Source organism: Magallana gigas, chromosome 8 (assembly GCF_963853765.1).
Source record: "Magallana gigas chromosome 8, xbMagGiga1.1, whole genome shotgun sequence".
NCBI classification, from domain to species: domain Eukaryota; kingdom Metazoa; phylum Mollusca; class Bivalvia; order Ostreida; family Ostreidae; genus Magallana; species Magallana gigas.
The window spans coordinates 23337471-23481649 of record NC_088860.1 but is presented as its reverse complement, the minus strand read 5'-3'; the positions used below and the strand labels follow the sequence as shown (position 1 = coordinate 23481649).

The 144179-nt window shown below is 33.5% G+C and overlaps 12 protein-coding genes and 1 long non-coding RNA gene across 20 annotated transcripts in view; 7 read left to right on the top strand and 6 right to left on the bottom strand.

Moving 5' to 3' along the window:
- LOC105328993 (baculoviral IAP repeat-containing protein 7-B) overlaps nucleotides 1-6646 on the top strand; it is a 7034-nt gene extending 388 nt beyond the window's left edge. Inside the window, exons 1-5 of the mRNA XM_011430085.4 lie at nucleotides 1-2239; nucleotides 2371-2489; nucleotides 4780-4825; nucleotides 4976-5110; nucleotides 5410-6646. The exon at nucleotides 1-2239 is cut by the window's left edge and continues 388 nt beyond it. Of these exons, the coding sequence (XP_011428387.3) occupies nucleotides 1723-2239; nucleotides 2371-2489; nucleotides 4780-4825; nucleotides 4976-5110; nucleotides 5410-5606 (1014 nt within the window). The 5' untranslated portion in view covers nucleotides 1-1722 and the 3' untranslated portion in view covers nucleotides 5607-6646. The remainder of the gene's footprint in view (nucleotides 2240-2370; nucleotides 2490-4779; nucleotides 4826-4975; nucleotides 5111-5409) is intronic.
- A 3335-nt stretch (nucleotides 6647-9981) lies between these two features.
- On the bottom strand, nucleotides 9982-12413 carry LOC109618055 (post-GPI attachment to proteins factor 4). The gene is made up of 2 exons (XM_034475017.2): nucleotides 12284-12413; nucleotides 9982-11312 (listed from the first exon to the last, which is right to left on the bottom strand). Exon 2 carries the CDS (start codon nucleotides 11284-11286, stop codon nucleotides 10075-10077), a length of 1212 nt encoding a protein of 403 aa, XP_034330908.2. The 5' UTR covers nucleotides 11287-11312; nucleotides 12284-12413; the 3' UTR covers nucleotides 9982-10074.
- A 125-nt stretch (nucleotides 12414-12538) lies between these two features.
- Nucleotides 12539-15579, top strand: LOC105328995 (golgin subfamily A member 7). Its single transcript, XM_011430087.4, has 5 exons — nucleotides 12539-12656; nucleotides 13564-13692; nucleotides 14000-14152; nucleotides 14331-14432; nucleotides 15204-15579. Exons 1-5 carry the CDS (start codon nucleotides 12639-12641, stop codon nucleotides 15240-15242), a joined length of 441 nt encoding a protein of 146 aa, XP_011428389.3. The 5' UTR covers nucleotides 12539-12638; the 3' UTR covers nucleotides 15243-15579.
- Nucleotides 15580-30912: 15333 nt separating this feature from the next.
- On the top strand, nucleotides 30913-32672 carry LOC105328996 (5-hydroxytryptamine receptor 4-like). Its single transcript, XM_011430088.4, has one exon. It carries the CDS (start codon nucleotides 31133-31135, stop codon nucleotides 32099-32101), a length of 969 nt encoding a protein of 322 aa, XP_011428390.3. The 5' UTR covers nucleotides 30913-31132; the 3' UTR covers nucleotides 32102-32672.
- A 7282-nt stretch (nucleotides 32673-39954) lies between these two features.
- On the top strand, nucleotides 39955-42070 carry LOC117690084 (5-hydroxytryptamine receptor 4-like). The gene has a single exon (XM_066069200.1). The coding sequence runs from the start codon at nucleotides 40479-40481 to the stop codon at nucleotides 41487-41489; it is 1011 nt and encodes a 336-aa protein (XP_065925272.1). The 5' UTR covers nucleotides 39955-40478; the 3' UTR covers nucleotides 41490-42070.
- A 9271-nt stretch (nucleotides 42071-51341) lies between these two features.
- LOC105328997 (5-hydroxytryptamine receptor 4) lies at nucleotides 51342-68805 on the bottom strand. 3 transcript variants are annotated; one of them, XM_066068661.1, is made up of 2 exons: nucleotides 68749-68805; nucleotides 51342-53122 (listed from the first exon to the last, which is right to left on the bottom strand). In XM_066068661.1, exon 2 carries the CDS (start codon nucleotides 53006-53008, stop codon nucleotides 51896-51898), a length of 1113 nt encoding a protein of 370 aa, XP_065924733.1. In that variant the 5' UTR covers nucleotides 53009-53122; nucleotides 68749-68805; the 3' UTR covers nucleotides 51342-51895. The 3 variants fall into 3 exon arrangements, with proteins under 3 accessions (XP_065924733.1, XP_034327502.2, XP_011428393.3); XM_034471611.2 differs by lacking the exon at nucleotides 68749-68805 and adding an exon at nucleotides 53307-54159; XM_011430091.4 differs by lacking the exon at nucleotides 68749-68805 and adding an exon at nucleotides 53792-54159.
- On the top strand, nucleotides 68759-69434 carry LOC105328998 (uncharacterized). Its single transcript, XR_002199679.3, has 2 exons — nucleotides 68759-68909; nucleotides 69032-69434. It is a non-coding gene; the product is annotated as an uncharacterized lncRNA (long non-coding RNA).
- Nucleotides 69430-82684, bottom strand: LOC105328999 (V-type proton ATPase subunit B). Its single transcript, XM_034474057.2, has 14 exons — nucleotides 82526-82684; nucleotides 79912-79967; nucleotides 79551-79649; nucleotides 76942-77035; nucleotides 76661-76738; nucleotides 75589-75728; nucleotides 75102-75206; nucleotides 74817-74914; nucleotides 74045-74168; nucleotides 73604-73754; nucleotides 73166-73248; nucleotides 72387-72491; nucleotides 70838-70967; nucleotides 69430-70532 (listed from the first exon to the last, which is right to left on the bottom strand). The coding sequence occupies exons 1-14, from the start codon at nucleotides 82659-82661 to the stop codon at nucleotides 70345-70347; spliced, it is 1587 nt and encodes a 528-aa protein (XP_034329948.2). The 5' UTR covers nucleotides 82662-82684; the 3' UTR covers nucleotides 69430-70344.
- Nucleotides 82685-84783: 2099 nt separating this feature from the next.
- Nucleotides 84784-87102, bottom strand: LOC105329000 (uncharacterized). Of its 2 annotated transcripts, none has more exons than XM_011430095.4 (4): nucleotides 86851-87102; nucleotides 86255-86375; nucleotides 85642-85787; nucleotides 84784-85189 (listed from the first exon to the last, which is right to left on the bottom strand). In XM_011430095.4, exons 1-4 carry the CDS (start codon nucleotides 86900-86902, stop codon nucleotides 85035-85037), a joined length of 474 nt encoding a protein of 157 aa, XP_011428397.2. In that variant the 5' UTR covers nucleotides 86903-87102; the 3' UTR covers nucleotides 84784-85034. The 2 variants fall into 2 exon arrangements, with proteins under 2 accessions (XP_011428397.2, XP_011428396.2); XM_011430094.4 differs by having other exon boundaries at nucleotides 84784-85225; nucleotides 86851-87093.
- A 2210-nt stretch (nucleotides 87103-89312) lies between these two features.
- Nucleotides 89313-102597, bottom strand: LOC105329001 (rhotekin). Of its 5 annotated transcripts, XM_011430096.4 has the most exons (13): nucleotides 102380-102597; nucleotides 101965-102234; nucleotides 94080-94273; nucleotides 93614-93663; nucleotides 93117-93170; nucleotides 92886-93006; nucleotides 92416-92575; nucleotides 91955-91986; nucleotides 91634-91838; nucleotides 91254-91370; nucleotides 90906-91074; nucleotides 90640-90750; nucleotides 89313-90504 (listed from the first exon to the last, which is right to left on the bottom strand). In XM_011430096.4, the coding sequence occupies exons 1-13, from the start codon at nucleotides 102569-102571 to the stop codon at nucleotides 90368-90370; spliced, it is 1812 nt and encodes a 603-aa protein (XP_011428398.3). In that variant the 5' UTR covers nucleotides 102572-102597; the 3' UTR covers nucleotides 89313-90367. The 5 variants fall into 5 exon arrangements, with proteins under 5 accessions (XP_011428398.3, XP_011428403.3, XP_011428401.3 ...); XM_011430101.4 differs by lacking the exons at nucleotides 101965-102234; nucleotides 102380-102597 and adding an exon at nucleotides 99227-99426; XM_011430099.4 differs by lacking the exons at nucleotides 101965-102234; nucleotides 102380-102597 and adding an exon at nucleotides 98597-98695.
- A 1466-nt stretch (nucleotides 102598-104063) lies between these two features.
- Nucleotides 104064-108429, top strand: LOC136270686 (trichohyalin-like). Its single transcript, XM_066069065.1, has 3 exons — nucleotides 104064-106533; nucleotides 106852-106993; nucleotides 107719-108429. The coding sequence occupies exons 1-3, from the start codon at nucleotides 105545-105547 to the stop codon at nucleotides 108427-108429; spliced, it is 1842 nt and encodes a 613-aa protein (XP_065925137.1). The 5' UTR covers nucleotides 104064-105544.
- Nucleotides 108430-108775: 346 nt separating this feature from the next.
- LOC105329002 (serine-rich adhesin for platelets) lies at nucleotides 108776-119079 on the top strand. The gene is made up of 15 exons (XM_066068660.1): nucleotides 108776-108972; nucleotides 109380-109423; nucleotides 109525-110344; nucleotides 110737-111043; nucleotides 111135-111218; nucleotides 111351-113906; nucleotides 115910-116103; nucleotides 116231-116285; nucleotides 116391-116451; nucleotides 116681-116779; nucleotides 117081-117230; nucleotides 117353-117471; nucleotides 118023-118181; nucleotides 118610-118731; nucleotides 119013-119079. Exons 1-15 carry the CDS (start codon nucleotides 108838-108840, stop codon nucleotides 119070-119072), a joined length of 4965 nt encoding a protein of 1654 aa, XP_065924732.1. The 5' UTR covers nucleotides 108776-108837; the 3' UTR covers nucleotides 119073-119079.
- Nucleotides 119080-119801: 722 nt separating this feature from the next.
- Nucleotides 119802-133220, bottom strand: LOC105329003 (insulin-degrading enzyme). Its single transcript, XM_011430103.4, has 27 exons — nucleotides 133041-133220; nucleotides 131886-132064; nucleotides 131570-131646; nucleotides 131426-131452; nucleotides 131213-131316; nucleotides 130860-131029; nucleotides 130364-130486; nucleotides 129914-130026; nucleotides 129720-129809; nucleotides 129359-129431; nucleotides 129086-129178; nucleotides 128514-128686; nucleotides 128056-128159; nucleotides 127642-127744; nucleotides 127445-127540; nucleotides 127177-127286; nucleotides 126628-126772; nucleotides 126063-126173; nucleotides 125511-125631; nucleotides 125098-125189; nucleotides 124684-124795; nucleotides 123131-123298; nucleotides 122408-122532; nucleotides 121985-122132; nucleotides 121687-121748; nucleotides 121304-121444; nucleotides 119802-121145 (listed from the first exon to the last, which is right to left on the bottom strand). Exons 1-27 carry the CDS (start codon nucleotides 133142-133144, stop codon nucleotides 121044-121046), a joined length of 3066 nt encoding a protein of 1021 aa, XP_011428405.3. The 5' UTR covers nucleotides 133145-133220; the 3' UTR covers nucleotides 119802-121043.
- Between the last annotated feature and the right edge of the window lie 10959 nt (nucleotides 133221-144179).

Sequence of the window (144179 nt, the reverse complement as noted above, 5' to 3'; positions counted from 1 at the left end):
ATAATGTCAAAATAAATTTTGGGATCATTCAATAGGAATATATTATATATACAAAATATATGACAACTACATCTGTTCATGATACTTTAAAATCATTCAATATATTCATAAAGTTTTAAATTGTAAAAATTGAACTCGGACGTTTAAAATATTTACTTTTGTAAAATACAAATTTCATATTTGAAAAGATTCTATAGATGTTGTAAACGAATGTGCCTCGTAGTGAACATCCTGAAATAGTTAAACATATCTAGCTAAAATGTGTATTTATAAATCTCCTATTCTAACCTTAATACTACGGGCACACATATGTTTTTACTGAAAGGCCTTTCATATACCCCGCGAGTTTAGTGTATATAAGAATCATCCTGTCCGTATGTATGTACGTCTGTCGGTTTGTCTGTGCAATCCATATCTATCTTATATAGAAACATTTGAAGTCCCTACTTCACACAAAGATTGCTTATAACTGAGGTTGTGTCGGGATTTTGACCGAAGGTCATTTGGGCAAGTTAAGGGTTATTTGAAGGAAAATGCATAATTTGTGTCCGGTCCATATGTTTATTTTGGAGAAACTTTTTAAGTTCCTACTTTTTACAAAGACCTAAGAATGAGTCACAGTCACATGATCATTCGGGCAAGTTCAATTTTACTGGGGGGAAAGTGCATAATTGGCGTCTATTCCAAATACCTTTTTTTGATTGAGAATCATTGGAAGTGCCTTTTTCTTATAGAGATTATTTATGATCTTATATTGCCTGTGCCTTGGAAATATGTCCTGACTTTAAGCTTTTGTCATTTGTGCAAATTCAAGGTCATTGGAAGGAAAATGGTGCATAAATTACTTTCCATTAAAGAAATATTTGTTCATTATATTTTTTTAGCGGAGTTTCATTTGTGAGCTCGCTTGCTGTACCTTAGTTGAATGCAAACTTGTTTTAAAAACAAGGGATCAAACATAATGATTGTTAAAGAAAAATTATAAATATATATGCAAGGTATTGAAATCAAATTATTTGAAATAATCCTGATTAGGATTCTGATTTTGAATTTTGCAATAAAGGGAAAAGAGAAATCAAAATACTTATCATAAACTTTTTTAATCTTTAAATTCGTGAAATGTTTTTCCCTTCCACTTTCCAGAAAATAACTCGGCAATAGTGCTTTGTCTTTTTTTTCCCACGATGTGTAGTGTTTCTATTTCTAATTTTATTAAAATATAGGTCATGGAAGTTTGATATCTTGCAGTTTTGTCTTTAAAACCGAATGAAATTGATATTATAAAGCATTCAGTAATTGTAAGTTATTATTTATTTATTTAGATGAAAAGAATTATATTCATTCCTAGTTTCTTAAATATGTTAACGTTGGTGCTACATTAACAATTGTTAAATTATTTACTCTTCAAATACCGTCCATGTGTATTTTACGAAGTTATATTCGTAATTTATATTTATATGTTGAACACCTATAATCAAACTTGTTTAAGTCATCTATACTTGTACACGTCTTGAGCGAAAGCAATGTACATGACGTCTGAATTTATTAAAAGGTCTCAAATTTTTAAAATGTTTTTTTAATAATGCGGTTAATTTGAATGTCCTTGTTTAAATATAGAAATCATGATTTTATCATGTTAATTCTGTATACTTTATTAGAAAAGAGTGATTTTTTAGGACGTTGGATTAATTTGAGAGTTATTACTAGTTTTGAAATCTGAACATGAGCATGGACATTATACCTCGGACTCCTTTTGAGCGATTGGCACCACTAAGACGCAATTACAACAAGCGAATCATGACATTTGATCAGCGATGGCCACCAGGGGTACCAGTCTCACCTCGAGATCTGGCAAAAGATGGGTTTTATTACACAGGAATAGATGACAAAGTGCAATGTACACACTGTGGGGGGATACTTAGTGGCTGGTGTGAGGGTGATATTGTGGCTTTGGAACATCGCCAACATTTCCCAAACTGCCCCTGGATCAAGCATGGTAGTTTAATGTTGGAAGCCTTTGCCCCTACTATTCCCACGTATAATGTTGAAGACCTGGCAATCGGTCAACCAGCTTTGCCTATAGGGGAAAGCTACGAACAATATCAAAAACCTAGTGTTCCTGGACCTAAATTCCAAAACTATGCCATGGAGTCGGCTAGAAAGGCTTCATTTAGAGGATGGCCTACCCAGAGAACCCTAAGACCTGATGATCTCTGTAAAGCAGGTTTCTTTTATCTTGGTAGGTTAACACATTTCCCTTTTTGGAATCGTTGCCTTTATTTTATTTTCTCTTAATCGTAGACACCCAACGTTCAACTATTTCAGATAGGTGTTGTGTTCAATCAATAGACATCTAACATTTTTTAACAGGAGAGGGAGACAAATGTAGATGTTTTTACTGCGGGAATACTTTATTGAAATGGGATCCTGAAGATGACCCTTTGTTGGAGCACGCTAAGTGGTTCCCTGACTGTGCCTGGTTGAAGTTGGTAAGGAAGGTTTTCTTATTTATCTTACCTTATTTATCTTACCTTGTTTCAAATCAGAGAAAATGATAACATAAAAACATTATTTATGTTTGTTTTCACCTTTACTGGATCTTTTAGTTGAAAGTTTTATATGAGTTTGAGTTTCTTAACTTTATACACATATATAAAATGCTAATATCACTGTGCCGGATAATTATGCCAAGGTTCCTTTTTTACACTCGTCAAAGCAGCATGTATCGAAAAGATCAACTACTTTTGTTGGGAGTTGATTTTAATCAACTCTCTTATGCAGTTACTCAGACAAACCGAAAGTGAAACAGTGTTTGGACCTCAGCACAAATCATTGCTGCTGACAAGACTTAGTTCTTGAAAATATTTGATAAATTCGATGTAATGTATGCTTAAGCATTGTTTTTCAAGGAAATTTATTTATAAATACCTTGAAAATAGTCAGATTTTAAATGGTACGAACAATTTAAATATTTTTTGTAGTCGTATGTATTCCTACGCCAGAGTTCAATATAGTCTCGTTCAACTCGACGCTCGGCTGTATCCGTAAATCCTTGTCGGAGATTTACAGTGTCAGCCGAGCGTTTGGTTGAACGAGACCAGAGTTCAATATTGCTTGGATCCATACAATTTTCGAGAACTATTTCTATTACTGATACATAGTTTGATTGAATTAATTTTATCTTTAAATATTATTTAACATGATTCATATGGGGGTTTCTCGACATTCTTGTCGAAAAAGTCCAAAAATTCATATTATAAAAGTGTTCGTAATTCAAATTAGAAACTACATGTACTTGTCATGCAAAATAACATATCATTGATTTTAAAATAAATAAACATCGACAATATCAACTCCTGTCAGTTCTTCAGTACTTTGATTATTAATGTATGTCACCTGTCAGGTGAAAATTTTACTATTAAAAATATTTTCCCCCTATTTTTCCTGTAAATTCCGATAGGATTTGAACAAAAGTTCCAATAGATTTTAAAATCCGATAGGAAATCTTAATTTCCTATAGTAAAACTACCTGTTAAAGGTAAATATCTAACCTGCCAGGTGAGACACACTAGAAACCAAAAGTGGCTACATACTTACTAGACAATGGTAAATCATTTCGTGTACATAGTTTTATACGAAACTGCATTTTAAGTGGATGCAAAAATGCCACTTTGGCACTGGCTAAATTATTCGGCCCAATGTTTAATGTGATTTCTTAATACTATCTGACATCTGGTGTATCAAATACGTTTGTTACAATGAAAAAATGACAATAACAAACCGTCAACCATCTCAAAAATCCATACAAAGAATATGCTAAACAAGGAAGTCGCGGCGTGGGGTCAAATGTACTTCGTTAAGTTCTCAGACAAGAATAGATATCTCACTCATTACAGTACCAATATTTGACGCTCATTCATTGTCTAGACTGGAAAACCCCGGTTATTGTGTATTATGTTATGGTGAAAATGGCGGACGGATGGGCGGCTGCGGAAGGATATCCCTATCGTACGGATAACTCCTCCTACAGTTTTGAAGATAGAAAAAGAAGAGCACATTACTTGGGCGTTGATTTTTTTTATAATAATTTATGCCAAAAATACCAGATTTTAAACTTAGTTTTTTGTGCAAAAAATTTAGAATACCATATTTCTTTGAATAGGTAGTGTTTATCAAATTAGGGTTGACAAATGGATTATGGTTAAGTGATATTTTGATTGTTCACGTATAGTTAAATAATTCTTCTGCATATTATGTTTTATTGATTAAACGATTACGTCTAGAATGTTAATAACTCTTATTAAAGTCATTGCAAATCTATACAGCATGGTACAAATATAACATGCATCTTTTAATACCGGCATTCTTCTATTACTATAAGCAAACAAAGACATGATTCAAAAAGATTGAATAACCATTGTTACGCAACAGCTTTCCTCAAATTTTTTTGGTCATTTCGTCGTGATGATTTGAGTTTGCTTCCTCGTGAAATCGTGTGAATGTGTAATATATATATATATATATATATATATATATATATATATATATATATATATATATATATATATATATATGAGGAAGAAAGCCATTTTAACATTATTTTTTTAAATTAGATTAAGCTTAAGGTTTAACGCCTACAATTGATCGAATAAAGGTGATTTTACAAATGTCGTGATCGATTTAATAGTCCATTGTTTATTTTAATCTCACAAATTCGGATGTATGCAATATTTATATTAAGTAAAATAAATGAGGAATTTTTTCATTTTTTTTCACCAGAAAATAAACACCGTTCAGCATGCAGAAAATAGCTTTGGTCCAGTAGGTATGTGAATCAAATCTGTAGAAATGAAATACTTCCGACACATACATGTATATCTTGTACCTTTTCTCTAATATTATGGTGTTGCAACAAGTGTAAGACAAAATTATAAATTATAAGTTTTTTTGTGTTCTACTTTTGACAACCAATCAGAACAAGATGAGAGAATGCTTCATGCTAGCAGAGCAACCAATCAACCCCATGAACAGACAAGAACCAATTTATTCAATGAACCGAAAGTAACCAGTCAACCCTTAACGACTGAGGATGAGTCAGCTGAAAGGAAAAGTGAGTACTATTGGCTCTTATAAAAAATATTAATGTGTGTCGTATAATTGACATGATACATTGTATATCAGCGAGTCTTTAAAAACACATTGTATATCAGCTAATCTTTAAAAAAGAAATAAAGATTAGCTAATTTTGCTTAGCATATACAATGTATTAGATTTTTACTTATTAAAAACTGTATTTAAATCAACTGGGCATGTAAAAAGTTTTTGTAAAAAAATAATTAACACTAGTAAATGAACGTTGTTGTACATCTACATATTAAGAAAGATTATTTTGTTTATTCTCAATTGTAGAATTAAACGAAATATTGAGAGAGAATGAAAACCTCAAGGAACAGAGACTGTGCAAGATATGTCTCGATGAGGATGCTGGGGTGTTGTTTGAACCTTGTGGCCACATTTGCTGCTGTAGCAGCTGTGGCGTTCCCTTGCAACAATGTCCTATTTGTCGAACATCAATCACAAATATAATCAAGGCTTATATCTCATGAACACGTATATACTTTGTTGATACATGTAATACCAAAGTTTGTTTTTTATTTTTATTTTTTTTTATTTTATTTTTTTTCTTTTTTTTTTTTTGGCTTTTTTTTTTTTTTTTTTTTTTTAGAAATGAACAGTAAAAATTTAATTGAAACCACAAAACAGATCTTCCGAACTTTAGAAATGAATTTCTGTATAAAGTGGTCCTGTTTCCAGATCAATTTTATATAAATCAAATTTTTGACATCCTACTGTTTTGATGATGCTTTGTATACAAATCCATGTCAAGATTTGTCAATCATACAATTTTGTCCAACTCCAATTGTATTAGCTAGCGTTGTGATATATTTACTTAGATATTTCAATTAGATTTGCTTGTTTCTGTATTCTATTTTAATATACAATAAATTACCATTATAAGTTCTTTAAACTTTTATGATAAAATTTAGAACACTATTTTTGCATTCTAATATACATTTTTGGGGTCATAATATGAGTAAGCATGAAAAATATTCATCCAATTTTGATACTGGTTTATGATTTTCCCGTGGGAATGGTATATACTAGTCCTTTTTTGGTTTACTAAGTTTACTTGTGATTCAAAAGAATGAGATGAAAATGTAAAAAAAATAATAACGGAAAATGAATTTTTTTCAATACTAACATTTGACAAACATTTTTAAACCTATTTTTAGCAGTGTATGCATAGAGGAAAGCAAAGTTACAATGCTTCTTTTAATTGATTTCGTTCCTAATAACGGTTTCAAAAAAGATGCCAATGTGCCATATATATAGTTACCTTATTGATAAAGTATATATTTTCATAAATAGCTCCCAATGACGCTTTCCTTTGTTACAGTACAGATCACTTGGAAAATACATGTATACAAATGCAAACAAACATACCATGCTTTACTTGCTATTGTTGCTTAAAGCATCATACTTTTTAAAAGATCTAAGTAATTGTTTTTAAAATTGAATGCATTATTTATTAGATATTAGTATTGTTAAAGGAGTCAGTGTTTGAAGAGAAGAAGTAACTATTATATAAATAGTGCCTGTTTGGGAGGGTAACAGTTGAAATTGATACCCCGAGAAAACCATTGTCAACCGACGCGTACGGTTCGCTGTAGAATTCACGTTATTCCTATATGAAAGCAGTAAAATTTTCTTAAAAATTAAGACATTCAGTATAACAAAATAAATAGTGCCTGTTTGGGAGGATAACAGTTGAAATTGACACCCCTCGAAAACCATTGTCAACCTCCGCTTCGCGTCGGTTGACAATGGTTTTCTCGGGGTGTCAATTTCAACTGTTACCCTCCCAAACAGGCACTATTTATATAATGTTACCCGTTGCTTAGTGCGTTGCTAACGCTGAGGGTTATAGAACGGATTATGAACTGCGTCTTAACCAATCAGATGTAAGTATTTAACATGAAAGTATAACAATCAATAGTGTATGATGATCAACAAAAGTAATTGATTAAAATCCAATCGGAACATGATAATTTTGTTTTACATCAAACCATGAACAGTCATTTCAAACACTTCCTTTAGTTGCTTAATTTAAAGTATCGTCCTTAAAAATCATCATGCTGTTTTTAAATTGCATTCCTATGTTGTTTTTAGATTCAATTACAGAATACCCAAAGTTTACATTGGTATTATAGGTGCTAGAAGAGAAAAAAAATGGTCATCATTAAAACCAAAATAAAACCTCTCTCTTAAAGCCATTTTTTAATTATTCTTTTAATGAAACAGAGAAATTTCAAACTCCCTAGAAGCGCAGCAATTTGATCTTTTTACTTTAACAAGGTGTTTTCATTTTTTTTAGAGAAAGAAATAGATTATAGTGTACTTAATTAAATATTTTGAACAATCTAAGACTGATTTTTAACTACGTTTTCCAACGAAAAAATCCGGTTATTGAAATGGTGAGAAGCGCGGTCGGATGGGTGGGCGGCTGCCAAAAGGGTACTCTTATTGTCCAGATAACTCCTCTTACAGTATTCAAGATAGAACGTTGTTCTTTTGCAGATCAATTGTTCATATATCAGAGGTGTGCATATTGCTAGGATTTTGATTTCTAATAATCTATAGGGAAAATACCAGCTTTACAACATTGCCATTTTTTTTTACAAAATAATGCATACAGGGTACCTCTATTTTACGGATAACGCATCCAACAGATTTCAAGATAAGTCGTTCTTTTGCAGATCAATTGTACATACATGTATATTAGAGGTATGCATATTGCTAGGATTTTTATTTCTGATAATTTATGAAAAAAATACTACCTTTTGAACTTAGTCATTTTTTGGGCAAAATATTGCATATGGGTGCTCCATTTCCCTGGATGCGGTAGGTAACATTTATCAATTCAGATTTGACATGGATTAGGGATACAGTTCACTTTAAACAAAACCCGGTTTGCTGTCACATTGACAGCTTTTCACTTGTGTTAAAATTGTAAAGAAGAAGACGGAAATCTTTTATCACAGTTTAATGTGAACACAGTGTATAAATAGTACTGTTACTGTTTACAATGCGTTCTCACGAAATGTGTAATATAGGCCTATTTCTTAGAAGATCAATTATTCATTAATATTTATGATTTTTTAGCCTTAATCTATCGAAAAATAAAAAAAGACCTTTATCACTACGCAACGATAACACCTTTTCTATTTCTAGCAATGATATTTTAAACTCACTAAAAAAAACTTTATAATCAAAGAAAAGCAAATGCAAGCCAATCCTAATTTAATAGATTTCAAGCCATATGTATAGGGAAAAAACAAAAGAAGAAAAATATCTGTTATGAAATAGACGGAATTAGGGTTCAACCTGAAAAGAAAGTAAAATTAGTTGGTGTTACCATAGATTTCGAACTTAAGTTTAGCTCTCACATATTACTTACTATTTATCATAGTTTCATAACGTCAAATTTTAACTTGTGTTCATTAGTTTGACATTTCTGTGGTAAGAGAGAAACGTAAAAAAAAATGGAGAAAAAATAAAGGAAAGGACATAGCGATTTGTCTACGACGATTACATTAATTCATATACTAGTAGTTAACTTCCTCAAAAATCAAAACTACCATGTCTTAAACTCCGGCGTTTCAGAACAATGGCAATAGAGTATTTTAAGATTTTTAAATAAACAAAGTCCTTCTTACCCACAAAATTTTATCCAAATTAAAGAAATGTCATATTCTTTTAGATATACAAATACAGCTGTTTTACCGATTGTAGGATCAACGACATATAGTCTAAAATCTTTTAGATTTGAAACTGCAAAATTCTGGATTTCTCTACCAGAGTCATTTCAAAATATTATTACTTTTAATAAATTCAAATCAAACATAAGTAGTTAGTATGGAAACTACTGTTAGAGCACTTGTCGCTTTTCTTTATAAAAGGTTTGAATTTAGTAGGTCTGAATTATTGAGGTGTTCATTGTCTTAGAGTATCCTTGCGGTATGTTTTTAGTTGTGTAATATTGATATTGAATATTTTATGTTGCAATTATATGTAATGGTATCATGTGGTCGGAAAATAGCTCCTCGGAGCTAATGTTTATTGTTGTAAAACAAACCCGACTTTAAAAAAATATTATATCTTAAGAAGTCAAAATATTTCAGCTTTGGGATAGGATATACATATATTTACATCCTTCAAATAGTTAACAATCTTTATTTTCCATATCGCCATTGATGTAGTCTGTAAATACCCTGCTAAAATCAAGAAACTGCACAACATAACCAAATGTGGAGCCGCTGTCAAATAAGTAACGTATAAGGCCTTTCCATCCTTTCCATCGTGTAACAAACTGTTCAAAAAATCGATGATTTGTCCACTTTATATCATCAATTTTAGGAAATATAATTATGTTTTGTTCCTTGTTGTTACTAATGTAGAAATGATTTTATCACCCGCATCATAGAAAACCCGTGACAATCTTGCATAAGCTTTCACGCCATATACCGGGTACATGTGCCAAATATATAACTGAAGTTTTCTCGTTCCCATAAATATTTATTATATACTGCACGAGTTATTATATACCTCATGAGTATATTATCAATCCACAAGGTAAAAAATATATTTTTTTGGTTTTGGAGATATTAATACCAATGTCAATATATGAAAACATTCCGTTGTAATGCATACGTAAACATTAATGCGATTGGTGAGATTTCCAGCGAAAAACAGTTAAGGAGCCAATCGAAAGAGAACAAAAAATAAGGCATGAAAACAATAAAAATTCAGTGAGTTTGTCTACGCCAGTAATTAAGACTTGGCCGAAAATTTCCAATGATGCATGACTGCCTATATGTCTAAATTAAATGTATTTTGTATGCAATATCAACAACAAAAATCATTGTTCAAATTAATACTTTTTTCATGAGAAAATATAATAATAATCAATTATGTTGGCAAGAAATAAATATATCTGAATTGAAGAACAAAGCTTTAAACAATGAATGGATCCAGAACTTGGTCTCTCAGAGAAGAATACATTCCAATATGTCTAAAGAGATTAGGCTGGATTAACAAAGCCTTTAAACCCGGATTCATCTCACGTAACTTGTCAATAGCCGTGTCTTTTCCAAACCCTCTTTTACATGTTACTGACTTTAAGTATGATGAGATGGTGTGAAAACCTGACTTTGTGTAAACAATGGCTGGCGTACAGCAAGAGGGAGCTGGTGTGATCTGGTAGAAGTATTTTGACAGCCTTCTGATTGCTGTAAAATTCTGTCTGCCAACAGCCAACACCAGAATGCAAGAGTACACAAAGAAGCCCAGCCATATGATTTTCCTGTGTTTTGCTTCGACTGGATGGATGATCAGATAAACTTTCACAAAACATGTAGTCAGAATCAATCCTAAACAAAATAATTCTGGTAACCGTTCCCTCTCTAAGCTGATGAAGCCCAAGAGGCGATCTGGATGATAAAGCTTGATAAATGTGATGTTTTGTTTAGGTGGATGTCCTCCACCTAGTCCTAATCTGTACAGATGATGATCAATAACTGTTATCATATCATCATTGGGTAATGCATCATCTTCCATTAGGAGAAGATTTGAAACATTCTGTTTGAACGTTTCCTCTCCACAGAAGGCATAGTCTTCCTTTTCCTTTTCGAGGGTCTGGTCAATGGATCTTTGAAATGGTAGTCTTGAGGATGAGTTCTGGAATCTGTTGAATGTTGGCACTTTGCGAGTCAAAGGTTCTAATTCATAGTAAGAGGATGGTTCATCATCAACATTACAAATAAATAAACTGTATGACAATTTCAAATGCTTTGCTTTGTGAAGGAGCTGAAGAGATTTCCCAACAACTTGTGTTAAGTACTTAGGTTCATATTGATCCAACATATGACGATTTCTTGATACGGTGATAATGGTAATTCCAACACTGATTTGACTTTCTTGCGTAAGTTTGCCCCTTCCATCATATTTGGCAAGAAAGGACTGAGCCTCAGCTATTCTCTGGTCATTCACATTCCTCATTAATTTCTGGGCTTGAGACTTTTCTTTGCGCCATAGTGTGTCAAACGCTGTGTATCTGTATCTCAGAGAAAGCAATGGCAGTCCAATAAAAAATGTCACTACAGTTATGAATACCAAATGTTTCACAAATTTGTATTTGAAAATTGTTCTGCACCATCTCAGCATCATACACAATCATGTAGGTTCTTTTAAACCTGAAAGAATTAAATCATGGTATTAAATATGTACATTTTCTATTTCTGATATTAACTTGTGTGACAAATTCATTTGCTTCTACAGTAATTTGACAAATAACATTAAATGCACGTTCTTCTGTATAACAGTTTTTTTCTTTATTTACTTCAATCTACAGTATACAAACAAGTTTGCATGGAGAAATTAATATAATGATGGATATGACAGCCCTGGATTAATGATCAAACCTAACCCCCTTGAATCTCAAAAGTTAAGAGCTAGCTCTACCACTTGACTTCTTTGGCACTGGTGTTCAAATAGGTCTGATCTTAAAATTTCTCCCCCTAAAATAATCCTTGCCCTTAAGATCAACATCCCTGGCCTGGGGGCCATAAAAGTTAGACGAGCTCACTTTCGATCTCAGTCTCACTTTTCCACTATATCTTCCTTTGATAAAAGTGAGACTTAGATCAAAAGTGAGCTCATCTAACTTTTATGGCCCCCAGGCCAGGTCCTGGGGCCATAAAGCTTAGATATGCCAGCCTTTGATCTTAGTCTCATTTTCAACTATTAGCATATATAGATTGTTTATGTAAAAATGACACTTAGATCAAAAGGTAGCTCATCGCCCCAGAACCAGGCTGGGAAGCAGAAGTAAACATATCATATCTGATGTTTGTTCCCTGCACCAAACTTTCATGTAACAGAATGGGAGACATAATTAATGACAGGTGCTCGACATAATAAGCTTGCCAGCTAGTATCAGCGCCAGCTACTATATTGCTCTGACTAGTGATCGTACTAGACTGACTGTCACATTTCTTGCTGTCAAAGGTTTCCCTTGACAGATGCCAATGTTGTCGGTGAATTGCAGATAATTCTTTATAAGATTTCGAATTTCCTCGAAACCAAGGGAAAAATCACAGTTATCATTCCTTCAAGGGAAATATTTAAAAATATTTGGAAACAAAGTGAGTTGTAACGCATTAACCTGTTATTTTTGGTCAGCAAACTTAATCTGTGTCAATCAAACAATGATTGCTTCATCTGCATCCTGTTTTACCCGATCCGGGAGTTAGCGTTTTCATTTTCACTTTTACCAACATGATTACACTTTTCACTTTCGGTTTCAGGGGTTTATTTCTCATAATTTTATATAAAAATTAAATGATTATATAAAATTGAAATTATTGTCTTTGTATAATAACTCTATAGTGGTAAATTATAAAAAATATTAATTCATAACGCCGATAATACATTCCGGAAATTTCTTCATTACTTTGTTTTCATTTTATTGTATCCGAAATTATTTACAAATGCCCGGATAATGCAAATAAATTTTCGACATGGCTGTACATCAACAGGTATTTCGATAATATAAATTTCTTTTATGAGACATAGACTGTTAAAATTGCATTTTAATGATGGCATGCTAACAGAAAAGGCCATGTTTCATTTTCTGTTCATTTCATCAACGGGGTTGGTCAGATCGAATCTTTAAAACTGATCATACGGAGGTTTTACAAAAAGAACGAAGATAGTGTTCATTGCAAAACTTATTTAGACGAGTACACATTAATTTAGATCAGGAGGTTCATGTAATAGGGTACAAGCAGGGATGTATATACTAACATGTTTAAAATTTAGATACTCATGTGGCATTGTACTGTAATTTATACATATGAATTCCATGACAGTTTTAGACTATTGTGAAAAATATTTGTATAAAATGATAGCTAAGAAAACGGGGGCGCGGCGTCAGAAGGTATTTCATATTGGGGCAGCAAATTTGAGCAAATAGGGGGAGGGGCGATCTGGATTTTACTTGAAATGAAGATATTCTGTGATGTGTCTAATATTCTGAATTTGATAAATTATCTTGGCATAATAATCCAACTAAACAAAACTAATCTTTCATTGCCACCATCATTTTATGTATTGGGCTTACGTAACACCAGAGCACATATGTAACAATATCAAAAAGTGGCAATTTTAAAACTTGGGACCTGCGGGCTAGTAGATCACAGTTATACTCACTGCGATACAGAGATAGGCATCCAATTTTGTTGACATTTTTAATTATTTTTTTCAAAATTTATTTGATTGCTAAACACAACTCTTTTCTACACGTGGTAACAAACAAGATAAATGACTTTCACAAGTGTTAAGGACTTTAAGAAAAGTACACTCTTTGAACTTTTGTGTAAAAAGTGTTCATTGACAATTATTCCTTTTAACTAGATTATATTTTGGATGTTTTATCTTTTGAAGGGTCAAAAAATGGATGACATGACAAGAATCCTCCCATCTAACTGTTCTAAGGTTTTCATACAAAGAGATTTCTCAGATGGAACTGCAGTGAAGTTTCAGACAAAATTTCCGGCAGAACTTGATGGAAAGGTAAAACTTAAGTACTGAATTTCAGTTTTAAAAGTCCCCCTGTGATGTCATATCGCTTATCATGTGTCCCCATATATAATACTACCAACTTGCTCCTTGTATCATACCTAAAAAAGGAAAAAAATAATCAACCAAACAAATTTTTTTTTAAAAGTAGGACTAAAGCTGTTTCAGTGAAATGCAGTCTGAAAAATGTTATTATGATTTTGTGTTAAGTGAGTAATATGTAATGAAATTCATTGACAAGTTAACCAGAAATTAATTGTTACTTAGTGAAAGAGCTATCTCATGTTTTTTTTTTTAACAGATTGAAACAAAAATATTTGAAAGTACGATCAATACCCTGAATACGATGTTTTGTGAGGCAGAGTCACTGAACAGCCGGAATTATTGTGAGAGCTGCTTTGCCTGTCTGACAGCATACCTCAGTTACCTGTGTTTTGACACACATTATGAAAAAGTAAGTGGACACATGTATTATACCTGTTTGAGCTCTCAAGCAATGTATACATGAAAAAATAATTTCATTTCTCAAAAAAAGTTATGGGACTGCACCAAGCTATATATAAAGATTAATTTCTACTTCAGATTTCATGTATTAAACTTAAAGATATGCGTATGATTGTGATTTTTCCTAGATATTGAAAAAGATCGGAAAGTACGTAGCCGAGCAGAACCAGACTGTGTATGTCCCTAGAGGTCTCATGTTGGTGGATCCAGTAGAGCGGGGACTGAGAACAGTAAGTGGGGAAAATTTAGGGCTCTACATATATAATCATCAAGATAAAAATTTGTCATTTTATATTGTATACAGGGAAATATTCACCCTAATTTTATTTTCACCCTTTTCGCCCTAGTTGTCAGCAGGCAAATTTAAGACTAGCAGGGTTGTCTCTAAGACCCGGGAGGCGGGGAATTCCCCCGCCTAAAGTGACGTAATTACCTGGCTATTATTGCATTTCAAACACAATCTAGCTATAAGCTAGACCTTCAGATCCCCTTCTACTTTTTTATTTCTCCCTTCTAGTTCAAGTTTTAGAGACAACCCTGAGACTAGGCATATTTCAGTGTCATAAAAAATTATTTCTCTTTGAACACACCTATGTCTGGGCGAATACAAGACAGGGTCAAACTGTTTGCAAGTGACGAAGGGCGAAAAATAATTAACCCATTCAATATCTAGCCATGCTTTTATCAAAATGAAAATATGTCATTCCTTTTCAATATCTAGCCATACTTTTATTTAAACTTACTTGAATACTATATAGAACAGGCTAATAGGAAAAGGGAATTTGATTTTCAAATGAAAGAGTAAGAGTGTTAATTCAAAACATGATATGTTCAAAGTGAGCTTTGTTATCTTTGATAATGCAATGTCAATTTTACTTACTTCCACAATATTTTCATATTTTTGGTTTTGATTTTGATTTTTTTATCACAGCCTCTAGAATTAATACTTTAAGTAATAGAAGCTGCACATTTCAATATGAAATTTTCTTATTTTTTTTCAGCTGGAAATTTGCATATTAAATGAATCAAATGGAAGATGATGATGATAATGTTGACGATGATGAACTTTTCAAGGAAGATGTGTAAACAAGTGAATCAGTTGCCCTGAAGTTCTTTCTTACTCTGGTACTAAATGTTGTGAACAGTGCGCTGTGTCAGCTATATTCTAGCCCTTGTTCATCACTCATCATATACAAAGACTACTCGTTGCAAGGTCATTTTATCACGATATGCTTCTGTTTTAGCTGTCATATATATACGCTTGTTTCCTTTTAAGAATGCCATAAAAGTTATAAAAGTGACCTCAAAAGCAGTGGACCATGATTTAGAAATGGCTTTGAACAGTATTTTTATTGTCTGCAACATTCCATCTTTTTAACTTGTAGGTTATTGGTTGTAAATTTCTTTGTAGTTTGACTCCATCATCTATGTAGTACTCTATCATTTGTTTGTTGATACACTTCCGTGAGACAGCTGGCTGCTCATCTAATTAAGAATATGTAATAACGTGAATTCAAGGAGGCTGGATGGTCAACTAATTCACCGTCAGATCAACCTTAAAATTTTTTATATGATTTTTTTAAGCTATAAATGTCTAGTATTGTTTAGTGAAGAAAAATTCCTAATATTTGAGTTTAATTTTTTTTTAATATTTTCTTTATTTTATCTTCATCCTAAAAAAGTCTGAACATGGCCACAGTCATCCAGCCTTTTTTCACATTTCTTATTTATTATCTTGCACAGAAACACCCTTAGTCAATTTTCCATGACTGAAATAGAAGGTTTTCTTTAAAGACATGAACACTGCAGTTCTGTTTTGTTTCTTCGCAGTGTAGAATATTTTGTAAATAAGAATATATTGTTGATTGAAAACATTTCTAATGTTAACGGCTCCTCTCATGTGCAATTTTGATGACATGACTTCATTATTGTTTTGTGCTATTGTATTGTAATATGCTTATCTAATGCATACAGTATTGAAAATTTCAAATACCCCAGCCTTGATTTTTTAAAAAAACCCACCCTGCTGCTCTATTTTCTTACACACTCTGTACTTTTTAATTATTGTGTGTCATTTTTGAAATTCAGAGGTTCATAATCATGTCACTAATTTGTCGAGCAATAGTTACTTTCCTGAAACTGACTCTGATTTTTCATGTCATAGAAACAAAAGAAAGTGTTAGTATGTCAATAGCAAGAAAAGGAGTTTGTTCTTAACACTCTTTTTGTCTCAGATTTAAAAAATCTATTGATCCAGTACGAATATAATCAATGTATGGGATTCTTCAAATAGATGTTGGCTTACATCATCATGTGTCTTCTGAGAAAGTGAAATAATTTAGCCTTCTAGATGCATGTTTGTAACACATCCATTTTTCGCTGTAAGAATTCTGCATATTCAATTCCTTGGCATAATGAACCATTTTGTAATGTAAATATTTATACTGTACATATATATCTGTTGATCAATCATTAAGTGCAATCTAAAAACAGGTCAGCTTATACTTAAAAAAAAATGTATTATGAACTGTGTGTATATTTAAATCAAGCAATTTTATTGATATCGCTTCAGAAAGTGTGATACTTTATGTCTCTCAAAACAACATTAATATTTGCGTAAGATTGAACACTGATATATAAAAAACTAGTCCCATTGCTCTCCGAAGAAAGATCGCTGCCTTGTATCTGTGTTTCAAAGGTCATACAATCATGTATAGTAGACTTTTCTTTGACATTTTTACTGTTGAAGTCATACTGTATCTGATGATATTTTTATTTTCACTTTTATCTAAAATTTACTTGTATCTAATGTCTTCAAGTAGATAAAAGTATAATTAAGGAAGTTTTGTTCACATGCAAAGAAGTTACCTTTTGTGACAATTTTGATGAAATGCACACTATTTCAACATGTTTTGTGGGGCAAAATATGACAGATATTGACAATGTAATATTTTCCCTTTTGAGAAAAATTATTAAAGGTCATTCATCCCCTTTTTTTTTTTTAGATAAAACTGACAAAAATTTTATGTTTGTAATACAACAAGTTACATGTAAGACTGTGGAAATCAAAGAGTGGCATTCATGATACTACAAGAGTTTTGTCCTCTTGCCATGAAGATTCTGCCGATTATCTGAAATTTAACGACTAAGATTTCAACAACATGCACTGCTTATATGATGGTAATCAAACAAGATCCGATAGGTTGACAAATGGGAGGGGGAAAAAAACCAACTGACTTCTAGCTGTCACTTTACATCATGATAGAGGACGATGATACGGTGTCATAATAATTAAAATCAAGAATAATAATCAGTATGATTGTATGTTACCATAAATTTATTTTCTGCCTTGATAGTGGTGGTTTTTATTTCCAAAACAAGAAAGCCAGTATAATGTAATTTATTGAAGTACATGTACATGTATTCGGTCTTTAAAAGTATATTGTAGAGAAAAAAATTGTTTTATCACAGTGCTTGTGTTGCTATTTATCCTACATGTACCATTCATGTGAATAAACTGTACATTGCTTATCGGCTTCACTATCTTCTTATCTTTAAAGTCAATTTAATGTTTACAATTTGTTGAAAATCTTGACTTCATATTATAACAGTGCCAGTGAAATCCCACAATTTGTATAAATGAGCACTGATAGGACCATGGAATCACTAAATGCTAGAAGGCTCCAATTTATTGTTTTAAGGGAAAGGAAACTAAAAATATAGGCCTAAAATAAAATTAAAACAATCTAATAAGTTACCTGTAAGTGTCCATTCTTAATAATTAATGGATAGATTTTTTCGGTCCATTGTTAAAGATAATGGACAAAAAAAAACACGGTAAAACTATTCCCTTACTGTATGGCTACAGGTATTAAATTTGTCATCAACAAAACGTATTTACTGACTGACACATTTGGAAATGACATTTGTGAATAGCGTGATCCGGAATGGAAACGCTGAAATGCAAGTAAAATTCCAATAAAATCGTATTTAACTACTCTGTTTTGTTGAATCAAAATTAATCATATTGATTGTAATTGTAATCAAAATCACGTCAGAACGTAGATATAAACAATCTTCACTGCACATCCTGACCAGGTCCTTCCAGGAAAAGGTCTTAAAATTGAGTTTTAACCTTGAACGCCCCTAGAAAAATTTCTGCATCCAAACCTGTTCATGGCTTTTTTTAACTTTGGTTGGCTTATTTATTCATTTTTATCAGAGGATGCCATTATTTATCACAGTATTCCCGCCCTTCATATCCCGATTATCACTAAGAGCAGTGTCGGCATTTGCAATTCTTTATTATTAAAATCCTTATAGTTTTTGTACCAAAAAAACCCCCGCATTCTCCAACAGAGAATCAGATGTTGGTATTGCTCAGTTAAAGATTGAAGGAATAAAAAATTTTTCAGCAAATAACCTTTTTTCAAAACTGTCCATCATTTCGCACATTTTCTATCGTACAAGTGTGTACAAGTATTTGGTATAATTGTAACACAAATCACAAGTGTGAAATATTTCCCCTCTTGAATCTAAGATCTATATGAAGATGGCAATAATTATATATTGATAAAAGCCATGCTGTGGTGAAGGTAGAAATTACCGTTTCAATGGCGTTTTACACAAAAACTCTAGGAATTCGTCATCGTTTTTGTATTGAAAAAACAAACAGACAGATTACTCTGATAGAGTTGTTCACGTTCTTTCATTTAATCAAATACAGATTATTAAAATTCATGTCAATATTGTGAAATGTGTCAACAAATATTAGACTTGTGTTACTAATAACGTTTTATTGATGTGCATGTAAATACATATTAAGATAAAATTGAATTTCTCAAATTTGTTGCTGTATAAAATAGCTGTAATAAAATTTGATATCATTTTCACATGTATGATTCCTATCACATGTCTGAAAATGTTATTCGGAGTTCATCAAAGGACATTAAACTTAAAACCTGAAGCATTCACCTACAGACAAGAACCTATATATATCCACGCATTTTTTTCAATGAATTTTTATCAACCTAATCCTGATAAAGATCGATTGATTATCTTTTAAAATATATGACAGATTTCAAAACTGTTCATTCTGAACACTGTATACATGGTTAATTTCGCCCCGTTTTATTTTCGTTCACCTACACTTGCAAACGGCTTCGCCCAGTCTTGAATTCGCCCAAATACAGTAGTTTTATAAGGTATATATAAGAAATATTTTTATTTGAGACATTGAAATTCGCCCAATGACAAGGGGGGCGAATATTTCCCTGCATATAGTACGCATTACTCTGAGCACGTCTACGTTTTTTTTTAAACTATTGTGTGTGACCAAAGCCCGAAGAGGGCTTTGTGAAAGATTTGATCACACCCAACCGTATTTGGTCACCTCATAATATTCAAAAAATGATTCCTTATTACTTATATTCATATAGTTTTCAGCAATTCTGCAATTTGATATTAAAAAATCATAAAACTCATGATTACTTATTTTCTTAAATAATGCTACGTTAATTGAAGTTATGGCAGGTAATGGGTAAAATAATTCATATGAAACTCATAAAGTAAATGAGTGGGTTTTTTTTAATTTTACATCAATTTTTAAAACAATTATTGAAAATGTGGAAAGTTTTTGGTTCAATTTGATTTTTTTTCACCGAACTTAATTGAATGCCATGAAAGCAGCTGATGTTTTAGTAATACATTTTTTTGTAAACCGTATTGGAATGTTCAACATACAAATGCAAAAAAAAGTTGTATCAATAAAAAGTTGGGGTTTAACAATTTTCAAGAAAGCCGAGTAAACAAAAGAAGCTTGCCCTGAAGTTCCTTTTATTCTGATGATTTATGCCTGCTATTACTCATGTAAGTTCGTATGTTACAATTAATATACATGTATGCCCTGTATATAACTCAAAAGATTTATACATGACTACACATTTCATCGTATATTTTTTTTTTTTTGCATCAACGTATCGGGACGCTAAGAAATATGGCCTCATGGGATTCCTTTGATATCAATAGATATAACAAGATGCACTTTGGTTCACCTTACAGTATTATACATTATTCAACCCATTGCCATAGCAACAACCATGAGTACTGAATTGAGTAATATAAATGTAACTGGTTGTTCGTGACCAGAGAAGACCCCAACTCTTTCACGTTGTTCCTTAAAGAGGTCTAGATGGTCACCTCCATAATTAGACTTTATATGTCTCCTTCAGAAGAAGAGCTCTTTATAAAGAATTATAGGAATTTGAAACATTCAAACTTTAAGGTGGATTGTACCTCTGATAAGAGAGATAACTTCTGTAGAAAATAATTCCCTTTGTTTCTGTTAACTCACAATTATTGAGGCACGTAACAACAAGGAAGGTGGTGCTGGGTCCCAATTTATGTTGGAAGGCGATACACTTATTTAAATTCAAATATAGAAAAAGAAAATTTCTTAATATAATAGTTTATCGTTGTAGCTTAACAAATCATTTTTTAAAAAGACAGATCTTATGGTTAATTTTGTTGACCATCCAGTCTCCTTAAAATGCATGTTACTTCAATATTTGTATTTTGTTGAAAATAAATTTAAAACAAAATAAAACAAATCTTTTTGTAAGTCCGCATAATTTTATTCTTAACAAAAATTAAAATGTCTTTATTTAGAAGAAAGAATCCATAAGTTTGGGAGCACAAATTTACATTTGTAACACAAGTTCAATTAATTGTTTTAAAAGCTTTGTTGTGTATAATACATCATGAAATTCAAAAATTTAAACATAAAACAGGAATGAATAATTGAGTCCCAACATGATGAATTGTTTTCTGAATATCACAACATTCTACGTTCTATAAACATACATAAAAACTGTAAAATATATTACAAAGGTACATAAGTTTATATGTAAACATTTTAGTGATAGAATATACATGTACTAGTATAATACTATAGTAGGACTATAGAAAAATGCAACCATATATATATATATATATATATATATATATATATATATATATATATATATATATATATATATATATATATATATATATATAGTTTTATGAGTGACTCATCATAGACTATAGATTTCAAACTTAAAAGACATGCAAAGATATTACAGACTGTAAAATACAATATACTCAGTTAAAACAAAGTTAGGGGACGTGGGTCATAACCTTTACAAAATTGAAAAAAATACATTATTCTTGACATTATGCTTGTATACAAATGATCAACAGATTACGGCTTATAACATATAAATAGTGCCTGTTTGGGAGGGTAACAGTTGAAATTGACACCCCGAGAAAACCATTGTCAACCGACGCGAATGGTTTCCGAGGGGTGTAAATTTCAACTGTTATCCTCCCAAACAGGCACTATTTATTTTGTTATACTGAATGTCTTAATTTTAAAGAAAACATCACTGCTTTAAGATAGGAATAACGTGAATTCTAAGGCGAACCGTACGCGCATGATTACCGCGCATGTAACAATTCGTAATGTTACCCGTTGCTAAGTGCGTTGCTAACGCTGAGGGTAATAGAACAGATTATGAACTGCGTCTAAACCAATCAGATTTCAGTATTTAACATGAAAGTATAACAACTTTATGTCTCTCAAAACAACATTAATATTTGCGTAAGATTGAACACTGATAGATAAATAACTAGTCCCATTGCTCTCTGAAGAAAAATTGCTGCCTTGTATCTGTGTTTCAAAGGTCATACAATCATGTACAGTAGACTGTTCTTTGACATTTTTACTGTTGAAGTCATACTGTATCTGATGATATTTTTATTTTCACTTCTAAAATTTACTTGTATCTAATGTTACCAAGTAGATAAAAGTATAATTAAGGAAGTTATGTTCACTTGCAAAGAAGTTACCCTCTGTGACAATTTTGAATAAAATGCACACTATTTGAACATGTTTTGGGGGGCAAAATATGACAGATATTGACAATGTAATGTTTTCCTTTTGAGAAAAGTTATCATTAGGTCATTGATCCCATTTTTTTTTAGATAAAACCGACATAAATTTTATGTTTGTAATACAACAAGTAAGACTGTGGAAATCAAAGAGTGGCATTCATGATACTACAAGAGTTTTGTCCTCTTGCCATGAAGATTCTTCCCATTAACTGAAATTTAAAGACTAAGTGATTCCAACAACATTCACTGCTTACGTGGTGGTAATAATCAAACAAGATCCGATAAGTTGACAAATGGGAGGGAAAAAACAACAACTGACTTCTAGCTGCAACTTAACATCATGTCAGAGAACGATGATACAGTGTCATATTAAAACCAAGAATAAGAATCAATATGATTGTATGTTACCATAAATTTATTATCTGCCTTGATAGTGGTGTTTATTTATTTCCAAAACAAAAAAGGCAGTATAGTGTAATTTATTGAAGTACATATACATGTATTCGGTTTTTAAAAGTATATTGTAGAGAAAAAAAAATTATGTTTTATCACAGTGCTTGTGTTGCTATTTATCCTACATGTACCATTCATGTAAATAAACTGTACATTGCTTATCGGCTTCACTATCTTCTTATCTTTAAAGTCAATTTGATGTTTACAATTTGTTGAAATTATAACAGTACCAGTGAAACCCCACAGTTTGTATAAATGAGCACCGAGAGGACTCGGGGCTTTCTGACCATGGAATCACTGGATACTAGAAGGCTCCAATTTATTGTTTTAAGGGAAAGGAAACTAAAAATATCGGCCTAAAATAAAATTAAAACAATCTAATAAGTTACCTGTAAGTGTCCATTCTTAATAATAATGGATAGATTTTTTCGGTCCATTATTAAAGATAATGGAAAAAAAAAACACGGTAAAACTATTCCCTTACTGTATGGCTACAGGTATTAAATTTGTCATCAACAAAACGTATTTACTGACTGACTCATTTGGAAATGACATTTGTGAATAGCGTGATCCAGAATGGAAACGCTGAAATGCAAGTAAAATTCCAATAAAATCGTATTTAACTACTCTGTTTTGTAGAATCAAAATTAATCATATTGATTGTAATTGTAATCAAAATCACGTCAGAACGTAGATATAAACAAACTTCACTGCACATCTTGACCAGGTCCTTCCAGGAAAAGGTCCTAAAATTGAGTTTTAACCTTGAACGCCCCTAGAAAAATTTCTGCATCCAAACCTATTCATGCCTTTTTTTTAAATTTTGGTTGGCTTATTTATTCATTTTTATCAGAGGATGCCATTATTTATCACAGTATTCCCGCCCTTCATATCCAGATTATCACTAAGAGCAGTGTCAGCATTTGCAATTCTTTATTATTAAAATCCTTATAGTTTTTGTAAAAAAAAAACGCATTCTCCAACAGAGAATCAGATGTTGGTATTGCTCTGTTAAAGATTGAAGGAATATAAATTTTTCAAATAACTTTTTTTAAAATTTCGCACATTTTCTATGGTACAGGTGTGTACAAGTATTTGGTATAAATGTAACACAAATCACAAGTGTGAAATATTTCCCCTCTTGAATCTAAGATCTATATTAAGATGGCAATAATTATATATTGATAAAAGCCATGCTGTGGTGTAGGTAGAAATTACCGTTTCAATGGCGTTTTACACAAAAACTCTAGAAATTCGTCATCTTTTTTGTATTGAAAAAACAAACAGACAGATTACTCTGATAGAGTTGTTCACGTTCTTTCATTTAATCAAATACAGATTATTAAAATTCATTTTAATATTGTGAAATGTGTCAACAAATATTAGACTTGTGTTACTAATAACGTTTTACTGATGTGCATGTAAATACATATTAAGACAAAATTGAATTCCTCAAATTTGTTGCTGTATGAAATAGCTGTAATAAAATTTGATATCATTTTCACGTGTATGATTCCTATCGCATGTCTGAAAATGTTATTCAGAGTTCATCAAAGGACATTAAACTTAAAACCTGAAGCATTCACCTACAGACAAGAACCTATATATATCCATGCATTTTTTTCAATGAATTTTTTGCAACCTAATCCTAATAAAGATCGATTGATTATCTTTTAAAATATATGACAGATTTCAAAACTGTTCATTCTGAACACTGTATACATGGTTAATTTCGCCCCGTTTTATTTTCGTTCACCTACACTTGCAAACGGCTTCGCCCAGTCTTGAATTCGCCCAAATACAGTAGTTTTATAAGGTATATATAAGAAATATTTATATTTGAGACATTAGAATTCGCCCAATGACAACAGGGGGGGGGGGGGGGGCAAATATTTCCCTGCATGCATACAGTACGCATTACTCTGAGCACGTCTACGTTTTTTAAAGACTATTGTGTGTGATCAAAGCCCGAAAAGGGCTTTGTGAAAGATTTGATCAAACCCAAACGTATTTGGTCACCTCATAATATTCAAAAAATGATTCCTTATTACTTATATTCATATAGTTTTCAGCAATTCTGCAATTTGATATTAAAAAATCATAAAACTCATGATTCCTTATTTTTCTTAAGTAATGCTACATTAATTGAAGTTATGGCAGGTAATGAGTAAAATAATTCATATCAAACTCATAAAGTAAATTAGTGGAGTTTTTTTTTATTTTACATGAATTTTTAAAACAATTATTGAAAATATGGAAAGTTTTTGGTTCAATTTGATTTTTTTTTCACCGAACTGAATTGAATGCCATGAAAGCAACTGATGTTTTAGTAACACATAATTTTGTAAACCGTATTGGAATGTACAACTTACATATGCCAAAAAAAGTTGTATCAATAAAAAGTTGGGGTTTAACAAGAAAGTCGAATAAACAAAAGAAGCTTGCCCTGAAGTTCTTTTTACTCTGATGATATGTTGCCTGCTATTACTCATGTAAGTTCGTATGTTACAATTAATATACATGTATGCCCTGTATATAACTCGAAAGATTTATACATGACTACACATTTCATCGTATAATTTTTTTCTTTGCATCAACGTATCGGGACGCTAAGAAATATGGCCTCATGGGATTCCTTTGATATCAATAGATATAATAAGATGCACTTTGGTTCACCTTACAGTATTATACATTATTCAACCCATTGCCATAGCAACAACCACGAGAACTGAATTGAGTAATATAAATGTAACTGGTTGTTCGTGACCAGAGAAGACCCCTAGCACTTTCACACTGTTCCTTTAAGAGGTCTAGATGGTCACTGCCATAATTAGACTTTATATGTCTCCTTCAGAAGAAGAGCTCTTTATAAAGAATTATAGGAATTTGAAACATTCAAACTTTAAGGTGGATTGTACCTCTGATAAGAGAGATAACTTCTGTAGAAAATAATATCCCTTTGTTTCTGTTAACTCACAATTATTAAGGCACGTAACAACAAGGAAGGTGGTACTGGGTCCCAATTTATGTTGGAAGGCGATACACTTATTTAAATTCAAATATAGAAAAAGAAAATTTCTTAATATAATAGTTTATCGTTGTAGCTTAACAAATCATTTTTAAAAAGACAGATCTTATGGTTAATTTTGTTGACCATCCAGTCTCCTTAATATGCATGTTACTTCAATATTTGTATTTTGTTGAAAATAAATTTAAAACAAAATAAAACCACTCTTTTTGTACGTCCGCATAATTTTATTCTTAACAAAAATTAAAATGTCTTTATTTAGAAGAAAGAATCCATAAGTTTGGGAGCACACATTTACATTTGTAACACAAGTTCAATTAATTGTTTTAAAAGCTTTGTTGTGTATCAAACATCATGAAACCTAAAAATTTAAACTTGTAACAGGAATAAAAAAAAATTGCGTCCCAACATCAATTATTTTCTGAATATCATAACATTCTACATTGTGTAAACATACATAAAAATTGTACAATATATAACAAAGGTACGTAAGTTTATATAACATTTAAGTGATAAAATATACATGTACTAGTATAATGTAGAAAAATGAAACCCTATATTGTCATATGAGTGACTCATCATAGACTATAAATTTCAAACTTAAAAGACATGCAAAGATATTACAGACTGTAAAATACAATAAACTCAGTTAAAAGGAAGTGAGGGGGCGGGGGTCATAAACTTTACAAAATTGAAAAAGATACATTATTCTTGACATTATGCTTGTATACAAATGATCAACAAATTACGGCTTATAAAAAACATTATCACAGTTTACACAATTTTTTACACATGTATATTTTTTTATATATTCACTTTTTTTCCAAATTTCACCATATCTTTTTTTTCAAAAATGTTCATAGAAAAGGATAATTTTACGTTTCTATACATAACAAATTTCGAAATTTACAACTGGATGTCATACTCATTTTTCACATCCAGTAGAAGCAAAAAAAAACTAAACAAATCCATCGAAATATCTTTGGATGAAGATGAAATTGATCATTTCACATTTTATTTATAAGGCTACTCATGTTTTGACTTCGCCTTTAAAGCGGTTTTCCTCCGGATCAAAAGCTGACTTTAAAGCAGTTCTTAAGATTTACCCACTATAACCAGAATTATTGGATCTTTTGGCCGTTTTGGACCGACTCTTGGTCAAAATATGATTTGATTTGGTCGAAACAGCCGAAACAGAAGCCGTTTCTTTTCTACAGAAAATAATATCTAACGATTTACGTCTGAATTTTTCACTTAAGGAAAGGTAAATTAAGAATTCAATTGGTTTGGCAATGTTACTTGAAAGAGCGCTGAATATGTACCACATGGAGTTTGCTTCTCGCGCCTTTTCAATGTCACTTTGTAGGAAAGTTGTAAAGAACGGTACCTGTTGGACATTATAGCTTATCGAAAGAACAATTGAGACTTTGGTAACAAGAATATAAGGAACACTTCGTTTACGTGCCGTTACATTTACGGAAGCAAGCCTTTTCATGTGATTACGAATTTGAACCATTAAGACTAAAGTTAAAATCCCCGTCAACATGTTGGGCAATAAATTCACATAAACAGTTGCATACATAATGCTAACCCACCCAAATGAAGCATGATCGAATCCACTTATGGACGGCTCTAAGACACAGCATTGAATAACTTGAAACAGTTGACTTCCGGGCTTAATTTGAATGGCATTTAAAGGGGTGAATGTATATTGCATCTGATTTGGAATAAACGACAGAAAGCCTATTACAGAATGACAGACGAAAAAACTGCCAACAATTTTAGGAAAGTTAATTTCCTTCATCTTCAGTGGGAAACCAAGCACCAAGACCCTATGGAACGCCATGGATGTTTTAAGCCACATCGATGTGCCATGAATTAAATATAAGGTGTTGAACATCGCCATATTAATTCGACATTCAGAATATTTAACATATCCAAACAACTCATTCAGAAGTGTTAAACGAAACAGAAAAGCGTGCATTCCCATCATGAAAATGTTGTCAATTGTCATGCAAGCTAAAATCCATTTCTGAGTAGTTCCAAATATTCTTGCTTTTACGAAAACGATAACAATGAAGATATTGACGAGGATCGCGATAGCCACCAGAAGTGGAGCAACATACACGTAGTATTGCACCCAGGAGGACATATTAAGCGTCAGACATGAGTTTTCCATTATGTAGAACATTCGGAATTTTTGAATTATACCCTTTAATTTGTCCAGATAATCAGACGTATTCATGGCCATTTTATTTCTCAGAATGAAAAAAATCACAAAACGTCCACCGTGGAAAATCTTAAACTATAATCATGTATTTCACAGCAACCGTATTTAAAGACATGGAGATTCCATAACATTAGGAGCGTGTTTTATTAAATTTCGCGCATTAGTTTATCTATCAATTTATTTTGTATTAGTATTTGTGCACACCATCTGATGACGCATTTGCAGGTAAAATAATTAATCAAGTAAACAATAATCGCATTTTTGTTATTGTAATAGGGAATTTAATATTTTAAAAATAGAGATATTGAAGGATATTGAAAGACATCTGAACATAATAAAGGGATCATCATATGCGTAGTAATGTACGAAAGAAAACCAGTTTATTTCCAGACATTAGTGTTTTATAAATTTGAACATTTTTTTTTTACCTTTTTCTTTTTCTTCTAAACGTTCTAAAGTATATGCCGAAACAAAACGGATCTTATTAGATATTTGATTTTTAAAAAATTAAAATCTAAATAAATCAAATGTCTAAATCCATAGAAACATTCAAGAAAGGATTACTAGTATATTGGATTGCATTTTTAAAATAATAAATGGATTAGAGGAAATTCTATTTGATATTATTTTTACCCATAAATTTCATTGAATAATGAAAACCATATATCCAATATAAAGAAGAATAGTCATCGTATGGAATATGCATCAAATTTTTGTTCATTTAACATCCTCAAGTTTTGGTTATACAATGATATTTAAGGTAAATACGCAATAAAGATGACTTTTCAACATGCACCAAATCAGCTGAGGCATTAAACTTGTCGTCTCTGTCATCTCGTAATGAAAAAAAAAGATGTTTGATTTGAACATATTTTTATTGTACAAAATACAATTGGGATTGGGCACAAGTTCCATAACTTAGACCGCCCTCTCCCAGTGTTCATTGCAACACCCGTAAACCATGGAAAAATCAATTTCTTTTACTACTTACGGACGTTGAGATGATGCATTGCAATAAATCTTTGATAGAATCAGAAAGCTCTCATTACTAGATTAAAAGTTTGGTTCCAAGCAATTGATGTTTCATCTACCTAGTAATTCTTACTTGGCAATTTTTTCACGAGGGAATACTCTGCCAAGTGTTTTGCTTCCCTTGCAAAGACATGGTGACTCACAAATTCACGTCTACTAAATATAGATTTTTTACGCGATTTCCATATATCATATAGATAAATTTCATATATCATATGAAAAAGATGAACTTTAGAAAAACTACGATGTTTAAAAGTAAATAAATCCAATTAAAAAGAGAAAAATAGAATTAAGCGTTGGGCCAACACATAAAAATTGAGTTTTCCTCCCGCTTCATAGCCCCGCAAGCGCATGTAAACATGCACTAGCTGCAAAAAATGTATACAATGCAGCGTGGCAATTAACATGAGCGAACGGCCTCTCGGTGAAACCTGATGTCTTCAAGAACTATGTATTTATTAAAATGCCATCTCTGTAAATGCATGTTTCTCTCTATGCACATCGAATAAATTCAAATTTAGATTCTTTTCTCTGTGTGTCAACTTCACTGTAACTATTTTTAGACAGCAATCGCAATCACGTGACACTCAAAACAGTGTTCAAAACTACTCAGTGTGTTCACACATGTAATTCCGAATGAGTTTTAACGACTTGTAAACTAATAGTTGGTTGCTTATAATGCTTGAAACCTTAATTCCGTTTGATGAAATTTCGTACATTTCTTCTTATTTCCATTGGTATAATAAAAAAGTGAAACAACTTTTTTGAGTCACCGTGTCACTTTAAACAAATTTCGCAATTTAAAAAGTACTTATCTAATTACTGAATGTGTTAGATACAAGTTCATTTTTAAAAAATCAGTATTACGAAATAAATATTTTACCCTTGTGCACAATAACTCTAACTTTCGAACTTTGGAATTAATAACCAATTTTAACCCAACAAGGAAACGGTATACAAACAAAGAGTTTATCTTTACACTTTAAACTCTGTATTGTTTTTATACGAAAATTGACAAGATATATATATTTTTAACGAATATTTTTTTTTTTACAGCAGAATCAGTTAAAATACAGATAAAATTTAGAATGATTAACAGGAAATTGTTTTAAGACTAGACGTTTGATCTCAAATGTGTTTAGATAACTTCTCGATGAAATTAATGGTAATGAATGATAATACCCCGAAGATGTTGATACTTTAACTATTTAGGAGGCATGTGTGATTTGAAATAGTTCAGTCATTGTCGTGGAAATATCGTTTAAAGGCATCATATATAATCCAAGCGTTTTCATTACGACAATTGTATGAAAATCATTTACATTAGTGCTGTTCGGAAAAGCATACGACGATCGAACCATTCCCACAAGGTTTGTGAAGCAAGCTCGGAATTTTGAAAGGAAAACCAGCAAATGTCACTGATAAGCCATGATAATGTAACATTTCTCTTGAAGAAGGATTCTTTTTTACGGACCTTTACTGTAAACCCACTGACAAACATATTTATTTTATTAGAAAAACCCAGCCACTCTGATTCTACAAAAAATGTATTCCCTTTGAACTTTGTATCCGAGCGCGCCGAATCTGCTCAACAGGTGGGAGACATCACTCGTAGCAAATAAATTTATTCATTATGATTTAACTTTTTACGACTAGAATCAGAAAACAAGGCACATTATTAAGTAAAATAATATTAATTTGTACAAAATTTAACCCTAATGCCAAACGGATTAATACGTGTTGAATGCATGTCGTATTGTGACGTAAACAATTTATGTTATACGATATACTAATATATGATGTTGTTTATCTATTCAAATTAGATGTTACAGCCATATATATATATATATATATATATATATATATATATATATATATATATATATATATATATATATATATATATATATATATATATATATCAGCACCTGCATAAGATATTGAGAAATTATGTGCTTTAAAAGTTCGTTTTTTCTGGTTGGATGACACCCATAAGAATCCAAGCCATAAAACACGCATTTTAGATAATGTTTGAAAGGCGAGATGATATACTGGGTTTTATTTATTGCAGTTATTATTACAAATACACGAGTATTTTATTTAGTACATGCATCAGGAAATCGTCTGTTGTATTTGCTAGTCACAACGTCAAATGATTATTGAATGACGGCGGAAGCTGCTCTCCATGGTCAAAGAGAACGAACTAGTTGATGCATAAGTATTGACGGGAGCTGTACTACTTTTCCTCGGCAAGTATGGAGAACGCTACCTTAAATCATTCACAGACACATGTAAAATGTGAAGAGCATGAAATCATAGGAAGCAGAACTTGGAGAATATTGTGTACGATCATTCTATTCATCATCGTGATATTAACTGTGTACGGCAACATTATGCTGATTGTCAAAGTGGTGAAAAGGAAGCAGTTTCATAGAAAAATCTATGTGTTCGTTGTGTCCCTGGCTGTGGCGGACGGTTGTGTGGGCCTGCTCGTGATGACTCCTTCCATTGTCCACGGACTACTGGGTGTAGCATTGGTCAGAGAGACGATGGCCGACCGTGCACTGTTCATGTTAGACTGCTTGTTCACAACGTCATCTGTGTTACACTTCACGTGTATGAACATCGACAGATTCGTGGCCGTGAGCAAGCCGTTCAAGTATTTCCGAATCATGAGCAGGAAAGTCGTAGTTGTACTCATTTGTCTATGCTGGCTCGTGTCTTTTTCTCTTTCTTTGACCATTATTTTTGTCACCGAAGAAAACAAGTGCGAAAACTTATTCATTGTTAAGGGACTTGCTGCAAATCTTGGATCTCTCATTGCGTTTTACCTTCCACTGAGTTTGAATATATTTGCAAGTGTGAATATTTATCGAAAAGTGAGCAACAGAAAAAAGGAAATGTTTAACCACATTGGCGAAAATTATTCCGGTGATAGCCAAAGGGGTAGGAAACTCGAGACGAGAGTGACAAAAACTTTGATAGTTCTGCAGAGCGCATTTATCGCATTTACAACTCCATTCTTTGTCCTTATGGTTCTTGAAAACACATTTGGATTTCAAAACTCGAAAAGGACTTGGTTTTTCATATCGTGGTTGGGATATTGTAACTCTACCATAAATCCATATCTATTTTATTTCATGAATAAGCAATTGAAAAATACGGACGAAAGCAGACATTCAAATTTGACAGTTGATACCAACAAACTTCGATGTTCAAATTGATTTTTTCACCGAGATTATTGAAAACAGGGTTTGACGTTACTATTTTATGAAACTTTTCGATTAAATTCAGAGTTTTCAGAAGTATTTTGTGTCTTTATTAAAAAAAACTTGGAAGAGTAATCCTGGCTTCAATTAGTCAGAAATTTATTAAGTTTGCTCTTTACTTTTAGTTATGTTTCTAAAATAAATTGTCCTTAGTTACCTATTTCGCATACAGAGTTTATTGCTTAATGGACATAATGAGGATGTAAAAATGACGGATATTCTATTGTCCCAGAAGCACTACAGAGATTGTACAATCTATCCTTTTACATGTATCTTCGAAATTTTGTGAAAAATTACTCAAATTATATCATATATTAGCCTAAATGTTCAAATGATTAGTCTTATCAATGCACCAACACATGTACATTATCATATATGAGTGCATAATAAAGAAATTGATCAAAAAATGGGATCGTACAAATGAAAAATAAACAATGAAGAAAAAGATACCCGGTAATGTAATTCTTTTGACAAAAGTTTGTGGTTCATTAATGAATTAGAAAAGAGTTTCTTGCTGTAAAATTATTAGAATTGCCACAATTATTCCCCAACAAACTTTATGTTTCAGTGTACTAAAATTCTCACTATCAGAATGCATATTATATGGGGGTTTTTTGAGGCGCACCCCTCTCTCTCTCTCATATATATATATATATATATATATATATATATATATATATATATATATATATATATATATATATATATATATATATATATATATATATATATATATATAAACTCCTGAAGATTATAATGAAACCGGTAGAGTTTTGAATCGGCTTTCTGTTATTTTTTATAATATATATATATATATATATACAGTGTATATATTTTCCCTTATTTTTCCATTCGAAATCTCCGACGTTCAATTTTCTATGAATACACTTCGCTAAATCATGCGCCATGAGCACAAACATAAACGTCTTCACGTGTTTGAGTATATTTATTTTGTAAGATTAAATGAAACTTTCAATCTTACATAAAAAAAATTGATATGTATTTTTGAAAAAAAACAATCATTATTATATATCTGCTCCTTAATAAAAAAAAAAGATTTTTCTCCACAAAGTTTTTGTCACTTTATTTTTTTGTCGCGGAGGTTAATTAGATAACATGTTAATATGGCTGTTCCATGTAACTTTCATATCCATGACAACGAGCGTAAATAATGGCTTTGTTGCGGCGATTAAAAATATTTCAAACAAATAGAAATCAGTATGAAAATATAAATATAAGTGATGCAGACAAATGATCATATCGCGCTAACGCACAGTATTCATTTTGTCTGCACCGCTTGGTGTGTTTTCCAGAGTTCACCAAGGTCAGAGATAGATAGGGTTTCTTATTATATTAGGAACACTGTTTCCTGTGCCATATAATCATGCCAGTGCCAAAGTGACATTTGTGCAGTTTCGTAAAGCCCCATGTATACCAAATGATAGATCTAGAGAATATACAACCACTTTTGTTTTTAAGGTTTCCAATCTCATAGGTGAGATATTTACCTTTAAAATTATCATCCCACAGGAAAATAATAATCCGTATATCAGAAATACTTTTCCTACGGGAAATATTGAAAATCCAAAAGGAATTTCAAAAAATCCTACAGAAATTACATGTATATTTTCTAAAGTAAGAAAATACATCCTACAAGTATTTAATTCAGACAAACAGCTTTCCTACATAAAATTTAGATTTCCTATTGGACTTATCCTTTCGGAATTTTTATTCCTATAGGAAAAAACTTTTATTCCGGTAGGAAATTCAAACTATTTTTTACAGGAAATTGCTTTTCCTATGGGAAAATATTTTTCCTGTTGGAATTTATTTTTCAACGGTATACGTAAATATTCACGCCGACATGTGAGATACATCAATGACAAAGGCATTATAAACTTTAGTAATGGTCTATCATAATAAATATTTTAATTTATCGACACGGGTGAAAAATTGCAACTTGACACTGACATTATTATCTGGCACAGTGTTGTATATTACTAAGTTTCACTGCTTCTTAGCTGAGTCATTTTGAATGTTTGTATTTTTCGTCCAAGTCCTTCTAATTTTGTGTAATGCAGCCCTAGTTTTTGACATTTTCACAAATTAAAGTTATTATGGAGTCAACAAATAATCCCGTTCAATAGGCAGTTTAATGGCACGGCGTGTGATAAGGTCAGGAATAATATACGTACTAGTGTTGGTCTGAACTCACCAGTTTCAGAATGCTGCAGATATGATACAAAGGCTGTTACAACGATCTCGTACATGGCAGTTTGTCATCATGTGTAAATTCACTCTAAGCCAGGAACAGTGAACGGACAGCTTGAGTTATGTCTACATTGCTGTATTTTTTTTTATCATATTTTTGTGCGTCTTTTGTTAAATGTATGTTCCAATTCTATCGCATTTCACGAAATAATTTTAAGCAGCAAAAAATGAATAAATTTAAAGCTTGTTTAAATGGGTACATTAGAATTTAATTTTGATGTTTTCTTGCGTTCTTTTATAAAAGTGATTTAGCTTTCTCCATCAAATACTCATAAAAAGGTGACTAAAAGTTGCGTCCCACTTTAATGGTATAAAAATAAACTTTATAATAAGATAAAAAAAAGTACAGGTGGTTTAAAAGGAAACTCAGCATTGTCTTTTTGTAGCAACTAAAACTCTAGAAGCATTTCAGTTTTTAAAAGCACACTCTGGATACCATTCGTAATGTCTCGATGGCTTCTCATTTATTCAGAAAAATTGTTGTCGCCCCAAGAACTTAATTCATAAAAACCTACACTGACTGACTGCTTTACTGAAAGACAAAAGACACTGATCAAAGCGCCATTATGTGTACTGGTATTGTCGTAACCTGGCTAATTCGTATATTGGTCGAACCATACATTATCTTTTACAGCCGTTTTCTCTACTTCAAGAAGTGCAAAAATAAAATGTTGGCAGGCCTAGTGTATGTATATTCTGTTACGCAATACAGGTACCAAACAAACACATGGATATTCTGTAGATCGTCTTTACGAAGTAATGACCTAATGTATATAGCAATGATAAACATTAAAAAAATTATCAATTACAAAAATTCCAGAATTCTACCAAAATAATTTATTAACCTTTTATTTGGGCATCATCGCTAGCCCCAAAACTCGTATCCAAAGTTGTATAATTAGTACCACACATGTACATCAATGTACCTTAAAAAGATGCGGATATTGAACATAAATTTCTCCATTTCATTGAAGCAAAATATGTGTGTATTTGTATTATTAGTAATTAACATTAATGTAGCTAAAAATTATATCGATTTTGAACATAAGGTATTCTAAATTATTGAATCAAAATGTGTAGATTATAAAGCTAATCTAAGCAGATATGTAGCCCAAGTTTAAAAATCTAATCAAAATGTTTTAGGATCCTGTAGTCGTCGTTGTGTGTGTCACACTTGGAAAAGGTTTCATTGTTGAAAGGGTCCAAAAAGAAAGGTTGTTATTTCCCTTTGTCGACATACAGTATTTTAGTAAAATTATAGAAAAATTATGCTGAAAAATAATGTTATAAAATGTCATTACAAGAAATCCTTTTCTTGTTTTAGTTGTCTGTGAAAATTAAAGGAAATGCTGCAGTTACATAATATTTGAAACAGATGCTGAAAATTTCACAATAATACGTATATAAGCCATTAGACACTGACACAGAGAGCTTAAGGTAAACGATGAATACCTAAGAACATGAATAATATAAACACGCACAAGGTGACAAAGAGTCTGCAATTTGCTAAATGAACTGGAAGCATAGATTTTGCTGGATTTTACGCATTGTTGTATGCCTACGCTTAATTAGTTGTAATACTGTATGACACGGTAAGTGGTTTTGTTTGATGAAATCTTTGCATAGTGTTCATGCTTATTAAAACATCAGAGAATTAGTTGATAACACGATGAAAGATGTGTTACATTCTTGTTAAAAAACAACAGCAACATAATATTCCTGAAAAGTGTTATTGGAGTCTTAAACATATAGTCTTTTAAATTACCGTAAAAAATCTAGTGTATCTTCTACAGTTTACAAAATGAGAATAATCCACCGAAAGTTCAAATAGACTCCAGACAAAACTACATGTTCTGTTACCGTTTTTTGCTTTTCTACCCATATCCTCTCATGAATAAAGCTTTATGTTAAATAAACCTAACACTTGTATAGACAAAATGAATACGGCAATCTTTTGACGGCAAATGACTTGAATATGATTAATAAAGTATTAATTTTATAATAAAATGTTAACACACAAATTTATACAAAAATGCATACTACAAATTGCATGCTTCATGGTATATCATATTTTGTTTGACTCTATCAAAAATATTTACATTTTCCAGTGTCTTTGTCTAAGATAAAACTACAAATCAATTTTTTCCAAGAACAGTTGATCAATCATTGACAATGACTATTTTAATATTTAATCGTGCAATTGCTGAATATTATAAGGTGATCAAATCATAAATCATAAAGACCTTCGGGCTTTTTATTTGAGTTGATCAACTCCAGACCGTATTTGATCACCACATAATACACAATTTATGATTTGATTTTGTTCCTTAATAAATGAAACAAAAGTAAATACTTTTAGTAAAACTTAACCTCCAGCAGGAGCATCATGATGCAGCAATGAATTGTTGTTTTAAATGTACCTGTCAGGACAGACAATTTCACGGCGACCTTCGTAGGTATGATAAAGCAACAAGTTCTGACCTCGTTGTTAATGTATATATGACAAACAGCTGTTAAGCCCATTAATAAAGCCTGTGGCTTACATTACTGGAAACAGTTCTCAGAAATTTATTTTAAAAATATCTTAAAGCATAATATACATATACAAGTAAATACAGACATACTTGTATACACTATTGACCATAATAACGCATGTGTATACTATACAATCCATAACCCAGTTAATCATTCAAAGACCTTTTATCTAGCGTTAGATTTGCATTTTTTTTTATAAACTTTTGTTGTCTTATGATGGATGGTGTCAGCAGGTTGGCTGCAAGTTAGAAAAAGAACACAAAAATCATTGCAGTGTATCGAATTTTTATCAGTGTGTCATAATTTAGAATACATTTACATCGGCAAAACGACGTCATACCAATTTTTAGAAGTCTTACTTTGACGTGATAAATAAGATTAAAATTATTTCAATCACTTACACTGCTTAACAGTTTAATACAGAGTTACTTCACTTAAGGAAGAACGAATGATATTTAAGGTAAATACGCAATACAGATGACTTTTCAACATGCACCAAATCAGCTGAGGCTTTAAACTAGTCGTCTTTGTCATCTCATAATGAAAAAAAAATATGTTTGATTTGAACCTATTTTTATTGTACAAAAATACAATTGGGATTGGGCACAAGTTCCATAACTTAGACCGCCCTCTCCCAATGTTCATTGCAACACCCGTAAACCATGCAAAATCAATTTCTTTTACTACTGACGGACGTTGAGATGATGCATTGCAATAAATCTTTGATAGAATCAGAAAGCTCTCATTACTAAATTAAAAGTTTGGTTCCAAGCAATTGATGTTTCATCTACCTAGTAATTCTTACTTAGCAATTTTTTCACGAGGGAATACTCTGCCAAGTGTTTTGCTTCCCTTGCAAAGACATGGTGACTCACAAATTCACGTCTATTAAATATAGATTTTTTACGCGATTTCCATATATCATATAGATAAATTTCATATATCATATGAAAAGATGAACTTTAGAAAAACTACGATGTTTAAAAGTAAATAAATCCAATTAAAAAGAGAAAAATAGAATTAAGCGTTGGGCCAACACATAAAAATTGAGTTTTCCTCCCGCTTCATAGCCCCGCAAGCGCATCTAAACATGCACTAGCTGCAAAAAATGTATACAATGCAGCGTGGCAATTAACATGAGCGAACAGCCTCTCGGTGAAACCTGATGTCTTCAAGAACTATGTATTTATTAAAATGCACTCTCTGTAAATGCATGTTTCTCTCTATGCACATCGAATAAATTCAAATTTAGATTCTTTTCTCTGTGTGTCAACTTCACTGTAACTATTTTTAGACAGCAATCACAATCACGTGACACTCAAAACAGTGTTCAAAAACTACTCAGTGTGTTCACACATGTAATTCCGAATGAGTTTTAACGACTTGTAAACTAAAAGTTGGTTGCTTATAATGCTTGAAACTTTAATTCCGTTTGATGAAATTTCGTACATTTCTTCTTATTTCTATTGGTATAATAAAAAAGTGAAACAACTTTTTTGAGTCACCGTGTCACTTTAAACAAATTTCGCAATTTAAAAAGTACTTATCTAATTACTGAATGTGTTAGATACAAGTTCATTTTTAAAAAATCAGTATTACGAAATAAATATTTTACCCTTGTGCACAATAACTCTAACTTTCGAACTTTGGAATTAATAACCAATTTTAACCCAACAGGAAAACGGTAGACAAACAAAGAGTTTTATCTTTACACTTTAAACTCTGTATCGTTTTTATACGAAAATTAACAAGATATATATATTTTTAACGAATATTTTTTTTACAGCAGAATCAGTTAAAATACAGATAAAATTTTAGAATGATTAACAGGAAATTGTTTTAAGACTAGACGTTTGATCTCAAATGTGTTTAGATACACTTCTCGATGAAATTAATGGTAATGAATGATAATACCCCGAAGATGTTGATACTTTAACTATTTAGGAGGCATGTGTGATTTGAAATAGTTCAGCCATTGTCGAGGAAATATCGTTTAAATGCACCATATATAATCCAAGCGTTTTCATTACGACATTCGTATGAAAATGATTTACATTAGTGCTGTTCGGAAAAGCATACGACGATCGATCCATTCCCACAATGTTAGTGAAGCAAGCTCGGAATTTTGAAAGGAAAACCAGCAAATGTCACTGATAAGCCATGATAATGTAGCATTTCTCTGAAGAAGGATTCTTTTTTACGGACCTTTACAGTAAACCCACTGACAAACATATTTATTTTATTAGAAAAACCCAGCCACTCTGATTCTACAAAAAATGTATTCCCTTTGAACTTTGTATCCGAACGCGCCGAATCTGCTCAACAAGTGGGAGGTATCACTCGTAGCAAATAAATGTATTCATTATGATTTAACTTTTTACGACTAGAATCAGAAAACAAGGCACATTATTTAGTAAAATAACATTAATTTGTACAAAATTTAACCATAATACCAAACGGATTAATACGTGTTGAATGCATGTCGTATTGTGACGTAAACAATTTATGTTATACGATATACCAATATTTAAGAAATAAACAACGTTATTTAGTGAACATGGCGTTATGAATAGCAATTGCTCTGCTGGCATATTCAATGATGCGCTAGCGCATCATGGAAAATATGCCAGCAGAGCAGTTGCTATTCATAACGCCATGTTCACTAAATAATCGTTGTTTATTACTTATATTTGCATTTTACCACTCGCAAATACCCTGCATTAGCCTAAACCTTGACATTTAGCTCTTGCATAAAAAATAAACGTTCAGACTGTAATGTATTTTTTTTACTTCACATAGATTTGTTAACAAAATCAATGGTATGTTATAACAGTAATTCCTTTAAAATGTTAATGTAAGACATGTTTTAAATACATCAATTTTAGGGAATTTGAGAAAAACACACGATGTATCTATAATGGTTTAAATCTATAACGTCATTTAAAAGACGTCACACCTTAAACACCGCATATTTTTTTATTAGAAATATTCACTAGGGTATATATGATTAAGAATCATATCATATTTGTCGAGAATTTGCTACCTGAAAGTCTCTGGGGGCAATTGCGCATACAGACAGAGCATTTGCGATTCTAGAGTAATGAATGCATCTCCTCCGTATGGACTTACAGTGGGAAAGAACAATCAATATGCAAATATATGAATATATGATGTTGTTTAGCTATTCAAATAAGAAATTACAGCCAGATATATAGAAATTATGTGCTTTAAAAGTGAGCTTTTTCTGGTTGAATGACACCCCATAAAATTGCAAGCCATAAAACACGCATTTTAGATAATGTTTGAAAGGTGAGATGATATACTGGGTTTTATTTATTGCAGTTATTATTACAAATACACGAGTGTTTTATTTAGTACATGCATCAGGAAATCGTCTGTTGTATTTGCTAGTCACAACGTCAAATGATTATTGAATGACGGCGGAAGCTGCTCTCCATGGTCAAAGAGAACGAACTAGTTGATGCATAAGTATTGACGGGAGCTGTACTACTTTTCCTCGGCAAGTATGGAGAATGCTACCTTAAATCATTCACAGACACATGTAAAATGTGAAGAGCATGAAATCATAGGAAGCAGAACCTGGAGAATATTGTGTACGATTATTCTATTCATCATCGTGATATTAACTGTGTACGGCAACATTATGCTGATTGTCAAAGTGGTGAAAAGGAAGCAGTTTCATAGAAAAATCTATGTGTTCGTTGTGTCCCTGGCCGTAGCGGACGGTTGTGTGGGCCTGCTCGTGATGACTCTTTCCATTGTCCACGGACTACTGGGTGTAGCACTGGTCAGAGAGACGATGGCCGACCGTGCACTGTTCGTGTTAGACTGCTTGTTCACAACGTCATCTGTGTTACACTTCACGTGTATGAACATCGACAGATTCGTGGCCGTGAGCAAGCCGTTCAAGTATTTCCAAATCATGTGCAGGAAAGTCGTAGTTGTACTCATTTGTCTATGCTGGCTCGTGTCTTTTTCTCTTTCTTTGACCATTATTTTTGCCACCGAAGAAAACAAGTGCGAAAACTTATTCATTGTTAAGGGACTTGCTGCAGTTCTCGGATCTCTCATTGCGTTTTACATTCCACTGAGTTTGAATATATTTGCAAGTGTGAATATTTATCGAAAAGTGAGCAACAGAAAAAAGGAAATGTTTAACCACATTGGCGAAAATTATTCCGGTGATAGCCAAAGGGGTAGGAAACTCGAGACGAGAGTGACGAAAACTTTGATAGTTCTGCAGAGCGCATTTATCGCGTTTACAACTCCATTCTTTGTCCTTATGGTTCTTGAAAACACATTTGGATTTCAAAACTCGAAAAGGACTTGGTTTTTCATATCGTGGTTGGAATATTGTAACTCTACCATTAATCCATATCTATTTTATTTCATGAATAAGCGATTGAAAAATACAGACGAAAGCGGAAATTCAAATTTGACAGTTGATACCAACAAACTTCGATGTTCAATTAAATTGATTTTTTTCACCGAGATTACTGAAAACAGGAGGGTTTGATGCTAATATTTTATGGAACTTTTTGATTAAATTCAGAGTTTTCAGAAGTATTTTGTGTCTTTATTAAAAAAAACCTGGAAGAGTAATCCTGGCTTCAATTAGTCAGAAATTCATTAAGTTTGCTCTTTACTTTTAATTATGTTTCTAAAATTGTCCTTAGTTACCTATTTCGCATAATTTACAGAGTTTATTGCTCAATGGACATAATGAGGAGGTAAAAATGACGGATATTCTATTGTCCCAGAAGCACTACAGAGATTGTACAATCTATCTTATTATCTTCGAAATTTTGTGAATAATTACTCAAATGATTTCAGATATTAGCCTAAATGTTCAAATAATTAGTCTTATCAATGCACCAACACATGTACATTATCATATATGAGTGCAAAATAAAGAAATGGATCTAAATGGAATCGTACAAATAAAAAATAAACAATGAAGAAAAAGATTCCCGGTAATATAATTCTTTTGACAAAAGTTTGTGGTTCATAAATAAATGAATAATAAAAGAGTTTTTTGCTGTAAAATTATTAGAATTGCCACAAATGTTCCCCATGAAACTTTATGTTTCAGTGTACTAAAATTCTCACTATTGGAATGCATATTATATGGGTTTTCTTTCTCTCATATAATATATATATATATATATATATATATATATATATATATATATATATATATATATATATATATATATATATATATATCCTTTTACTTGGTACCGCAGATGAATAAACACAAAAATAAGTCTAATGCTCAAACAACTTTTTTTTTTTTTAAGTTGTTTGAGCATTGGACTTATTTTTGTATATATATATATATATATATATATATATATATATATATATATATATATATATATATATATATATATATATATATATATATATATATATATACACAACTTTTATCTAACCAATTATATCATTTTGATTCGCTTTAGTTGAATATGCCATGCATATTTAATTCTTTTATCATCACATTCCATCAACCTCATGGACTTATGGACTTTAATGTCACCAAAACCTCTATTGGACAACACATTCCTGTAAATAATAATAATAACATGATACTGGCTTTTCGGGCTACATTTCACAAAAGAACTAATGGCTATTAAGACAACATTAAAGTAAGTCTAAATATTTTCTGTATCAAATAATATTTAGCAATGCACAAACCTTATGTAGAGATCCTTAATATTTTAAAGTTCATATTCTTAATTGAAATATTTGGAAGCTGGTAAATAATAAGCATTTAATATGTTATTATTTTGTAATCTGAAGGCTTGGATCATAATAATATAAATCTGTTCTGTTGTTGACACCATAGAAAAACCCTCTCCACAGTGTGTCAAATGGTCCAAAAAGCAAAAAGGTCAGACTTTTAAACATCAATACTTACATTCAGCGTATATTTCTCCTTATGATTGCATTGGAAATCTGCAACGTTCAATTTTCTATATTTACATTCAGTGTATATTTCCCCTTATTTAAGCATTGGAAATCTGGGACGTTCAATTTTCTATGAATACACTTTGCTAAATCATGCACCATTAGTACAAATATAAACGTCTTCATGTGTTTTGAGTATATTTATTTTTGTAAGATTAAATGAAACTTTCAATCTTACATAAATTTTTTTATATATACTTTTGAAAAACAATCATTATTATATATATACTTCTGAATAAAAAAGATTTTTCTTCACAAAATTTTTGGCACTTTATTTTTGGTCACGGAAGTTGAGTAAATAACATGTTAATTTGGCTGTTCCATGTAACTTTCATATCCTTGACTAAGAGCGTAAATAATGGCTTTGTAGCGGCGATTAAAAATATTTCAAACAAATAGAAATCAGTATGAAAATATAAATATAAGTGGTGCAGACAAATGATCATATCGCGCTAACGCACGGTATTCATTTTGTCTGCACCGCTTGGTATGTTTTCCAGAGTTCACCAAGGTCAGAGATAGATAGGGTTTCTTATTATATTAGGAACAATGTGCCAGATAATCATGCCAGTGCCAAAGTGACATTTGTGCAGTTTCGTAAAGCCCCATGTTTACCGAATGATAGATCTAGAAAATATACAACCACTTTTGTTTCCAAGGTTTCCAATTTCATAGGTGAGATATTTACCTTTAAAATTATCATCCCACAGGAAAATAATAATCCGTATATCAGAAATACTTTTCCTACGGGAAATATGGAAAATCCTATAGGAATTTCAAAAAATCCTACAGAAATTATATTTTCTAAAGTAAGGAAATACATCCTACAGGTATTTAATTCAGACAGGCAGTTTTCCTACATAAAATTTAGATTTCCTATTGGACTTAATGAAATCCTTTTTCGTTCAAATCCTATCGGAATTTTTATTCCTATAGGAAAAAACCTATATTCCAGTAGGAAATTCAAACTAATATACAGGAAATTGCTTTTCATATGGGAAAATAATTTTCCTGTAGGAATTTATTTTTCAACGGTAAATATTCACGCTGACATGTGAGATACATCAATGACAAAGGTATTATAAACTGTTTTTAGTAATGGTCTATCATAAAATAAATGTATATTTAAATTTTTCGACACGCGTGAAAAATTGAACCTTGCCACTGACATTATTATCTGGCACAGTGTTGTATATTACTACGTTTTACTGCTTCTTAGCTGAGTCATTTTGAATGCTTAATAGTAATTATTTGTATTTTTCGTCCAAGTCCTTCTAATTTTGTGTAATGCAGCCCTAGTTTTTGACATTTTCACAAATTAAAGTTATCATGGAGTCAACAATCGGCAGTTTAATAGCACGGCGTGTAATAAGGTCAGGCATTCATCCAAATGAATAATATATGTACTAGTGTTGGTCTGAACGCACCAGCTTCAGAATGCTGCAGATATGATACAAAGGCTGTTACAACGATCTCGTACATGGCAGTTTGTCACAACGTGCAAATTCACTCTAAGCCGGGAACAGTGAACGGACGGCTTGAGCTATGTCTACATTGCTGTATTTTTTTAATAATATTTTTGTTCGTCTATTGTTAAATGTATGTTCCAATTCTATCGCATTTCACGAAATAATTTTAAGCAGCAAAAAATGAGTAAATTTAAAGCTTGTTCAAATGGGTACATTAGAATTTAATTTTGATGTTTTCTTGCGTTCTTTTATAAAAGTGATTTAGCTTTCTCCATCAAATACTCATAAAAAGGTGACAAAAAGTTGCGTCCCACTTTAATGGTAGACAACACACGGCATTTTCACCGTATAAAAATAAACTTTATAATAAGATAAAAAAAAAGGTAAAGGTGGTTTAAAAGGAAACTCAGCATTGTCTTTTTGTAGCAACTAAAACTCTAGAAGCACCTCAGTTTTTAAAAGCACACTCTTGATACCATTCGTAATGTCTCGATGGCTTTTCATTTATTCAGAAAAATTGTTGTCGCCCCAAGAACTTAATTCATAAAAACCTACACTGACTGACAGACTTACTGAAAGACAAAAGACACTGATCAAAGCGCCATTATGTGTACTGGTATTGTCGTAACCTGGCTAATTCGTATATTGGTCGAACCATACATTATCTTTTACAGCCGTTTTCTCTACTTCAAGAAGTGCAAAAACAAATTTTGGCAGGCCTACTGTATGTACATTCTGTTACGTAATACAGGTACCAAACAAACACATGGATATTCTGTAGATCGTCCATACGAAGTAATGACCTAATGTATAGCAATGATAAACATTAAAAAAAATTATCAATTACAAAAATTACAGAATTCTACCAAAATAATTTATTAACCTGTTATTTGGGCATCATCGCTAGCCCCAAAGCTCGTATCCAAAGTTGTATAATTAGTACCACACATGTACATCAATGTACCTTAAAAAGATGCGGATATTGAACATAAATTTCTCCATATCATTGAAGCAAAATATGTGTGTATTTGTATTATTAGTAATTAACATTTATGTAGCTAAAAAATATATCGATTTTGAACATAAGGTATTCTAAATTATTGAATCAAAATGTGTGGATTTTAAAGCTAATTTAAGCAGATACGTAGCCCAAGTTTAAAAATCTAATCAAAATGTTTTAGGATCCTGTAGTCGTCGTTGTGTGTGTCACACTTGGAAAAGGTTTCATTGTTGAAAGGGTCCAAAAAGAAAGGTTGTATCCTGAACACAAAAAACATCTATGTTTAATTTTGAAGTGTTCATGTTATCATGTTGCACGTCAATTATATTGTCCGAGTTATTTCCCTTTGTCGACATACAGTATTTTAGTAAAATAATAGAAAAAATTATGCTGAAAAATAATGTTATAAAATGTCATTACTAAATATCCTTTTCTTGTTTTAGTTGTCTGTGAAAATTAAAGGAAATGCTGCAGTTACATAATATTTGAAACAGATGCTGAAAATTTCACAATAATACGTACGTAAGCCATTAGATACTGACACAGAGAGCTTAAGGTAAACGATGAATACCAAAGAACACGAATAATATAAACACGCATGTGGTGACAAAGAGTCTGCAATTTGCTAAATGAACTGGAAGCATAGATTTTGCTGGATTTCACGCATTGTTGTATGCCAACGCTTAATTACATGTAATACTGTATGACACGGTAAGTGGCGTTGTTTGATGAAATCTTTGCATAGTGTTCTTGCTTATTAAAACATCAGAGAATTAGTTGGTAACACGATGAAACATGTGTTACATTCTTGTTAAAAAAAAACAACAGCAACATAAGATAAACTTATTCCTGGAAAGTGTTATTGGAGTCTTAAACATAGTCTTTTTAAATTACCGTAAAAAATCTAGAGTATCTTCTACAGTTTACAAAATGAGAATAATCCACCGAAAGTTCAAATAGACTCGAGACAAAACTACATGTTCTGTTACCGTTTTTTGCTTTTCAACCCATATCCTCTCACGAATAAAGCTTGATGTTAAATAAAGCTAACACTTGTATAGACAAAATGAATACGACAATCTTTTGACGGCAAATGACTTGAATATGATTAATAAAGTATTTATAATAAAATGTTAACACACAAATCTATACAAAAATGCATACTACAAATTGCATGCTTCATTGTATATCATATTTTGTTTGACTTTATCAAAAATATTAACATTTTCCAGTGTCTTTGTCTAAGATAAAACTACAAATCAATTTTGTCCAAAAACAGTTCATCAATCATTGACAATGACTATTTTAATATTTAATCGTGCAATTGCTGACTATTATAAGGTGATCAAATCTATCATAAAGACCTTCGGGCTTTTTATTTGAGTTGATCAACTTCAGACCGTATCTAATCACTTCATAATACTCATAATATGATTTGATTTTGTTCATTTAATGAAACAAAAGTAAATAATTTTAGTGAAACTTTTCCTCCAGCAGCAGCATCATGATGCAGCCATGAATTGTTGTTTTAAATGTACCTGACAGGACAGACAGTTTCACGGCGACCTTCGTAGGTATGATAAAGCAAGTTCTGACCTCGTTGTTAATGTATATATGACAAACAGCTGTTAAGCCCATCAATAAAGCCTGTGGCTTACCATGCTGGAAACAGTTCTTAGAAATTTATTTTTAAAATATCCTAAAGCATAATATACATGTACAAGTAAATACAGACATACTTGTATACACTATTGACCATAATAACGCATGTGTATACTATACAATCCATAATCCAGTTAATTATTCAAGAACCTATCTAGCGTTAGATTTGCATCACTTTTTATAAACTTTTTAAAAGGAATGTTTTCTTATGATGGATGATGTCAACAGGTTGGCTGCAAGTATGAGAAAAACACCAAAATCATTGCAGTGTATCGAATTTCTATCAGTGTGTCATAATTTAGAATACATTTACACCAGCAGGCAAAACGAAGTCATACCAATTCTTAGAAGTCTTACTTTGACGTGATAAATAAGATTAAAATTATGTCAATCACTTACACGTGCTGCTTAACAGTTTAATATAGAGTTACTTCACTTAAGGTATCCGATCCATATTAGGACCAAATTTTTACAACCTTGAATATTCATCATGTATTTAATACTTTGATATTTAAAGAAAGCATTTAAGAGTAGAAAAAGATTTACCGAGAAAAATTTTCAAAAATATTATTAACTAAGCAGTAATTAATTAATGAAAATTGCATTAAGGTCTATGGAGACAAGCACATTTTTTAAATTAAAAAAGTAATTACTACGAATATCAAAAAATGCTTTGGTGGAAAGATGTATTTTATCATTAGGAATACAAACACTAATAAAAATAAATTTTATACCGTGTATTTTTTTTTTAGAATTAATTTTTATAGAATAAAAGCAAAGGGGGACAACTCTCCAAAAAAAAGGAAAAGGTCATTAATTAGCACACATTCCACTCTTACATATTAATACTTAAATAGGAAAATTATGTCCAAGTATACAGAGTATTAAGCCCATACATATCTGTTATGCACCCAGATTCATTGAATCTGAGGCTATTATGGATCGGATACCTTAAGGAAGAACGAAGTTTTTAATTTTATTTTTTCAAATATACATAGAAGTGCTCTTATTCTTCGTGTATGTCAATGCAATCGGTTTTTTGGTTTTTTGGGGTTTTTTTTTAGAAAAAATCGAAGAGCCACGTATTTTGAACAATTTAAAACCTCCGTTTGAAAGATGTTAATTTGATCTTTATGTAATCATTGGAGGATGCTATTAAAATATTTTCTTATATTTTTTTTCTGTTCTTTAGTGAAATCACTAAGATTGTTTGAGAAATAAAATGACATCGAATTGTACAAAGTTGAAATATGACATGAAGAAAATTCGCAAATTTGAAGTCAATCTTTTTGTAACCAAGAATGGGAATAGCTTTCGATTTTTAAAAAAAAAAGAAAAAAAAGGAGCACCCTGAAATCCCGTTAAAGATATTTTTATAATTTTTGAAATGAATTTGTTTACACTCAACAATTAATAAAAAAAAAAACAATAGGTAAATACCGGTTTGTTTATCTAAATTCTAATGCTTTCGTTTTATGAAAAACAGTTGTAACCATTTCTTGTCTTATGCATGTAATACAAATCAAAAACAAAAACATAAACACACAATTCGGTCAAACTATATAGTAATTTTCAATTTACCTAGATTCCTTTTTGCACTAGATATTTGGTGTTGCATCTTTAATGAACCTATTATAAGTTTATGGCCTCTGATGTAATTAGCTAAGGGATTGGAATAGCTAACCTACACTTGAAGAATAGAGGGTCGTTGTTGTAAGATAAACAATATGCCTTCAGAAAATTCAGAGTAAGAAAACAGTCGTAGACAACAATTATAACAACCTAAATTAGATTATCGAAAATTTTTATTTTAAACAGATGAATGTTCTCCTTTAAAACCACTTACAAATGGTTAATAGTTTTTTTTTTCCAGATTTAGTTACCGAATATTCAGAGGCACAAAATGCGCAATTCTTACTCTCTCTAAATTAATTAGAGTAACAATGATGTTAAACTTTATTTACAATAAGCCGTTTTGTATAACTGTATTTTGAATGAAAATATACTACGATTAAACCAAAAGTATAACGCCATAGATATAATAAAATCGTAAATCCGCGTAAAGTGACATCATTTCGTACTGTGAAATGTCTGCACAATTATGTAATTCAATTCAGATCTGAAAATTTTAATGCACTGTTATAATCATTACTGAAGGTACTATATATTCCATGGAACGTGAGGTTAAAATAGTCGCCGCACGCTGTCAACGTCATTTCTTGATTCTTGGCGTTATAATTAAACTTCATTTTTTGGGGGGGCAATTAACAAAGATTTGGCCACATGCGTGGTATTGGCATGTCATTAGTGGAGTTGGTGTCAATAATTGATTAACTATGAAATATCTATAAAAAATTAAATTGTTTTATAAAATTATTAATCAAATTTTGAAGTAGCTTTTATAAGATAAAATTTGTTTTCCCTGTTTGATATAATTAAGGTTTACGGAAAACAATTTTGTATACTTTACTTTTTTCTTCTGAATTCACATAATTGAATTTGCAAGCAAAGCGTTGCTATCTATGGGCTTTTCTTTTGCTTTATACTTACATTTTGTATTGTAACGCAAAGAATGTAACATCATACTTCAGTTTGTACGTATATGATGTACAGGAGTGAGCGACTGCATGCTTCATAAACAAAGTATTTCATTTTCGAACTAAATATACAAGAAAATGACCCGAACCAATTGACGACGTGATTCTGCTATTACACAGTTGTTTCAGCCACCCTGAACGTATCTGTTGCTCAACATGAAGGAACACGAGAATTCAAGTATTCAAGCCTGCTTCTCCGCGGGCCGCGATGTAGAGCTGCCATTAATTTAATGGCTTGTTTTATTAAATCCTTTCCTTGGATCTTTAATTTACATTCCTTGTCTGAGGGTAAACCGCAACAATTACTTTATTTTAGTTTCCCAGTGCTTTTCATTTAGCAGTATCCTACACATAGGATTCGTCTCGTCTCTTTTTGCTTCTTAAAATTCTTTACATGCCATTTCATTTTATTTGTATGATTTAGATTTTACACTTTAAGCCGTTGAATTGTCCTAATTTTTAAGACTCATTTCCCCTGGGGGAAGAACATAATTAAGTCTATAGCAGTTGTGCAAAATATCTAAGAGATTTTTTTATGATCTGGAATAGTTTATATACCTTTTTATATTTTTATATTTTTTGGATTTATTTGTTATATGCTTATCCTTATCAATCAAAACAAAAGACAGGTATTGTTTTTGAGTTAGCATTGGTCAATTTATTCTATTTCTTCAGTGATACAATTTTTTTTTATATCCATGTACATTTTCGCTATTTATAAACATAAAGCCTGATTTTTTAAAATTAACTTTTGCAAATTAAAAAATATCATACATTCGTTATTCCTATCTATATTGTTGTTGTCAATGTAATGAAGGATTGGCTCCGTCAAAATGATATTACATGTGATGTACACCAAACATAGATATTGTAATGCATTTTGTGATGAGTTTAAAGTGATGAACGATCTGATTTTCATTGAAATTTACAACATATAAATTAGAATATTTTATTTATTTAATATGTTCTACAACCATAACGTAATGTATATTTTACTTCGATGATGGTTAATGGGGCAACCTTTAAGACAATATAAATAGGACTCCCGTGATTTGTCTCTCTGGTGAACTATTTCCTATAATTCTCAAAATTGCATGGCTTCGATGTTTATGATCATACTCATTCATTAAGCTCTGTTTGTGTTGTTCATACCCTCTTTTCCAGAGAGAAAAGGTTGAATAACCTTGGTCTGTTCACAGTTGGATGTTTTTTTTAATTATCATTTCTTAATTGCTTGCGTTCATTTAATACATTGGCTTATCACAATGGGATCAGTTTGGAGTCTTGACCTAGTATATATTGTTTTTCCTAAACACGGTCAAATATTATGAAGTTGTGGTGGTAGAAAGGCTTTAGTTTTTTGGGGTGTTTTTTTTTTTTTTTGCATTCATGGATTTGAAGGATATCCAAACAATTTTTTATCAAACAAGTTCTTCTATACTCATGGAACGATGAAGTGAAATATCACTTTAAAAAAGCAACTTTTTTTAATCTTTTGAAAGTTGTTTAAGTGACAATGGTAATTGTTTTGGTCGTTTCAGAGGAAACAATTTGACCAAAAGTCTTCTGACCGATATAACCCTAAACCCTAAACCCTATTTTTGGATATTATATCTAGAAAATATATAAATGATATATTACACGTGCTGGGCAATAACTACTTCTGTTTGTTTTGTTTTTGCACGTACTTTAAATGTCTAATTTACAAGAGTGATAATTAATCTCATCTTCATACATATTTTCATTGTTGGCAATACCCCCAAGAAATTTCCTATTTAAAATTTCTATACATATATCTGCATCAAGTTTGTCTCGCAGTGAGAATAAAACACAAAACTGAATTCATTCATGAAATACCGGACATGCCTGCCGTATTATACAATGTAGTTCTGATCTGTAGGTACAGTAAATGGTGTGTCATGTTTGAATGCTGATGTTCATGCATGTCAAATTCCATCACCAGCGTCAGTAAGCACTCACCACATCAACAACAAAACCTTGACAAAACATGCTCAAACTAAACGCTTACGTTTCAATACTCATCAGGAAACGAAGTGGGGTAAACAAATTTAGAATTCAACTAATTGAAAGTTTCTATAGTTTGAGCTCCAGACATCTCACCTAATTAAATGTAAACATGCAATTTTTTTTTAATGATATGACAAAATTGAGACACTCACGCAGGGATTTTTTTTTTTCAATTTCCGTTTTAATCATAATAGAATCACAAACGAGTGTTTTGCACAGAATAACTTGACAAGGAATAAATCTTCCTTCGCGGCTGTATCATGTTTAATTGATGCATTGTATTTTTCAAGCACTTCAAGGTATCACTGTGTTTCCTCTCCTTAGTCTTTCGATTTAAGAAATAATACAAATACGGATTGACTGTCGAATTGATGTACCCTAACCAGGTGATAACAGCCCATGTCCCTTCGTGTAAATAATAGCCAAAAAATGGCTCTATTATGTTCACGGTGAAAAACGGAAGCCAACACACCAGGAAGCATCCGAGAAGAATCGCAATTGTCCGAGCCACCCGAACTTCGTTCTGCATCTGTTGATCTCGCTGGGAAGTTTTGACATAGTTTGCGGTCAGTTCTGGAAGTTTTTTCCCTCTTTTTCTAATAAATCTAAATATTTTTATGTTGCAGACGATCATGAATATAGACGGTAAATAAAAAGAAGCGAATGACGCTATGATGGCGCAGAGAGCGTTCACTCTAAAAATGTACGATACTTGACAGTTCTCCGAAGGGGCACTGAATTGGTCGTATTTAATCAGCATCAGACCCAAAGAGATTAATACCGGAAGAAACCAGCAGAGGAATAGAAGAAGCGAGACCCGCCGTTTCTTCATTATTTGGTAATATCTGAATGATTGCGTCACCGCAATGTAACGGTCCACTGTCATACACGTCAAATGTAGAATTGACGTCGTCGTTAACATGACGTCCAATCCCCAGTACACAAGATACGTCGTTTTGTGATGAAGCCACGCAAAGTCGCTACATTGGTGTAGAATAGAGAAACTCATCACAAACAGCGCTACTCCAAGGTCTGCAAAGGCCAGAGAGATGACAAAGAGATTGGTTCTTTGTTTGTATTGATGACGCTTGGTCACTGTTTTGATGACAAGAAGGTTTCCGAATATCGTCGCCCCAACAACACACGATAGTATCACAACCACGGGTATCAGAAACGAGCTTCCGGATAACAGTCCATTGGGCCGGGTAAGGTTACATTGTGGGGTCGCCTCCAATGTGGTTGTAACATTGGGTTCAATATGCTGCAACATTACATTTAAATCGCCAGAAGAGAAGACAAATACTATCATTACTCCCTCAGCACAAAAACCTATTTGACAGCGATTTTCTCTTCCTTATCATCAGGTCTGCTCTGTGGCGTCAAAAATGTGTTGCTCGACAAATTTAATATCGTTAATTGCTGCCTGGAAAAAGCAAAAAAGTTTTATATTAAATGGCGATTTAATCTTGAAGACTGGATTTTCTGATAAGTTATGAGATCCTAGAAGATGCCAAAACATGTAAAAACTCGCTAAGACAAAAATTCACTGTAATTCCGGCGGTGCAATATTAAACACTGATGTAGTTTTATTTTGAGAACTTGAGCACCTTCGACTCATTAATAGTGGTATCCGGAGGTGTTTCATGGCGGACAGGCTGCTGTTTTACCGTACATTTGACACCGTTCATCACACCAAATGTCGGTCGATGCCAATTTTTAAAAATTAATCATCTAATTCCTTGTTATATCATAAAAACAAAACACAGAATCCACGGCAAAGCCAGCGTCAATATATCTGTCTCAATAGTGAACCAAAATCCACAATTTTTGACGAATCGCTATATGAGTCTATTGTGAGTTCGTTTCGAACTTATTTAATGTATAATGCAAATTATTCCGAGAAACCGATTTCTATCTGGCCCCTGGGACAGATCTAGTGATCTGATTTCAGAAATAAGACGCGATTCTAATACCAGGAATTCTTTAATGTTTTATGAAACGGTGTCAGAATTACTTTGCATTTATCCTCTACAATGAGTTCATCGATTTCGGTAATCATCGTAGTAAAATCCCTCTTTTTATAAACATGTACCTGTGTTGAACTGTACGTCATCCAATCAACGTGCTCTGTTCTCAATCCCAAGAGGTTCAAGCCACTTTCCACCGTGTGTTCCTCGGTTAATTATAAATAATTAAGACTTTTACTCCGTAAGTGATTAGTTAACAAACACGGACGTCCCGTAATATTGTCGGGGGTCCCTCTTTGATGTAATTCTGTGTGTCTTGCGGGGGAACGCATCTGCCTCTTGCTCGTGTCTATCCAACCGCTAACTCTAATCAAATCAATTTTTAAAATTTGCGTGAGGGTATTTATAGTCACGTGAAATTATGCATCATTCATGAGCCTGACTGACGCATTGTAAACAAAAAAATCAGAATGAAAACAATGGGATTCAATGTATATTATAGATGAATTATAATGTAGATATATATATATTTTGAGGTCGCTAAGAATAATCTCTCCCTGTGATGAAAATGTTGGTAATTTTGGCAAAAGAAAAGTCGAAGTAACTAATTTAATAATAGGAAACAATTACATTTTTTGTGACTTCTAACGAAAAGTATATTGCTTAATCAGTTATCGTAAAAAAAAATGTTTAGCCAAATTGTTCTGTAGACGAAATATGAATATGTTTATCAAAATAATTCTTCCTGGGTTTTTTTAAAAGAACTAGTGCGATTAAGTCGTTCATATTGTCAGTCTCATTGAATGATATTTAATCTAAAGTAAATTTTAGAAAGCATTATTCAAAATATTTTAATATCACATGTATATCTTACTGGTTTCAAGTTTCAAACCATAATTAAGTTGAATACAAAATTTACAACATGACAATTTCATATATTCTATTGTAGGTCACAAGTTTATTTGTAAACAATGAATTATTATAATCAATTGAATCATAACAATACTTACACTATATTCATCTTGTGTTCTTGATATGAATAAACAATATTTTATTATTTACTAGTATCATATTTTAAAACTGAACCGAGATATTTCCGTTTTGATATACTTGTAAAGATATGAACATCAATTTTGACTTCTAACATACAGCATTTATTATACATATTAACTATATCCATATGAATCCAATAAATGCAACTCGGAGTGTTCTATTGCTGTAAAAGCTTACAACCTAATTAATTAACACAACCTAATTAATTAACACTTGCACCAAAAAACCCTGAGAAGTGCACGCCTCTCATTGAAGAGAACCAAGGTGCATGCGACTTAATACATGGCTAACTTGCTTTTTCTCCGTCAGGCGACTTGGTTTACTTTGGCAACTTCTGAAAGAGTAGACTGCTAATACTTCGGCGCTCCTCGTGCACGGGAGCAGAGATTACGCCGTGCATTTGGATACAGGTTCTCAGTGAGGATCAACTATATCAAAAGGATCGGTCCAAATGAATCATTCATAATATTAAATGCATGTCAGGTTATCTCGAGTTTATAAAGATTTTATGTGTTTTAGATGGATCTCGTCTCCAGAGTGTTTAAGGGGTTCAGATTAAGAATCGTGTAACCTTGTGTTAGATGACTGGGGGGGGGGGGGGGGGGGGTTGAAGACACCTATACCGATGTTTATTTTAGAGTCTATGGCAATGAAGACCTTTGAACTAAAGAGTAAATGCAATGCAAGGAAAAGACAAAATTAGAAGCATGATGATTACTTCGTTGCAAAACTTGAAAGTGCACATTCCCAACATGATTATTTACATATGTAGATGAAAAGCACAATATAGTACCTCATTGGATGAACTCGGAGCATGAAACGGTACAGTACATATCGATTCTAGAAAATATGAGTAACTTTTGTAAGGTAAATCATCGACCGGATACTTTGGAGAAACTACATCGCTTTCACAAGCGGTATCTTCTAGCCATTACAAAGCTCATATGTCTTTGGCAAGCTGTTGTGATACCGGTATCACAAGGAAAAACAATGATCGCTTTACATCGTGATTTAGAGGAATAAATCACAACGACAATGTCTCCTTCAAGTAGCTAATATCACGTGCCAAAATGACACACTTTTGCAAAGAAGCCTTATTTACTTGCTCGGAATAAGTTACACGAGGGTTGATCCAAAAGTAATGGCACAGATGCAATAAAATCATGAAAAATCCGCGTAAAGTGACAAAAATACGTGCTTTAAGACATCTACCTAATTCAATTCAGACCTGAAAATTTTAATGCATTGTGATAATTATTTCCGAAGATAATATATTTTGTAGAGCATGAGGTAACGATAGTCGCCGCACACTAGCGACGTCATTCCTAGATCTTTGGCGTTCTGGTAGAATTTCGTAATTTAGTACTCTTTATAAATTCACCACGATGCTCTATTTTACATTTTTTTTATCAATTTTTTTCATAAAGTAACCAATTAATATTTTTGTATTCGATAAAGTAGTATACTGGATTATTTAATGTGCGATCAGTTTGTCGAGGTCTCTTCAAGAAGTCATGAACGTAACTTTATGGTATATAGCCATTGACGTAAGAACCAAGCGTATGTCTTCTATCTAATTTATTTATCAACATGATATATGCTTTTATAAGGTATTGGAACCATGTTCAAGGTACCCTGTACCCTCGCTCTCAATTTTAGGTTGAAATATCAATTCCAGTACATGTTCTAGTGAGATTCTATCCATCGAAGCAAAAAATGCATCGTATCAATATTCCCATACCAGAGGCGGATCCAGCAATTTGGAAAAGGGGGGGTTCCATTTGATGAAAATCAATATGTGCAAAATTCATCATTTGTCAATAAACAAGGACTTTTTGAACGTTTGTGGTGCGTATACAACTGTATTTAATAAAACAAATAACACAGACTAATTGCGACAAACTATTATAGAAATGGATATTTTAGGTATTTTTTTTATGTCGTTGATCACTTTTTTTAAATTCTGAACTATTTATCAATTTTGATTTCTATCGATTGCCTTCTTAAATAAAGGATTTAAACGATAGGATGTGACAAAAAATGGGGATAATTTATCTGCTGAAAAGATGGTACGTGTGTATTACAATGGTAAAAGCATTTGTTGTCCCAGGGAACTTGATGTGACCTCTGTAAAGAGTGCGGTAACATCATCCGGCACTAGTACAGATGCGATTATATTTAGAAAAGTTTTAAAAAGTTGTGCATTTTCATAATGGTTAACCCCTTACACGGTTTTTTTGTCACAGAATTTCCGATTCACGGAAACAAAACAATACGAAATTCTTTAAATAAGCAATTTTAAAAGCATTTATTTGAGATAATTACAGTATTTCTATTATAAATGGGAAAAATTGCCTTTAAATAGGCATTAAACGTTTTCCCAAAAAAATCATATGTCCAAGAGAAAGGGGGGGTTCCGACCCCCGGAACCCCCCCTCTGGATCCGCCAATGCATACCAAGCCTTTTTATCCCTTGGTCTTGAGACAAAAGGCATTGGGTAGATATTCGAAATGGACAGTGAGGGTCCTTAATTTTTTAAAACAGTCAGAAAAAGTTAATAATATATATGTTTTAAAATATTGTGTTGTTTCACTTGTTTGGGGCATTTTCAAATTTTGAAGCATGTAATTTATTTATATATACAAACCTTAAAAAAGATGTAAATTCATGACGCAGCGATATCACGTATACATCATGCTATAAAAATCAATATCTTGTTAAGTATTCAACGAAATTTAATAAGAATTTTAAATAATTTAATTCTGGTTGTAACGCGCTTTCTGATTGGCTAAAAAATTATTTTATATCGTATAAAGAATGTTGCCTACGTCATAGTAAGACTAACGTCAAAAACATATCAATCCGCTTGACGTTACGTTTGAATTTTGTACAATTTTACGTCATTTTAAGGGTCAAATGACCGTTTTTATCTACAATGAAGAATAAAAAAATTAAATTATAAGCAATGAATTCAATATTTATTTGTTTTATACGATATAAAATGGTTTGAAACAGTTTACGCTTTTTTATAAACCGCTTCGCGGTTTATAAAGCGTAAACTGCCCCAAACCATTTTATATCGTATAAAACAAATAAATATTGAATTCATTCCTTAATTAGAATTTAATTTTTGATAAGGAAAATTTTGATGTATCATTTTATACAATAGCACGTCATTTAAAAGCGCGGTGAATAGTGTGACATTACTTTTGGACCAACCCTTGTATATATCATTATTATTGAAATAGAACATTAATATTAACTTTCTTAATGATGCTATTTTTTTAAAAGATATAATTGTAATTTTATATGTTTTAAACAAACAGCTACATGTTTGTACCTATATTTAACCTTATGACTCGTCTAGAGTATACAGGTGAAACATAAGTTCAATCTAATTAATGAAGTATTTTTTTAAATAAAAAATTAAACTTAGAGTATTAGTAACAGACGCTTTAAGAATAGTATTCTTAAATACTTTTTGAATTTTAGTTGTTCGTGTTATTCTTCCTCCATTATTTCAAAAAATCAATATTGCATGTATTATAGATGGTTGCTAAAAAATCGAATAACAAAACATATTCATTTCGATTATCTGATACTTTTTTTTATTTTTCCCATGAATGTTTTATTTGTCAGACAACCCCTAGAATAAAATTTCCAGCACGGATATGAGAAGAATAATACAGTAATTTTCTACGTCGTTGTTAGAATCATTTCACAGTTTGAACCATCTATAAAGTTATTTGGCACAAAATGTTTACCCGTTGCTTTAACTAAAATTAAAGAAGACAATCAAGCAACTGTCATGAAAGATAGATGATATTGAAACAAAGGTACGGTATTAGATAAAAGCTAGTGTCGATATTATCATCTAACTACAAACCACAGCCTATTTACTGATTACGAGGACGATAGCAAGTTTATTGTCCCCCAAGACAGCAACTATTTCCCCGGATGCTACTAATAAAGATAAAATAGCATGTTTATTAATTGCAAGTTTACGTAGAAAATATACACAGAGGTATGATAGCATCATCTTACTACTAGCCTCAATCTATTTCCTGCAATCACAAATAATCACCCGAAAGACCAGTGCAATCCTGTTGCTAAGTGATTATTGTTTTATAGGTCGCAGTTTGAGTCTTGTTAAAAATTACATGTATTAGAGAAGTTTTTTTTTCAATTTATGTTATCATATTTCTTTATTATCAATGCATTATTATTTCTTATCTTGTTTAAAACTTTATGTACTGGATAAGGTTTTTTTTTTCTTTCCTTTTTTTTTTTTTTATCAAATTGTCATTATCAATTTATTACTATTATTCTATTATACTAAAATCGAAATTAATGCAAATAATGCTACGCTTTTAAATGTCTTTTTCTTGGTCTAATGTTATGTTTAGAATACTTGAATCGAATGATTACAATTTATGAATCGGTAACAGATTATGATTTACATTGCATTGTATATTGCTGTTTTAAGATTAACACTCAAAGGACAAATCTTACCTACGACAGAATTATACCCTGCAATATACAATGGGTCCTTAAAACATTTCAGAAATCATAATTCATTTCATAAAAATATTGCTTTCCGTTCCTACCACGTTTTTGTCCCCTTCTTTGCATCACCATTCACACCCTCCTAGACCTGATCAATCAAGTAACTAATCCAGATGCCAGAGGTGTTAAAGAACAAGATGGCCAATTAATGGAGAATGAACTTTCAAGCTTCAGCTCTGTTCTATTTGTTAATTATTTTCGAAACAAAACTTTTGACCTCTAAGATTTTCTTTTTAAAAACATGTCGTGTTCTGCTTTCCCCCATAAAATAGTATCGAATACATTTGCTTTTAATTTTGATAACAACAAATTCATTCTGAATCTCCTATTTTGAATCTCGAATCCCTTCTGGACTTCCTTAGCTTTGTACGTTTGACCTACATGGACAAGCAAGACAATAGTGTTGCTGGTTTACATCCATACCAAACTTGAACAATTCCATTCAAGAACCGGACTCGTCTAGAGATACATACAAAGGTAACCGTAGACAGAATATCGGACCTTGGAGAGCTGTTAACATCATTAATAATAAATTCCTCGACATTCTAATGATTCTGATGACTTGCTTTTATATATTATTAACGAACCCACAGTGCTTTAAGGTTAATTTCTAAGTTAATTCATTCAGGGGGCACGGGGCCATACGAGGTATTTATGACGTCACATTGATCGGGATCGTCACTGACGCGAGCCAAGGGCTATATATTTACAGTATTTTGTTCAAAACGAACGAGCTTCTTAGGTTTCTGCAAATTATAAATTTTTATTTTGATTCACTACGTCGCACAAAAAAAAACCACAACAAATTCAGTGAGAACAGTTTAAAATATGGTTAGGGACTACTTACTAGTGTATTCATACGAGGACAAATCACATATTGAGTTAAACTGCGTATATGTCATTAAAATTAGCTTTATGAATGAACACAACTTGATTTCCCAGAAGTAAAGAAGAAAAAAAATACTTATACGATGTACATATTATCATATGTGTAGGAAAACACAGTTTGGTTTACAATTTTAAATGACCTATCTGTCTATAACATATAATAAAAAAAATTTTAAAAATACTTTAAAAGCAAAGCAAAGGTTTATGAACTGGGTTGGTATGCGATCGAATCTTAAAAGAGGTTAGCCTCGTGACCAAAGAAGATCATTTGCCAATGAACTTTTAAAGTTGCTTTTCCCCATATGTATTTGCAAAGTCGGAAGGGGGAGGTATATAGGATAAGGGTAAAAACTTCAATTGATTGATGGTGTCCCCATTAACGTAGTCACACTGATGACCGACAAGGATCAATGATAAAAGATATTTTAAAAATATATATATATATATATGTGTGTGTGTTTGAATAAGATACATTACTAAATAGACATTGGTACAGTGATAATTAAACGAAAAAACACGTAAGTTATTGAATATAACCGTTTATTTCAAATTCGTCTTTCGATAGTCATTTAATATATTTCATATCGTAATACATGTATATACTTGTGTAAAGATACAAATCATTACACATTATTTTAATTAATTAATCGATGCAATTAATCGAAATCGAGTAGGATACGTTTTATATCTTTACAGTTTTAGCACAGATCTCAAGACGCCATGTTTTATTTTACTTGAGCGATCTGATATCTTTAATCTTAGAGAAATGAGGTACTCCAAATTAACCCTGGATTAAGGAAGCGGTTACGATGTTTCTGATATATAGCTATCTAATGTCTCATAAAATGGGTTTCCTTGATGAGATTTAACATTAGTTAATTCCTTGGAATTACTCGCGATGAATACGCAAAGAAATATGGGAATCAAGGTTGCATAATTATTCTGGTTTGGTTGGTATAAAATAGCACAAGGCCGGGATCTCATTTACGGAAAGTACGGAGAGAGAGAGAGAGAGAGAGAGAGAGAGAGAGAGAGAGAGAGAGAGAGAGTAACTAATATATATAACTATATATCCATCTAAAACACACCTAACCGTTTATGTTGTAAATAAATTTAGAAGATCGATTTTCACACCTTGTACTTAAAATAAAATAAAATTCAAACGATCCATTGTTAACTTAAAAGATACAAAGTAAGAAATGTATGTCTCTTTGTGCAAGAAAATATCACAATTCAAATACTGGTAAATAAAGGATACCGGTAAAACAGGCGGCAAGAATTGGAAGTGGTCGGCGGGTATTGCAGCCATCAGGCAAAATAAAGGCGAAACATGCAGATATAGTTGGTACAGTAACAGAAGGGGGCCAAGAACTAGGAAGCAGCCACAGAGAAAATTGGGTGAAGAATAACAACACTGAGAAACGTGGGGTGGTCCAGGCAGAAATACGCCAAATGAAAGAACTAAGACAGGCAAGAGCAACAGATATGGGAAGCCAATGTACATGGACAAAATAAAAAAACCAACAGAGAGGTAGCTGAAATGGGGAAAGAGATCTAGCTGGTGGAACCACATGGTATTCAGTTCCTATTAAAACATGGGTATGAACTGATATCGTCACCACCTTTTACAAGTTGGGCCTTACAGAAGGTATGAGCTGTAAGCTTTGTGGAAAAAGAGGCACTCTAGAACATGTCTTGTCATCTTGCAATGTCTCTTTAACACAGGGCATACACAGACGGAGGCATGAACAAGTATTTTGAGAGCTTGCAGATATACCAAAGAAGGAACAAAAGAAGATTCATCAACTTTGTGAGAGAAGGTGATCAGTCAAGGACATCAGTCAAGAAATACCTGGAAAAAGAAACCCATCCTAGATTCAGCAACTTTTTGGGAGATGCAGGCAGACTTTGGGTTACGACTTCTGTTTTTCCAGACATCATCTCCGCGTCTGACATTATAGTTTGGTCCCAATAATGCAAGATGATCATCCTGGTAGAGGTTATTGTCTCATTGGAAGAGAGATGCGAGAAGGCCTACCTGAGAAACAAATCAAAGTAACAAGTCTGGCAGACGTTGCAAATGATACAACGCATGAGTATTACCAGTAGAAATTGGCTGTGGAGGATTCCCGGTCCAGTCTACTTTGAGTGCAATGCATGACAGCACAGGGAATCAAAAGAAAGGATGAAAGAGCAGGATTACAGAGACTGTAGACAACAGTTGAGAACTGATCATCATGCTGGTTGTGGCGGAGAAGAGCAGTGCAGAGCTGGAAGTCATATACAAAAAGGAAATGATTAAGCTAAGTACCTTTGCTGACTGAGAACGTTCCAGGATAGGAGTCGAAACGACTGACCGACGACGAGTGGACCTGGCTGACGACGTCTGTGGATTTAGCAGTCCCCTTTACTGTTTCATATATTAAATATAGACTCACAGATTGCCTACCTAAAGCTTTGTCTCAATCAGACTTAACTCATGTCGTCAAAAATACTGATTGATTAAGTGTTGTGTTATATAATGTTTAAAAAAAACAACCCACACGTACAATGTTTAAGTCATTAGGTCAGTGAAGACAAAAAAACCGTATTATATCATTCATCGTTCAGTTCAATTTACACGATCGTGATCTTAGAGACATGTGTGAATAATCTTGCGAGATCTGCACTTTACGTTTCGTACTTCTAGGTTTATTTATATTTCATCTGCACTGTGGCTTCAAGAGTTTTTAAAACCGATGAAAGATAATGTATGTTTTTAAATTGTTCAACGATGTCGCAGATGTTGAGCACTCGTGGGTTCAATCTACGCCCTGGAGCCTTCAAACAGTCTGATCTCTCTGGTGAGATGCTCGCAAGTTAAGTTACCAAATAAAAATCAGGATTTCTCTATCGTTCATCTTCTTACTCTAAAAAATGCTTCTTTTGTAGTCCTCACAAATTCTAAAGAGTTATTGTTCTATCAAAAGGTGGGATTGGTAAGATAAATGTGGTCTAGCACTATTTCGTTCAAGTGTTTTTGAAGAATGCACGCATGCAGCCATATTTCTGAACGTTCAGTTGCAGCAACTGCATTCCTGACACTGTTTCAATCTACTTGACGCGGTGGTTTTTTACGTCATAAACATACTGTGTGCATGATTTATTCGAGTATTGAACATTAAAAAAAATGAAGAAATTCTGATAAGATATTATTGAGGAATAATACAGTTTTTACATCATTATATGTAAAAACGTTGGCTGAATAAATATGTCATTTTTATGGCATTCGTCATTCTTACCTGTGATAAAGAATAATAAAACAGGTAAACTTGGTAATATCACGATTGTACCATATATTTTTTTGCAAACTTTAATGAGAATATATTCGTATCTACGGAATCGTGTTTCGCGGAACTATTTGATACCGATATTAATTCGCACTAGAGCTTGGCCACTGTTTTTCACGAAAGCTAAAACAACTAGACCTGCAAGCGTAACTCCTTCTTAATTATGTAAATAATTTTTACAAGACTTATAAACGCAGGAGTTGGGTGGTGACCCGGGAAAGATGGGAGGTGTCCAAGTTCAAAACTAACTGATATTTATAACATTTTGAAAAGTACAAAATCTTTACCCTTGCAACAGTGCAAAATGTATGACACTGTACTCAAAGATACCCAAGGCGGGCCACATCTGATTACGGAAGATTTGTACACGTAGTCAAGAATTAGACAGGTACGCCATGACAGTACGACTTCAATCACAAAATCTTGTCTTCTAATTAAGACGAGAAGTGCGCGGTGTTTAGTGAGATTTAGAGACCGACGTGGAGGTTCATTGAAGAAGAATCATCCCACTTCGTTATGCACTCGCGGGAGATCTTGTAAGAGGCTTATAATGAATTTAAATTACGTCACAAAATGATTTTTTTTTTAAACAAACATCTTAATTATTCTTAATTATCTAGTATCTTGTTTACAATATGTCGGTGAGAGAAAATGATGCTGGCTTAATTCGATTTCGATAAAAGTCAAATAAAAACAGCAGCTCGTGTGCGATTTGGGTGAGTCGCTTTCAGAATTGCAAGGTCATATCCGGTAACGAGCTAGGGGATTCCTAGGGCTTCAGTTTCCAAAGCATATAAGACAACCTTCCTCTCAGCGCCAGTCATAGATTATACAACAGTTATCACCCTCAGCATCTCATCACAACCTGTCCTTCTTATTCCTCACTGTCGGAACTTTGTGAAGAGGGTCAAAATCGTTTTGTATTTATGATTCATATTAATAAAAAATTGTAATCGCTGTAGAAATCGTAGGTTTTTGCAGCTATTTTGTAGAAGCTCAAGGAGGCTGGATGATCAACAAATTGCCCATCAGATTTAACTGATTTTAATTTTAAATGACTTGTTTAGCTGTATAATCTTATATTTAGTAATTAAAGATGGCTACGACTGTCCAGTATACTCGTAACGAAATGAAGTAACTTCAAAATGATAAAATTTTCTTTACTTATTTCAAAATTATTTGCTTTGATTTCATGAAATGCTATTACTCTGTCCCGAGTCTTTGCTTCCACCACTTTTTGCTTGATATTTCGATAATCATAATTACCTTTGTGCTCAAACTACGTTCTTCCACTAATATGAAAAATGTCCAGATTATCTGTTTTGGAACGCCCCCTCTACCGGTTCAGGTTTCAATACACATCCAAAATTTAAATAGAAAGTCTACGAGGATTTTGCATTTCATCAGCCATTAAAAAGCCCGGATGATAACGTTGGAAAATTGCGCGAGGTATCCCGAGTACTTCCAAATGGAGAAAAGATGTAAATAATTCCCATTATAAATCTCCCTAAGAAATTTCTTTTCGTTCCTGTGAACTTTTAGGAGTGAAAAATGATCATTGTTCAATGAAAATATCTTGAATATATTCCCTTTTATCGATTTCAACTGTATTTTTCCCCAGGTATGTGTATTTTCATTAAAAGTCATCAAAAAGTGATGGAAGCAATAACTTGGGACAGACTATAATTCTCCGATTACCAAATGTGGAATAAGTTATTGTAATTTTATATTCGCTAGTTTCTCTAAATATTTCATTGAATTGCTATCGATACATATTAAAGTATCCCACTCCTCAATCAAGAATTTCTTGAGAAGTATATCATTGAAATCCGTAGACAAAACATACAAAAATAACAAGAGGTCAGTGTTCATCCCTGTGAGTTATGGCCAATTTAATACGACCTTTTTGCACGTGTATCTAAATTGCAATTTATCCTGATTAGGATTTGTTGCCAGTGTTTTTGATTAAGCAAACTTATTTCTTCAAATATTGTTTTTAATTATGCACAATTGTCACTCTAAATAGGGGAATTACAAAAAAAAAATTGTACGAAGCCGCATATATTTTTATGTTACCTTTTTGCACTTAAAATAGACAATTTCCATAATAGTTACAATTTGATTTGAAATAAACACTTTTTGAATATCAAGAATTTTATAAGATTAATCCACTTTGCCTAGATATATATTCAGTATCATTTTGACATATTAAAACATGATGGTCAGTGATGCAAATTTTAGATATATGGCTTCAAAGCCTAAGGTAGAATTCTCGCAAAATTTTGCTTTAAAAAATTCCGACATTTCGTATATATTTGCATGATATCATGATAAATGTCTATCACTCTATCAAGATTTAACTTTGTACATTTCACACAGAATCTATAGAAAACATGTATGTTACAAACCTATCAAATGTTAAAAATGTCAATAATGAATAAAGTAAAATAAAAAGAAAAGTATATTGAAAATTCATAAAATTGCTTGTTTCTGTCATTTTCGTCTAAAAAAACTTCCCTCAGAAAAAATAGTTCCCCCCAAAACTTGTTTGTTTCTTGAATTCAAATGGATTTTCTTTATGATTGTTCTGTAATTATGAAATAATAATCTTTCTGTGTTGATTAAATAAATAAAATTATATTCATTTAAAATATAATGATCATTAAAGGCTCGAAACAAAAAGAATTTTTTTAATTATAAAAGTACATGTATATAATTGAAACAAACAAAATAGATACATAAATATATTTCGTCTGTGACCTATTTTAAAAAACAAAGATTGCGTTGCGATAGATCATCGAAGCATCATGCACTTATAAAAGGGCCGCTTAAGTCTAAACTTTAATAATTTAGATGGTGATCCATTAGGCTCAATATGTCATTACGAACAAACAAATTGCTAATTGTGCAACAACGTGCATTATTGCTCGTTAAATAGCACATAATATGCTTAGCAATCGTTTGAGAATCAAAATTTCAAATAAATTCCATCTTACTAGGTTAAAGTGTTTTTGACCCTGCTCCTTTTGACGCGCATACTGTCAAGTGTAACAGAAATTTGAACGACTAAAGTGTTAGTGAGCAAGCATTCTGTGTGAGCTCTAGATATACTCTTTTGATGGCATATTTCAGACCCGACATGAAAGGGACTTTTTCAACATGCAACATGAAAAGTGGCAACGTCGATAAAACATAATCATGCTGAAGCGCAAGTTAAAGAAAAAAACAAAATCAGACAAATGAACGAATTATTTTTTTTTAAAGAAAAATATTGTTGGGTAGAAAATGCCTCTAAACTTTGACAAAGATAGTATTTTGTATCAGCCAAATAAAAGAACATGAGCGAATACGACGCGGGAAATGTCAATGAGGCTACGCTCCTATAAAACAGAATTTCAATGACGTCATTGAAAAACACTATTTCTTGGAGATTATGGTCTGTGTGATTTCTTGGAGGTTCTGACACGCATGCAATGGATTTATTTGAACATTTTCAAGCATAACTCGCCAGTTATAATGATCCAAGAAAAATCTATTTTTCTAAATATACTTCATCGAGATCAGAATTTAGAAATGCTACAAATAAGGGTTTTACACGTCTTGGTCACCAATGTATTTCATTGACACCGCTGAACAATTGCATCCGTAAAAACATAACCTACATAAAGTATCATAGCGAGCGCAGCTCGCCGGCGCGCAGCGCCGGCGCGAAGCGAGCTCTACCGGCAAGGCGTGTGTGAATAGAAAATTCGGACTATTTGCACATTCATTCAACGGATTTTTTTGGCGTCAGTAAATCGGACCAGTAATGCCTTGTTTTAATCATCCCAGTAGTTCCCTGTAATTATGGTTTCCCATTTCACACTCTCACGAGAACAAGATAAAAGACTACGTACATGCATTGAAACAACGCCAATTTCCGGAGTTATCGTCCTTCGAGTGACGTCACAATGGATTTCTTACACGTGGATCCGACAGAATTTTTCGCATTCGGCGCACCTCGGCAGATTCGTACCTCATCTTTGATGTAGGATACCGGAATCGGCCGAGGTGCGCCGAATGAATTTTTCGGAGTCAGTAAATTTCGATCCACAATGCAATTCCTCAATGTCGGCCGATCTCACTAGACTCACCATCTCGCGAGAATCAAAGTAAAACTTTTGAGAAACAGATAAATTGTGTAATTTCCAGAACATCATGCTTTTTAAGTAAACCAAACAGTATTTTTCGCGTAGTTTTTTCTAGTGTGTTTTCAAAGAGACAGACTACACTTGACTGACGTGAACTTTGACGTCACAATAAGGGGAAACTACTGTAAATCTGCTGAAATATAAATACCAAAATCTTCTCAAAATCTTGCAGAGGTAACGAATCGGGACATTTCTTCAGAGATAGGAAACAGCTGTAACTTGCTCTCATTTGGATGAATGCTCACAATTATTTTATTCACTATATTTACGGTAATTTCCAGGAACGTTTTTTAAATGGGGCGTGGCAACATCATTCAAAAAATCTTCATAAGCAAAAAGAAAAATAAAATTCTCAAAATCAGGAAAATTCTAATCGGGGTGGGGAATGGGGAGTGCGTGGTATGCCTTTAGCTCTTTAGCTGCTCAAAAGTGTCTTTATTTTCACTACTATTTACGATAATACATGCTCCCGGGGGATCCATTTTCCTTATGTGATCAACAAATTTTTTTTATACGTAAATTTGATTTTTTTTTAAACGGGGGAGGGGGGGAATCTGTGATGAGTCAATTTTTATTTGTAAGTTTAATAAAAATGTCTGGTGCAAGAAAAGAGGAAATAAACTGCAATGTACATTATGTTAAAATCTTTATTATTCAACAACATTTTATCTGAGATAAATTCTATATTGGCGTGCGACCAGTATATAAACAATCAGATTAAAATCAGATCTTTGATCCGTTCCGACAAATTCTGATGTCGCTACACTTTGGTTAGCGACTATCAGAATTTCGGAGCGTTACAAAGATCTGATTTTAATCAGATTGGTATATAAATAAATAAAATTTTTTATGAATTATGAATAATGAAAATGTACTGGAAAAATAGGTATATTTATTTTATTTTGCATTCAAATTCATTTACTTTACGTCACTACTTTTATTTTTATTGATTTATCATGATTCATTTTGATCACCTGCTGCGCTCGCCCCAACGGTCGCACCGTAAAACATATTATGTGAAATAGAATTCATACCATTATCAGTTATTCACCTACCTCTTTTATCCACTGCGTCGTCTATCGAGATCGTTGTCGTTTAAAGCATTGTGACGTGACGTCATAAAATTACCTATGTCACAATCACCTAATTGTGACGTCAAAGAATTATACCCAATCTCGAAAATGAAGATTCTCCAAAATAAAGGGAAAAACCAAAGGTAAGAATACATATGTACAATCATATCAGAAAAAATGTTGCATTTATTTATAAAATGGTATATGTAATAATGAATCCTTCTCTCAAGACTTATTTTTAAAAAAAATCTTCATTAACTTGTAGACCAAGTTCGGAAATTGGCGGTACATCAAAAGAGGTTCGAGATTTACGGAAAAGGCTCTCCAGACTTCCCTGCAGAAATCGTAATGTTTGCGTCAACTCCGACAATCCACATACTCTAGGCACAGAGCTCAAAATTCGACTTGCCATGCATTCTCCAGTCTTGCGTGAGATATCGAAAAACAGGAACGTTGTGCAAGTTCAGTCCACTTGGCCAAAATATCGTCATGTGCCCATCTACGATATTGACTCAGAGCAAGATCCCGAACTCCTGTGTGATATAAAAGTAAGGGTGCTTTGCGCAAGATCCCGAACTCCTCTTTGATATATAAGTGAAATGTTTTTTAAAAAAGCACGTGTCTAGCATATTATGTCATTGTTTAATTAAATAAAATAATGCATTTATTATGAGTATTACTTTTATTTTCATTGTTTTTTTTATTCACAAATCAAATATATATATTACCTATATAATTTTTTTATATCACAAAATTTACAGAGACAAGACAATTAGCTGGTAATACTTATTTTTCCTCTGCATCAAAAGTGACAATCATTGCCTTTTAATATATCACTGTTGTCTACTTAGAAGATATATTTACAATCCGACTATAAACAAGTTTTCTATCACAAAGCTACTCTGAGTACTTGCTGTCATGGGAATCCCCTGCTTTCTAAAGTGGGCGTGTCAAAGTGTCAATTAATATGTAACTGTATATAAGTGTTGAAGTTGTAACTAATGAAGCCAAGACAAATACTACAGCACTCCATTTTCACATTCATTTTTTTTTTTAAATCTGCATACAATAAATGCCTAATTTTGCCTTTTAATAGGCAATGTAAATAGAAATGAAGTGTCACAAGAAATCAGCATTATACACTATGGGATATAGACAGAATAATGATGTGTGTCCAATATATCTATGCTCTACAGTGACACATATATCACGGCCTAAATACGACTAGATTTTGCAACCAATCATAAAAAAACAACAAACCTGACAAGATATTCACGATTATCAGCACTTCATACCAAATTCACATTATATACTAAAAAATTTTTTTTCGTCCTTTCAAAGGGGAAACTTATATAACATTTTTGTAAGAACGAGGGTTGAAAATTAACAAAAACAAAAAAAATTGATATCATATTGCCTTGACACAAAGAATAAATAGGGGGAAACGAGCACTATGTATCCAGCTGACAGTTCTAAGTCATTGCAATATTGCCACTTGATACAAGCATGATTTGATCAATGATGTAGAATTGGAATGCTCAAAGTCACTGCTGGGGGGCGGGGCGGGGATGAGGGGTCCTATAGCTGTGTGCTGTGTTCTGCAGCTTTACTGGGTCCGGCCCTGGTGTTCATCTTATGAGCATCACGAGGATAGTACTTCTCTAGTGTAGACTGCGGAATTCTCTTTAACATCTGCTTGGGGAAAATTCGGAGCAACTGCCAACCAATGTCTAGAGATTCAAAGATTGTTCTATTTTCGTAGTGACCTAAAAAATAAAATAAAGTATTAAATAAACGTAAACATATGATGATGAAAAAAAATCCTCTACTACATTTAGTATCATGGGTTTCAATATATGCAAACCATGGTTATAGTTTCCTTAAATCAAAATAAATAATACTTGTTCATTTCAATTAGAAAAGATAATGCATATCAACATTGAGTATCAATTATCAGGTAGACTAGAGAATTACATTTACAAACACAATTATATTTGAAGTGGATGCAGAGTTTGCAATTAAAATCTAAATCTTCAACTATTAAGATTCTGACAATTGAAGTGTTTTGTACCTTGGGAGATGAAATTCTTCTCAAACTTGGTCAAGAATTCTAGATACAAGAGGTCATCAGGGGTCAGGGCCTCTTCTCCTACCACAGCTTTCATGGCTTGTACGTCCTTACCAATGGCGTAACAGGCATACTGGAGTAGACATGTGAATATCCATTAACTGATAGCACTCAATTACCGGTACAGTAAAACATGGTTATAGTGAACACGCTTATAATGAATTGATTTTCATTCCCCATGATTACATTACATGTTATTATACTTTCATACTGAAATACTTATACTTAAATACTGAAATCTGATTGGTTTAGACGCAGTTGATAATCCATTCTATTACCCTCAGCGTTAGCAACACACTTAGCAACGGGTAACACTATATAAATAGTGCCTGTTTGGTAGGGTAACAGTTGAAATTGACACCCCGAGAAAACCATTGTCAACCGACACGTAGCGGAGGTTGACAATGGTTTTCGAGGGGTGTCAATTTCAACTGTTATCCTCCCAAAAAGGCACTATTTATTTTGTTATACTGAATGTCTTAATTTTAAAGAAAACATCACTGCTTTTAGATAGGAATAACGTGAATTCTAAGGCGAACCGTACGCGCATGATTTTCGCGCATATAACAATTCGTAATGTTACCCGTTGCTAAGTGCGTTGCTAACGCTGAGGGTAATAGAACATATTATGAACTGCGTCTAAACCAATCAGATTTCAGTATTTAACATGAAAGTATAACAAAATGAATTGTTACATTCCCGTAAATGATGCGCGTACGGTTCGCCGTGAAATTCACGTCATTTCTATATAAAAGCAGTAAAAAAATCTCTAAAATTAAGACATCCAGTATAATAAAATAAATAGTGCCTGTTTGGGAGGATAACAGTTGAAATTGACACCCCCTCAAAAACCATTGTCAACCTCCGCTTCACGTTGGTTGACAATGGTTTTTGAGGGGTGTCAATTTCAACTGTTACCCTCCCAAACAGGCACTATTTATATATTGTAAACTTGATGGATATAACAAATTACGCTTAAAAAGAAGCAAAATTGCCTGTCCCTGGCACTTTGTTATAAGCATGTTTTACTGTACGTATAGAACATGTATTTTAAACAATTTTCTGTAATAACTGCTCTGAATAATTTCTGTATTCATATTTGAAAATCCTTTTAAAATTGAAATTTTCTATCATACCTTTATTACCAACCAATACAAAATACAAGTAATTTTAAAGACAAGATATTTTAATTTCTGTTTGATACATGCTGGTTTTTGGGATAAAAACTTCACACTAGAACCACATGTAGCTTTAATGTGCGAGCCGAAAAACTGCCTCATTTGCAAGACATAATGCTTAGTTTTGAACAAACTGTCTAGTTTATTCTCAGAAAGATTCTGGGTACCTGCATTATAAATCCCTATAATACATTTTCAAACATTGAAAAATTCATCAAATCGGGTAAACAGAAAGTTGCTAAATAAAATTTCTCTTTATGTTAACACAATTATGAGAAAATTTAAAGGGATCAATGTATTTCATTGTGACTCACCAGTTGGTTAGAGACATCGGAGTGGTCTTCTCTTGTCATGCCTTCCCCGATGGCAGACTTCATCAATCGAGACAGTGAGGGTAAGACATTGATAGGTGGGTAGATCTAAAGTGGGATAAATCATTTCATTAAATAGAGCAGAGGATTCCATGTTAAAGCCAAAATTACCTTAAACTGGTAAATATCAATGGCAGATATCCAGGGTAAATATCCAGGTTGGGATAGAACATACTCACTTTTTAACATATCAGCAATATTGTTATAAATTCTAAAGATAATGATCAAATTTGACACTCTAGATCAATCAAAAAGGGTGCTGTTATATCAGAACTTTGAAAATTAAAGAGATCATATAGATTTAATAAATATTTGTGTTTTTCTTTAAGCAATATAATTTCTTTTTGTCGATACATGTACTAAGAGAATGATTGCGTCAATGAATTCTACATGTATATTCAAGTATTGGTAGTTACAACATATGGTATAAAAAAATTTAAAACAAGTATTCTGGAATATATTTGACTGTAACATATAGCATATAAAGCTCTAAAAAGCAACTGAAATTACAAATAACCTTACCACTATCTTGTCTAACTTTTACGTAAATTATACTTATACTTTTTGCTGCATTATTATTTATAGGAAGTAATATTTACAACCCTCAAGCTGAATTCTGATTAATTTTTAGCAATGAATGCTAAATAATGTCAAACGAACTACATGACAGTCTACTGCAATCGAGAAAACAAGGAGAGACCCCTGTATCCACCTGTCCTTACCTGTCTGTTATGAAGCTGTCTGTCCACATAGATCTGTCCCTCTGTGATGTAACCAGTTAAATCAGGGATAGGGTGGGTGATATCTACAACATACAGTCACTCAATCAGCTATAATTCACAAAAGACCACATTGTATGGGCCAGGAATAGTAAACCCTGTCATAAGATTTTTTGTTTCTACTTGTTTTATTATAATAATCAGTTCTTAAACCTCCAGGGAATTAAACTTATGACCCTCAAAACAACTTTAAATAACATTTCTAGAATATAACTTTGATTGGGTTGTCTACAGTTCTAAATTTGAGAAGATAATGAAATTTTAAAAATTGTTAACAGCACAGATAGCTAATGGAAATTTTGGTATATATGAATAATTACCATCATTAAGATTACCCTGTACGAATGACAAATGGAAATTTAGCTGTATTCTAATACATACCGTCGTTTGGCATAGTTAAGATGGGAATCTGAGTGATGGACCCATTTCGGCCCTCTACACGACCAGCTCTCTCGTATATTGTGGCTAAATCTGTGTACATGTAACCAGGGAAACCTCGACGACCGGGGACTTCCTCTCTGGCCGCTGATACCTACATATAAACAGAACAACTTAGCAACCAAACTGGCCAATTATATCTAAAATCTGAGGTACTGTACTGTAGATTCATTATTTTATACAATTACTTAATTTTGAGGTTCAATCAATTACCCGGTAGTATCAAATTTTAAGAACATAAAACACAAACTTTCGTTTTGATTTCCTAAATTTCACAACTGTTAGAAAAATAAAAGTGAAACTTGGATATTCAAACAATTTTGCAACGAAAAAGAATGACATTTAATATTTTGATGTTAACCCTATTATGAAGCCCTCACTAACCTCTCTCAAGGCATCGGCGTAGGAGCTCATGTCTGTGAGGATGACCAGCACGTGCTTCTCACACTGATAAGCCAAGAACTCGGCCGTGGTTAAAGCTATTCTAGGAGTGATGATACGCTCAATTCTAAAACACAAAGTGATACAGTGAGTTCAGAACTCTCATTAACTGTTGACATTGAGTGTCTGATTAAAGCTGCTTGGTCCGATTTTTTTGTTTTTACAGTATCAAAATTTTTTCCATACAAATCATTTATCTTAGAAAGTTACGGACTTTCTCCTATTTACAACAGCAGAATCAGTCTCCTTTCAAAGTTAGAAATATTCAAAGTAAATAAAAATAATTTCTCTTTGGGCAAACGAAAAAACAAACCAAAATGCATCACGGGAATGTTTAGAAGAGGAAACCGCTTGGTTTCGTCCCCCGAATGATTGGGGTTTGCACCGATTGTAAATTAAAGCGATGTCAAATTCGTAATACATGTACAACCATACCCGTCTCGTCGTCAGGGGTGAAATTTAACATGAGGCAAAATAACGTGGTACCTTTTAATGTCGTTTGTTTTGTTAGCAAATTTTGTAAGTATTTTTCTTCATTGAAATTTGGCATAATTGACGGGTAAAACTACTGCAATGTCTATTATTATACATATACTAAGCATAGCCATCGTTTAAAAGCGTGCATAAAATTTGATATAAAATCGGACCAAGCAGCTTTAAGATATTAAGCAATGAGTTACATTCCAAAACAACCTTGCTTCTGCAGGGTACTTACGTTGGGTCGTTAGCCAAGTTCAAGAACAAACACACATTCTCCATAGAACCATTCTCTTCAAAGTCTTGTTTGAAGAATCTAGCTGCCTCCATGTTCACCTAAAATATACAGTGTATACCTCTTGTAGCGATTATCTTTCCTGACTTCATATGACCATATTTGGGATATGTCAAATTCCTCTTTATTTTTAAGCACCGGCAGACCTTTATGCATATGAATTTGTAAAGCAGTTCATTTTCCTTACAAGAATTTTATTTTTCATAACTTGTGTTGCAAAAAACTTACACCCATGGCAGCAAACACAATGGCGAAGTTATCTTCATGGTCGTCCAGAACACTCTTCCCTGGAAGTTTGACCAGACCTCCCTGTCTACAAATCTGGGCGGCAATCTGAGGGGAGAGTTCATATATAGAGGTCAGTGATATCAAAATTCAAGTGACACAGCAAAATTGTAATACTTTGAAAAGTACAATGTAAAGTAACAAGAGGAATATTTAGGCCATAAAAAATTAATCTTTAGTTTCTCAGGCTAAAAATTCTAAAATAAATACAGACAAGTATTTGATTTGTTCTGCAAAAGGGGTATAAGTCAATTTTCATATTTTCACTACAATCGAAAAAAAAAGTTATTGGACTCTTCAATAAAATTTATAAATGCAGCAGCATTTGACCTGATGTGACGGTGCCTAAGAAACAAAACATTATCTTTTGGCCTAATACAACATATTTTTCTTGGTAGACATAACTTTTCCTTAATAACATATGTCATACTTCATTGTGAGGGAGACCGGCAGCAGAGAAGATGGGGATCTTCTGGCCTCTGGCGATACTGTTCATGGTGTCAATGGCGGAGATGCCAGTCTGGATCATTTCCTCAGGGTAGATCCTAGACCAGGGGTTAATGGGCTGACCTAAAGCAGATAAAAAACATATACACAAAAGAAGTTGTCAGCATGATCTAACACAAAAACCTACAAGTTAATATTCAAACATTTATCTCTACATAAAAAATCCTTTTACATTGTACAAACATTTTAGTGGCTGGTAGTTTGATAAATTTTCTTTTTTTTCCCCTTTCATAATACTGTTAACTAATTATTTATTGAGGTTTAATTGTATAAAACAAAATTTCTGATACAAGCAGGCCAATCTTAGGATATGTACATGTATGTATTTGTCAAAAAATCTGTTTCTAGGCAGTCCACAGCAATAAGAAGAAGTCCTCAACTCTCTCTTCATAGTAAATCTTAAACATATCCATGACATCTTGTTTCAGCATAACTTGCTTTGTATATCTAGGTAGTCATTAAGTACTGATGAAATGGATGTCTCGGTAATCTTAACTCACATGGATGTCTATTTGTCCTTTACTTAGACATTTAAGTATTGTTTCCAACTTTATATAGAAATCTAGGTAATCATAAACTCACAATGGATGTCTAGATTGTCCTTCATTTATACATTTAAGTACAATAATCAACTTAATAGAGATATCTTGGTCATAAATCACATTGTATCCATAAAATTCAGCCACTCCTCAATTTTTTTTGGACATCTAGTCAAAACTAATTTCAAATTGACATCTAAGTACCCGGTCGTGTTTATTTCACCAAGGATGTCAGTGTAGTCCTCAATTCACCTTGAATATCCAGGTAGTCCTCAACTCACCTTGAATATCCAGGCATGTATCTACTCACCTTGAAAATCAAGGCAGTCCTTAATTTACATTGAATATCCAGGTAGTCCTCAACTCATCTTGGATATCTAGGTAGTTTTCAACTTATCTTGGGCATATATGTAGTCCTTAACTTTATTTAATATATATTTCTAATTCTAAACTTACCTTGGATATCTAGGTAATCCTCGGCCAGTACTGGGGGCCCCCTGTCAATGGGTTTTCCTGATCCATTGAACACTCGACCTGAAACATATTAAAAAGCTTAAGATTTTTCTTATCCAAAAATTTATCCAATCATTGTATATAAACTGTTTTAACATATTATCTTTATAGCCATGAGGAAAACAGTCAATAATTTTTGCAACAAAATTTAAAATTGTATTTTGTAAAGACTTTAGTGTACATAATACATGGCATCCAATGTTTTTGGTGATATGTCCACTTACCTAACATGTCTTCTGACACGGGCATTCTCAGAATGTCTCCTGTGAACTCGCATAGTGTGTGTTTGGCATCAATTCCTGATGTTCCCTCAAACACCTACAAAGCCAGTCAAAGTTATATATTATCATTTTGAGTATTGGTACATGTACTTTTGAGTAACTTTGAATCTTAATTGAGACATCTGACTCATTCTTGAGTTATTTCTCCTTCACTGATGAAGCATATACACTGTTCCCAATCATCTTGCATTAATTCTCATGCATATAGATAGGTAGTTTATGACTACATGTACTTTATAATTACCATTCTAATTTACCTAACCTATCATTACAAGTTACACACAATTATGAAAATTTTAAAAATGAAAAAAAAAATCCATTCCAGACATACATGTAGTTAAATCAAATCTTTTTACTATAACTTTTTTTTTTATTTGGTGGGGTGGGTGGGGGGGTCGTCTTGGCAAAACATAATTTACAAAGTACTCCAAAGGGTTAGTACTACTGTGTAATTTCTCTATAACGTATAATCAAACATATAGTGACAAAATAGTGCAAGTGTTAATACTTTCCTTTTTCTTCCATATAACTATCACATCATCGTTCCTTGAAAGTGTCATTGTTTTCTCCATTTTATTTTAGCATGATTTTTTTTTCATTAAGTCTAATTCTTAATTTCAACTGTCTCTCACCACTTAACACAGTTTATCATTTCATGCAGTTTAGCTAACATTATAGCTACAGCAATGATAATAAAGTCAACAATTGCCCCAAAGCATACAACGTTTGACATTCCGTCCCTGACCAAATTTTACCTGTACTCAATCAAGAGTCTCAAGAATTAGATAAACATGCAGAACTTCACCCCCCAAAATCCTGGGTTTCTATGTACATAACCCTACACCCTAGTCAATCTACAGTGGGCTGTAGATAACTGATCCTCTGGCTCCAGAACTAAATCACAGAGTAGGTAAAAGTTACCCTGGCAAAAATCACTCCCAATGTGTCCAATATTGCATCACAGAGGCAAAATTTATTTAACATACATCACCACTACTAAACACTGCCTGCTGCTTTTATTATCCAAATATGTTTGAAATAGTATAAATTAATGTGCACTACTGTCTTTAGATACCATAAACCTTAAAAAATAATCTATGATACAATATGATGCTTCCATTTTCCATTGCTCGATATACTGTGTAAACATGTACACAAACAGCTAGGTCCTAGATGGTCATTTCACACAGTTTATAAAGTATGTGCAATGACACAGATAGACTAACTAGGTCAAGCTTTGGGTAATATAGTATCTAGATATCAATGACCGCAAGTTTAATAATACATTATCATATTGTATCAATGTACTGAAGTATCGTCTTATTTTAGTTGGTATTGTATACAATAACTCCCACAAATTGTGATGGGATGAATTTGAGAAGATTTCTAAAGATCTATCGAATGAGCTGGATGAAAAAAATAAATAAAATTTGTTCATGAGGATGTCCATAACATTTACTGTATGATATATCTACCCTTACATACGATGAATATTTTTTTAAAGTACTGCATGAGTGATACTAAGCAAATAAAAAGTACTGTGTGTGATAAGATATAGATCAGTTACCAACAAGGTTAATTAAGAGACAGTGGAACCATCTACTAAATCACTGTAAAGTACTGAATATAGTGATACAGCATTAAGTATAGCTGGCTTCATAATGACACTGTCATGGACAATAATTGATCATTACTACTACTGTACACTATCATATGATTGCTGATTGAAATTAGATGAAATTACTATGTAGGGTTTATCTGTACAACTTAGCAAGTAAGGAACTCACTAAACTACTATTCAACCAATGGAAATGAGAAAAAAAACAACAATTACACGACACACACTCAGTACACATCTCCACAGTATTGCATTCTGAACTAGATAGTACTTGTCTAACCACAATATATAACTGAGGATTAAGAAGTACTTGAGCTTAATCACTTACTCGGTACACTTATGAGTACATGTACTGCACATTGTATTTATATTATTAAAATGATGCGTTGAATCTTAATTGTCAACATGCTTATTAGAGTCAACAGAGAAGAGTAACTTGGATTGCTTCTTTCAGGCTTGCGACATCACGGTCTGAATAAGAAATACATATAAGCTGTGTGCTTCAGAGGCAATGAACTTATATGATGAATGTTCAGGTTCAGAAAAATATTACTGTAGTGTACATGCCACTGTAGACCAGGTGTGTTATAGACACTGTCCTCACAATACCTAGTGTGTCTTGTGCGATGACATCAAGTGTCACACAGGTGTGTCTTGTGAGTGTGTAGGTGTACACATGTGTTTACTGTGCCATGGAACATACTGCTGCAAACTTCCTACAACCATTTGAGTTACTATATACACACTCTTTTTGTACACTGAGCTCTCACTAATGTTAGATTCTCGAGGCAGAAATCTATCTGAACTGGTCATTCACTCATTGTCACTGCACTACTGTAAAATGTGCAACATGTGTCTTTCTATTGAGTTGCGGACTTCCATTGTACACCTGAGAGGTTTATAGGTGTGATACCTAGGAGTAAGATGGATATACCTGTACGACGGCTTTGGATCCACTGACTTCCAACACCTGCCCCATCCTTGAACTTCCATCGGCCAAGGTCAACTGGACAATCTCAGCAAATTTTGGAAACTGAAAAATAGCAACACACATGTACTTTTTAGCAGCATAAATGCTTTGAGACCTATCATCAATATTTCATCAATACATGTATCAACTACATGCACCAAATAGAATATTTCATAAATTTTTTTTTTCATCATTTTCAAAATATCAATTACTCATACATGTCATGTATATATAAATGTTTGGAAAATGCATGTATATCTTTGACAAAAATAGAACTGTAACATCTGTCATCTGTAACATTGGAGACAGTACAAGTAATCTTTACCTTCACATCGTCCAGAATGACAAGTGGACCGTTGACACCAGAGACAGTCTTGTATGCTGGAAAAGACATGAAAGCTTACATATGTACATACACTATAGGATTAAAAAAATGTCCATGTATTAACTTACAGTATTAACTTACAGAAGTTATCCTTCTACAGAATTTTCAAATCAACAAGAGTGATAATTATATAATTCATATTTTAATAATTTAAGTTGACATGAGGATATACATGTTATCTTTAACAATGTGAGCTTTTTACATTTTTGATGGTTGTTCCATGTAAAACTATAAAATTTAATGTATTCAACAACAGTTACCATATAAACACATGCTCAATAAACTATAACCGTTACAAATTGCTGCAAGTGTTGTAATACACATTCATTTTATTAATGATAACGTCATTTTAATCAAACCAATCCTATTTTAATCCCATCTGACTGCATGTACAATCTTACTACAGAGTATAAGGAAGCACAGATACAGAAATCAATGGGAGTCTGAGAGTTAGAGCCGAGAGGGTGAATCCAGTGGAGTGAGAGAGAGAGAGAGAGAGCGAGAGCGAGAGAGCCCTCGTGGCCCGCGAAAATCTATAAGGAGATCAATGGAACAGTTTGTAGGTAGACAATAAGAGACATTATGTGTATAGGGAAGGGATGGGATCAATACCAATGGCAATGGAACCATCGGAAATCTCTGTAACCGCTTGTGGGTGCAGGATGGTAATTTTTATTTATATCCTACACACTGAAGTCCATGGATGATGTAATACAACTTCAGATTCATTTGCTTTATCTATCCTAAAAATTCAAAGTAGTCTTTGGATCAAATCAAAGGCAGGTTTATATCCCGGAGATTGATATAACTATTCACTACATTTCTAAATTTTTTTGTTTACATTTAAAACAGCTACTCAAATATTTATTTCTTAAAGGTACACAGGAAAAAGTACCACTCTAGGGAAATGATCAGTACTACAATGATCACCTAATCCAATCAAACAACTATGTATTAATATCATCATAGGCATATACATGTACACTACACAGGGAATGGGATGATTACTTCAACTTTGTTTTGTTTACAACATTAATTGTGTGACCAAAAGGCAATTCATATCAATTGTTTCAGCATAAACAAAATTTTATAAAAAGTTCCTAGTTCCTGCAATGTATGGTTGTTTTATTTTCTTACCTGGGAATTTAAATTGCCTATATTTGTTACCACTAGCCACCTATTTAAGTGCCACATCCTGTTTTACTTTCAGCAATAATATAACTTTAGCCACCTTACAAAAAGAGTTTTAATTTCAATAACACTCTGTGACAGAAATACTGCCACCACCACTAGTACGCCATTACAAAATGAATTCTACTTAAAAATTGATATATAGATTTTACTATTAACAAAAATGGTACAGAAGCTATTAAAAAACCTATTTCACAATAGTTCATTTAATTTACATGTACCTCAATACTATTTAAATATAAATAAATTCAAATGCAATTGCTTATATGCATACTCTATCTTCTTGCTCTTATCTACGAACTTCTTAATAATTTTAATTTGTATATATGTACTCCTAACTGCATCCCGATCACTATCTAAACAAAAAATTTGGGGCTGACAGTGCAAGTGCACAAGTCAATAAATCAATAAATGTTTTGAAATGCTCTTAAGTGTGCATGCATTTACTTGCATTTCTTTTCTTCAGTGCAATTCAATCTGTTTTTGTCTTGCTATTAGAATATATGTCTATATTTTCATGTAAACCCTATACATTGAGATTCTCACAAGGAAAAAAAAAATGAATTTCTCTTCGAATGAATTTTAAAGGCTTAAATTCATTAGACAGGTCTTATCATTTCATGTACATTACAGTATATACCTCCCCAGGGCTCTCAGTATTAATGAATAAGCATGCAATACCAATCTTTCTCTATGTGAATTTATAAAAAAAAACCATGCAATTCTTCTTCCGAAATTGCCACGACTTTTGCAGTAAAATGAATGGATTCTGAAGTTAGCCAAATTATACATGTCAGATGAAGATTTCCTTCATGACATTTTACTCTTACAGATGGAACATATTTAATTATTATCAAAATTCTCCGCGACTTGACATGAATGGATTCTGAAGTTAGCCAAATTATACATGTCAGATGAAGATTTCCTTCATGACATTTTACTCTTACAGATGGAACATATTTAATTATTATCAAAATTCTCCGCGACTTGACATCATTCAAATTAAAAACAGAATGCATTAATACTCAAAAGAGCACTGAGATGGGGTGGGTGGGGGTAAGGTGTATATCAAGTCCTAGCCACCCACCAAGTAAATCCTTGTAAGGAACAAAATTAATGCATTATTATCATTCATCATGTATTACAGTCAACACTGCTCAAGTAGAATGGTTTATTTATTAATGGCGACATTTTCTTGAATTATCTATGGAGGACATATAGGTTATACAGTTATACCCTGGGCCACACGACCCAGGTATCTTACCCACGTATTACGCGTACCGGTGTTGTGCGGGACACACTGTGGGTGAGAAAGGAGAATTGTGGGCATTACCCACCTCTACCAGCGAAAAATTTCACTTACTGATTCTTGGTTGTGAAATATAATCCCTCGTTATTGCCATTTTGTGCGTATTCATCGCCGCCAGATCGGCCAGCGGCCCGTTCAACGAATTCATATCCATTTTTCCTGTCTTCGCCATCTTTGAAGTAATGATCATGTGACATATGAAAAGTCACGCGAACTCTTGAAAGGGGAATAACTCTCATACACGGGAAGGGGGGTGGGCCTTATGAAAAATAACCTCTTTTGCAATCTAAGAGGGCCTGATGGTCACGGTCGTTTTTTTTTAGACTGTATTGTTCTTCTTTCAAAAGGAGAGCTTTATATAAGATATAGGAAAATACCTAAATAAACAGGTTAAAAGGCTAAAATAAATGAACTCAAAATCTCCTATCAAAGAATACATGTTGTTTTATAAATAGCTAAAGACAATATATCTTAAAAATTTAAGGAAGATCTGGTTGCTAGTTTGTTGACTACCTAGCTTCCTTCACGAATGATTTCTTTAAAACATGCATTTTGAGTTTTTATTTTATATTTTTATATTTCCACACCATCCCCCCCCCCCCAAATCTTTTATAGATAATAACAAGTTTGACAATTTGACAATTAATATTTCTGTGGAATATTTTAATGCAGTCAAAATGCATTGTCTGGTTATTCAGGATGGACAGAATTTGAGAATCATACAAAAATTCTGAATATCAAAAGCATAGAAAATGAAAATGCTGGATCATTTTTTCCTACACGTTCATTATGTATAATTTCCGACCACTTTTTCTTCAAATTGAATTTTTTTAATGTAAAGAGTAGCCTTTGAGAGATATTCCTCCTATAAGGTTTAGTAGTCGCCCGACCCTCTCCAGAATGTAATTAATGATACATTTTAATGCAGTTGTGGGTTTTTTCTCCATATTCTACCGCTAGAACTGTCCAGTTATACGGCTGTATTATTTCCTTAGGGTGGCATGAATTTCTTTTGTTTTTATTTTTAGAGTGTGGCAACTTTTGCTTATCTGTCTATCTTCGAGTTGCTGCTTAGACGAATTTTAAACTTTTGAACAATTGACATAAACTGAATTGTACTTGTTGATGAGTTATATTGTTTTACAATGAGTTTAACTGCCCCGAAACCTGTTATTGCAAAGGTATTTTATCTGATCTTGTTGATGGAATGTATTTTTATACTAGTATATTACTTTCATAAGACAGTTTGATATCATTCATATTTCCTGGTGTTATATGTTGAAATAAAGTGCGACATAATAAGATACAAGGAATTAAATAAATGAAATTTTATAAAGATTGTTGAAAAATCAAAGTGTCTCTTTTAAAATATATATATCATTTTATGATAATATCAGGCATATCAAAATTTTAGGGATTCTGGTCGTCCGTTTTCTCGAGTCGAAAAAAAGTGATTTTGTCTTTAGGGGCCTTCTTTTTAAAATTATATCCATGTACTAACTTCACCAACATTTTTATGAATTTCTGTTATAAATTTACACGACCCTATTAGTTCATTAAATAATCATTATCATATTGTATTATCTTGTGTGATATGTCATTAACTTTTTAATTGAATATCTTCAACATAGGTACAATGTACATGTATTCCCACTCAGAATCATGTAGTGCAAAAATAGATACGGTTTTTTTTTTTTTTGTATTGAAAATTAATTGCATTTAGGCTCTATATTGTTAAAATTGAACATAACTGCTATGGTATCTTCATCTATGAAAAACCCCATATTTTAAAATCATACAATAATGAATTGTTTGTAACATCATATAAATACATGCGGTAATTTACCTTATGTTCTGCTCTTATATTCGAATTATCTCTCTTCGTCTGAATATAGACTAGAACATGATCCTTTTAATACTTAGCGGTTTTATATCCATTTGTATTGTTATATATATAATTATCGCAAGAACTTGAAGATAAAAAAAATAGTAATAAAGCTCAAGGGAAAAACAACAACAAATAAAACGCTGTAAAATTGCTTTATTATTTTTTTCTACATTACGCTATGCAATGCACTTTAACACAAAGTAGAATGTGTAGAAACATTCCTTGCTTCCATCAAACTTTTGTGAGGATTTTGAGCAGCTAGTTAATGGTGACTGAATGAATAGCCTTGTTTTGTAACCTCACAACCCATTCAATAAAAACTATGAGGTCACAATTAAGATACATATATATCGCAATAAAAAAATAATAATAACAGAACAATATTTAGTTACCAAGAATATCTCAGTATTGTCATGTGTTTAGGTATCGTTGACTTTGACCAAGAGTTGCAGTTTTTTTAACATGTATACAATTGTGATTTACATTCAATTGATAAAATGAAAATTAATGTAAAAAAAACAACATGCGCATGTCATAATACAATGCACATGTAATCTGTATTATAAAACCACACGGTATTCAATATCAAATGTAGTAAACATTCTTCAAAAACATTAATATTCAATTTAAACACAGAAAAGGGCTCATTGAATTCTTGAATCCTTCTCCATCTCTTCAGATGGGTTCTGTGGGGTGCGGCGACAGGTCGTCTGGCCCTCCTCTAGCCCCGACAGTGGCCATGGGAGCCGGGGGTGGGTGGTCGTACGCCGGCGGTGGTCCCAGTGGAGCCCCCGGGAAGCCTTGGTTCATATAGCCTGGCTCTGGTTCACCTGCAGGTGGTAATCCATATCCCATGTAAGGGTGATCTTAAAACAGAAAAGTCCCAAACACCTACAGTAACTTTGATCCGCTGGGGTGGGGGATGGGGGTGGGGGTCAAAGTATCATAATTTGAATTACTTTATTTTGTATTTATTTATTATTATAATAAATTTTTAAACGACGCGGATCAAAGTTCATCTATGTATAGTAGTAGTTCCACTTCTATGAAATATGGAATAGATATTGTGCATTGGTATATACATAAGAAATTCTTTCGAGTTTGAACTACTATGGTTATACATAAATGAGAGAGAGAGAGAGAGAGAGAGAGAGAGAGAGAGAGAGAGAGAGAGAGAGAATGTTAAAAAGATAAAAGGTTTGTTATTTTTTTAAGGATTATAAACAGATGAATTGGTCTTGGGACCTGTTTTTTAACCACTACATGCAAAAACTATACTTACTGATGTTAAACTCAAACCCATCCTCAATCTCTTCTTCTTCCTTCTTCTTCTTCTTCTTCTTGGACATGTAGCAGTACACGATGACGCCAGCGACGATGGCGATGGCCAATAGAGCCCCGATCACACCCCCAGCGATAGCCCCAGAGCTGAAACAGACAAACCAGACTTAGATAGTTTGACGGTCATGTCCATGGGGGCAAATTTTTTCCCTTCAGTTCTTACTTGATATAATATACTTTGGCTGTCAATACTTCTATGGATTTGATAAAATTTCAATTTTTTTCCTTCAGTTCTTACTTGATATAATATACTTTGGCTGTCAATACTTCTATGGATTTGATAAAATTTCAATTTTTTTCCTTCAGTTTTTACTTGATATAATATACCTTGGTTGTCAATAATTCTATGGACTTGATAAAATTTTGAATGACAAAAAAAGAAAAGAAATGGAGAAAAACAGAACGAGAAATGCAATTATGATGAGAAAAATTGAAAGAAAAAAAATGTTAAGAGATTGCAAGAATTCAAAACGTGTTTTTTCTGATTAAGATTTCAGAAACTCAAGAAAATTAATGGATCTCAAAAATAGTTTGATGTAGAAAAGTCGACGTACTTGATCTTGTTGCAGCACTTTCTGTCGTGTGAGTATCCACAGCATCCGTCCGCACAGTACATATAGTAGGTGTTGATGTTGTTTGAGTAGTACGTCAGGCAATAGTCCGCATAGCTGTGCTCTACAAGACAGGGACTGAAGAATTTTATTCAAATTCCTTGGAATTGCAATGCATGTGGCGATCCAGAATTTGTTCCCAGGAGCCAGAGGGGGGTGTCGGAAGCAAATTGAAATGGGGGGGGGGGGGGGCTTGACTTCTTGACAAGCAAAACAGGGCGGGTGGGTGAGTGGGTGGCTGTTTGTTGGGGCTAAGCCCGCCCTAGCCCCCCCCCCCTTCCGACTCCCGACGCATTTGCCATTCCTAGATCTGCACTTACAATATTTTTTTTTTTTAATTTATGCAGGTTGGCCCGTAACAGTATTAAAAAAAGTGGGGTATGCTAAAAAAAAGAGCAAGATAAACGATAGCAATTTACTTTTATGGTCATAAAGAATTTGTGATATATAATTCACATTCGTGTCTTGATAGTACAATTGCACTATTGAAAAATATGCTGCGACATTCTGACTCGTCTTCTATAGATCTATTCACGTACCTGTTAGAAGAATGACACACAGCAGCAGAATGGAAATCAAAAATTTCTCCATTTTTGATTAATGTGTCAAATTAATCGTCACGAATTAAATAATTTCTTTTCCATTTTTCAACACGTCCACTTCTGTGGGCCAAATACTAAGTAAATCCACTGTATCAAGTATGCAACAGTAATCGAAAACTTAAATTGAAAATCGGTGTGTATTCAAAGTAACCTAGTCAAATCTGGTCGTGTAATCCCGTTAATCCGTTTCATGACCGGGTTCTTATGGATTTAAAACGAAACGACACACTTAGCATTATTTTCATAACAAGTTAGCAAAAGGGCAGAAATTGTGTTCTGCAGGATTTAATAATTTTAAAATTATCTCTTTCTTTACGTTACTGTTACACCATGTTACACGGTTACACGGGATTTGACAAACACGCCCATCCAACATATTGATTTTTTTTTATTTAGGGTCACAGTCTGTTAATTTATTTCGTAGGTACATGTTTGGGCGACTAAACAGGTTTCAAAAATATATAAATCTTATAATATTATGCAGTTTTCTATGTTGGAACTGGCGTCGGGAGCATAAAGCTTATATGAGCTCACTTTTGCTCAAAAGATCCCAGTCTATATATAGAAAAAAGGTTCGACTTATACATAGTAAACGTTCGACTTATATATTAAAAAATGACCTCGTCTTTGTTTTATGGCTCCGGGGCACGATGCAACCCCCTAACAATCTACTACTTACATGCATGTATACATACGATATAAACATATAAGTAGTAATGATATATATATATATATATATAGACAATCACCTGACCATTTTAATAACATGCTCAGGGGACGTAACTTAACACAATGAAGTTCATCCACCTAGAGTTTAAATGCTCTAATTTACAAGTGAAAATTAAAAAAATGCCATTTAAAACTAATCCGTGTGTAAAAGATTTTAATCTAGAGATTACAACTATAATAGTGGCTTTATAGGGTCATATTTCAAATATATTCTCGGTTAAGAAATATTTTAAAATCATTTTGGCAAATTAAGTGACTCTTTGGTTGATACTAGTAAACTTAAAGTAAAGGTATACCATTCCCGACCATCTGAAGTTTCAGTGAAAGATTTATCCCAATGATATTTGAAAGGGTTGATTAAAAAAGTAACAGCATTACAACACAATAAGATATCGCGAAAAAAAGAAAACAAAACAAAAGTATCTTTTCCCTTAGTTTGATATTTCAGAGTCTAATGTTTGTATTTTAAGCCTAAACCCTAATCTGAGACTCCCCTGACTGTTACCCCAATTTTATTATTTGATGTTTGAATGAAAAACACCGATTCATGAAAACGGGGGAGGGGGTGTAACGGTTACAAGACCTGGAGAATTCTCGGATTATCTATTCCTTAGTTCCAGGGGCCAAAAAATTGTAAACATTTGGTAATTAAAGACCTGCAGACTTTGTTCAACACATGGTTATATATGTCACCCTCATACCTGATAAAAAGCCTCAAATTGGCAGTGAATTTCACAAATTAACATCAAAAATATTAAATTAATACATTTTCACTCTATGTCTTGAACCCCTGGTCCATGATTTTCACAAATTAGGTGGAAGATTTCGTGGACATCAGAATCATGCATTTAGTTTTGTTGTGTTTTTAAACATGTATGGGAGTAGAGAAGAAGATTTAATAAGATTTAATACATTTATACTATATGGCCATAATGGCCCCGATTAGGGCTTGAACCCCTGACCCAGGGGCCGTAATTTCACAATTTAGGTAGAGGACCACATGGACATCATAACCATGCAATAAGTTTTTCACAAACATGTATCGCAGTAAAGAAGATTTTCCACAATATAATGCATTTTCACTGTATGGCTATGTTTGGCTACGCCCTTGGGCTTGAAACCATGTCCCAGAATTTCACAATTTAGGTAGAAGGGTTCATAGACATCATAACCATGCATTTAGTTTTCTCAAATATATATGGTAGTAGAGAAGAAGATTTAAAAGATTTAATACACTTCACTATATGGCCATATTCGCTCCACCCTAGGGCCTTAACGCCTGACCAAGGGACCAGGATTTTCACAGTTTTGGTAGAGGGCTTCATGGGCACAATAACTATGCATCTATTCAATTTCAATTTCAAATTCAAGCATAATAAATAAGCCTCGGACACACCTGGTAAACAAGATAAATTATCCCTTGGACCCTAACTACCTGGGAAATATTTCTAGATCTGTACACATATTTTTATACAGTTATGTCATATATAGATGTAGTTCAAAACCATATAATATTTCTTTAACAGAATGAACAATGCATGCATTTAATCTAAATTGAGTTCGAATTTGGTTAAGAATTCTTTGAATTATGACCTTCCCTCGATCAAACTGAAAAAGATGTGACAAATCATACCAGTGATAAAAAAAAAAACCCATAAAAAACCCATGTACTCTTTTCAATGCATTTATTCAGATTAAATGTTATTACCTCCAGTTTACATTGTATCATTAAAAAAAAGTGGAGATTTGATTTTCAGCCAAGAGAAAATAAAGATAGAGGAAGAAAGAGGAAAAAAATGGAAGATCAAATATCAGAACCTGGAAGGTAAGATTTCCGCAGGTATTTCATAAGCAGTTTTACATATATATACAGATGTTTACACGCATACACAAAAAAAAAACAACAGAGAAAGGCAGACTTATAACACCTGAGGATGATAAAACACATGACATCACTCAATCACATGTATTAACCATAACAGACAATAACTAGCAAGGACATGATCCTCAGTAAATGGTCCAATAAAAGAGGTACTTCTTAATAAAAAAAATTCTAAAACAAATTCTAAGAGAAAACATTTCCTAGTTTAAGAAAACATTAAAAATCTATTTAAAATATGAGCAGTCAGCATTAAAAAAAATCATGTTTAAATAAATAAAAATTTCCTGTCTTCTACACTTGTATTCTAAATATAGCAATTTATATCAGGTTATTCCCCTCGAAATTTGTAACATTTTTCCTAGCTTCTAAAAATTACATAATAAGCTGCCTTGATATAACATTCTGACTAGTTTATTTATGTCTGTTTTTCCCCAAAGAGGGGGAAAAAAAAAGAAAGCAAGTTCCAATACAAAAGAATGCCTTTCTAGGAAAGATAACTCTTTGGTCCTCAGCAGAATGAAAGCTGCTCTCAAAAAAACAACCGCACAATGCAAAACTTCTTCCATTCACTCTAACACGATCTACAGATATACAGGTTAATATGTACATTAAATACCAAACTCATCAGTAGCACTAGAGTGTGCAGGTTTAGAGCGTCCGCTTTGTGGATTATCAGACAATGGATTGCACATTACACATGAGTACGGAGTATTGTTCTGGTTTACATATGATCCTATACATAGCACTTCACTTCCTCCTGGTGAACACAACATGGTGTACTGTAAGGAATGGGTTTTGTATTTTTTTTTTGTCAGTTCGAAAAAGGGAGACAACTCCTATTGGTTACACTGTTGTTGTGTATGAGTTTTCTCCCCTGATTTGCTTGGCCTCTCCCATCAGAGTATTCAACATCTCGCTGAGCTGATCGTCTTCTTTCTTTAGTTCCCCAACAACACTTCTTGGGCGTGGGGTTGCTTTGTCTAAATAAAAAAAAAGATATAACTGTATTATTATCAGTCCTTTTAAACATTTGAAGATCACATATAATCATTGTCATATTTGATTTTTCTCTTTTAAATTTTTAAGTACGGTACATAAATTATATCTCTGCCCACCTGATAGAGGTGTGTCATCGTAGATGGAGGATTTCCGTAAGAAGGCGGGCTTCTTGCGAGGTGACGGAGATCTGATCTCCATGAGGTAATCACAGGCATGCTTCCACAATGCTATAGAAAAAAAACAACCAGTTTTCATTAATCAAATGAAAAGTTGGATAAACATTAAAGAATTAAAGCTGTTAAATATACCAATATTTGATCTCCTCAATAGAAAAATATTCAGTATCTCAAGTGACAAACGAAAACAAGAGTTTGGTACAGACCTTGGTCAAGTAGATGCTGCTGTAGGCCGTCCCACCACTTATTGAGCTCGTCTTTAGACTGGGCTGCCAGTGTGTACTCCAGGGACCTGGGGTGCTGTTTGGTCATGATGTGAATTGTATGATCCGTTCCCATACTTCTGCTTGGATCTGTATCACTAATTTGAGTATTCTGAAATAAAAATAACGACCGGTTTGAAATTTGATGTTAAAAGTAGTTTCAAGCTTTCTCTCATAACCAATGCCATCACTTTTTCAATCCATTTAACAATTGAGAATATAACCAATGTACATTGCTTGATTGCTGTTTACAACAAGAATAGAAATGACAGTTAGTTTTATGTGAACTACCTTGGTAACAGGAATTTGCAGCAGTGGTTCTGTGACCTCCATATCTTCCTTTGAGGACCAGCAGGCCAGGGAGAGGTTCTTTAACACACACCAGTAAGGCTTGACTTTCTCCTCATCCTGAAACCCAAAGAGGACAAGTATGAGTTATCTTTCTTAACTTTCTTAATGTACAATGGCACATATTTAATCTCAGACTAGGTTAAAAAATCAATACATATTACTGCAAGTCTGCTCATATTCATAGGCAAGATAATTCAATAAAAAGGATTGGAAGGGGAAAAAATAAATCAGGTCAAGCAGCATACCAAGAGATTGAGGTATTGGAATTGAAGGGAAGGGGGAGTGAGGAAAAAAAATACATGCATTTGCAAGCTGCATACCAGAAGATTGAGGTAGCCAGTGGCAACAGGCTCCACTAGACACTCTGGCTGACAGGCTAGTCTTAGACAGAAAACGCCGAACAGAGGGAGCTCACAGGTCGTGACATCTGCACCAGAGGTCAACTGGAGGTCATAGTTTCCAATGGAATCACCGATATCCTTCAGCTCTAGGGTACCACTGGCCATCAGCTCAAATCTAGGGCCCCTGAAAGAGAGAAGGGAAGATTGAAGTCTTATACAGCTGAAGTGTCATCATTACCCTTCCAATTTGGAAAATCTCTCAAATAATGATAACAAAATGATAATGATAGGCATACTTACAGCACCATGTTGCCAATGATGTCTGTGTCATTCTAAATACAGGAACAAAGAAAATAGAAAAAAAATATGAATATAAAGAGAGATTACAAAATAACAATCATAAAAACATAAATAACTGCAGGAATTGTAACATTTACAGATATTTATCTAAATATATTTAGATAAATTATTTTTTATAAATAAATTTATCCCCAGCTTTAAAATAATGGAGAGGTCAATGCCCTGCTGAGACCTGCTCCCTTATCATAAATCATATCATGATTACATAATGTTATCCCTCAAACCCTTTCAATTTGTTTTCCTTCAATCTGACAAAATCTATTAAAAGCCCTATTAAAATGCTTCAACGGCTTAATGTGAAAGAGTTAAAAAACGACTGTAACTGGCTCCTCAGGCAAGAAAAAAACCCTTTGAAATAAACAAAGGATTTCCTAGCATGCATATAGTATCTGATAACTCACCAGTCCAGAGAGGCGTTTTCCGACACTGCGTCCGACAGAGCCTGACAAATCGTTGATCTTCTTGCGGAGCTTCTTGGGTGTGCTGGCTATTGTAAGATCCTCGTGAAGCTTGTGACAATACACCTCGAATTTAGCAGTGAAGTCGTGGGGAACGTTATTACTGAAAAGAAAAAATCCATGACAATGAACTACTGTTGCATGATCCATAAATCTGATATTGTTAGCCGTGATTTCCTTTCAAGTATTATCTTTATGCGTTTTCGCTTTTTTAGCATTTTTTGAACTGTTAAAAGCATGCTTGTATCTTTCATTTTAAAGGTACAGACCTTCATTTTTGCAACTGATTCAAAGCTTCATCTTAAGATACATTCTAAATTTATTTCAAAATTGGGTTTCATTAATGAATCTAATCAACATGTGTAAGTGAAATTAAGTCTTTGATTGATATTATGCAAGATAGTAAAGCTTACAAAACCATGATGTCATCAAAGGTCAGATCTGTCATGCTGCGATCCACATTGCTCAGCATGGAAGTCTCGTATATATCTGTTCCGATTCTCAGCAAGCAGAAAACAGCATATCGACGGTAATCTACGAGAGATAAAAGGATAAGGTTACGATTTTCAAAATAACTTTCAGGAATTCTGAGGAAACTGTATTACTATAATCAATGAAAATTGGTTGAATCTTATTTTTCTTACCTCCTTTGTTCTTGAAGTGATCTGTGTCTTTCCACATAAGTGGAATTCTGATATCTGTGAAACACAAGAAATTGATATTATTATCTATATACTTAATGATAAATGTACAAGTATGCATTTTTTTTCAATCTAGAATTTTTTTTCTGTCTGTTCATACACTAGATCTCCCGCCTCTTTTTATGGGATATTTTTGATGCAGATATCAATTTTCATTGATGGGGTCTAAAGTAAATCTGCTTGCCATAACCAAACAAATTATCAATATCTTTATCACAAAGAACAAACTCAGGCCCATTTTTTTATCGGTTAGGGTTAAGTTAATTGATGAACTGAGATTAAGCCAACACAAGCAAATCTAATTTCCTAGAGGATCCAGACTTTATAATATGCTGATGGAAAATGACACTTTTGATAAGTTAAGTCTTGGCTCTAAATTGATCTAAAGCTCAAATTTGAAGGGTCACTGGGTTACCATGGCAACTAATCATATCACTCACCAGAAACACTGACTTTGGCTTTACATGGTAACTGGTTTCCAACAGTCGATCTAAAATTAGAAAAACAAATTGAATTCACTGATGGGGATAAACAAATGTTTATTAGCTTAGTCTTAGAGAGACATGCAGACTTGTAGAAGATGCTACACAAAGAAATCTTAGACTTTGTGTCTGACATGGGAAAATGTGACCACTTCATCTCATGTCAAAGTCTCTCTAGCACTCGGGGAAGCCCAGAGACTGGTGCTTTCTTTTTTTTAATGACCTACGAGGAAGTACTACAAGCTCTAGAGGATCTGGGGGAATTTTTCCCCTGTTATTGTTCGTCCGTAATTAGATGTACTTCACAAGTCTGAAATTGGGACAATGTTTCCTAATGTGCATCATTATGTTTCCTGGAATGTCATCGATGAATTCTATAACCCTAAAAATTTTCTCCACCGATGAAAACCAACTGGATACTTACACATTTTTGCCGAGGACTTCTGCCGTCTTGCGGCGCTGAAGTTCCGTCATGTATGTCATTATCCTCGTGTTGGATGTCAGCAGATTTTTCGCCGCCTCCAACATCTGGGCCGGGTGTTTGGATGCCGCCAACAATTTGGCAGTCCCCTCCCGCATCTTGATTTCATGGTCGATCTTCTGCTGAAGATCATGATCCTAGAAAATACAAAACAAATTGGTCTATAAAGTCACCAGTCTTATAGTTATGATAGTCATAGATGCCAATGTGCGCTACAGATGTACGTATGTTGACTCGTTACAGTTTTTTGTGTTCAGTATGCAAGGCATCCTCTGTCCCATGTCATATCTGATCATTTATCTGACAATTCTCTTTGCAATAGCAGGTGCATGGTTTTACGTCCATGAGCCAAAAAATAAATGGCAGTGACTGCATATAGATGCAAGATTCATTGTATATTTTTCCAAGATAGGCTAGAAAAAGTAACACAGGTAAGATGTATAGTAAAGGTATTATCATATTACAAAACTGAATTACAAACATTATTTCTTCATAAAATGTGCTGTGCAAGCAACTTTTGAGAACTTTCTCTATGAAGTGTACCGGTAATTGAGGTTGGATTGTATATCGGAGTTGGACTCCTCGTGTGTACATATCAGCTGATACCGATCCTGAGCCTTTCCTTGTGTCAACAGATTATTTACATGTATAGATCAATAAAGGGAAAATTACCGCTCCAATTATACTAGCACACAAATAGGGGAATTTCTGCGCAAACATAAATACTGAGTCACTACTATTAGTACATTACTAAACAGTGATTTTGGATTCGACAAATGACATTTTTCTAGCGAAGCCTTGCTTAATAGTGGTCTCCTAGCTCATGAGTTTGTTGACTTGTCTAATTCTCTGTCAATTATTCATGACTCCAGGCAAATATCAAGACAGGCCATTAATATACACGAAAATATTAGCAGTAGAAGCCAAGGAGGAGCACACGGCAATGCACAATCATAACCGTACTTATCTATCCAATAAAACAGAATTGTCAGTGGGGTAATTAATATATAGGTATACAGTCTGATCACGGAAACACCTGAGTTGTTAAATTGTGATAAGTCGACTGTCCATTGTAAAAAAGGGATTTTAACTGAGGTCAGATAGGAGAGACTTTGTGAATGGCCTTTATTTACCTACTGACTCATGTCAGGATGTACACAACTTCAATCTGTAAATAAGACATCCCAGTCAGTGAGGGGCTAGCTGACTCATAATGAAAACACACTGAGGAAATTATAAAACAATGGCACATCCGCAATGGCAGGTAGATATTCTGATGTGACGTGCTTGTAATCGATGATTTACAGGCGCCCCATGAAGATCTAATCAATAACTCGGGTGCACTACCCTTGTACCCACTGCTCTCATAGTCTTGTGTACGAGGAATACCAGGCCCACAATTATATTGAATTTAGGGATTGGGACATGGAGCACTTAAAAATGACAACACAAACTTGTCTTTGTGGTCAAAATTAAAAAAAACATTGTTCAAAGGAGAAGCACGAGATCAAATACTTGAGAAAATGCCCCCCACCACCATCTGCCTACCTCTGTTGATACCATAGAGGGAAGGTGTATTCATAAATTAACATGGTCTGTATATCAAATTATGAACATAAATGAATACAATAACAGTGATTATTATTGTGAAAACAATGCATTGGGAGACAGGGGTCTATCATTGGGAGTAGAAGCTGCATTAGGGGTAGCTAGGTATCTTGGGTACCTTCATCACACCTGCTCTCACCTGTAAGCTAGACGCCAGCTGTCGGAGGTAGAACACACTCATGTCCTCCCAGATAATGGGGGAGGAAACATCCTCCGAGACCGAGCCACTGTCCCTTTGTCCATTGCTGAACAGGTCTATCACCGGGAGACATTTATCCATCGTTAAAATCTCCGATAAAGCCTTGTTACCACATCAGGGCGATTTGCCATCAATCGGGCCGTTAGAGTAAGTAATAAATTCACTGATTAACTAGTGTCGGACACTCATGACTTTCACTGATAATGACGACACTGATCGGCGTCAGAGAGACACCTATCCGTTTTGTACTGAGAAAACACGGTCAGTATAATATATATATATAAATACTGGCAGGAATCGGGCCCCAAATAACACTGTGATATCCCAGTGAACCTGTCTTCGTGTTTGCTGAGTAAGATAGCTAGGGACTTACACTCCATGCGATAAACAACCTGTCACTAGTTACCCACTGCACCGAGTGCAATTACTCCCCTGAATTTCTCTCACATCTCCTCCACGTACACACTAAAAAAACTCCATCCTGACTGGAGAAGGTTCCAAGAGCAGTTCATATGCACCGTATAAAAACCCCAGTACCTGTTGAATCACTCCAGGCGGTCGGTCTTTTGTGTGACTGAAAGGTTCCTTATCATATATAAGACCACAATTACAAGGAAAAAATAGACTGGTTCACCATTCTTATAATGAAGTTAAGAAAAAAAATAAAGAAGTTTCACACATCTGTTAATAGTTCACGGGACGACAAGCGCACACATGAATGAATTTACATACTCGTTCATTCATTCAATGCTAGTCACCACAAGACCCGTCCATCAAAACAGCTGAGCATTAACCAAAAAAAAAAGAAGAGAGATGAGAGAGAAAGAAACAGAGTTCATTAAAAATCACAGCTGATTTGCATCACATTAAATTGAAGGTGAGAAGACGAGAAAAACTTCTGTGCTGCGAGGATATGGATAAAGTTAAAAAACAGTAATGAACCGAGTCAAGATATATCCCTTACAGTCAATACTTCACAACACGGTCTGGCTCACAGTCCGAGACACACACACACACAGTCTGAGTACCCCCAAAACTAATAACAAAACACTGGGTTACACCATCCTAGATAAGACAGTCAAATATATCCCCACTGTTCACTTTCACTCCACGTATGACACACTCCAACAGGTAATATTTAAACTGCCAGGCAGGGTACAAACAGGCCCCTTTGTGGAGAAACGGTCTTTTTTTTTGTTTGATCACACCCCCTGCCCTGTCCCACGTACAAAACAGCTTTATCTCCTCAGGTGCTTGGTCACACAGCAGGGTGAGCCCTGACAGACTTTTAATTCATTGATTTCCCTATCCGGCTGACCTCCAACTATCAGCTGTTTAATCAGCTAGGCCATTATTATGATTGCTGGCTACTTGCAATGTAATTAATATTAAAGGAAGAGAAAAATTTGACATTTATTGAAAATTGATTTAAATCAAACTTCAAGCAGAAAGTGCTTGTTTTAATTCATTTACCATTTAAACAAAAAATTTATAAATACATGTACGGTATAAAGATCTGATTTGGATGGGAGGGGGCTTTTTTAATTACCGAAATTATTAACTTTCTTTAAAAAATCTTTTTTTTTTTAATTCTATCCTGCCAATTATCTGTTTATTTTGAATAAACAACCCATACTTAACATTCATTTCCAGCATTTCCTTAATCAAAATATTATCAATCTAAACTTCTAATTTTTAAATAGGTTACCGGTATATTAGTTTCCTTTGATATTCTATATTTTACCCTTGACAGTTATTTTAATGAAACAATCATATGGACCATATAACAATAGAACATTGTTTTGGGTTTGTTTGAAAGGTGTTTTTATCAGTAATATAGATATAACACCAGACTACAATATAAGTACAAAGCTCCCTAATCTGACCCGTAAATAAGCCCTTCTAATCCTCAGATTAACTCTCTTAGAGTGAGTGATAATCCTCAGTTATCACGAAACACAATGAATTATGAAAAAATACTGACTAAATACGTGTCCTATAGGAAGTCTATCCTTTACAGAAATCTGAAATAACAGTACTGACTAGAAATGAGATTGTCTTGGACCATGAAAGTTTCGCAAAATAAAAAGACATCCCAACCCATACCCCTGCCCTGCTGCTTAGCAAAAATCACATTTTCAAGAGAGACAACAACGAATCTGACCTTTTGTTTCTCCGGTCTGGCCGGCATTGCTTCATCAACCTCCATAGCTTGTCATTATATGTGAGCTACTTAATAAAACTATTCTCCAATTTCATGACTGATTCATTCCTGGTTAAACGTTTTTACAGCGCACAAAGAATTACCAGAGACCATCGTCGGGTTACATAAGTGCTCCTGTGCCAGTTGTTCAATGTTTTTACTTTTAGACTCAGAATCCCAAGGATTGTCAAGAAATCAATACCCTACATAGATGCAAGTCTGGTCTCTCCTTCACCAAACATCATAACAAAAGAACATTTTTCCAATAAAGCATCAAGATCACAAGCTCCTGCAGAGTTGTTTCCCTTTGATTGATACAGACTTCTCAATTTTACCCAAACAATTACAAATAAATTATAGAGAATTACATCAACATGTAATTTGTCTGGGAGAAGTCTGCATTAAATGTCTTACCACAAAGGTACATGGGCAATAAAAAAAAAGGTTTACCATTGTAATCTTTCTTTTAGGTGGGGTGCTACGAATCTTGATGTACATGAATTTGCTTTTCATTGTGTGGGCTAAAGAGGGCATGATGAAGGACAAATGGCTTTCTTGGGCTCCTGTCACTGATGTAGATAAGAGAGAAGTGTGGCCCTTGATACAGATCTCAAAGCTTTTATACCCCACCTTTAATTATCTCTGCCCAGTGTCCTGAGTGTGAATGACCAAAGTGTTAATTTTACAATTAATCATCCTCAACTTGTGAAATTTCTACCATTTACAGTAAATCATGGCCCCGGGTCACAGAGAGTTAATTAAAGCATGTTGTTGTTTTGACCTGAGGATGAGGAAAATGATCACAAGAAGCCCCTTATCTTGGCTAATGATAGGTAAATTATACATAATAACAGTAATTAAAAACATTTAATTTTCACTAATAAACTGCTATATATTTAAATGTTAATAAATAATCATGGTGATTAAAACAATTATACAAATTTACATATTGTATTAAATTTAACTATTTTTTAAATCATTTGTAACTCTTCTAAATACTGACAGTGTTGGATAATATATTGTTTAAAAGATCAAATAAGTAAAACCATAAACATTAATCAAACTCAAATTTTTACTTACATTTATAATTATTGGCAAATCCTTTGACATCCTTATTTACTCAGACAACATCATATAAATAAAAATTAAGATTTCCTTATCACACGGAAAAAGACAATGTCCCAAGGACACTAAAAAACGCCTCTCTATGCACTTGATTCATTTGATACGTAATAACATTTCCCAATATCAGAACGGCGAACTAAAACTATGTCAATTGTCACTGGAATATCTGAAGCAAATGATGCTAGCTAGCATTCATCCAACTTGAAAGAGGGACGGTGTCAGAAGTGTATATATTTTTCTTTTCTTTGCTTAATTGTAAGACGAATGTCTAGGGACAGGAAATCTGGACATAAAACCTGTAGCCCTGTGTCACTTCACAGTGTTCCCTGACAAGTTTATAATCATTACATATGTTTAATCACACTAATGAAGTAGAGTCACAAATGGTGCAGGCAGAAGTCATCAGGCTGATAATAGGGGAAAAAACATTAAAACCGGGGATTAATGAAAAGGAAGCACAGGAATATGGATGGAAGGGATTATTTGAATTATGATAATTAATTCATATAATTTGATCTTGATCTGAAGAAAAACCTACCAAAATCTTATACATGTACTAGCTTTAGTTCAATAATTCTCTCACAATATCATTACATGTATTTTTTTCGTAGTGATATATTTGATGGCTAAAGATAATACAGATTTTCAATGTTATGCACTGTATCCAAACCACATCTTGAACTAACCCCTTGCTCCCCTAGCCCAGCCATATGGATTCTGTTTGGATGGTTTTCATTAAAAACTTCACTGCATGTTGGGATCAATTTCAATTTCCTAAACCTGCAGGATTTTGTTCTTATCTCTGACTCGAATCTTTGCTGATTTATAACTTGGACACTAATTAGAAATGAATAATTTTTAAACATCAGAAATTTATGAAATTCAATATTTTGTTGACAGGGAAATATTTTAACATGACAATGTTAGAGGATGTACTTATAGTACCAGAGACTGGACAAGAAGGTTAAGTACAACATTCTGTTCCTTGTACATGCATGTACTTAACTGGGACACGTCCCTCTACTAATTTCAACGTTTGTACCAGGTTACTTCTATATGATGTGATGGGCTCATAAACTAACTGCTGTGACAGAGTAACACAAGACTCAGAACTAATGGACCTGCAGTTCAGGCCAATGTTTAGCAGTGGTGGTCCACAGTGATTTTTCTGTGGCCTTTGAATTGGGGAAAAATTATTAACAATTTTTTATTTGATAGATTTGAAAGATAAAAACATTTATTGTGAATATTTATAAGATATTAGTAAATATGATTTGTTCCAAGCCTCTGCTGTTATGTTGTTTAATGCATTTCTCTCAAACTCTTTAAAATCATGAAGATTTATGCGTGAAAAGTACAATTTCAATTGGGGAAAAATCAGCAATATTTGCAAGGGGAAAGGGACGTAGCTAAATGGACTGTAGAAATTAGAGAAATCATTGGCCTAAAAGCACTAGAAATAAATGTCTGGATTTTGGCTGTTTTAAGAGAAAACAGATACATGATTGTAGCCAAGTGAAGAAAACAGGAGTTATGCCCCTTTTCACATTTTTTCTTCTTGGCTGTATAAGTGCCAGATAATAAAGAATCAATCATAGCAAAGTAACAACTAGAAATGTGAGGAACCAAACAGCAATAGATCACTGACTGGGGCTGTTAATTAACTCAGCTGGGGGTCTTTGTCAGGTGTGTAACAGTCCAGGTAGATCACTTCAGACCACCTGGGGGACATGTTATACACAACGCTGTCAAAAACATGTATCTTCACTCCTTAATACAACAATCAATAAACAAATGATTATCTGGAAACAAATCGTTTGAATTCCTGAATTGATATACATTTCAAATTATTGGTTTTTCCATTAAGTTTTGAAATTAAATCTTGGGGGGAATAAAATCTTAATATTTAATTGTTATAATTTTGTTAGATTCAATAATTATTTTTACTACCAAACACACATACACATGTACTAGTATTAATGCAAATATATAGCCATATTAACATGCAAGAAATGTTAAACAAAATAATAAAACTAAAACACAAATCATATATGAACCACAGTTGAATCAGATTCAATAGATCACAAAACCCTTGTGGTATATGTGTGTAAACATGTACTTTACATTGTACAAGTGTGACTGTGTGTTAGTCAATGGTTAGCTGGACATCCTGCTGATGCAATCATTGAGAACTGATAATACCCCCTGGGGTTTGCCAGAGTATGAAGTGACAAGCCATTATCAGATGAAGGGAAGCATTACTTCCCCTAATGAATTCCTGTGTGTTTGTTGATTGGAGTAGCCTTTGTCTAAAGGTGTTTGCCAAAGAGATTGTTTAGTCTGGTAGGTGACGATGAAGGATTTGTGATCGCTAAGTAACTTAAATGACAAGATATTGTCAAGTTCCCACACTCATAATAACCCATAATAGCACAGCTGCCTCCTTCAAGAATGGGCCATTAAATAGCAGAAATAAGCGACAAGTTTTTCTGGTTAAACATATAAAATTATTATGATGTGCAGAGCTTTAAATATAAGGAGAGAATGTTATTGTGTATGTGTATGCAAAGTTTTCTGATATTAAAGAAAATAAATTTGATCCTAGTGAACAAGATTTCTATGACTCTTACACTGTCTTAACGATGATGATTCAATATTTTTCAAGTAATGATGAAATAGATACTGAATCCTACCTTACTGCCTTTACATGCTCTGCAGAACTGACTTTTGTAGGACAATGTTAGGTGGTTGAGGTACTTGAAGTTAGCATCATATGGCAGGGAATAATCTTGAAACTTTTTCATTTTCTTCCGCAACACTTTCATCGATACCCTTCTCTGTAAACTGCGTCGCAATGTGTCATTTCTCCGAAGAGGTTCAGGAGTAAACACTGCCTTATCCACAACTTTTGGTGGCTTCCATGAAATATTTGAAGGTGAAACATTTTCGCCATTCTCTTCATTCTGTCGATAAACAGTAAGAAAAGGGGGATTACTAAAAAGTTGCGTTTAATTTCACACAATTTAAGACATGAATGACTTTCTGTAAAGTAAATAAACGGCGTGACATAAGTTTGACATAAAGTAAACATATCAAACCGAAACATACCTGAGCATCGTGATGATCGAAGCGAGCAGGAAGCTCCGGTAGTTGTTTACCATTTTTCGGAAACGGTAACGCCGATTTCGACGTTTTCTTTCTCCTCTTCAGATGAAGACCACATGTTCCAAACACAAAGCTAAATTCATCATTTTCCTCCTCTTGAATTTCCCGCTTACGTTTTCGTGTCGGTGTGTCCATTTTCTCGTTGGTGAATCCGGCGTTCTAAAATTGAAAATAAACAAGTAGCGCCATCTATCAAGGTGCGTGTCAAATATCAAGGAACGTAACTCCAACTCGATAACTCAAGCGATCGTTTTAGGCCAGAATAAATATGGTTAAGCACACTGATCCTCAATATTTTATATTTCGCACACTATTAAATTTTAGATTTTTTTCAGATTTAGATATTCATTACAAAATATTCCTGTGAAACAAAAACATTTTTAAAGTTCGGAAAAAAATTCATAAAAAGGCATAAAAATTGGATAAATGCAGCAATGATGTGAAGTCAAACCTCTGAATGTAATTATATTTAATAAATTTTAGATTTCTAACGCTTATATATCAATTGGTTTTAAAATGATTAATGTGTTTTCTGATTCCTTGTAATGTTTTTGCTTGAGGCAAAAATTAATGTGCAAAATTGCTAAAGACCAAAAGAAATTCATTTTTGATCCCCACTGAAAATGTTCTTTGAGATCAAATATTTCGAGATAAATTTTTAAAGATACATGATTTGATTATTTTAATGTTTTAAAGGTGTAAAATAGATTTAACAAACTTGTTACTGAATTCATTTTCACAGTAACCCCATCAAAGGTCGTGATTACACGTGTTCAGACCAAATCCTTAAGCAATAAATCAGCGAAGTGGAATTAATGCACACAACACCGTATTCATTACATGTTTCAACGTATGTACCGTATATGCACATATCTAAAATCATTGAGAAATATTTTATCAAAATCCTTTTTTTCACTAGTCTTTGAAGTATATTACTACGTAAAACAGCCAGATACATTTGTTCCAATAATAAATTATTTTTTTTTGTTAAGGTTCTGACAGTTATTGCAGGTATTTTTCCAAAGTTATGATCAAATTATCACATGTAATATGCTTTAAAAACTATGACCATGTATATAACATATTGGTTCAATAAGCACGAATCAAGACCCCCCCCCCCCCTTCCCCTACCGGGGGTCCTACGGAAAATTAGATAATTTTGTTTTCTGGGGGTGGGGCTTAGGTTTATTTTTTGGTAATTTTACTGTGTGAATCAAATAAGTTTATATTTTGCGGGGGAAGGGGTTAATTACGCTCCCCCTCCTGCCACTTCTACATGTACCTATAAATCCAGGTATAGAGTTAGTGTATGAATGTGCCAGCACAAGATTATTTAAACATACTTTAATAATTTTATTGTTATAAATTATGCAACATGAGATTGGAACTCAGTTAATCCCACTTACCATACATATTTTAATGAAGACAAATTGAATTGCACATTACATGGATGTATAATAACAATATTGGAAAATAATTAAAGACAAACTGTTAAATTCCGAAAGAGATTTTATTTAATATGACAAAATTATTAATTATTATTTGTACAAATCTAAGTAATTTCAAGCATTTTATCTAGTGTAACTATATACTTATGCATTTAAAGTATCATAAAGTGTCATGCTATTTCATACCATTTACAAGAATAATTCAAATCTTGAATATCTGAGAATTTAACCCTTAATAATTGTCTATGTTCCCTCTGATTGCAGATAATGCCTAGATATTGCAGGTTCAATAATAAACCAATAAGGTTGTCCAAAGTTAATTCTATGTTTCATTTTACCTCAAAAACAGAATCTACAAAAAAGGAACATAAAATTTGAACTATATAACAATGAGTTTTATTCATTTTCATTGATAAAAAATTAGTTAGAATATTCAAGTTATATATGTACATGATAGCTGTTTATTGATTTGTCCTGTCAATTAAAAAGCCCAGGGAGTATCTGACAATTATAATCCATAATTTTCTCTAGGATATGTATTTTTTAGCTCTACTGATTTCAATTTTTTATTTAAAAAAAATAAATACAGGCTGGAAAGGATATAATTATATATTAAAAATAGGACTTTGTTCTTTCAAAATGACAAAGTTTGTTATCCTTGTATGCATAAGAGTGGCAGTAAACAAAAATTACTTTGAACAGCCTTAGAAAATTTCCAGGTCAGTGATTCTTTGGAAGCTACCTATAACTTTTCATGGTTTAGCTTAATTGTCTAGGGAATGGCAATAACTTTGATTGAATCCAAGAACTGCAGTAAATATTGACCATGTGTAAATCAATTATTTATATCAAGTTCTCTTTTTCTCTTTCTCTCTCCCTCTATTTCAGTATAAACGGAATGAAGAAGATCCCATATTCATCTTCCCTGTCACATTTCAGATGTGAAATGATGAAACATTTTTCGAGAAACAATGGAGTGGGATGATCTGTCAAGGCTTTTTAGATTGTTTTGATCATTGATCGGCTGAGGAGGATATAAGACACCGGAGTCACCCCCCAGGTAACAGATGGTCTAGGTGATTTCGCATTCACACCTGTTACAGGGGTATTGATGCCTCATCCCACAGACACTTATCATAAGTTACTTCTTGATCCAATTTACTGCTGTTTGTTCTCGTTTGGATTTCAAAATAAAAACATGAATTCTCGATAAAAAAAACAATTGGAAATCTTCAAAAAAGTTAAAGTAAGTATCTGTTTATTAACGATTCTATCCATCACTTCATATGGCGGTTTAGATGAAAAGTCTTAAATCCTCCATATCATGCAGTCATATTTGCATAAACCTATAATGTAATCTGTCAATAACCCTGTTTTGTATGCTGGGCTTAATTTCAAGCTTTATTACAAAGATTGTGTGATATGAATCTGGAAAATATGACACCAGAGGAAACCATAATTGGGGTGATATTGTGTCAGAAAAGTATTGACAAAGTCATTATGTTGTTGACTCTTTCAGTCCCTTATTAAATGCTACATTTGAAAAATTTTCCAGCCATTGACCCAATATCCTGCCAACGTGAGAACTGTTTCACTTTCGTCTGTTCAATAGATGTTCATTTACTTTTAAAGGCTAGACTCGGAGGCCATTCACTCCAATATGAAGTCCGGTGACCCATTGGATGTCGGTGATTTGGACTACCTGAATGACATTATTCCATACAGATGTCCAAAATGTAAAGATGAGAGAAAGTTCTCTTCTCTCTCTGATTTACGCCTCCACCTGGATAAAAACCATTCCTACCAGGTTGGGTACGTGAGACCTCGAGCAAGGATGCAAGTCTTTGACGCAAAGTCTGAAAAAACAAAGGAAAATAACTCAATCAATGAAGGAAAAAGGAAAACAAGTTCACCTCGGTTGGAAATCAGGTCATCAGATGGAAGATCTTCACCGCTTCTCCTGAGCTTTAAGGAAGATGCCAGGATTCTCGAGAGTCAACTGAGGGCTGCCAAAGAAGCTGAAATGAGAAACAAAGAAAGATCTTACCACAGAAAGACAGGACATGTGAATGAATCAGGCACAATTGACAGTCTACATCAAAAACTGATGTCTTCCAGGAATCAGCAATGGAAGGCTGAGGAGGCTCTGTACAGTATAGACAGTGTCCTGGACAATTTGGAAAAGTCCGTAGAAATGAGATTCCGAGATCAAAGGTGTGTTATCAGTGACTTGGCCTCGAGTCTAGACAACAGAGAGGAGCAGTTAAGTCAAGCTAACCTCACCCTGAAAAGTCTGCAAAAAGAGCGGCAAAAATTGATGAGAGAGACACAAGAAGTTCTCCAACAGAGCAAAATCAAGAATGAGAGACTGAAGTTGGACCTAGAGAGGAGAGACGATGTTCTCCACTCTGTCAAGTCCCAGCTCCAAGATCTGAGAGTTAAAACTGAGGAGAGTATTAGACTCAGAGACAATGAGTTAATGCTGACCAAGGACAGAGTTCATCATTTGGAGTTGGAGAAGGAGACCTTGTTGAGAGATGTTGAGGAGCTGATGAGGGCTTCTGATCAGGACAGCGTTCATCTGAAACAAGCTCTGGGAGCAAAGGAGAGGCAGCTTAAATTAGTCAATAATGAACTACTTAAAATCAGGTAGTATTTTTAACACTTAATTGATAATGTGGGTGTTGTGTTAAGTACATGTATTAGAACATAAGGCTATACCTGGTACATTTGTTTCATTTATAATGGTACCGTAAACATACCATACTTTTCACAAGGGTATTTATGATTTATATTTTAGTACCATTCGTACTGCTTAAAATCTTGTCTGCTAATTCATTATTACAGCATGCAGCCTTAAATCAGTTGAAGGGGAAGATTGTGCTAAAATTTGAGTGAGCTAATATTTGTACTGTTTAATGTTGATCCTTACAATTGAAACTTTAATATAGTATTTTTTTATCACAGAAATGAGCAGTCTGATCTAATGAATGAAAGTGTGAAATTGTATGAAGCAGCAGAAATGGGCAATGAGAAGCTGAAGAGAGTTATTCAGACCAAGGACAGCAAACTTCAGCAAGCAGAGATGGAGCTTGTAAAGCTAAGGAAGGTGGGTCTGGTCCAATCAATCATAAGTCTCTACTGCACATGCTAAAAAATTTATATTTTGTTTCCAATATGGATATACAGCAAAAAAAAAATATATTAACATCAATTTAACTCTAGGTTTCCTAATAATATTTGCATAAGAGAGGGCTAACATGTGTGCTGTTGCACAATCCCTTTGTGAATAATTGCTGAAAGCAATATGAGCTGTATTTTTTAGAATTTTATTTTGCTGCAAAAACCTACTTATACGATAAGTCTGCATGTACGGTAACTTAAACTTTTATGATAAATAGGATTTGAAAACATCATTAATTTTTGTCAAAAGAAAGCTTTTCTTAGGAATATACAGCAGATCAATTTTAGTACAGGACGACAATAATTCAATTTTGTTCCAATTAAGGCTTCTTGACGGCTTTTTCCACAAAAATATGGCTTACAGATATTAAAAAACCATGATATTTTTGACATTTTTGAAGAAATCAAATTGCTTTAAATTACAGTAAATGTATTATTTTTGCTTGTGTACTGTATTTGGGAATAATTAGATTTTCAAAAAATTAGTGCAGATTTAATTTGCACATTTCTGAATCTATCCATTTGCATTGATCTACATATATGATTAAGCAATATACTTTATTTTCCTAAAGCTGCATTATTTTCACCAAAAAAGTGTCATATATAAAGTACATGTACAAAACCAATATACTATTGCACTTTGTCTTTAAGATGCAAGATGATTTAGTGAGTGAGTCCCAGCTGTTGACAGAGCAGGCCGACAGTCACAGTCAGGCCATGAGGGGGGTTCTGGGAGAGAAGGAGGCCGCACTCTCCACCCTGAGACAGGAACTGGAAAGAGTGATTCAGGAGAGGAACAGACTTCTTACGGCTGTGGAGACTAGGGCACCGGTGATGAACTCAGAAGCCAGTAAGAGAGATGTACCAGTGAACAGCTCCCTCGAACAAGAGAAAATGAGGCAAGAATTGGACAGAGTGGTGAAGGAAAGGGATAGGCTTCTTACAGCCTTAGAGACTAGGGCACCGGGGAACTTTGAAGCCCATCAGAGACATGTAGCAGTAAACAGCTTCTCCAAGGAACAAGAAGAAATGAAGCAGGAACTGGAGAGGGTAATGAAGGAGAGGGACAGGCTTATGGAGGTCATGGAAAGGTCACCTGTGAGGGGTCATGTGGTGGAAGGAACTTGTGAGATAGATGGAGACAGTGCCCTTATGAAGGAGGACAAATTAATTCAAAGACAGAATGCATCACAGAATCAAAGGGTGGTAACTCCTGTACTATCTGTAAATGATGCTGACATTAGTAAACTTCAGTCTGAACTAGAAGAAAAACAAGCTCATTTGGAAAAAAAAGAAAGGCAAGTTATTGTCAATTCAAAAATAAATACCAAAATAGAAACATTTTGTCTCCATAATATTTAACTAGTGAATGACATAAAAACATTTTTGTTCATCTAAAAAAAATTTTGAAACTGCACGTTTTCTTAAAAGAAAAACCCAAATATCTTAAATTTTGGTTATTCTTGCCTTCCCAGCAAGGAGATATTATTGTCGCAGACCAGTGGTAAATTACGGGTACAATATTGAATAGCTGGTATAAACTGAATACAGTTGACTATACTTACTTGCTCATGTTCAATTAATTTCATAGATTAGTTTTCAACCTACCATTTGTGATCAAGAAATGATACATAAAATGCATGATATATAATTATAGTACATGTACTTGGTCTCTAAGAAATAATTTTTTTTACCTTGTATCATTTATTTTTGTAACTCAGGGAACTTGAGTCCTTGAAGAAGTTTATCAACACTACGGCAGAGAAGGAGATGGTGGGACGGCAGAAACTGGAGGAGTTCATCAGCGAGCTGATAGATCGAGCTGACCAAGCTGAGCGGGAGCTCGAGCTGATGAGGAGGAAATCAAGGACTGCTCATCCCACAAAGGATCCAATGGAGGATAGAGTAAATTCAGAACACATCCCAAACATATTCTACACAGTGACTTATCTAAGCCTTTTTTAAAAGCTTAATGAAAATTATATACTTTGACTACCAAAAATCTAGAACACATTCAAAGCGTATTCTATACAATGACTTACCTTAAGCCTTTCTCAAAAGCTTGTTGAGAAATAAGGTCAAACCTAATTGTTATCTTGAACTAGATGGGACTCAGGTTATAAGCTTTTAGATATTCAAGTATTTGAGATAACAAGAGTAAATTACTGAAAGTATAAGTGGTTGGGACTTACTAATCACTTTGACATCCAATGTATTTGAGATATCAGTGTTCGAGATTTTAAAGTTCAACTGTATAAAATTTGAGTACCAATAACATACAGATAGTAATTGGCATATACTTATTTTTCCAGGATCTTCAAAAATTGCACAGAAGTCCAAAGCAAAATACATTGACGTAAGTGAATCAGGAATATTTAACCAACTCATACCAAATGTTTATTAAAAAAAGTAAAATGAACAAATATAGCATTACTTATTTCCTATGATCATTTTCAGTACTTCACCTGCTAACCAGATGCCATCACACAATACATCAGGGACATCAGGTCTGTATAGTTCAGTGGCCAGACATCTTGTGGAGGCTACAGTTGAACCATGGCCGAACTCCATAGCACCTTCGACATTGAACCCAACAAAGAAAACTGCATCTTCATCAGACAGTGAAAATACTCAAAATGGTATAAAATCCAATATACAAGGAAAGAAAGTTCCTCCTCCAAATAGAGGCAGGACATATCACCCAAAGGAGACACCTCCTGTCAGATCATTATCACATCAGTCCTCCCATGATTCAGAAGTTGAGTCCCCTGAAAGCAAGACAAAAAACCAGCCAAGAAAATCAGAAACTAGCAGACAGCTAGCTTATCAGTCCTCCAATGATACAGAAGTTATGCCCCTTGAAAGCAGGAAAAAACACTGGCCAAAAAATGTAGGATCTGACAGAGCGTTACTTCAACAGTTGTCAAACGATTCAGAAATCATGTCGGATGAAGATTCAACAGAGTACTCCCCCTTGCCAACTAATAAAAGATATTCAGATAATAAGAAGCAGTTTCAAAGAACCAATTCCAACCAATCGTACATCTCACAGAGACACGGATGGATGGACCCAGACTCGGTGCTGTACAGCGAGACAATGGACGATCCAGACCTGGAGAGAATCAGTGTGGACTCATTCAATGGACTGCCACCAGAACTCCATCAGATCAGCGGAGGTAACCCTAATGTGGTGTATGTGCCATTCAACAGGAGGACGGGACAGCCAATCAGACCCCACCTTGACCCAACCAGACATCTGGACCCAAACAGTGACCCAGTGGGTACCTGATGCTGCATGAGATCTCTTATTTACAATATCTCACAAGACTCACTGCAGTAGATGGCTTGGGGTTTTTGCACAATATTCATGCTGCTTGGTTGTACATGTAGTTAAAATGTAGTAGATGTTATTTATTTATTTTTCTTCATAACTTATCTTTCACAAAAAGGTTTATGATTATGCTTGAGATGGGAATGGAGAAGGATCATTTTAAGTTTGTGTTCTGGTGAGTGCTGCATGATCATTAGCTGCATGTTTTTAAGGCTTGAGACTTCACTGCTACCATTTTCAAAATTGTTGCAATTTTTTGATGCTGTAGCACTTAATGTTAAAATCACCATCAGCGCAATATTAATTTAACCTACATGTACTCTTTTGATAATATCTAGAATCAGCAACAAAATCTTGACAATGATTCAACCCCAATTCAAGTAGAGGCCTCAGACAAATTGGAATCTAACAAGACAGACCTCTCAGAAAGCAGTACTTACAGTCACTCAGAGTTCAAAGAAATAAAACCAAGAGAATCCCCAGATAAGGGTAGTCATAGAGAAACAAGTCGCTCTAAGAGCGAGTTTACCACTGAAAAATCGTCAAAGCCTCCAAAAAGATGTGAGCAAAGACCAGAAAAAGACAGAGAGGAGAATGTTGTTATGAAGAGCATTGGAGTAATGGCCAATATCCCCTCATTTCAAGGTATGATAAACAGCCTGGGAAATTGTTTGATAAGTAAGTAAGAAAGGGAGATAATTTGGTATATGAACAAACTTTTCTTTTGAACTTTTAGGAACAACCACAGAGTCAGAATCTTGTGAAGAAATGGAAATGGCTGAAAATTCTCTCTCGGATGTAAATTCATTTTCAGAGGACCGTGAGTCATTTATACTTATATGAATAATAGATTTTCATTACATTTTATTTTCCTTTTTTGTGTTTTATCAGTTTTTTTATGATAACATATTTGTAATTGAAACTTCAGGATTTTTTTAAATTCAATTCCTAGATCCATTGGAAAAACAGGATTCATTTGAAAAAGAGTTAGATGATAACGGCATCATTTGGGATTTGGATGACCACTCTCATCATTCTCTGGTGGAGTCCAGGAGGTTTAGTCCATACGGAAGTGAAATGAAAAGTCCTCCCAATCAAGGAGGAAGTATTGATGATTCTGATTCCTTAGACAGTGTTCCAGTAAAGGACCAAAGTGGAGAAAGCAGTGAGTACCACTCAGTGGGGCTGGGAGAGGCTGGATTAAACAGTCTCTCATTTAACACGTACCCTCCTCGCAAAAAGCAAGTCAATTTCCAGACTCTTTCAGAACGCAGCGATCCTGTGAACTATAACAAGAGGCCAAACAAATGTAGGGGTTATCCCAGGAATGAGGACTACAGGCTTCTGGATAATGAAACAGATGAAGATGAATATGAGGAGGATATTCAGAGATGGAAAAACTTCACTGCAGATATAAAGACAGATCTACAAAGGGATGCAAAGACTGGTGACTATCAACCCAGGCATTACTCTTCGACAGGAAGATATAAAAGTCCTATGTCATCTACTATGAGTTCATATGAAAAATCGCAATTGTTCAACAGATCTGAGCCACTTGCAGGTGGACAGGGTTTTGCATGGCAAACGGAGGCTTATCCAATGCATTTACAACCTTCAATGCTCCCTTTTGGGGAGCCATTGCAAAGAACAATGTCTTCTCCAGGACTTTACAAGAGATTCTTGATGAATGAAGATGTTCCGTATTTTTACCAAAATCTTCATTCATCATGGAGACCATCTTTCCAGAGAGGAAAGTTCACACAAGACGTGGGAAAGAGACTCAGCTCCAGTTTGTCAAACATTAACACAAGAGCAAGTTCAGAGCTTGCTCCTACGACCTCTGTCTGTAAGGATTCATCTACACAAACATGGCTGCTGGATCGACAGTTAACTGAAAAAGATCTCCATTACATGGAGGAAATATCAAGTTCTGTTTCATCCCCTGAAAAAAATTCATACAGAATGTCTCAAATTGGGTGCAAAGCAGATGAAGTAGTGCAGAGATCAGAGTCAAAGTTAGTTGATGTCAAGCCCAGTAGCAACAGTCCATGTCTTTCTAGCAGACACCCCTTTTCCTCAGTCAGTCTTGGAAGTAATGAGAATACAGATAAAAATATGTCTGAAAGTATGAAAGACTTCAAAAGTAATAGCATTGAAAAGTCACAAAACACATCTTCCTCAACTGATATCTCAGACAACAAAATTTTTCAAGCGTCTAATTGCAGCAAACCTCAATCCAGCTCTTCTTGCCTCCAAAATGATGACAGTAGAAAACATCACTCAGATAAGAATAATGGAAGCCATGAAAAAGGCACTGATAACACTGATGGTGATAGCCAAAGAAGTGCAAATTCTAGCTTGGGAGAAGAACTGAGCTTTCCACAATCAACTGAAAACTCCACAAGTTCAGCCAAAAATCTTTCTCAGAGAACCTCAGATGGACTTGGTATTGTTGGAAACAAATGTACTGTATCAGCTCATAACCCAGCAAATGATGAAAGTAAACACAGTTCAAACACTATCAGCTCAGTCTCTGTGGATTCTGAAAATTGTGATAAGTCCAAAAACAGTGCTTCCTTAAACATTGAAGAAAATTTGAAACAACTCTCAAAACAATCAAGTGATGTTAAAGGACTGGATGTATCTAACCCAAATGATGAATATGTCAAAGACGATGCTAAGCAGGATTTTTCTAGGAGTGATTCAAAGTCAGGAGACAGCCATCTTGAAAGCCTGAATAAAGCAGACATGTGCAATAATGTTCAGGACAATACAAAGTGTAAAGATGTTGAATATTCATCAAAAGGTTCCTCTGCAAAATCAACATTGAGCAAATCTAATGAAAATAAATCTATGGAATTAAAAGGTAGTGGGTCATTAGCTGACAGTAAAAATATGAGTGATTCCAAACGACTATCTAACAGTAAAACTATGAACAATCCCAAACCAATTGCTAACAGTGAAAGTATTAGTGATTCTAAATCAGGAACTCACAGTAAAACTATGAGTGATTCAAAACCACTAAGTGTTTCAGAGAAAAGCAGGCCTTTGACCCACCCTCACAATGATGAAGATGATGACACTTCCATCATGACTGATCTCAGTCTTGGCTCCAGTATGGCTGACATCAGCAACCAGAGCTCTAACTTCAGTAACTTCTTCAACCAAAGGAAGATGGAGGAAGACAGGATGGAGGACCCTGATAAAGACAGGGACTGCCATGATGACCAGACAATGGAGGATGAAATTCCCTCTGAGGCCTCAGGAGAGCAGTCACATTTTTTGAGTGAAGAGAAATCGGAGACAAGTGAAGGGATGCAGGGTAGGAGAAATTCAGTGAAACTCCAGAAACAGAAGACAATGCCTTCTGTGGCAGAGTTTGAACCCTTTACCATGGCTTTTGATGGTGATACAAAACCTCCAGTGTTCTCTGAGGTGCAGGAGACAGAAGATGAGGATGACCTGTCCACACTGGACAGCTGTAGTGTGACTCTCAGCAGTGCAGATGGTAAGACTAGAATAAAAAGCCACATTAGTTCAATTCTTAAAAATGAAAATACTGTTTAATCATTAGAATTTGTGGGGTCTCAAATTAGGTGGATTTCATTGGTACCCCTCACCAATATATGAATAGTGCCTGTTTGGGAGGGTAACCGTTGAAATTGACATCCCGAGAAAACCATTGATGCGAAGTGGAGGTTGACAATGGGTTTTGAGGGGTGTCAATTTAAACGGTTATCCTCCAAATTAGGCACTTTTTATTTTATTACACTGAATGTCTTAATTTCAGAGAAAATTTTACTGCTTTTATATAGAAGTGACGTGAATTCAATGGCCAACTGTATGCGCATAATTTACGTGCATGTAACAATTCATTGTGTTACCCATTGCCAAGTGTGTTGCTATTGCTGAGGGTAATAGAACGGATTATTAACTGCATCTAAACCAATCAGATTTCAGTATTCAACATGAAAGTATCATAATGAATTAATATCCCAAACAAATCATAAAACAGTCTCCATTCATTATATGCACTACAAGTGAATTCACAAAGTTTTATCTGAACAAACTTTTCAGATATTGACAATCCACAAATATTAGGCCCCATGCTTTTAAATGATTATCCAGTACAATGTTAAATCAAAGTACCGAAGAACTGACGGGAGTTGATTTTATCGATGTTTATTTATTTTAGAATCAATGATATGTTATTTTGCATTACAAGTACGGGTAGTTTCTAATCTGTATTTGAATAATTATACACATTTTCATAATATGAATTTTTGGACTTTTTCGACACAAGAATGTTGATAAAACCCCATATGAATCATGTTAAGTAATATTTAAAGATAGAATTAATTCAATCAAACTATGTATCAGTGATAGAAATATTTCTGGAAAATTTATGGATCCAAGCAATATTGAACTCTAATCTCGTTCAACCAAACGCTCGGCTTTCGCCGTTAATCTCTGACAAGAAAGAGAGACTCTCTGCTTGTCGGAGATTTACGGAGGCAGCCGAGCGTCGAGTTGAACGAGACTATATTGAACTCTGGCGTAAGAATACATACGACTTCAAATGATATCTAAATTGTTCGTACCATTTAAAATCTGACTATTTTCAAAGTATTTATAAATAGGTTTCCTTGAAAAACAATGCTTAAGCATACATTTTATCGTATTTATAAGTTATTTTCAAGAACTAAGTTTTGTCAGCAGCGATGATTTGTGCTTTGGTCCAAACACTGTTTCACTTTCAGTTTGTCAGAGTAACTGCATAGGAGAGTTGATTAAAATCAACTCCCAAAAATCATTAATCTATTCTTTTATGTGATTTATGTAAACAGATGACTATGCTTTGACCTTGATGAAAACTATTAATATGAACACATAACCAATTATGTATAAACTGCACAACTATTGTGCATAATCACTCTGTTGGAAAGTCCCTGTTGGAAAGCACAGTTTGAATTTAATTCCTTGTGCAGTAGCATGATCTCATACGTCCAGGTATGGGACGAGAGTACTATGTTAGTCATAATTTCAGACTCTATAGAGTTTTGTTATGGTATGCCTGTCACAAATTACACGTTTTCTGTCACCTCTGATCTATGCTCCTGTTCATACTCATGTAAAATTGTTCCGATGCGGGAGACTGTAGGCCCGCATCCCTCTATGCTGTGATGGAGTCAGTTTGACAGTTTTAATACTGTATTTGGAATTGAAATACTGCTTTTAAAATTGGTCATTGAATTTACTCTCATGATCAGCACAGGTGTTGATGACTAACCGAAACTGTCCGTCATTGTCGAGAGGGTATATATACTCATCTCAATTTGCTAGAAATCAGATTGGATTGAGAACCGATTTAGATCAGATTGGAATTGTTATTGAATACCACTATACGACAATAAAATTGTGAAAACAGTTATTTGGACTTTCCTCGAGTTAAATAATAAGCAACAGACAGGGAGACTTTGCACGTCTTACATTTACCTGGTAATTGTTTAGAAATGAGGGCACCAACAACAAGCAGGCGAGAGGAAACAAGGAAGCGTAGACAGGCTCTACAAAAGATATTCCGTTTTCTGGACGTCGACTCTCTTCTTGTTGTGGCCCAGGTCTGTAGAGAGTGGAAAAAGGTCAGCCGCAACAGGTCGCTGTGGAAACGTGTGGTACTGGAAAATAAAAAGTGTTCATCAAAGGTAACAAAATTCAAAAGGTCCATGGTGGAAGAAAACTTAATTGAGTGATACATCTCAATTTATTAGAAAGGACACTGATTGAAATGATTAAGATAAAGTTTTGAAGAAATATTTTGCTGACTTTCAGTTCTTGATCAGTTTGTCCAATTGGTGCACCAGTGTAAAACATTTGACCTTGAAAAGTAAGTTTTTAAAATAATGAATGAGTTTGAAAATCAAATTGTTGAAACATATACTAGGAAACTATGGTTCTTAGTCAGTACCCTATATCTGCTCCATTATGATAGATCTTTCACCACGAGACCAAAGGCAAACGGAAGCAGATGATGTCTACCAGAGTTCTATCAGGTATCTAGAAATGTTATTTATAGATATCTCTTTCAGTGACCATGCAGAGGCGTGTTCAGCAGAGTGAGTGCTTGCAAGTGTTCACCAAAATTTGTATTGCAGGTAAAGGGAATTTTGGCAAGGGCTGATGAGCACTTGTTCTGTTGAACATGCCTCTTGATCCTCAAATTTTGTGAAAGATATGTAGATTTTAACAGCCTGAAGTAACTGCTCCTTTTTTTGTAATCAGAGGGAGCCTTGAGATGGGGCTGGAGAGACTTCTACAGGTGTGTGAGTCCACTCTTCTGTCCCTCTCCATCATTGACTGCGGTACTCTGCTAACTGACAAGTAAGATATCTCTCTCCATGTGTTCTCTGTCAGCACCATCATCAGCATCAAATTAATGAAGTGTAGATAAATAAGTAAAATTGACATCACAAAATGTACAGTAGAACCTGATTGAAGTGAAGAGTAAAGGGACAAGCAAAGATTTGTTGATATATCCATGATACCATTTTTTATTACTAATGAGATTATGATAGAGTTTTAAGAATGAAACAGACTTTACTGTAATCATCAATTTATATCTGGAACTGCATTTTACTGTATAATTTATAGTTAATGGGCAATTTTTAATTTCTTCTGACAGGAGCATCTGGCTGGCTAGCTGTTACAGTCGCATGCTGCGGAGTGTGGAGTATCTCTCCTCCTCCTTCCCTCTGGGTCCTGATGTTATGTACGCTTTGGGAGCTGGATGTCGGGACATAACAACTTTAAAGATCCACCCTATCTATCCTTGGTAATGGTAGATGAATTTTTTTTTTAGCTTTATTATGAAATAAATGTATGAGCTCTCTAATGATATGAGCAACTGTGAATATTTGAAGAATTTTATTGCATGAATTTCAAAAATCTTTTCAGTGAAAACGAGGAGAAGTTTTCCAACAAATGCCTCCAGATTGTGTCCCAGTTTTGTTCAGACCTTGAAGTTTTGAGTATTGGCGGTTCTAAAGTAGATATAAATGGCTTAATTCTCATAGGTAAGCTAAAATGACATACAATAATCAAACATTCACAGAAACATCTAGAATAAGTGTTTAAAGATGATATTTAACTCAAGTTATATCAGTCCATTATACTTCCACCTAAATTTTTTGAAATGGACATGGTTGTTGTTGACCTCCTTGATTTAATTATACACATTTTCAATTAATAGCTACTCTACTAGACACTATCTGTCTACACGGCCTGACCTAGACTTATGTAGACACATTTTCTGTCTACAGCTAAGACATGTCCCAAATCTTATTAGACAGGACATAACAAGACACAAGATTTTAGTCTACAGTCTCTCAAGGCTTGTCCTTGACTTCACTATACATATACTTTCTATCTAATAGCTAAAACATATCATAGACTTTACTGTAACAATACACGTTTTTTATCTACAGATCAGGCACATCCCTGGCTAAATAAACATATGTTGTCTGTCTACTGATAAATATTTTGCTAGACTTTACTAGACATGTTTTCTGTCTACATATAGATATTATCCTAGCTATACTTTACTAGACCTGTTTTCTGTCTACAGCCAAGGCCTGTCCTAGACTCCAGCACTTGGAGCTCCATCACAGTCAGGAGATAACCTCAGATGTTGCTGTGGCTGTCTGTCGACTCGGGCTGAAACAGCTTCTCACCCTGGCATTTATACACACGCCTGTCACATCAGATGCATTGAAACACTTCTACAGTATGTAAAAGGCAGAAGTTTAGTGTTCAAACTACATATGGCAACTAATGAAAAATCTTTCCTAAAAAAAAATGCTTAATAAAAAGAATGAAGAATGTAAAATTCTTTTATTAAATATGATTACTTCTTAAGCAGAAAAAAAATTCCCGTTTTGTTTTTGCCCCTAGCTATCACCTTTGTTGTCAGTGAGCATATTCTTTAATTAAATATGATTACTCCCTAAGCAGAAAAAAAATTGCCGTTTTATTTTTTGCCCCTTTCGCCCTTGTTGTAAGTGGGCGTAGTTAGGACTGGGCGATTTTGATGTCTCAAATTATCTCTCTTTTAAAATGACGCGAAACCGTTAGCAAATGTTCAAGGGCGAAAAATGCACAGGCTTGAAAATTACCCTGTATACAGTATTTATGAAAGTTTATTTTTTCCCTCAGAATCCTGCAAGCACCTTAAAGACGTCCAAGTTTCCTTGTTCATATCAGACTTCTATCAGGGTAAAGCGGAAAAAGAGGACACTAAACTCAAGAAGTGGCAGAAATTTGTAAAGGATATCAAGGTAAACCAGTCTCAAAAGCTTCAATGGTATTTTAGAGATAAAAATGACTTCATGTAAGCACACTAAAAAAGCAACATTCACCAGCAACCCAGGTGTGGGATAGGGCTAAATACCCAAGGAAACTGCAATTTATGCCATAAAATTTACACTTAACATGTCAAAATTTTTTAGCATCGTTAATACAGGGAAATTCGGTATCATCATATCTAGATATTTGATCTCTGTTTTCAAATAATCCACAATGAAAATTAATTGACATGCATTTGTATTTTTCTTTTCAGAGCCTAGAGCGAATTCCTGGTCTTGGGAATATTCTGAAGCTGAGCCTACAAAACACCTAAATATGTTCCATATTTCTCCAAAAATATACATTATATTTATGTTTTAAATTAATTTATTCATCATTTCTTGCCACAGGACATATACCGGTAATATGGCGTTTTATACAGTCAGTAACCTAGAATGAAACTACCATTTTATCAAGTTTTTTTTATGTAGGGTGTTATGTTTATTTTTATAAGAAGAACTTTGGTAAGCAATATATGTACTCATTTCTGATCAATTTGTTCATGCCCAATGCAATGAAATAATGTTATTAAGAAAACAATGTATTAAATATACCCTCAAAGTTCAATTATGGCATCATTATATATTTACATTGAATTTAGATTTTAATCATAGAAAACATATTTAAATCAAGTGTCTGTACAATCTGTGACATTTTTTCCATGATGGAACTCACATGGAAGATAAGCAGTAAATAACTGCCGATTCCTTATTTAATGCCAGTACTTAATTCCATTTTTCTGTTGCAGATTGTAAGAATATAAAATTGCAAATGCCAAACTTTTTATTATATCTTATAAAGTTCACAACTATCAGAAAATGAATTGTGAGATTTTAATACCTGCGAAGGGTGCCTCTTGCGATTTTACACACATATTGATTCATGTTCAACTGGGAATCTACAACAATTTAAACAATCAAATAAGTTCACTGATTTTAGAAACTCTGTGTTCAATATCCTAAAGAACACAGATAGTAGATTCAAATCTTGCAGGAAAAAACAATTTGATGATTTCAAGTGGTTTATTCAATTTTTTTTTTATATCAAGTGATTACCGGTAACCAACAATTGGTGTACAAATATGTACCAGCACTTTCACAGAAAATATTTTAATTTGATTGACGTAAATACAATCACATGTAACGGTGCTAGCAAATTTGCCAATAAATACAAAAAAGTTGACAACATGATTCCATTAAAAGGTGTGCATTAAAGTCTTGAGATATTGAGTCTTATACGTTCTCATTTACAGTAATTTTGGTATCATGAATGAAAATGTTGACCAATCTCAAGATGTCCTTGTTGGTAAGGTAATTAATTATTCAGCTGTATCTCTACATGTTCGATACAAGTTCAGCAGGAGTTTCAATAATTGTCAATCATCACAATTTTCTCATAGAATGCCCAAGTAACAACATACAAGAAAACAAATAAATTTGTTCTATTCATGAAATCACTGTTGAATATGTCAGAACCGGTAATTTGATTCTTCAAATAATATACAAGTTCAATTTAACTGAACTGGCTAACTGCACACTGAGTGCCATATGCTGTTTAAGCATATGGGACTGTCAAAGTAACATGATTATTCCCTTGTAGACAAGAGCATAAATTGATGTATCAAATATATGCAATCAAAAATTTCCCAAACAACCAATTATAAGTAATTCTTCTACAAAAAATGCCAAATCACCATATTAAATTCAGAATATGATGTACTGTAGAAGCAGAAATATTCGTTGAGGATTTAATTTCGTTCTTTTTGTTGGCAGTATAAATCAACGAAATTAAATCCATGACAAATTTTTAACCCTAGTATTAATGATTACAAAGAAATTACGATATGACAAAATTAAATGCCAACAGAATTTTATTTGGTTTAAAAACAACGAAATTTTGACCCAACGAAAATATGTGCTTCCACAGTATATAATTTCAGAACTATGATATTTTAATGGACTTTGGTAGAGTAAAGCTCTTGAAGTTAGATGACACGTTATGATGTGCATGTACATGTATTTCTGCACCACATTAATTGATTCAATCTCGGTAGATTGTGTTATCATCTTCATCTATCTATGGTATTTGAACAACTCGGCCGTGGAGCACTCTTTAATTATTTCGACAACACTGTAGATCACAACTCCAAAACAAATCCTATGAAATGAGGTTGTCCTGTGATATAAACTGGAAATTATGGTCTATTCAAAAGAAGGAAAGACATGGTTATAAACAGTCCAGCTCCTTATAGTTTGGATTTTGCTTTCCCAATGTCGATAAAGGGCTTGGGTAGAGGGTATAGCCCCAAGTGCCTCTTGAAGTCAGCAATGTCATCGACCACACAGGGCTGCAAGAGATAACCACATACATGTAAAACAATGAGTAAAAACAGAAATAGACTTTCATTTCATCACTACAGCTACAATGTCTGTTTAAAAAAAAAGAAATTCATCAAATTGAAATGACAGAAAATTCATTCATTTTTCTGACGAATCTGTCTCTCACCTTTGGAAGATTGGTAGGAACTGGTAGCAGGTCCGCTCCATTGTCCTCAGGACTTACTGTGTTTGTATTTAGTTCCTCTGAGGACGGCATGATGTGTATACTCAGTTTATGTCTGTGAGGGGCATTGATGGCTACAAAGTCCTAAAACAAAAACCACCAAAAAATCCTTTTATTACCCAGTAAAACAAAACTATCTGTTTGCAAAGCATTTGATTTTTAAAAACATGGAATATAAAAGATAGAAGAAATCATTGGTCTTCATATCATTTGTTAGGACGATCATCAGTTAATAGATGATTTTGTCTGGATTAAGTTTCAATATAATTTCTAAAAATCTCAAAGTCATACAGAGTGATAAACATATGATTTGTGTGTGCATGTACCTTGAAAAACATGATGAGGTCATCTTTCTTAATTGTCTTCAAACACGCAACTTCAATCTCATCTGGAAAACAAAAACATGTATAAAAGTCAAAATAGTTCATCAACCTGAACAGTGAAAAAAGATTCATAGGGAATAAAGTTTTGATAATAATTAAAATTCCTAAAGGGCTCTCACATTTTTATGCAGGGCCAGAAAAAAAAAGGAAAGATTATAATTGTACTTTCTTTACCCTGCTTGAAAAAAAAGCAAAGATCAAATTGTCCTTTCTTTAATTGATATTTGCAAAAACGCTTCACCTCTGTCAAAGTTGTACGTGTTGGAAATGATTTCGGACCAGTACTTCATGTTCTGTTCATTGATTTTCTTGGTTTTCTCCATCCTTTTGGTTGCCAGGGCTCCAACATGTTTATCATATTCCTCCTGACTCATATCTCTGATGACAGTCTGTTTCAATTCAAAAGTAAAACAAGGCTGATTAATTTACAAAGTTCCTCAAATAACATTATTATTTTTTTATGCTTTACATAACCAGCTAAAGGGAAGCATCTTAAAAAGTAATGAACACTCAAGTCCTGGATGGTCTGTGCAACTTGACATGTATAAAAATCCAAATAAAATACATGTACAAGTTTCTGTGCAAGATCTATGAAATGTGTATATAATAGTCAAGTATCAATGGAAGATTAACCCTCTCTGACCACCTGTATAGAAGGACTTACTTCCATATGATTAAGGAAGGCTTCCACTCGATCATCAACATACTGTGATGGTCTGTCGGACTGAATTATGACTCGTAATCCCTGGACACCGCGTGCCCGCCGCACACCGCTAAACACAATGTATCCTGTCAAACAGCAAAGTGTGCAAAAATAAGTAGAGCGTTTGACTTGTCCTCGACCAGGTTTCTTCATCCTCGCACATAGACATAAATTGCTTTATAGAGGTTACTGTAAATTCCTTATTTTACGTGAGTATTTAAGTCCATGACTCAACCATTTTGCATCAAATCGCAAAAATATAAAATTGCGAACATCAAATTTTCATCATCATTTCATTTAGTTTACTGTGATTTCATTAATATTCAAGGGTATCAATTTTAAGTGAAAATCGCTGTTTCAAGGATACGTAAATTTGTGGCCAATGACCCTATCAATAGGGATAAACTTAACAACGAAATCAACAAAAATTGGTATTCAACGAATATTGATGAAACCACAGTACATCAATTCAAGGATGCCACCAAAGCAAGATTTCAAAGTCTGCGAGATGTGCTTCTTGCTATTTTTCGCAGATATTAATTCCTCGCATTTAATTAGGAATTTACAGTATACATGAACAGGCTTTATTGACTTTAAAACAGTATTCTATGTTTAATATCCATAAAAAGCCTGAGATATTTTTTTTGTTGCACTGTACATTACAGTATTATAATGAATATATACCTAATTGTTCCTTTGTTCTGAGAATGTTGAAGCACGGCTCGGCCAGGATCTGTACCAACAGCTCCAGTAACATGTTGGGCAGGGTGTCCTGCATACCACACTGGTAGTAGATACAGATGGAGCTGCTCTTGTGGACCTTGTTGTCGGTCTGGTACAGGTAGTAACAACCTGGTGAAAAAAAAATTCAAAATCACAAAAAATTATCATATTTTAGCTGTGTATTGTAACCCAACAAGCAAGAGGGGGGTGTTTTAAAGGGGAACTCTTGAAAAGTTTTCATAATATCAAACATATATTGTTTGAACCTTGAAGTATTCGTAAATGTGTCATCAAATAATAAAGCAAAATGTGATTCAACCTGTGCTATTTTCCCTCGCAATTGACTGGATCATGAAGAACGCCACAGAAGGCAAGAGACAGGGATTACAATGGACACTGACCTCAATCCTAGAGGACCTGGATTATGCTGATGACCTGAGTCTCTTATCAAGCAGACACCAATACATCCAACAGAAGACAGAGCTGCTCGGAGCAACAGCGAGCAAAATCGGATTGAGAGTCAACACCAAAAAGACACAGGTTCTTCGAGTAAACACTACCAACAGAAATCCAGTACTCATAGATAGCAAACCAATAGAGGATGTTGAGGAGTTTACTTACCTGGGCAGCAAAGTTACCACAACGGGAGACTGCAACAAAGAAATCGACACCAGGATCAGCAAGGCAAACCAAGCTTTTGCAATGTTGAAAACTACATGTATATGGAGATCTACTGCACTTAACATCCGCACCAAGATCAAGATCTTCAATAGTAATGTACTCAGTGTCCTTCTATATGGTTCAGAGTGCTGGAAAACCTCTCTACTGATTGAAAGAAAACTTGAAGTATTCCAAACCAAATCCCTCAGACGCATCTTAAAGATCTTTTGGCCTAACACCATCTCAAATGAAGATCTGTTGAAAAGAACTGGGATGACTACAATATCAGAGATCATCCAAGCAAGACGCTGGTGATGGCTTGGTCATGTCCTGCACATGCCCCCCAACTCACTGCCCAGGGTCGCCCTAAGATGGACACCCTAGGGAAAAAGGAATAGAGGCCGACCAAAGGAGACCTGGAGAAGAACTGTCCTGGAAGACCTTAAAAACAGAGGCCTGTCCATGGAGACAGCACCTAGAGTAGCTGCAGACCGAGCCAGGTGGAAATCCCTTGTAGACGCCTCAAGCACCTGACGGCGCAGATAGGATTGAGTGAGTGAGTGAGTGATTCAAGGATACCTTGGGACAGAATATATTATGAACAACTTAATAAGTTAGTTGAACACTGGGTCTTACATCTGAGTATACATGACAGAGAATTAGTAGCTTATCAGACATGTACCTGTAGGACAAACTTGCAGTGTTCACCGGTACCTAATATGAGCAGTTACAGCCCGATATCAGACTTGGTAGACAAAGAGCAGTACGGTACAAATGGAAAGACAGAAAAAAACAAAGATATTATGCCCCCATCCATCTTTGGTGGTATTAAAATAAGAATTTTAAGCACTGACCATCAGGAATCTGGACCTCTCTGTATCTCTTGTACTGGCTGGGTAGTAACTCCTTGGTTCCACATTTCTCCTTCAGAATTCCTTCTGTCATCTCCATGACCTCTTTGGCTTGCTGCAATCATATCAACATACAATTTAGAAATTGCTGTCCTCCTCGGACATTCAAAACATGTACAAGTACATATTCAGATGTAATTAAATTTGTTTTCTTCTTAAACAAGTTTTACTATTAAAATAACAAAATTTTCAGTTTAAAACTAAAATCTACAGGTAAATACATGTATATACAAAAGTATTGTTGTACAAGATGTGTACTGTTATACATTTATTGCAACCCCTCCTTTTTCTATTAAACTGGTTCATTAATTATATTACTGAAATCTGTATGAGTACCCCACAAATTTTCTTTCTCACCTGTTTTGTTACATTGCCATAAATCAGTGCCTCAATAAACAGCTTGGATAGAAGATTAGGGATAAATTCTTGTAGTTTCTCTGCCGTCACCTCTGCAAAGCATTCGGTTCAAGGTCAGTTTTACACGAATAGAGTATAAAACAATCATATACAATCAAGACAAAGAAATTATTCTTGATATTACAAAGAGTGAAAGAGAAAAGATACTCAAGAAAAAGTAACTACCCTTTAGTTTTCTTCTACAAATTTAACCATCGTATTTAAAAAAAAAATTAATGTAAATAAAAACAACTACTGGCACTGATATATACTATACAACAGTGTTCTTTCATTTATGTAACAAAGCTCTATCATTAAAATCTTTGAGAAAAGCACGAAATTGAATTTTGAGATGACCCCCATATAAGACTGACCGGCAGCTGACTGGAGTAACTCGGCTTTTGTCCACTGAATTTCAGCCATCAAATTATTGGTGTAGTAGATAGAGTGTTGATAGGGCTCCTCCGCATAGAAATTACGCAGACTTCTCATGTACTACAAGGACAACAACAGCATTGTAGTTTATTCAAACTTACTATATTCCAGAACAATTATTGCAAATTTTTTTTATTTTTAAACAACAGATACAGTTGAACTTCAATATGTCGTACACTGATATCTCGAATACAATGGATATGTCGAAGTGGTTTGTAAGTCCCAACCACTTAATTTTTAAGAATTTTACCATTGATATTTCAAATACTCTGATAACTCTATGTTTTTAAACAGTCCCATCTAGTTTGAGATAACGATGTTTGACTGTTTCAGAATAATCATTGTGTTGTGGTTTATTCAAAGTAATCAATATTCTTGAAGACAACCAATACAGTTTACCCATGCATATTGTCCATGGAGAAACTCTATCTAAAAACTTGCATGGGAATGACAGTCATGTGATTTATATTTACTTACACTTGACAACTTACCATTTCTTTGTAAATTTCAAATCGCTTTGGATCCACTTTAAAGTCGGTTAGTTTTTCTAGGATTTTCCTTAAAAGAACTGGCTGTTTTTCATGATACCCTTTCACTTGGAGCTACAAAAGAATTCATGTACCAGTAGATGATTTTGCACTTCATAACATGATTCTGATTTTAATCTACATTTCAATTTGTTTAGGTAACTAAATCATCATAATCATAAGTATCTAAATGTATATGTGTATAAAGTCTTTTATAATACTGCTACATTCATCATTCTATTAATCCTATTTGCAATTCTTTCTCACAGCTAACAGTGACATAAACTAAAATACTGTGGAATCATTAAAATTTGTGGTGGCTCAATTTTCATGGGTAGGCCCCCATGAATTTACAACCTGAGATACCAAAAACGAATTTTGAAACAGTGAACTTTCTTACTAAAACTGAAAATCGACGCATCCACGAAACTACATCCCCACGAATAAGCAAAAAATGCACAATCCACAAAAATTGGCCCCCATGAATATAAATGATTCCACAGTACACAGCAAATTCTGATTCACTTACCACCATTCCACAGATGGTGTTCATGAGGTCGTAACTCAGGCCAGCTAACTCTGCGTCATACGCGTACTCGTTCAGTGCGTCCTTGAAGAGCTCAGTGAACAGGCCGGCCATGTTACAGTTCAGTGGATCTGTGTAAGCTATTGGACTAAATATAGCATGAAAGAGTGTTAAAATTAAGCCATCAAAGATACATGTCAGGATTTCACATACTAATAAATAAATAATCATGATTCATGCAGGTCCAAATTTCTGGGTATTCTTGGTTACATATGCTTATGGATTTACTGGTGCATCCCAAATTATGAACATTTGAACACACAGTTTAAGAACATGGACATATTTTACCCGGTCTCCATTAAAAAAAATGATTGATTTGATTGATTTCACTGTTATGCATTTCAGAGTAAAATTTGTCCAATAACAATATTTCATATTTATATTTCACATGAACTTTGTGACTGATTTCACAGTTTTTATGTCTTCTTATGACCATATTGAATTGAAAAGAGAGAGAGAGAGGAGAACAAGAATTACTTTTCAAAACAATACCTTGAAATGTCAAAACTCAAACAAGCTTTGGGCAATAAGAATTTGTCATCCTGTTTGAACCATAACCGTGACAATCCTGTTTCTTTGATCATCTCAGGCAATGCGGAGCTCTACAAAAGATTCATTTAAGATTGTCACTGATAATGAACCGCAACAGAACTTACCAAATATTCAGTTTATGTCCTGGTAAAGAAAGTTTCAAATTGTCAGACTTATAAATTGAAAGCAAGTCTCAAGTTCTTAGATCTTCTTTAAATACAAAACTTACATCTTTTTCTCTTGGAACAACTTCGAAATTTGTTGGGATAAACTCATTTCTTGGTGGAAGATGAAGATTCTCACTCAATCCACAATTCTTCCATTTCTATAAACAAGATAACAAATTTTTTTAAAAAAAATTCAAAACAATGGCTGACATTAAGCAAATGATTTCATAAATCCAGTTCAGCTGATTGCTTTGCTCACCTGAATTTTCTCATCAGGTATATCCTCCAACTTGTATTCAGTGCCATACCATTTCTCCTTCTGGTCAGCAATATCTGCAAACTTCTTAGCAATTACTCCAATTCTGTTGGTAAAGATCAAAATGTACACCAAGTTTTATTTGCATGCAAGAAAAGTCTAATATAAGGTTCAAGAGAGCCCTATTCCAGAACAACATTTTGCCACAAATCAGCCCATAAGTATTCCTTTATACTGGTATATAAAATTTCATCCTCATAAGCTCTGTTGCAAAAACATAAAGGCACCACAAACCAGTTATCTATTAGTTAACAGCAAGTACAAGTTGCTGTAATTTTAGTATATACAGTAATCTTCTAATTCATGATATACTTATTTCACGAAACTGAGACAGTTTATTCCAGTGTTTAATCTGACCTCATGGTTTCAGGAACCAGTTTATCCAGCACCATTGTGATGAGGTCAGGTCTGTACTCTGTCAACAGGTAGGAGCCACTTAACACCTCAGGTAGCGGGTATTTCTAGGAGTAGAGAGCATTGGCATAAAAAAGGCTGCTATATTTTAACACATAAACTTAAGGGAGAGGGTATTTCTAGTTCTAGGGATAGAGAACATTGGTATAAAAAAAGGCTGTTTAATTTAAACAAAATGTTAATACATAACCGTATATGATTTTTATTTAAAACCAAGTTTTTTTTATCAAATAAACAAAAAAACAGGTAAAAATGTATGAAAAGATAACATTCCATTACAGTTTCTAAAGAAGATGCAATACTGGAAACTAAGTTCTTGAAGTTGGCTATAGAATTCAAAATCATAAATTCCATGCAAATTACTAGTAACTCTTTTTCAACCATCACTAAAATAGCCCCACCTGCATTCTCCTAGCCAGGAAGGAGGTGTAGTTGATTGGCTTTTCTTTGTCCTTGAACCTGAATATCATGTCGGACAGCTGCTGGCACTCCTTGTAGACCCACTCCTGGGGGCCCTCCTTCCTCAGCATCTCAATGTACTGGAACATCATCAGTAAAATGTCGTCCACATGTTCTACACAGAAATAGATATAGCTTGTAGTATGGTATTAATAAGTATACTAGAACATCCATCTGGATTTAAATTACTGTAAATGCCTTATTTTATGTGAGTACATGTACTTAATTCCGCAATTCAACCGTTTTCCATCACATTCGTGCAAACATAAAATCAAGAATGCCAAATTTTTATCATAGTTTCTTGTACTTTTTATGTGTCCAAAAATAATAGCAAGATTTTTAAATTTGTGAGATGTGCTTCTCGCAATTTTACATGGATATTAACTCCTCCCATTCAATTAGGAATCTACAGTATTGCTTTACAAAAAAAATACAGAAAACTCATGAATGTCACATACATGTATGAAAAGCAGAGAATTGTTGACAGGTAAGAGTACACAGAGTTGATACAAACCTAATCCTTCCTCTGACAAATCGAAATCAATCCTAAAGAACATGAATCCATTGGCTCCATCTGTCTGTCCCCCACACAGGGAGTTCACCCAACCTGTGGATAGAATCATGGTGCATATTGATAGAGACATTACATGTTAACATAAAAGCTATAATGTAAATGTTTAATGTACCAGATAACAAACATTTTACCCAACTTTTGAATAGAAAATGATGACACAGACTTCCTACAACTCCATTAGTAACGAGAAGGTCATGTCTAATGAGAACTAACCTTTTTGTTTGAGCTCTGATAACAAACTGCCTCTTCCTTCATGTCCAATCAAATGTCCCAGAATATGCCCTGGCTATAGAAGAAAATTATGAAATTTTTAATCTTGTGTTCCCATTTACATATACTCTGCATATGAAATGTCTAATTTCCCAGAAATATTTTTGTCTGTTAATACACATGAAGTACATTAACACTACTGTTAAACTTTTACTTTTCTCAAGATGTCAATGAACTCAAATTTATCTCCGTTTATTCACAGTGATAGTGAAAGAAGTTGCAACAACACCGAAAGTGTTTATAACTTGCAACAGACAAGATGTCAATGTAACAAATGTAATTGAAATAACTCTTAAACTCTTACATTAGATGAATAATAGTCGGACAGGTCTGGAATGGTCCAGGAAACTGACAAGTTCCTCAAATCTTTCACCGGGACAGCATAAAATATCTTCTACAATGTAAAGAATGATGTGTCAGTTATCTCACTACAAGCACTAGAGAATGAATTATCAAATGAATATAAAAATTTGTTGACGACATCATTTGAAGACTTACTTTGACGTGTTCTGGGCCATAGGGACCTTCGGACCAAAAGGGAATGTCCACTGACTTATTCTCCACCGGACTAAACAATGGTGCCACCATCTCTGACAGCTCATCTAAGGACTCTGAAGATAATACACAAACAAACTGTAGTAATATTCATCATATCATATGAACAGCAGTTGAAAACATATGTCAGAATGCATGATTCATCATTCATATATGGTTAATATATTGGAATTATATGTATCTGATTGAGATGCATATCACTGATAGCAGAGCTGTCTTGATAAACGTATGAATACTGGTGCATAATTATTTCTATCTTTGTATGTTTCCATACTTTCTCTTCCATGTCTAAATAGAACAGAAACATATGGCCCACTATATTCCTATGCATATGTTGATCAATTTTTTGTTTTCCTCAGTAAAGTTGATACAGAAGTAGGATTCTTCACTCACCTTTCCCTAACACAGCCAATGACATGATGTTGGAAGAGTAATACTTGGAATGGAACTTCAGAAGCTCATCTCTGGTGTTGATTCCTTTGGACTTAGGAATGGTATCCAAGGTGTCTTTATTCCCTATAAGATTATAAAGACAGACATTTCATTTCTTAGTTCTTCCATGTTCTTTGTAAATTAATTAAACCTGATATATCAACACATACACATGCTTCTGATTTACTTATCAAAGGAACACAACAGGTCTTTCTGGTAGAAACTTTTAAAAGCAGTATCACTTATTTACATATCACCATACTACTGTATAAAGGGTTATTTTTGTCCCATGTTATTTTCACATTTCCCCACTTGCAAACTGATTCAAGTTTTTTGTTTTTAAAGAGATAATTTGAGCCATTGGAATTTGCCCAGTCTTAAATTCGCCCATTGAGGAGGATGAAAGGGGCGAAAAAATAAAATGGGGGAGAATATTTCCCTGTATACAATCTCTAACCTGTTCCATAGTTGGTGAACTCATGGTCAGGGTTGCCCAGAGCCTTGTCCAACATGTTGAACCTCCACGGGTCCTGCTGTAGGTTCTTGTCGTTCTCTGAGTTGACAGCATTCACTTCCCTGTCTGTGGCAGAGGGGGTAAATAGAGGGCACAAGAAAAATTGGGCAAACCTGGAAATGCAGAATATTTGCAATATTTTCTAGATTTTAGTGTTTCAGATGGAGCAATGTGTACAATGTCAATAATACCTTGAGGAATTTTATAGCTTATAATTTTTGATAATCTTTTTTAAATGTCATGACCAATTTGTAGATTTTCAAAAAAGTCTTTATAATAATATTGATTCCACTCACCTGTCCAGAGCTCCTGGCAAGTTTTCTGATCTGACATCAAAGAAATAATTTGTGTTCTCTGATGATGTATAGGCATTTGACATTCCTCCATGCTCACTTAAAAACTAGTGAGAGTATATAGATTAGTAAATACATAAAGCTGTAAAGCAATAAATTTCAAATGTCATTAAAATGTATATGTTTAAAATTTGATAATAATATGATTTTCATTACCTTGTTATAAGCATTTTCTTCTTCATACTACAACGAAACAAAACCATAAAATTGTAGATGTATTTTTGGTAACAAATCAAGAGAATAATCTAGCAAGTTAACTTCATAGAAAACCTCAATTTTAATACAACTAAATTAGAGTACCTTTTTTGTACCAAGAAACAGCATGTGCTCACAAAAATGAGCAAGGCCTGGCAAATCTTTTGGGTCTTTCATAAAACCTTGAAAAAGAGAAGAATTTTCTGTTAAACTTATCAATGACCATTCTTACAAGTTATGCTAAGTATCATAACATACGATTATATCTACTGTATACACAGAAATATTCACCCCTGAGGCAAAACCGTTTGCAAGTAAAGAAGGGGTAAAACTACACTGGGCGAAAATAACCCTGTATACAGTATAAATATAAAAATCAAAGCATTACGTTATCGGTAAAGATTACTGCATAAACACTTACCAACATGGACATCTAGGGCAGCTGATGCTTTGTCTGTATCTGGGTCACTCACTAGAACCACTTTCAGTCCATTGTTTAACTTCATGGCTCTGTATATTCTTTTGTCACCATCAGAACGAATAATAGAATTGTGCTCAAATGTCTCCAGTGCATTTTGATTTGCCATGGCTGAAACTGACCTGAATTAATAAAATAATTTCAGTGAGAAAATGAGAAAACTGAATGTTTTCTGGAATATAATTATTTTATAATAACTGGAATTATCACAAAAATATTCATTATAAAATAAACTCAAAATACATTTTTGGTTATTATGTGTCTTATTGAGGAGCCCTAGATAAATGTAAGTTGAACATTACAATGCTTAACACATTAAGATTTTTGTTTGAAACAAAAACTTATTTTTACCATGTTTACTTGTGGTCTGAAAAAGTTTTTCGAGTTCTTCTTAAAGTTAAAAATCCCAAAATGGCAGGAAAAGATTTTAACTTTTTTCCCACCCTCATTAAAATATTATGGTCAATTGATTAATAAGCAAAAATAGATTCATTTCTAGATTTTATATTGAATGTACATGCAAATTGTTGAAATTTTGTTCTAAATCCTACATCATGAAATTTTGTCTCAAGGATGAAAAAGTCCATTAATTATATATCATCATATTTAATTTTCTTGTCCTTCTAAAGTATATTTATTTACATCGAGAAGGTAACCTTCTTGCTATGATGTATCAATGATCTAACGTTATCATGTGGTTATACATTTATTGTTGCATAATCTGATAAAGGACAAATTGTTACATAAGTAATTTGAACAGAGAAAACCATATAAATAGTCAATTTAGAACAGCTTGACTAAATATATCCAGATGTTTTTACCAGTCATCAACAAATGACAAATGGTTTCCATCAACATATTTTACTAACTCGAATTTTCTCTACCTAGCTCTCTAGCTTGAATTGAATGAAGATACTGATCAATAACAATCGTGATCCGCCAACAGAACTCCAAAAGTTTAAGGTTTAAAACTGACAGTATCTATGATTGAAGTAGTACTGCCATGTGACCTTTCTGCTATTGTTTTCTGTAAGTAAAATATTCTCATACATTCTTTGGGATCTTACGCAATCTTGACCACACCGTCGTTTTACTCACCGAAGCGGTGCCTGTAAATATGACGGGACCGATAAATAAGAAAACTTCACTTTTCTTAATGATGGTGAAGCTGATCTAAAGAAGGAAGTTGCTCTAGAAAACATTGAAATATCGTGTATCCTTCAATTTTTCTCAACCATCTGCTGTTTGCTAATAGGAACTCTCTTTTGTAAAAGAAGATAGATTTGCGACGATTGAATTATTTGTTATATCGAGCCCGACGTGAAATCTGAATTCCATAGTCTGTCATAAAACAAGATTGTAGACCAATGTGAAACTGTATTGTTTTATGGTAGGTCATTTTTTGGAGTCAAAATGAAAGATGGACCCTGTTATTTCTTGTTATGAAAGTAATCATGGTAATAATGGTTCTCTGATTCACATACAAGTAATGTCACACTATGCACCGCGTTTCACATTGGCGCGGTATTGTATAAAATGATACATCAAAAATTTCCTTATCAATTTTCTAATTTATAGTAATTTTTTGATTGAATTTCGTTGTACCCTTAACAAGATATTGATGTTTGTAGCATGATTTATACGTGACATCCCCGCATCATGAATTTTCGTCTTTTTTTAAGGTTTGTATTTATGAATAAATTACATGCTTCAAAATTTGAAAAAGTATCAAACAACACAATATTTTGAAACAGATATATCATAGACCCTTTCTAATTGTTTTAAAATATTAGGGAACGTTACCGTCCATTTTGGATATTTACGCAATATATGCCTTTTGTCTCTAAATCAAGGAATAAAAAGGCTGGGCATGCGAATAGTAATACGAGGTATTTTTTGCTTCGATGGATAGAAATCACTAGAAAATGTACTGGAATTGATATATCAACCTAAAATTAAGAGAAATGAACAGGGTACTCTTAACGTGGTTTCAATATGTAATAAAAGCATTTGTCATGATAATAAATAAAGTAGATAGACAGTTGATATACGCTCTGAAGGAAAGTTAAAACTAGGTTCTTACTTCATGGGCTATATCATAAAGCTACGTTCATGACTTCTTGAAGAGACCTCGACAAACAGATTGCACATTAAATAATATTCAAAATACTACCCCAATGATTACAAAAAGAATAAATAGTTACTACTTAATGTAAAAAAAAATGAAAAAACGTAAAATAGAGCATCGTGGCCAATTTTTATAGAGTACTAAATAACGAAATTCTACCAAAATGCCAAAGATCAAGAAATGAAGTCGCTAGCATGCGGCGACTATCCTTGCTTCACGCTCTACAAAATATATCATTTTCAGAAAAAAATATCATAATGCATTTAAATTTTTAGATCTGAATTGAAATACATGTAGGTACACAATATCGACTGATAAAAATAGGGTACCCTATTTTGAGGCAAAGTTACCACTCAAATGAGCAAATTTCAAACTTTTTCTCAACAAATGGTTGTAGAGACGACACCAATGAACCTCCTTCATATTTTTTCAGATTTTTAAATCTTCAAAATAAGTCTGTATACCATGAGGCTGACATTAATAAGCTGTACGGGTTAAGTGATTGCGGATAGAGGCTGTTATTACTGATCGTTACAGAAATGATGATTGCCGTTAGAGGCTGCTTTCACCAAACTTTACAGGATTAGTGACTGTGTTTAGAGGCTGCTTTCACCAAACTTTACAGGATTAGTGATTGTGGTTATGGCTGCAATCATTAAACATTACAGGATTGGTGATTGCTGTTAGAGGCTGCTTTCACCAAACATTACAGGATTGGTGATTGCTGTTAGAGGCTGCTATCACTAAACGTTACGGGATTAATTATTGCGGTTAGAGGCTGGTGTCACTAAACTTTACAGGATTAGTGGTTGCGGTTAGGGCTGCTATCACTTAACTTTACAGGATTAATGACTGCAAGTTAAAGGCTTCTATCTATAAACTTCACATGATTAATAATTGCGATAAGGGCTGTTATCACTAAACTTTACTGGATTAATGTTTGCGGTTAGAGGCTACTATCACTCAACTTTACAGAATACTTAGGGACCGCAGTTAAATTCTGCTATATTGTAACATTTACACTTTAATCGTTTCTAGCTGCTGTTAGTAGCTGTTACTTATCCCCACATGGTTACAGACTTAGTGGCCACGGTCAGAGGCTGCTACAACTAACTCTACATGCGTAGCGGCCGCGGTTTTAAAAATCTATTACTAGTACACTGGCGTCGGAAGCAAATTGAAAGTGGGGGGGCTAGACTAATCCTCTGAAATATTGAGAAAAAAGTAATTCCCAAAATCATGGAAATCCTAATTCGTGGGGGAGGGGGGGGGGGGAGTATACCTATACTTCCAATAAAAAAAAAATTACTTACCCAACAATTTTTTTTTCCAAAATCATGAAATTCCTAATCCGTGGGGGGGGGGGGGGGGGGGGGGGGGGTAGTATGCTTCTGAATCCAACTTTTCAATCTTTCAAGGTAAATTTAGAAACAATAATCTTTCCTGCGAGAAAAAGTGGGGGGGGGGCTGAACCCTCTATTATTCTATCTTTCTAATGGTTAGGTATAAATTTGCAAAAAAAGGGGGGGGGGCTTAGCCCCCCCTAGCCCCCCCGGTTCCGACGCCTATGTAGTACATGTATTACATTTACATTGTACCTAAAGAGGTTTGGATGGTGATGGCCATGCTTAGATAATATTTATCTCCATGAGAAGAGGCCTTTTTGATAGATATATACAGATAAATGTTCAACATTTTAAAGGTCAGATTTTTGAAAATTTTCTTTACATATAATCATCAGATATAGCTAATCAAACCAGTTTGTAAAAGTTTAGACATACTGTAAACGTATTGCATTTGGCGTTTACGATATTTGATGGAAAATAGTTTTTGAACAAGTTAGTGTTAATTTGAATTAGTGTATTCCTGAATATATATATATATATATATATATATATATATATATATATATATATATATATATATATGCATAATAGCATGGTATTTAGCGATGTACTTGATTTTGCAGAAGCCGCATTCCTTCAAAAACGCTAAATACAATACACAGTCAAATGTAATACTATTACAGTATCTGATGGTTAATGTGTTGACCACTGAGCCTTCATAACTCTACAATACAGTAAGTCTATAGACTATAATTGCACTCTCCCTCAGGGTTGAAAGAATTGTTGGTGGATGCAAGCCTAAGGCGGAACACAGTTTCCGCTCAATAAAAAGCATTTATTTGCGAAGCGTATTAACATCAAGAACTCAATCAAGGACAGCAGTCACTTTTTTCGTTTTTAAACAAGGAAACGCAATTGTTTACCCTGACACAAGTACAAAATGATTGTGTAAGATCTGATATAGACCTTAAAGTCAAAGTATCATGTAAATCATCTTTGATTTGGGTTGTGGCGATGTACCCAAAATGTAAGAATTTGAATACCTATCTTAAGAAATCTGATTGTAAACAGATATCGCAACAACGCACATTCGTGCCTTTGGAAGATGAAATATTTAGATTAAAGATAAATTCAAAATTAACCTCTTTCCTCCGAATTAAAATGAATCGATTTCAACAATAATTTGGGGGTAATAACCGAACGAAAAACACTTTCTTTGCAACAAATAAAATACACTGTGTACATGAATTATTGTTTGCCAGCATTGTGCTTTGTCATCTCATTAAGACATGCAAAAATACCATATAAAGCACTTTTAATTACTTGTACATGTAATTATTTGGAGACTATTTTCAAATTTTATTAATGTTTTCCTTTCGTTTTTATTTTCAAACAGTTGCAGTAGGCGTTTATCATGAGATTGGCGGTTAATTAAATTTTAACTATTTATTCATTTATATGTAAGTGAACTTAAAAATTTTTTAATGAAAGTAATTTAAAGAATGTTAATCAGGCATTGCCAGTTCAATTCATTCACAAGTTTTTCTTCATGTCTTAGTATCTGGAGACAAAGTGAGGGCAAAATGATTGAAAATCGCCATAAGGACGCTAGTCCCTCGTGTTCACCTGTAGGAAACTAATAACAACCAACAAAAATTAACCTTCAAAAACGGAGTAGGTATAAGTCTAATGAAAATATTAGAGAGGTTTAGCAAACCAACGTGTACGCGTACGTGTACGTGTAGAACGGAAAATATGTGCATTACGTCATCAGTTTGTGTAATGACGAATTTCTACACGTATGTACCCGAATGAACATACGTGTAAATTGCAAAGTACCCGTAAGGTCGAACTTGTAGCCTCTGTTTCCCTGTTGTCTATTAATTTTAATAAATATGTTAACTTTTCTTAAGCTTGAATATTCAATGCAAATACTGATATCTACCAACATAAATTTTCATTAGCGTTTAATATGTTATTGGAGTTTTATTTCACGCATCTCTTCCTTCAAAACATGCAATGGCTCCGTTATCCTATTAATTTGCGATAAATAAAATTGTGCATATATAATAAATGATGTTTAATAAAATTAACACATGCAGAATTCCTACTTTTCGTTTATAACCAACATTCTCAGATTAGTAGGAGAGGATATCCATAATTACGTTAAAAAATTTACACGTAAAAGTACACGTTACAACTGCTAAACAAGAAAAGTAATTGAGCTGGTACGCGTAGTTCTAACTTGTAACTTACACGTACAAGTACACGTACACGTTGGACTGCTAAACCTCTCTATTGTTTGGCGAGCTGATTTCTAACCTTCTTTGTCAATTCATAATATGACGCCCAACAGACAGTAGGTAATCAAAGCATTGCATTTTTATCTCACCTGCACCGAAGGTTCAAGTGAGCTTTTCTGATCAGCTTTTGTCCATCTGTCTGTCCGTCTGTCTGTAAACTAATCACATTTTTGATTCTCCTCAACAACCACTGGGCCAAATCTAACTAATCTCGGTACAAAGCATTTTTTTTTCAAAAGGGGATTCTAAATTGCAAAATAAAAGGCAAAACCCTTATCAAAAGGGAGATAATTGCAAAACAGTAAAAATAATGTATGTGTCTTAAAAAATTTTCTTCTCAAGAATCGTTGCACTAAAACTGCCATTGTTTACATCAAGGCTTGTATTAATAGTGAAGATTTTTCATCACTAGAATCGTTACCCCCGGACTAACACTGGGGCCCCAAGAGGTGTTCAACGTTTAACGTAAAAATATATAGATATATTGTTTAAAGATCTTCTTCTCAAGAACTACAGTGCAACAATTTGTGAGATTACTATGAAAGCACATAAGATAGTGTAGATTCTTAATTGTTAAAATTGTGACCCCGGACTAATAATGGGGCCCGAGAATGGGTTCAATGTATAACATGTTAAAATACATTGAGAATCTGTTTTAAAATCTTCTTATCAAGAACTACAATGCTACAATGCAATTTGTGAAATTTCAATGCAAGCATCATGGAACAATATAGATTTTTTTAATTGTTTAAATCTTTACCCCTAGGCCTGAAGCAATACTAAGCATCTAGAGGGGTTCAAATTTTAACATAAATATATATAGGTAAGATATTAAAAAACTGAAATAGAATGAAAGTATGAACTGCTGTTCAGGTGATCGGTGTGGCCCATGGGCCTCTTGATAAAAGTTTCATTGCATTCATTGATCACGTGCTATTAGAATTGTTTTGGAGAAGTTGTTAGTTTTACGCTCGAGAACTTTCAAATTGCATATCACTAGTTGTTATACACTTGTAAAATATGTCATTATAAAACTTAACTTTAATCATTATCACAAAAATTTCCCGTAACAAGTCGACTAAATATGAGAAATAAAAACCAACCCTCATCAGATATCTGAAAAAAAAACCCAAATAGATGCACGATAAAATTTTAGAAATTCTATAATTTTAAAAATCGAAATATCAAATAAGAATCGTCGATGTCTAAGACACTTTTAGTTTCAAAGGTCCGGTGGTTAATTAAGACATCGGGAACCGTCGCTGGGAAGTCTAAGGACAAAAATCTAGCACATGAATTTAAGTTAATCAACTTTAAGGACGTCGTTTACTCAGGGTTTAAGTTCTCAAATTCGGATTGTTATAACGTTCAATGTCATGAGTAAAATTTGGTCTAAACACTAAAAGTATTTATGAAATGAATTATTATTAACTTACCATTCGATATTTTTATTATATTATGGAATTAGGCTCAAACAAAGTTGGACTTTAAGCGAAACAGAGGAAATGAAATTCGGACTAAAAATTTCAGATTTTGTTTTTTTTCACTGAAATATTTTTGGTAGTACTGTATTTTTTTACTATTCAAAATAAGTCTGTAGCTGCGCAGTTCGACAGCTGTTCTGAGTGATTAAAAAGGTATTGTCCTGTTCTCGTGCATACTTTTCAAACAAAATGACATGTAGGACTTCGTATTTATTGCTTTTATATCTTTTGACAACATTTTTGGCCAGTTTTGGACAGAAACAAGCCAGTTCAAAAAATGTTTACATTGGTATTCTCAAATGTACAAGATGGCCGCACATCCCCCTTAATGACTTTTATAATTCATTAGATCGAACGTGTCTCGTAAACATAAGGGCTATACAATGTATTTGATTTCAACAATATATATTAAATATATCATTTAATTATCTACAAAGCATCGTTTAATGTTATGATTTATAGAAATTTGAAAAAAACCCACTTAGTTGACGTTCAAAAAGCTTTCATAAAATATTACTTTTATATGTGTCAAAAAAGTAATTTTTTTTGTAATCATTTAAAGGTACATCACTACAGCAAACAGTACAGTTAGTCTATGGACTATGATTGCACTCTCCCTCAGGATTGAAAGAATTGTTGGTGGATGCTAGCCTAAGGCGGAACACAGTTTCCGCTCAATAAAAAGCATTTATTTGCGAAGCGTATTAACATCAAGAACTCAATCAAGGACAGCAGTCACTTTATTCGTTTTTAAACAAGGAAACGCAATTGTTTACTCTGACACATGTACAAAATGATTGTGTAAGATCTGATATAGACCTTAAAATCAAAGTATCATCTAAATCACCTTTGATTTGGGTTGTGGGGATGTACCCAAAATGTGAAAATTTGAATACCTATCTTAAGAAATCTGATTTTAAACAGATATCGCAATAACGCATATTCGTGCCCTTTGAAGATGAAATATTTAGATTAAAGATAAATCCAAAATTAACCTCTTTCCTCCGAATTAAAATGAATCGATTTCAACAATAATTTGGGGGGTAATAACCGAACGAAAAACACTTTCTTTGCTACAAACATAGTACAATGTGTAAATAATGACCATTGTTTGCCAGCATTGTGCTTTGTCAGCACATTAGATACACAAAAATACCATATAAAACACATTTGATTACATGGCATTATATTGAGATTACTTTCGAATTTTCTTAATGTTTTTCTTTCGTTTTTATTATCAAACAGTTGCGGTGGGCGTTTATCATGAGATTGGCGGTTAATTAGGTTTTAACTATTTATTCATTTATATGTAAGTGAACTTAAAAAATTTCAATGAAAGTAATTTAAAGAATGTTAATCAGGCATTGCCAGTTAAATTCATTCACAAGTTCTTCTTCATGTCTTAATATTTTCATTAGACCTATACCTACTCCGTTTTTGAAGGCTAATTTTTGTTGGTTGTTATTAGTTTCCTACAGGTGAACACGAGGGACTAGAGTCCTTATGGCTATTTTCAATCAGTTTGCCCTCACTTCGTCTCCATATATTTTTTAGTTATTGTTTGGCGAGCTGATTTCTAACCTTCTTTGTCGATTCAAAATATGACGCCCAACAGACAGAAGGTAATCAAAGCATTGCATTTTTATCTCACCTGCACCGAAGGTTCAAGTGAGCTTTTCTGATCAGCTTTTGTCCATCTGTCTGTCCGTCTGTCTGTAAACTAATCACATTTTTGATTCTCCTCAACAACCACTGGGCCAAATCTAACTAATCTCGGTACAAAGCATTTTTTTCAAAAGGGGATTCTAAATTTCAAAATAAAAGGCAAAACCCTTATCAAAAGAGAGATAATTGCAAAACAGTAAAAATAATGTATGTGTCTTAAAAAATTTTCTTCTCAAGAATCGTTGCACTAAAACTGCCAATGTTTACATCAAGGCTTTTATTAATAGTGAAGATTTTTAATCACTAGAATCGTTACCCCCGGACTAATACTGGGGCCCCAAGAGGTGTTCAACGTTTAACGTAAAAATATATAGACATATTGTTTAAAGATCTTCTTCTCAAGAACTACAGTGCAACAATTTGTGAGATTACTATGAAAGCACATAAGATAGTGTAGATTCTTAATTGTTAAAATTGTGACCCCGGACTAATAATGGGGCCCGAGAATGGGTTCAACGTTTAACATGTTCAAATACATTGAGAATCTGTTTTAAAATCTTCTTATCAAGAACTACAATGCTACAATCTGTGAAATTTCAATGCAAGCATCATGGAAGAATATAGATTTTTTTGATTGTTTAAATCTTTACCCCTAGGCCTGAAGCAATACTAAGCATCTAGAGGGGTTCAAATTTTAACAGAAATATAAAGGTAAGATATTAAAAAACTGAAATAGAATGAAAGTATGAACTGCTGTTCAGGTGATCGGTGTGGCCCATGGGCCTCTTGATAAAAGATTCATTGCATTCATTGATCACGTGATATTAAAGTTGTTAGGTTTACGCTCGAGAACATTCAAATTGCATATCACTAGTTGCTATATACTTGTAAAATATGTCATTATAAAACTTAACTTTAATCATTATCACAAATATTTCCCGTAACAAGTCGACTAAATATGAGAAATAAAAACCAATCCTCATTAGATATCTGAAAAAAAACCCAAATAGATGCACGATAAAATTTTAGAAATTCTATAATTTTAAAAATCGAAATATCAAATAAGAATCGCCGATGCCTATGACACTTTTAGTTCCAAAGGTCCGGTGGTTAATTAAGACATCGGGACCGTCGCTGGGAAGTCTAAGGACAAAAATCTAGCACATGAATTTAAGTTAATTAACTTTAAGGACGTCGTTTACTCAGGGTTTGAGTTCTCAAATTCGGATTGTTATAACGGTCGATGTCATGAGTAAAATTTGGTCTAAACACTAAAAGTATTTATGAATTGAATTATTATTGACTTACCATTCGATATTTTTATTATATTATGGAATTAGGCTCAAACAAAGTTGGACTTTAAGAGAAACGGAGGAAATTCGGACTAAAATTTTCAGATTTTGTTTTTTTCACTGAAATATTTTTGGTAGTACTGTATTTTTTACTCTTCAAAATAAGTCTGTAGCTGCGCAGTTCGACAGCTGTTCTGAGTGATTAAAAAGGTATTGTCCTGTTCTTGTGTGCATACTTTTCAAACAAAATGACATGTAGGACTTCGTATTTATTAAATGCTTTTATATCTCTTGACAACATTTTTGGCCAGTTTTGGACAGAAACAAGCCAGTTCAAGAAATGTTTACATTCGTATCCTCAAATGTACAAGATGGCCGCACTTCCCCCTTAATGGTATTATAATTCATTATATCGAACGTTTCTCGTAAAAATAAGGGCTATACAATGTATTTGATTTCAATATATCATTTAATTATCAACAAAGCATCATTTAAGGTATTCAATGTATAATGAATATAAATAATCATTTTAAACTAGTTAAATATGTGTTGCTAGATAACTATGAAAGTGAAATGAACCAAATTCACAGGACAGACAACATATTAGGAGCTGGTCATTTTGCACCTTAAGATTTTTTAAAGAGTTATCTCCCCTTGATGAAAAAAAAGAAAATTTTAATTTCGTCTAAATATCTGCGGTAAATTATTAATTTTATTTCATATTTTAATAAAGAGACAGTTTATGCAGGTAATAAGTAAAAGAGTTTTGCAAATTATAAGTTACTTTTTACAATATCTTAATAAAACATATGTTGCACAGAGACTTCAATGCAAAATTCAAGGTGTAATTAGTTCGATCATAATCAAAATTTTGAAAATTCCTTCGGTGGAGTATTTTATTTTGATAACACCTTCAAAATGATATCATGATTAAGAATATCGGACCATTCATTTATTAGGTACACTTAATGTTATGATTTATAGAAATTTAAAAAAACCCATTTAGTTGACGTTCAAAAAGCTTTCATAGAATATTACTTTTATATGTGTCAAAAAAGTAATTTTTTGTAATCATTTAAAGGTACCTCACTACAACAAACCCTTTAGTTTTTATGACAAAAAGTCAGACGGTGGTAGTTCGAATGTTTTGTTTAATTGTATCCATAGATTTGGTTACATACATCATGGAAGCTCAGTGGTTATGGTATCGCGTTTTTGAACCGCAGATCATGAGGTAGGGTGACATCTGTGATTTGTCTAAAGGTACATGTATGAGCAGTAGCTATTTCACTTCCAAATTTGGATAGAAAAAACAAATCAATAATAATTCTTTAAATCTTGGTAAACGATGACAAATCAAAGGACAATGATCCATGATGAAAAATACGCCTGATAGGATTTATGAACACTTTAGAATGAATGTTAACCTCCAATTTTCCATCACCAGTGTCTAAAGCACTCATTTTAACATGCCTTGATTGTACTTGTTGGTGGTCAATCTATGAAAACTTTTGTTTTACTGACTTCTTTAAGCACTTTACACATACAAAATGCTGCTATTAGCTTACCATGACTAACTGCCTGCTACGCGTAGCACAAGCAGATATTAAATGACTGCTATAGCAACTTACATTAAATTAGTTTTAGAATTTAGTGACTGCCAGAACTAGCTTACAACGACGTTAGCGGCAGTCATCAAAATTTTACTAGTACCAAAACTCAGTGGCGCAAGGTTACACAGAGTACGTGGCCACCGATAATAACTACTATCACTAGCCGACAGAAACTTAGTGGCAGCTTTACTAGTAACTGTAAGTAACTACTGTCAGTGATCCCTGTTAGTGACGGCTATCAAAACCTACAGACACTTAAAGGCAGATTTGAGTGACTATTAGCTCTAGCCTGCACAAAGTTAGTGGCAGCTGTAAGTAACTTCTTTCACTAACTTACAAAGTCGTAGTGGAAGCAGTAAGAGACTCTATATAACTAGTGTCCTTTACAAAAATTTAGATTATTGGA

Excerpts from the sequence above, each read along its gene's own strand:
- LOC109618055 (XM_034475017.2), bottom strand. The coding sequence starts at position 11,286 with ATGATGCTGAGATGGTGCAGAACAATTTTCAAATACAAATTTGTGAAA.
- LOC105328995 (XM_011430087.4), top strand. Across the intron at positions 14,153-14,330 it reads TTGACACACATTATGAAAAA|ATATTGAAAAAGATCGGAAA; the intron begins GTAAGTGGACAC and ends GATTTTTCCTAG. Across the intron at positions 14,433-15,203 it reads TAGAGCGGGGACTGAGAACA|CTGGAAATTTGCATATTAAA; the intron begins GTAAGTGGGGAA and ends ATTTTTTTTCAG.
- LOC105328996 (XM_011430088.4), top strand. The coding sequence starts at position 31,133 with ATGGAGAACGCTACCTTAAATCATTCACAGACACATGTAAAATGTGAA.
- LOC117690084 (XM_066069200.1), top strand. The coding sequence starts at position 40,479 with ATGGAGAATGCTACCTTAAATCATTCACAGACACATGTAAAATGTGAA.
- LOC105328997 (XM_066068661.1), bottom strand. The coding sequence starts at position 53,008 with ATGATAGTATTTGTCTTCTCTTCTGGCGATTTAAATGTAATGTTGCAG.
- LOC105328999 (XM_034474057.2), bottom strand. The coding sequence starts at position 82,661 with ATGATCATTACTTCAAAGATGGCGAAGACAGGAAAAATGGATATGAAT. Across the intron at positions 73,755-74,044 it reads ACGCCGATGCCTTGAGAGAG|GTATCAGCGGCCAGAGAGGA; the intron begins GTTAGTGAGGGC and ends GTTTATATGTAG. Across the intron at positions 70,968-72,386 it reads CCGATGTCTCTAACCAACTG|TATGCCTGTTACGCCATTGG; the intron begins GTGAGTCACAAT and ends TGTCTACTCCAG.
- LOC105329000 (XM_011430094.4), bottom strand. The coding sequence starts at position 86,902 with ATGGAGAAATTTTTGATTTCCATTCTGCTGCTGTGTGTCATTCTTCTA. Across the intron at positions 86,376-86,850 it reads GTGTGTCATTCTTCTAACAG|AGCACAGCTATGCGGACTAT; the intron begins GTACGTGAATAG and ends CCTGTCTTGTAG. Across the intron at positions 85,226-85,641 it reads TGGGTTTGAGTTTAACATCA|ATCACCCTTACATGGGATAT; the intron begins GTAAGTATAGTT and ends TTCTGTTTTAAG.
- LOC105329001 (XM_011430096.4), bottom strand. The coding sequence starts at position 102,571 with ATGGACACACCGACACGAAAACGTAAGCGGGAAATTCAAGAGGAGGAA. Across the intron at positions 94,274-101,964 it reads GAGCATGTAAAGGCAGTAAG|GATCATGATCTTCAGCAGAA; the intron begins GTAGGATTCAGT and ends TGTATTTTCTAG. Across the intron at positions 90,751-90,905 it reads GCAGCATCTACTTGACCAAG|CATTGTGGAAGCATGCCTGT; the intron begins GTCTGTACCAAA and ends TTTTTTCTATAG.
- LOC136270686 (XM_066069065.1), top strand. The coding sequence starts at position 105,545 with ATGAAGTCCGGTGACCCATTGGATGTCGGTGATTTGGACTACCTGAAT. Across the intron at positions 106,534-106,851 it reads AATGAACTACTTAAAATCAG|AAATGAGCAGTCTGATCTAA; the intron begins GTAGTATTTTTA and ends TTTTTATCACAG. Across the intron at positions 106,994-107,718 it reads AGCTTGTAAAGCTAAGGAAG|ATGCAAGATGATTTAGTGAG; the intron begins GTGGGTCTGGTC and ends TTTGTCTTTAAG.
- LOC105329002 (XM_066068660.1), top strand. The coding sequence starts at position 108,838 with ATGGTGGGACGGCAGAAACTGGAGGAGTTCATCAGCGAGCTGATAGAT. Across the intron at positions 111,219-111,350 it reads AAATTCATTTTCAGAGGACC|ATCCATTGGAAAAACAGGAT; the intron begins GTGAGTCATTTA and ends TTCAATTCCTAG. Across the intron at positions 116,452-116,680 it reads GTCTACCAGAGTTCTATCAG|AGGGAGCCTTGAGATGGGGC; the intron begins GTATCTAGAAAT and ends TTTTGTAATCAG.
- LOC105329003 (XM_011430103.4), bottom strand. The coding sequence starts at position 133,144 with ATGTTTTCTAGAGCAACTTCCTTCTTTAGATCAGCTTCACCATCATTA. Across the intron at positions 129,810-129,913 it reads ATGGCCCAGAACACGTCAAA|AAGATATTTTATGCTGTCCC; the intron begins GTAAGTCTTCAA and ends TTTACATTGTAG. Across the intron at positions 127,745-128,055 it reads CTGGTTCCTGAAACCATGAG|AATTGGAGTAATTGCTAAGA; the intron begins GTCAGATTAAAC and ends CTTTACCAACAG.